This window comes from Tetrao urogallus, assembly GCF_951394365.1.
Source record: "Tetrao urogallus genome assembly, chromosome: 8".
NCBI classification, from domain to species: Eukaryota; Metazoa; Chordata; class Aves; order Galliformes; family Phasianidae; genus Tetrao; species Tetrao urogallus.
This window is the reverse complement of record NC_136821.1, coordinates 25,795,566-25,911,991: the sequence shown is the minus strand read 5'-3', so window position 1 is coordinate 25,911,991 and position 116,426 is coordinate 25,795,566. Positions and strand designations below refer to the sequence as shown.

The window sequence follows — 116,426 nt, the reverse complement described above, 5'->3', positions numbered from 1 at the left end:
TCTCTTTTCCTGTACTTCCAGCATAAAGTAATCTTAGCGTCCAGCTGTTGCACGGGGCACCTGCGCCACTGCTGGGAGCTCCTGTGGTGGTGGTAGTGACCTCTGTAGCTAAGGTGGGGTATGAAGAGTGGCCTCTCTGAGCCTGCTGTCACAGCTGGTGGCCCAAGTTCCTAAGGGACTGCACCACTTACTGCTCAGGCTGATATACAGCCAAGGATCAGTTTGCAGCTTCTCTCCCAAGCAAATAGTGCTGTTCTGCATGCAGCTGCCCAGCAGCTTTCTAGAGCCCTGACTGAAGCTGCTCAGTGCTTGGGCAGGGCTGTGCCTTGCCTGTGCTGTCTGTTACATACAGGACTGCTGGAAGGTAAGCTGAGCAAAACCCTACCCCTGCCCTTACATGGGATTACTTTATGCTGGCGGTTGTTACGTGAAACCAGATTATCTGTTCACCAGAACTTTGAATTCTTGAGGGCAATTCTCAGGACAGCAGGTAATTCAGGAGAGCTGGTAAAGACAGGCTGCTGTTGTAAGCTAACAATGAGCACTAGCTGAAATACTCATAACCTGAGTATACCCACTAACATGGAAAAAGAAAGTGATGATCACAGTGCTATCTGTTGAATACTACAGTGATCTTCCTTACTTTGTAATTTTTTTTTCAAGCAAATAAAGGCCATTCTTACACTTAATGCAGAGTGGTGTCTGTAAGCATCTTTAGTTCCCAAGTATTTTACCATTTCTGTGACTCTTTAATAATCATTTATCTTTTTCCCTTTTAGGATGAGGCCTAGTTCATAAGGGTGCTCTTTCCATATGTCCAGGTAAAAAAAAAAAAAAAAAGTGCAGAGATTTTAATAATAAGCAAACAATCAGGTTCATCTCTTTTTTTCTTAAATAACTTTTATTTCAGCAGCTGCATCAATATCCAAAGAGTCACAATACAAAATAAGACATTTACAAAGAAGAACTATACATAATAATTTATTACTTAAAATCTCCTATATTTCTTTGGTGGGCTAATATCATCTGGACAGGACTGCTCTGCTACAGGCGACAGCTTCCTTTTGTCTTTTTTCAAGGGGAAGAAGAAAGGATGTTTTAGTGCTTCTTCAAGTGTAATACGTTTAGCTGGGTCATACTCCAACATTTTTTGAATGAGGTCAAACAGGTTCTCGTGGTCAGCATCCCTGCATGTCATGAATTCCTACAACACCACAAACACTGTTTTATTCATATCCTAATTACAGTTCTGTCCCCCTGAGCCCTTTCCCTTCTATCATTTTACCTTCAGTGGTTTGCAGCGCCTTGCAACATATCTGCCTGCAGAACTGTGCTCGTCCCAGTCCAGCTGGTCCCGATGGAAATATTTCCGTTTCCTTCAACAAACAGCACAATTTGTTATTTAAAACCCATCCGTCCCCTTAAAACGTCTTTTACTAGCATGTTTCCTCCCACAGGGAAATGATCTGACAATATCCCACTAAAGCAAAGGTAGGTTGTTAAACAAAGTAAGAAGATGAATTCACTTTTTTCCTTCTTGTTAAACCAAACCTGAAAACACTGCATTTAAAAATGAGGGAATCAAGGTAGAGAAAAACAAGTGTAATTACCTGGTTTTCTGTATCATGTGATTAGGCAAAGGCCCCAGTATCCGTTCCATCATTGCCAGGTGCTCTTTGCTGTCATGAGTCTGAAGGAAAATGAAGATTTCTCTTATCCTTAAAGTAGATTACCACAATGTACACACTAACCTGATTTCTGGATTGTACACTGCAAAACAGTAATGACTCTCACATGAAGAAAGCCTGTAGTCATCTTCTTCCAACAGTAACTTAAAATAGATTTCTTTTTCCCCTCCCAATCCTGCCTTGCCTTCTCTTTGGTCTTAAATTTCACCTTTAAGTACTGCTATCAAAACATTCACATACTTGAATAACATCTGCTGCCAGTGAGAGATGAAGCCACCTCTGTTATCCCTTCAGTGGGGCAAGGCAGAGAAGTAGAGCACAGTGTTTTGCAACCCCATTTTGCCTGGGGGTTTTTAGCAAGCTGCAGTACACTACACGCACTGCGTCTCCAAGGCTCTGTTACGTACCGGAAATACCGTGAACCCAAGGTAGTATTCTATGAGAATACAGCCGATGCTCCAAACATCACATGGCTGTGCCCATCCCAGTGCTGTGAGAAAAAAGCCCAGAAACATCAGGGTTAGACCAGGCTACAAGCAATCCAACAGCTCAAGGAGAGCGCATGTATTTCTGTAGCACAGCTGAACGGTATAAAAAAATCTTCCAGGTGTGAAAGAGATCTGCATAACACACTTCAAAAAGCTCATTACTACTATGAAAACATGAAGTATTCTGCCCAGCCAGGCACAGTCCTGAACAAGACTTTTTTTCCAGTTTTCCAACTGTGATCACTGCTTAATTTATCAGCACTGAATGGAAAAGCATGCTATCTCTCTTGGACCAAAAAGAATACTGACCTAAAATAACTTCAGGAGCCCTGTAATGTCTTGTAGACACCAGAGTGCTGTGATGTTCGTCATCGTATGTTGCACTCCCGAAATCCACCACTTTGATGTCTGGATTTTTTAGTGTGCGCTCATCACGTTTCTGAAGTGAAACATACCATGAGATGTAAATGATGACATAAACCCAGAAGGCTACAGGGAAGAAGGGAAGATGACAGTGACTTACCAGTCTGGGGTTATATTCTTCTACATAATCAGACTGGACGAATAAAATGTTTTCTGGTTTCAGATCCGTATGTGTCAGTTTGTTCAAATGTAAAACTGCAAGGTAAGAAATAGATAAGTTAGCAGTCCCGTAGAGAAAATTAAGCAAAAATGAAAATAACATACATACATATACTTACAGTTCACAGATTTGCAAATCTGATATGCCATTTGTCTAATTTGGTCCAACCTAAATGGCAAAAAGCCATTCTCTTTAATAAAGTCGTAAGTACTGAGTCCCAGTAACTCAAAAACAATGCAGACATGGCCGTGATGCTCAAACCATTCCAACATCTGGACACAGCGACTGCAGAAAGCAGGAAAATAAAAATTTCAACAGTAAGTAATACATAATGCTGAGAGGTGTACATCACACGACATGGAGAGCTTCAAGATCTCTGGTGTTACAGAAAGTGACATCAGAGCAATCTTGAAGACAAAGTAAGGTACTTACTACGTATTGCTGGGGTCTGATGCATTTAAATGTTCCAAGACTTGCACTTCTGAACGTGCTGCGTCAGAGTACCTATCCACATTTTTTACTATTTTCACAGCTACATGTCTACCTCCCCTGAAATAAACAGGTTAAACAGTAATTAGAAGGAGTAGTTTCAATTGTTCCTTAATTACCACCATATACATTGTATAAAAACAAATGCAACCTATGAACCTTAGCAGATAAAGCATTTTCAGAGAACAGCTTAGGCAAGAAGTAACTTTAAAGTCCTTACAGACTGCCCAATGCGTAGCTCATTTATATCCTTTTATATTTAAGCACAAATGTGTGCTTAGTTCACCTCCAGGGGGTGCAGCAAAAACTTTCCAACATCAAACAGCGTATGATCCAAAGAACATGCAAGAAACCTTCCCCAAAACAAATCTGTTATGCCAAAATGTTAAGAAATATACAGAGCAACATACGAGCCAGTAAGGATAAAAATAAAATCTTTCTGAGAGCACTTAATGAACTGGGATTCTATCAGTCCAACAACTGACAGGTTTATAGAGAAAAGACTTACGCTTTGTGATCAATGCATTCCACCACTTTTCCAAAAGCTCCTTCACCCAAAGTAGCAACAATCTCATCTATAAAGAAAACAACTGTCAGCTCCAGAAGTCGTTAAGTTGCTCAGCCATTAAACAAACCAAGCAAATAAAAATAAAACAAACAGAAAAGGCTAAATCTATCACTGAAGGTTATTCTAGACTGTGCTTCTTTAAAAATATCAATAACTAGGTTGAGAGATGTTATCGGACAACTCTCATCAATGCACATTTACAGGTATCTCATTCTAACACATTAATTTCATTTACTAATTTGGGATTAAAAAAAAAAGGGGGAAAAGGAAAAAGAAATACATTTAAGTTCTCCAGAAGAAAATTAACAATCCCCCCTCCCCCAAATAAAACAGAACAAAAAGAAAGAAAGAAAAGGCTGCCAAAGCCCCCTGGCATCTTATGCTAAAAGAAATTACTATATCTGAATGTTAATAAATTTTGAAAAATATTCTATACATCTTGCACTTAGTACGTCTCCACTCTGACAGATCAGGTGACCCTCCTCATCATCCTCTACACTCCTGGATCTTTTCCTTCGAAGACTCCTCTGGAACGGCACCGAGATGGTCAGGCCAATCAATAAACCCGAGTCAATTCAGGTCAGAATACGAAATTCATTCAGCGGGGAGATATTCAGGCATTCAGATACACGCCAGGCCACAAACGGTTGGCAGGAGCAATTTCAAATTCAGTCCCCGGAAATTCACAGGGCACATAGTTTATGTTACAGGAGAAAAACATGGCAAGGAACAAATTTTCAGATGAGATACTCAAAGTGGCAAGGCAATAAATACAACATTGTTTTTTCTTTTAAAAGATTGGTTCACTGAATTTTCATTTATGTTTTCAGTGCCCTTATTTCTTATAGCAAAAGGATTTAATAATTACGTTATATAGGACAGCCTCATGGCTAAGTGAAAATACCCCTCTTAAGTAATTGAGTTTAAAATTACTGCTTTGAATATTCATTAACAGCTTTTTTTATTTTAAATCACAAAAATACCATATATATTTACTTCAGGCTGTCGCAGCTGAATATATTAAACTATAAACCCTATCTTCAGCTTTTTCAAGTTAAATATATGATAATGATTAGAAAAACTGCCCTGCTAGTGGACAGTCACTGTACTTATCTAATTCTACAGATTTCATTCAGACCTAAAGCATTTTATTTAATCGGTACCAAAAAATGTGTGAAAACCTAACATTATCTCCTTGCTATTTCAGTGATACATACTCAAAAGCAAGTCTGAAAGTTCGCCTTTGGACTTTTGAGTAGGGCAGAAATAAATATTTGACGTCATAATGCATTTTTAAGGCACGAAAGTGATGCCTGCAGAAATATTCCATTTGATGGTTTCTACTCATTAACTGGCTCAAATTACAGCCAGCGAACAAAAGGCAAGCTATATTCCATAGTGTTACAAGCATAACTAAACAGCATATGTTCTCTAAAAGATTAAAAAAACAAAACAAAACAAAACAAAAAAACAACACAAACTAACAAAAAGAATTATCAATCAATACGAACAAAAGGGCTAATCTACTAACGTCATTCACAGACTTCCCCAAACCCTCCAATTACTGCTGCCCAGCTAGGAACTTATCTCCCTAAGACACAACCCCCTCAGTTATAACTGGACAAACCACCTGTGAGTGATGGTGGTGGTGGCAGGCGCTGTGCTGCGTCCTGTGCAACTGCTTGTAGCTGCCCTTCCCGCTGCGGCCCAAGGACCTGCTGCCGTGTTGGCGGTGGGCGCTCTTGTGCTCGCGGTGCTGCTGCCCGCTGTCACAGCCCTGTGTGTGCTCAGTCCTGTACTCCTCCACATAGCGCCTCCGCTTGTGGTGCTCCCGGTCATTTACGGATTTGGTTTCTGAACATTTACTACAAGCAAAAGAACACGTAAACCCAATTAAATCAATTCCTGCATCCCCATAAAGAGTTGACCGATTTGGAAGGGTCCCTTAAAGATCACCTAGGCCAATGCCTCTGCAATGAATAGACTCCTACAGCTCCATCAGGCGCTCGGAGCCCTGTTCAGTCTAATCTCAACTGTCTCCAAGGCATCCACGACCTCTCTGGAGAACCTGTGACAGCACCTCACCACCCTTACTGTAAAAAGCTTTTTCCTTATACCCTGCCTAGATCTCTCTTCCTTTAGTTTAAAACCATTTCCCCTTTTTCTATTCACCACAAACCCTGCTAAAGCCTGTCCCTTTCCTTCTTAGAGCCCCTTTTTGGGTACCACAAGGCCAACTTCAGGTGTCTCCGGAGCCTCCTCCAGGCAGAACAGCCCCAGCTCTCAGCCTGCCCTGGTAGGATAGGAGTTCCCTATCTCGGGCCATTTTTGTAGTCCTAATCAAGCCATTTCTTTCTGCTTTAGGCAGCAGAACATCAATCTCAAACACGTCCACCACAAGCTGCCGCTGTGTTCTCCAAAAGCCATACGAGTACAGTCACCCGCACGCACAGGCCCGCAGGTACCGGAGTGCCGCAGCCCTCACCTGTGAGGCCTCTTGGCCACCTCGTGCCTGTAGTGCCTGCCCTCCTGGGCACCGCTGGGCGATTTGCGCTTCCCATGGCGCTCACTGCCGCCGCGCCGCCGACCCCACCCGGGCTGGTCGCTGCGCTCGTAATTTCCCATCTGAAACCCACACAACATTTTGTCCTTCACACCGCACGCCTAGACGGGGCGTCCCCACGGAGCGCAGGGCAGAGCCCACACGTCCAGCGCATCCACCTTCCTCCTCCCTCCTCTCCCCCCCAAACGGTCGCAGTCCCAGCTCCCCACAGCCCAGCCCAGCCCCACGCCGAGCCCCGTTCCCCCACCGCGGCGGCCGAAGCCATTTTCTCTGCCGCAGGACGGACACGCAACATGGCGGACCGGGGAGGCGGGGGCCTAGAGGCCCTCGACCGGGGTCTCGCCGACGGGCAGGAGGCGGCCCCAGCCCCGCCGCCGGGCAGCGCGACTCGCTCCCGTACCTCAGCAGCCCGGGTTGCCGCCGCGCTCTCCGACTGCCGTCGCTACGCTCTCTTGAGCTGTCGCTACGCTCTCTTGAGCCGTCGCTACCGCCGCAACTCAACCACTCTCAGCTCTCGGCCGCGACAAAATGGCGGAGCCTTATGGCGCGAGCCGTGCGTCACACAACGGGGCAGGGCGGAGGCGGAGCCATAAAGTGGGCGGAGCTCCCTCGGTGCCCCGCCCGCCCACAGCCGCCCCGCAGCGCGAACCCACTGTGCAAAAACAAACCAAAACGTCGTGTTCAGCCCACCGGCAGAGAGTTTTCTCTGTCTGGTACGCTGCTTTCACCTAAGGGGAAAAATCAGACAGGGTACTACCCTTTCTGCAAAAATGATAAAGTAAGGCACATTAGTGTTGACACGGGAAGGTTTCAGAAAGCTGGCAGTCTGCAAAGGCCATTGCTTCAACATCGTACTGCTATGAAAAATGACAGAAAAGAGAGATTTGCAAAAATATATATATATCTATATATATTTGAAAGTCTTATTTTACAAGTAGGCAACACTTGGAAGTCAAAATCAAGTCAATAAAAGTCAATGCACACCCTGGAAACACAGGCTTGAGGAACCCAAGGCTCCCCTATGACAATTCATGAACAACATCACAGCTCCCAGAGCCCTGCGCTCAGCACACCAAGGTACAGCCCAGCTCCGTAACCCCGTCTGATGGCACACCAAACACCCCATCCAGCAGTTGGTCTGACCAGCCTCTAAAGAATGTGTCACAACTGGATGGCTACACAGCAAAAGGGTTGGCATGAATGGTGATATCTTTGATGCGAACATCATTCAGAGGTCGATAGGTTTTCTCATTCACAGGCAGCTTCTCCAGCTCATCCAAGGTCTCCAAGCCATCAATCACTCTGGAAGAAAAGCAGAACCGCTCGGAATCTCCTATCAATCAACTTAACTTCCACAACAGAGGCATCTCAGAACACCTTACAGTTAGCTAAGTGTCGTAGTGCAAGGACTCCACAAGTAAACGATACAAATAAGGCAGCCAAACACTGCATATGGCACATAACCTATGACTAACCATAGCAGCAGCCAGGTACTGGCCACACCGAACTTCTCTGTGCATTATTGAAATCCATGGCTGGAAAATCAATTTCCAAACCTGTGATTATAATCACTAACTTCTCACTCAAAGACAAAATTAGTAAGAACCATCCATAATTGCATAAATCTAATGGCACAATGGCGTTCATTGCCACATTCATCACTGCACAGATAGGCCAGCAAAGTTCCTGTCAGAGTGTCTACTCATTTCTAAGATGTCAAAAAAAAACCAACTTTTGATCACACCTCTAAACAAACTCAACAATGAAAGAAACACCGGTGCCCAGGTGCCTATGAACAATGCAAGTGGAAGGGAACAGCATTTTCAATTTTCACCCATTTCCTTTGAATATATAAGTCCCCCCCAAAAGAACCCACTTTTGCTCAGTAAGATTCACAGACTTAAAAACAAACAAAAGAAAAAACATTACCCTGATTTTGAGATCAAAAAAGCAGTATTTGAAAGACTCAAAACCTAAACGTGCTTTAAGGATGGTATATTACTAGCAGCTTCTATTAACATGAGAATATTTTAGACTAACAATGCATCTTAATCCCATCTCATGAATTGCCAGTTCCAACTACGCAGAAACATGATGACCATTCACATTTCCAGTTCCACAGCAGACCCTTGCTTCTCAGCAAACCCTAATCAGTGTGCCTAGTTGTTTTGGAGTTTGTGTAGACCAGGCTACACCCATTTGGGCATGGTACAAGGCAGCAAGCAGCAACAATGAGCTTAAAGAAAGAAAAAACCCACCACCAACTCAGCTCTATTCTTAAGGTAATTTTTAATATGCCAATTTCCACTGATTTCCCTACCCTCATGACAAATGGAGCAGCATTTTGCAATGACTGATCCTGGTGACAGTGGAAAGCACACTTTCAAATATACACATCCAATATTTTGAAGAACTTCAGATCTGAAGCATCTAAATTTGCATTGCATGTACTTCTACATATACATGTCAATTAAACACTATGACAAGGAGGCATACAGGAGGGTCACTCACTTCCCAAAAACAGTGTACTTCATATCCAGGTGTGGTTGCTTGCCATAAGTGATGAAGAACTGCGACCCATTGGTATTTGGACCATTGTTTGCCATTGAAACCACCCCACGGACACTATGCTGAAAGACAGAAAAAAAACTCGAATAACCAATCTCCCATGAAAGCAGAACTGCAACACGTACAATGTGTTCAGCGACATGACCACCAAATCACAGAATGGCTTGGAACAGAACTTAAAAGCTCACCCAGTACCACGCTGTGCTGTAGGCTGGCTGCCACCCATCAGATCAGGCTGCTCATGGCCCATCTAACCTGGCCTTGAGCACCTCCAGGGATGGGGCATCCAAGTGATACTCTTCCTCAGCATCATCATTACTATTAAAAACTTATCTAGTTGGTTTCAACCAACAACATGGCAACATAATTATGGTATCACAACTCATTAGCTCCTCAAATCTACTTCCACAATTAAAAGACACTTTTTCTGCCTCTGATGCATTAAAAATACTATGTTACAAATTGTTTCTACTTCTGTTTTCCCTGATGAGAACCGTCAAAACTAACAGCAATTAATAAGATGCCTATTTCTGTTTTAATAACTCTTCCTTGATTATACTTCATTTTGCAATTACAAAATGAGTATTTAATCCAGCACAACACTGAGCATACGCCAACCTGTAAAGAAAATTAATGTGAAAACAACGGCACATTGAGAGCACAAAAATACCTTTAGGTATTCACTGAATTCATCTTCAAACTTCTTGCCCCAGATGCTGGTTCCTCCTTTCCCAGTGCCTGACAAAGAAATATCACAATACATTACTGGATTTTGAGATTGGAAAATGCAGCAATAATATAACATTGTAAAATTTTACAATAAAGGCCCCAGATACATCCTAATGTGCTTAAGCCAGGAACCAGGTTCTTGTGTCTTAATACCAAGTAGAGCCATAATTCTGTGTAATTGCATTTCCAGAAGCAAAACAAAAAAACCTGATATATCCTCAGATTAAACTAAGTACAAACAGATGCATATTTGAATTAGACACTCTCCCAAACAGCTGATGCTGCCTAGCTCATTTTCCCAATTGCTTTAGAGGCAATGTAGCTCTCCAGGCAGAAAACAGAGAAACCATAGCAGCAACTTTTACTGTTCAACTGCTGGTGAATCAGCAGAGCCATCCTGATCAATGGAAAGAGCAGGGAAACTAAAATTTACAGAATGCTCTACTACTGCAATAGATCATTTAGAACCAGGTAACGGCTGCTTCTCTGTAAGCTCACATCATTAAAACCTCTATTAGCAATAGAAGATATTTTAAATTAACTTTATTTACACTTTGTTTTTATAATTATTACCGATGCTTACAATTTCTTTGTATTTCTTGATATTTTATTTATGTTTTACTTTGATATTTATGTATATTTTTCTACAGCGAGACTGCGACAAAAGAATTTACCTAATGGATCCCCTGTCTGAACCATGAAGCCCTTTATATTCCGGTGAAACACACAGCCGTTGTAGTAGTTACTAGCACAAAGAGCCAGGAAATTCTATGGATATGAAACAAACCACATCAATAAAATAGAAGTAACATTCCCCCTTACTAAAATGGCAAGACCAGAAAAAACACTTCTGCCTTTGCTTGGCTTTAGGTTTTTGCCACTGCTATAAACAGTACCAAACACAATAAAAAACATCTATAGGTTATATGAAAATCAAGCAACAGTGAAGTCATTTGCACATAACATCAACAGATAAGATGAGGTCAGAAACAGGTCTGATGGGGCTTCACAAGTCATAGAGTAGCTTGGGTTGGAAGGGTTAAAGATCATCTTGTTCTAACTCCCCTGCAGTGCACACAGGTGGACATCATGAGGTAAAACAAATCCAAGTGCAAGCTCTTGCACCTGGGTTGTGGCAACCCCTGCTTATCAGCACAAGATGGGGGATGAAAGGACAGAGTCCAGCCCAGCCAAAATGGACTTGGGAGTACTGGGCAGGGGCACTGGATAGATGACCTCTAAGGGTCCCTTTCAATGGAAAAGATTTTATCATTTTATGATCTATCACCAAAAGAGAAACAGCTCTTTTGGTAAAACCGCAAGTCTTTTTTACAAGCTATATTTTTAAGACACTGCAGTTTGTCTTTAGAGCTCCTGTTTCCTTGGTTTCCCAAAAAATAAAGTTAAGATGGGTTGAAGAATCACTCTTTGGTGAAACCCACTGAGTAATGCAATAGAACGGACATACAGAATTATGGTTAAGTTGCTCCTTTGACACTGTCACAGACAAAAAGGATTTAAATAAGGTTGACTGCACAAAGCCATCTCACCTGAACAAATAAGAGGACTGAGGCATGTCCATAAGCATCACTTGCATTCACATTTTTATTTTGTAAATGCGTCATAATTTTGTAATAAATAACTTCAAGCCTCATATTTTTGTTTAGTTAAAAAGTAACCAATTTCAGTGCAAGCTTAATTTTACTGCAGAAAAGAAAACTTGGGGTCTCTGACAAACTTGGAGTGATTCTTAATTCTTTTTAAGAAGTCCCATCTGTTTGAGTGTGAGCAAACCAAGGCAAACGTGGGAATCCCAGGCCACGTCCCATGTTTCATCCTAAGGGCAAAGGACACTTTGAAATGCACGAGAAATTAGAGAGAAACAACTCTCAAGTAAATACTTCTTGGTGAGAAACAGGCAGCAGAGCTTTAGGCTCTATGACACAGCACACAAGAATACACTCTCCAACAGGTTCCATGCCAACTTAAAATGGAATATTCCACTATTTGAAAATGTTTGCTGGAGCAGTCACTTCTTCCATTCTATAGTCTCCACCATTACTGCTTTGCTTCAATACTACACAATCCCACTCCTGTTATTCAACTTACTTCACATGTTTTTGGCGTTCGCTCACAGAACAGTTCAATTTTAATGTCTCCTACATCAGTGTGCAGCGTGACAGCCTGAGAAAGAGCCATAAAACATAATTAAGCCAGCAATGAAGTGCTAGGAGCTGCGGATCAGATTTATTTCCTGCTCCTATCATGAACAGGAACAAGTTCCCATTACACACAACCGTTGTGTCAGTATTTGGCCACAGGCAAGCTACTGTCACAAACCTTCCACATTTCCACTGAAATTACCAGAATGCATTGCTGTCAGTTACTTTCAGGCCAAATCAAGTTTGCCATAACAATGCAGAAGCTCCAATTTGTGCTGTTACACTTCAGAGACAAATTGTTCATCTGTGAATTAGACCTACACTGCCATTTCACTGCAAATTTGAAGAATCAAGGTAATACCTACTTTGGAAGGTGCATATACCCTACTGGTTTACAACCAGGGGAAGAAGTGATGGGCATTACTAGACTAGAGCATTCTGAGTGATCAGGCTAACTCTGAACGGCACTACACACAGCGTGCCCCCACAGACAAGTAACTCTACAAAACTTCACATTTCTCTTGAAAATTTATAAACAATCTTCACAAAATTTTAAACGCCACCTACCCAGCCACTAAGGCATGGGTCTCCAACCTTTTGGCATGCCTGGGCACATCGGCAAACAGAAATTGTCTTGAGTTATATAAAATACATAATATTTTATATATATATTAAAGTATATAAGTAAGAGAACCTTTTTATAAATACATTTTTATTATTAAAAAAATAGCAACAAAAACATAAAACCAGTGGGATATTTGACCCTGTTTTTCTCAAGCATAATTTAAGTTTAAATTTCAAATGCTGTTTTGGTTTGAAACAGCACAGGTAAGTTGATTTTCACCTTGAAGACATACATTTAACTCATTTAAATGAGTGGTCAAATCCACCAAAAATGCTAAACATGTGAGCTATTTTTCATCTTCAAATCTGACACAAATTTTCATTTTGATTCAATAAAGGACTTATTTCAAATCATAAAGTCTTCTTAGCATTTTGCTCTGACTTAGCCACCTTCCTTCAGAAAAGTAAACGATGTCCCCATAAATCAGCACCAACGCTTTTAAGGAACTCCCAGAATTGAGAACGATTGGACTCTATGAAATTCACGGCTTTGATGACGACTGGCATGGCGTCACCATTTTTAAAGCTTTCACACGTGAATTTTCTTGATGTATGATGCAGTGATATTTCACCAAACTGAGTTGCCAGTGACCACTGCATCATCTTCTATTAACTTTATAAATCTCTCTCTTTGACCAACCATCACCAGGGCACCATCAGTACCTGTACCAGACATGCTAACATAGGTTAAAGAATAACACTTTAATGTGTTTTTTTTACTGCTTCATACAAATCAAAAGATTTAATTAGTGGCACCACATAACCCATTTATTCAGTAACATTATATTTGTCATCAATAGCTCTAATATAAATGCAAGCTGAGTTGTAGCTGTACTATCAGTACTTTCATCTATTGTCAAATAGAAAAAAAAAAAAAAAAATTCTTTAGATAGATTTTCCTGCTTCCTCCATTTGCCAGGCTAGTGAGACAAACCAATTTCAGAAAAATCAATTTTTTTTTTTTGTCTGGACAAATCATATCTGCCATAATTTGCATAACTACTTAATAAACTCATCAAAAAACAGCTCCGAGTTTTTTTTTCAACCCATGTAACTAGCTTTTATTATAGAGTCTGCTTAACCTGTAACTTTTTTAAAAGATTTTGTTGCACAGGAGAAGCATCTGTAATGGCCACGAAGATGCTGCAGACACAGTACACACAGTTTAAGACACACACCCCTGTCTTTAGCTGTAGCTTGCCGAACTCAGAAGCCTCTAAGCATACAGTGGAGCGTACACGCAGAGGGCCCCGTGCCTGCATCTCCAACAAAGCTTTGGTAGGAAAAGAAGCAAACTGGTATTAGCCAAACAAGGTTTGAAATCGGCTGTCTTAGAACTGAGAATCTGACTGTATTTCAGGCTGATACAACGGTAAGTTGACCCGTTTTCTTTTCGACCTTATCTTTCAGAAGTCTGAAATGGAAACCTGCACTTATCACTGCAAATTCTACGCAGCCATTCGCTTTCCAAGACGCGAACATTTCCGAAAGCACAGATGTAAGAAGTGCTATAGTTCTTACCATGCCTGCTCATCAAAAAGTTGAGGTTGATGCATATACCGCAACCGCCTGCAAACGAAACACACAATGCTCGGCTCACCCTTCCCCCAGCCGCCAGTTCTTTTCGATTCCGAAGCGCCCGTGCGACTCCGCACTTTTTCACTACAGCGTCACGGGCAGCGACCGCAAGCAACCGCGGGTTGAGCCGCACTCCGCCAGTACCACGCGGGCACCCCCCAGCCTAGCACGGGCTCCGCACGCCCGGCGCCGCACAAAGGCCGCCCCTGGGTCCGGCGGAAGCGGCGGAGCCGTGAGGAGCTCCGCCCCGCCGAACCGCCCGCCTCGGCTAGAGCCGAGCGCTGCTCCTGGCGGCCCCAGGCCTTCCGCCCTCCACGCTCCGCTCAGCGCGGAGTTCCGGGCGGAACGCTTGCCGGCCCGACTCCCGCCCTCTTCCCCTCCCCGCAGGTTCCGCATGCTGCTGCTCTGCCGGCCCTTCCGTCTCATCCGCGCTGCGGGCCGCCCGCCCTCCCGCTCCATCATGAACCTCAGCGAGCTCGTTCCCGCTCTGAATGACTTCGCTTCCCTCTCCCTGGCTGAGAGCTGGGACAACGTGGGGCTGCTGGTGGAACCCAGCCCTCCCCACACCGTGCGCACCCTGCTTCTCACCAACGACCTCACCGAGCAGGTGATGGAGGAGGCCGTGCAGAAGAACGCAGACCTCATTCTCTCCTATCACCCTCCCATCTTCGCTCCACTCAAGCGGGTTACGTGGAGGACCTGGAAGGAGCGGCTGGTGGTCCGTGCTCTGGAGCACAGGATCGGGATCTACTCACCACACACAGCGTACGATGCCGTACCGCACGGAGTCAACAACTGGCTGTCCAAAGGACTCGGTGAGGCTGGTAAAAAAAAAAAGACACCAGGTGCAGTTACTCAGCGGTGTTCGGCACATCCATCAAATTATCCCAGGTGGGAGCCTTGCCTCCCTGCTTTCCTTTCCTCGGTGTGCTACAAACCAGCTATGAACACCAGAGGACATTTCCAGGTGCCTGGATGCTATTGGACACAGAACAGGTGCAGTGCATTTACTGTCTATCCTGGTTAAAGAGGTTAGGCTGCTGAGTTTAAATCACTGCCTGTAATTCATAAACTTATAGATAATCTCATTGTTCCTACATGACTTAAAGTATCTGAAATTCTTTTAGACTTTTATCTTCTGCTGTGGCTTATAAACGAGAACAGGTGTGCTTTTTCCAGCCTGCTTTACAAACCAGAAATGATTTTTTGGTACAATTGTTAGGATAAAACTTGAATGGTATGAAGAGTAACAAATTATATGTATCATTCAACCTATTTGCACTTAACAGGACAAGAGTCCTGAGTTCTAGTCAGGGAAAATGGATTCAAGTGCAAAATCTGTCCTAAACTGCACCTCTTTTGGTGCGTAAATCAGTATCAGCCACAGCATTCAGCTTTCTAAAACCAGTCCTTGCTCTGTTTTCTCAGGTGCCTGTACTTCTGTTCCACTGCACCCATCAACTGCTCCAAGCTATCCGACTGAGGGCACTCACCGGGTGGAGTTCTGTGCAGACACTGTGGAGCATCTAGAGACAGTGCTGTCCAAAATCAAAGACATCCCAGAGATCTTCTGTCTCACCACTCTCCCTGTCAGGTATCTGCTTCACTCTCTAATGTTGTGTTCTTTCTGTTGCTAGAAAATGTTAAGTTGCTGGAACTGTGTTTTAACATTTGTAAGCACTTCAGTCCTCTGTGCAGTGCTGCCATTTTTCTTCAGCAACAGATCCATAAACTCAAAGGATAATTATCTCCTTCTGATCAATCCATGTTATACTAAATAGTAACTATCAACTTCACGTAGCATCACAGGGATTAAAGTGGTGAAGAATGTTAACAGTAAATACAAAATAAGAAGAGCTGAGTTAAATTCCCAAGTATGTTTCCTCCAGGAGAGCAGACTAAGCTAGACTGTTACATCTTTTTTTCCCCTTTTTCTCTGCAGCAGGCTTCTGCAACAGAACACCTTTATTTTCTATGAATATGATGCTGAAATTTTATCTATCTCTTAGCAAGTACCAAACACATCTTTCCTCAGGGTTGATGGGGAGGAGCAAACACGAGTCAGTCTGAACTGCTCTCAGAAAGCACTGCTGGAAGTGGTGGCATTTTTGTCCCAGAACAGCCTTCTTTATCGCAAGACTGAGATTCTCTTATTACAGAAGGTAATAAAATTGTATATTGCTTCCAGTGAATATAGTTTGTGTGAGCTGAATGCCCTAAAATTTCCAGCAACTGCTGGCATTACAGGTTTCCTATGCTGCCTATCAGTTCTCTGAAATATGGCCTGTGGGCATTTAAAGCCATGTCCATTTTCCAAAACAATGGAAATAACTACGTGGCCTGAACTAATTCTAAAATTGGTTCCAACAGCCAGTGTAGTTAGTATGTTACATTCAGTAACATACATATTTTTTCCAAAATGTTGAGAATTGTTTCTCCTTAATGCCCAATATACTTATTTTTGTACAGTATGGAAAGTAATGTCAACTTCTGGAGTCAGCTTTCTCACGGTAATTTGAATTTTTCTCTTCAGCCTCTTCTTCCGCATAGTGGAATGGGACGTCTCTGCACACTGAGTGAGCCAGCCTCCTTGTCAGACATAATTGAGCGCATCAAAAGCCACCTAAAATTACCCCACGTCCGCCTTGCCATGGGAGCAGGCAAGACACTTGGTAATCAAACCTGCCAGTAACACTGCCCATCTGAACGGGAAAAAAAACACACACTGCTTGTATTCCAGGAATTCAAGCAGTGTGTGTGTGTGTGTGTGTAGGTGTGTGAAATACTGCTGCCTTGGACAGGTTTACTTGCAAACAGTATGAAGGGCTGTCAAAGACAAGAGGCAGCCTTTCAGAATGTTGGTGATAAAATCATGCAGAAATAACATTGTCTGGAACATCATTTTTGATTGGAAAATGTTTTATGGTGGTCATCATTGTGAAGCAGGCACAGCATGAGCTGAATATGAAATACCACTTTTCATAATTCACACAATGACTGAAGATATTTTCCCCCACTATATTAGACTTAAGTGTGTACTGCCTCATAATATGACCCCTTCTGCAACTGACTGTTAAACTTACCAGCACCTTAAAACTGTAAAGATGCTTTGTGGTATCCTTCTGAACAAACAACCATCAATGTTTTTATGAGAGAAAAATAGCAACAGAGAAGGTAAGCCATCTGTGTCAAACTGTGGGTCACTACTACAACTTGGAGCAAGTATCCTTTCAGCCTAGTTATCAATCTTAATTTCCAAGAAACACAGCTGTCAGAATTCTTGAGAGCAAATTTGTTGAGAAATCTTTGCATCTTATGGGACAGAAACTTTGTTGCAAGCCTCTTAGCACTATCAATTGCACTTGAATCTATTTTGAAGTTGTTACGATGTGGGATTGCAGCATACGATTCTGCCTATACCTACAGTAGTTATTTGGCAACACACTGTAAAATCTTAATTGAATTTGAAAATTATGTGCCTTCCTCCCTACCCCTTTGTCAGGAACATAACATATATATGGAAAATTAAATTTTGTCAGTATGCAATAGCTTAGAATCAGCAGTCATAGCAAAAACATATTTTTAATGGAATGGAGGAGCACTCAGCTTTGCACTGAAATCAGCCTTTTGAAAGCAGTTAGGAGACAGTTCATCTCAGAATGAAAATGCTGCCTTAGTGGCATTGTTAGTTTGGAAAACAAATACAGTGGAGCTTCAGAGTCCTGGAAGGAGCAGCAGCCAATTAGCTGCTCCTTCCAGTTTAAATACCTAAGTAACAACACCTCACTAAAAAGAAATAATCTGCAGTAGCCAACAACCAGCCATGGTGTTGGAGTTCTCTGCCAACTCTCCCACCCCTTGTAGAAAAATTCCTACCCATCTTTTTGGTACACAGAAGATTTTGCTTATTATTACAGGTGCTCTGGGCCTTTGACTCTTACAAACTGACTTTTCCTCCAATAAATTTACACTGACCCTAAAATTAACGTATTGATATTGTTTTACAATAACTAAACTGACATGAGGGCTAAACAGAGGAAAAGTAGTTAATTATGGCACCTTGTATCCTGCAGATTCTCCAGTGAAGAAAGCTGCTCTGTGTGCTGGTTCTGGGAGCAGTGTCCTGAAGGGAATGGAAGCTGACCTCTATCTCACAGGTAAGAGACTTGTTTTGTTATCTTTATAAAAATAGGCACTAGGAAAAGAGAAAAGAGAGGGTTGTCTGGCTGTTGAAAGATTTGGCAAGAAGAATTACTTGTTAGAACTGAGAAACAATCAATTACTGGAATAACAGAAAAATAACATTAGGGTAGAGGTAACATGGGTCAGATGGCTGTATCACATAGTGATGGTTATTTGAAGTAAACGGTACTATACAATCTTTTTTGTTTTTTTTCCCCCCCAAGACAAAATCAGTGTTTGATGGCAGAATCTCTTGCAAATTTCAGTGTTTCTTCTTTGGCAAGATACAAGTTGTTTCCCCAGTTCCCTACAGAATTCTCAAATAGAAAGTGGGAAATAATGTTGTCTACAGAATCTTTCCAAGGAAGATGTGTAACAACAGCCACTGTATCTGCCCAAAAGGACACAGTCCATTATCCTCTTTCTGACAGGGCAGAGGATACTTTCCACAGCCTGCTCCACAACATGAAGAATGCCTTGCATTGTGTGCTTAATTCAGTCAAGTTCTTTGGCAAGGCACATCTGGTCTCCCCTCCAATATATAGCACTACAGAGCTGACCCTCAGACAGTTCTTTGCACAGCTTCCTCAGTTGCTGACCTTCGTCATAGCAACCCAGTTGAGCAGATGCATGACACTTCCAAAACCACTCTCTGCACACCATTTCCTGCCCTAAGTAGTAAAATACACCACTATTCAAAGACAGCACAGAACTTCTGTGGTTTTGTCTCAGAAGTACATTGGGGATATCAGCTGAATGTCCTTCAAGGGACACCATAATAGGAGCATGCTGTATTCTGACACTGAGCAGATGGCATTACTTTTTCCCTTATGGACTTCTTCCCAGCTTCTAGCTGAGATTCTGAACACGTTACACAAATACATTATTCACCTCAACTGCAAGAAATTTACATGATGTTTCTTTCTCCACATGGCAGGAGAGATGTCCCACCATGACGTTCTGGATGCAGTTGCCAATGGTATAAGTGTTATTCTGTGTGAACACAGTAACACTGAGCGAGGCTTCTTGTCAGAGCTGCGTGACACGCTAATGATCCACCTACAGAACAAAATCAACATCATTCTGTCTGAGAAGGACAGAGATCCCCTGCAGGTGGTGTAAGAGGGAGGAGGGGAAAAAAAAAATGAAGTGAGAGAGCAGAGTCAAGAATTCAATAGTATCCCGCACAGAGCTATCCAAATGCAAGCTGAATGAAGATGCTCTGAATTGGTCAGTATAGCACTGTATTCTGTGTTCACCCGATGGTTGGACTATAAATTGTCATCTATCAGATACATAATAAATGCTTGTTTCAGGCTACTGAAAGATGATTTGCTCAATAAATGGGCTCTCACTTGAATAAATTTACTGTTACAATATACTATTATTACATATATTTAATAACCACACCACTCAAGGCTTAGAGGGGCAAAATATAAAAATCTGCCTTAGCTCCATTTTCAAGCATACACAGCAGTTCTCCCTTACTGTGGTTGTGTCAACACAAGTCTCTCAAATTTTAGCCAATAAAGCTCTCGATAATAGTTAAAGCAGTATTGACCATGGTTTGCATTAACAGTTTTAATAAGACACAGCTCATAAGTATATGCAGAGCACAATTCAGGCATTTGGTGCTAGTATTCAATTGCAAAACCTACCATTAATACAAAAGTAAGGGTGGTGGTTGCTTTGGGTTTTTTTTATTTGTTTTTCAGTGAAGGATCCCTCTATCGAAAAACTTTGGAAGTATTTTTTTTAAATATGCTATAACACTTCCCATTCTCAGGCAGATTAATTAAATATCTTTTTGCTTTCTTTTAAAAACAATTCCTATACTTGTAGTAATCCTGTAATTGAGAGCCACAACTGAACAAGTAGATTTCCATTATCAGTAATGACTGGAAGGGTTTGATGTTTCATTTGCTTCCTTTTTTTTTTTTTTTTTTTTTTTTTTTTTAAGAAAAAAAATCTGCCTGTTGAGTATCTTACTATCTCTGCATTACATACACACTAGAATATTTAAACAGGCTGAAAATACTTCCATAGCAAAATTAATAAACATCTGAGTGGCATCTTTTTAAATTTAGTTAATAAAACTGGCTTATTTAGCTAGGTCTTTTCTGTGTTGCATACAGCAACTCAGTGCATTTGAGTCCTGTGTGAACCTGCAACTTAGACTGAAAACTGCATGAAGATTTAACTGCAGTAGTTAAAATCATCAGGATTCTAGGAAATATTTTTCTGTAACTTCGACTCTCTCAGCAGAGGGTCTAAGAGAAGACCATGCCTTTCCTCAGTGGAGCACTGCTAGAAGTACCCTAATAAAATGTCAAGATGCTGTGCTACCTAGGCTTTCCTAGTGGTCTTACACACAGACACTGCCTTGGAGGCAAATCTCTCCAGAACTTTGATGTGAGGCTGTGACCAAACGCTTGCCACCACAAGCTGTACTTCAATACAACTTAATCACACTGTCAAGCATTTTAACCCCCCTCTTTCATACCTTACTTTGCTCCCTCCTTCAATAAAACAACTTCAAACCATGACACCACCAGCCTGCTTCACTTCAAGAACGTGTTCAACCTTGCAGGCGTACTCAGCAAAGTGATGTGATTTACAGGGAGATCTCAACCTACACGGTACAAGGGAACTAGTCATACTTCTTCAAACTGACTGGCATCAATTAATTAAATAAAACCTCGGTAGAAGGCAGCATTGCTGCAGCCTGAAACAAGTGCTTACGTTTCAGTTTTTTCTACTAGAATAAAAATTGAATTCTCAGGCATAATGGAGGTGATGCTTTAAGAGTAATTGCATGTCTACCTCCATTTAAATACAAATGAAAAAAGATGGCTAAATTCACTATTATCTGAAACTGCTAAGGTGACAAAGACAATCATTCTAAGACAGCTAAAGATCAAAGTGAGAGAAGATTTCTTCCTTTCCAAATAAAAGGGGGCTGCACAGCTGTCAGAGCATTTGTTTTTGAACTCTGCAGCTAACGTAGCACTGGACAGTTTTAGTGGATCCAATGGTAGCCTAAGCAGCAATAGGAAGAATCTAACGTGTTTTGCAGACTTTTAGAATTGCAGCCTGTAAAACACAGATGCACATGACTCCAAAGTAGAAAGTCAGCTGAAAATCATAGAATCAACAAGTGATAGAATCAGTCAAGTTGGAAGGGACCCTTAGAGATCATCTAGGCCAACTCTCCCGTAATGAACAGAAACATCTACAGTTAGATCAGGCTGCATGGCACCCTGTCCAGCCTAACGTTGAACTTCTCTAAGAACGAGGTATCCACCACCTCCAGGCAACCTGTTACAGTGCCTCACCACCCTTATTGTAAAAAAGCTTTTTCCCTATATCTACTTTAAATCTCCCCTCTTTTACATTGAAATCATTTGCCTTGTCCTGTCAGCACAGACCCTGCTAGTCTGTCCCCTTTCTTCTTATAGCCCCTCTTTAGTTACTGAAAGGCTGCTCTCAGTTCTCCCCAGAGCCTTCTCCAGGCAGAAAAGCTGCAGCTCTCTTAGCCTGTCCCCATAAGGAGTTCCATACCTTTGATCACTTTTGTGGGCCTCCTCCGGATGTGGTCTAACAGGTCTATGTCTCTTCTACACTGAGGACTCCACATCTGGATGCAGTACTCCAGGTGAGGTCTCAACACCACAGAGTAGAGGGGCAGGATCACCTCCCTTGATGGGCTGACCATGCTTCTTTTGTTGCAGCTCAGGATCCAACTGGCTTTCTGGGTCACGAGGGCACATTGCTGTCTCAAGTCCAGCTTACCATTCCACCAGTACCCTCAAGTCCATTTCAGAAGGGCTGTGCTCTATCCCTTCATCCCCCAGCTTCTCGATAGTGGGGACTGCCACGATCCAGGTGGACTGCCAACAGCTCGCCATGCTACTTTTCCAGCAGATGTCAGGATGGTTGAAGCCCCCCAGCAGGATAAGAGCCTACAATTGTGATGTCTCTTGTATTTAGAAAAAGAAGGCATCATCAACAGGCTCTGCATGATCAGGCAGCCTGTAGCAGACTCCAACTACAAGATTTCCTTTGCTGCCTCAGTCTCTAACTTAAGCATAGATTTTCGACTTGCTTGTGGCCATTCTTCTGGGACAACTCTTCACACTATTCCTTCCTTGATGTAGAGGGCAATGCTTCCTCCCCTCCTTCCATGCCAGTTCCTTCTGAACAACTTCTAAGTGCTGACAGCTACACTCCTGTCTTGGGAACAATCCCACTAGGCTTCAGTGACAGCAACCACGTCACGGTTTTCTAGCAGCACAGTGCCTTCCAACTCCTCCTGTTTGTTTCCCAAGCTGCGTGTGTTGGTGTAGAGGCACTTCACCTGGGCAGCCAGCCTTGGCGCCTCCCTGGAGGATAACTCCTTCATTCCTTTAAGTATTTTCCTCAAATCTCCTCGTTGCCTTTTCCTGTTGTCTCAGATGTTCTGGGGAAGGAAGCTGGAGAGCACTGCTGGCAAGTACCAGTTTCCCCTCCTATCACATTTCAGCAAAGTTAAACAGCTCCTGTATTTGAAGAATCAATTTGACAGTGGGATAAGTAGATATCCCGTGTTTTCAATACAAATCAAAGTCAGGCTGTAAACCTCTGTCCTGTTGATTCTGCCAGCAAGGGGTATACCAGCAAGGGGCATACCAGGAGCATACCACTGAGAAGTAACAGTATTGTTCCATGTGATGTTTTGGTTCTTTTCTAAATCTATATACTGGCATTACAAGGCATACAAACGTCTATTATTTTTGATACCTTAAACAAATATGAAATACTTTTCTTAATTAGTTTGAAGTCTTCTGCCCCCTGCACAAGGATTTGCACAGATATTTGTCATAATAATGAAAATGAGACTTTTACATAACTTCCAGAAAGATCTCTATCTTCCTATAACATAAAAAAACATGTGGAAGATGAGATAAGCTAATGAAAATTAATGAAGAACTTTATTTGATTGATTTGAACTATTACAACATCAAGCTGTAACACAGCTACCAAGTTAGACATCGGAATCCCTGAAGTCTGATTAGCAGACTACAGTTGATGAAACTAGGGCTTACTCTCACATACCTGAGAAACAAAGCGAAGAAAACCTGTGAAACTTCAGCACTCTCCCAACCTCTGAGGGCTACAAAAAGGGAGAGCTTGCTAAGTGGCATTTAAGGCCTCCTCCACAATCAATGTAAAAAAATACATATAAACAATTGATTTTTGTATTTTTTTTTTTTTTTTAAGTAAACTAAACTTCACAGCCTCTTCATATTTCCGGATTATAAGCAGGAAAGTAGATGAAAGAAGCTGGAACATCTCACCCTCATCAAGAGGTAATAAAAAATTGTGATGGACTCAAGTTGTTACCTAAATCCTCTCATAAAAGAATTCTATCTTGGACAAAAGTCTTTCAGTTCCACTGTCAGAATTTAATAAGTTACCCACAGTATCCCAAACTTGCTCATATTCCTTGTGCAGTCAATATAGGTCTCTTAGCATTATAAATCTTGGCTTGTTCATATTTGAACATTGTTGGCAACCAATCATGTCTAGATGGTAAAGGAGTGCCAGAAAACACTCAGTTGAGGGAAAAAAAAAAAAAAATCCATCAGTGGTACAAACTAAAGCTCTGACCATCTAGTGGTTTGCACATCACATGAACTGCTCCAACCAAACCTTTCTCTGGTAAAGAGCAGAAGGCACAATCTTACCGAGTTAGTTTTCCTGACTTTATAGTTGGCTATGTAGATATGAAGAGAGCATCATCTGAGCTAAGAGACAAAGCAGATAAATTTAACTTCAAAGCAAGAGACAGCTTGCTTGAAGAAGTTATCATTCCAAACTACCTGAAGCAGATGAACAAGAAACGTTGTTCATTACAGCTAATACATTTCAGTAAGTAGTCCGGCAGCTTTGAGGCTGAAGAGAAAGACCTGAGAATAGGCCCCTCTCCATCAGCCCTTGAGAGCAATTGCCGTAGTTGTTTTGGGAACAGACGTTATACATCTTCATCCTCTTTCTCTAAGAAGTCGGTCAAGGTACTGTCATCTACAGGTATTAATAAGTACTCCACACCATCAGCTCCCTGAGAACAGACACGCAATACACATTCTGTTAACATCAGTGCATAGTGCAATGCAAGCCATTAGATAGCACTGCAACACTTTGAATACTTGCAGCGAGGGTGAGAGCTGGCAAGCACTGTGAATGACTACATTGCTGAAACCAGGAATATTTCCTTAGAGCAACACTGGAAAAGCACAAATATGGAAAAAATGCAAAGCTTTTGGTGGGCTATGCTAGTTTATCACTACGCACCTCCTCAACACCATATTTCCACATCTAGCATTGCTACAATGCCTCATTATTAGGACTCTGCACTCTTCTGCCATGCAAATACGGGCAACCATTTGAATCACACAGTCAAGCTCTAATGTCCATTACTTCTCAAGGTCTTCAGGAAGTTATGCTCCACAGAGACCTGTAAGTTGCTGAGTTAACTAAACCACACTGTTTTTTTTGTTTTGGTTGTGGGTTTTTTGTTTGTTTTTATAAGTCCCTATCCATATGAAGGGTGCTGACTAATTGAAGTTATGGAAAGAGCTGCAATTACAAAATCTCAGTGCTTTGCTAGCATCCAGGTGCTTCAAACTGCAAAGCCTCACTGTGAGCCACACACTTACGTCTTAGGTATACTTCTAAGGAATAAAGCAGCTTTTTGTTTAAGATAACTGAATCCCCAGAATTACTGTCTTCCCACAACTCACCCGCTTGGTCCGAATGAGCTTGTGGTCCCTGAATTCTGTCAGCTGTGCCCTCAGCGTTAGGTCACTGTTTACAAGGAAGGCCTCTCGACACTGCTGGTAGAAGTCTTGGAAAGAGAGGCCTGGAGACAGAGAAACGTGAGAACAAGGATCTGAAATGGTGTGTCTAACTATGTTTTCCCCACCTAAAAACATTGCTTTGGCTTACACCACTATGTTTACAGCAGCAACATCACTTCGAGTACACAGCCAAGTTAATATTTCAGTAATCAACAGAAAACAGTTGATTTAACATTCCAGACACCCTGTCTGCCTAACAGAATTTTAATGGTAATTCCCAATATAATGAATCTCTCAATTTCCAACTCCTTCACCTCACTTCCATCTTTCTGCACCATTAACACACTGCTCACCCTCTGCTGCATCTGTTAAGACCATGATAGTGTATTCCACATGGATCCTAGGAAGCAGGGACACACTGGAGATTACTTAGGAACAGCATGGAAACCAAATCTCCTGTTTTTCCCTGGCTCATTAAGCACTACTGTTGTGCAAGCTCATATTCTCCGTTGATTTTAATTCTGTAGCCACACAGTGCCCCCAGCAGTCCCATTAACACCTAAACATGAAAGCAGACAATAGTAAGAGGAGGCTAGAATCCAGCTAGTCTATCCAGCACCAATAGAAAGACTGTCTATACTACTGAGACACATTGAACCAACAAATACAGGTCTTCTGTTGCTGCTCATGTAACCTGTACACTAAAAGACAGTGCCACTGTAGCTGAGCTAGCAATGCCACCCCAACCAGGTGAGGAAACAGTAGGTATGCACCTGGGTAAGATGCGTTGTCCTTGTTCTCCAGCTGGTACTGAGCAAGCAGTCTGAATATTCCCCTAAGCAAAGGGATGAGAAGAGGAAATCCAAAGAAAAAAAGACATTAGCAAATATTAATTTATTTTTCTCTCATCACAAGCACTCTGTGCACACATGTAGCTGCTGGCTAAAGCTTGCTTCCACTTAAAGTAATCAATCACGTGAAAACTAAGTCCCATCATTTTCACCTTGAAAACTGCTGTCAGAAAACAGGGATTGCCTCCTGGTTGGTGTATGCCTAACAGTTAACACAGAAGTCCAGAGTAACCTTAGTGAAGACTGGATTCTCAGTAGGTGCTACTGTGAAGACTACCAGCGTCTTACCTAGCATTGGGAGTGAGGCTGTGCAAGACATGTGTTAAGGAGCTCAAAGCCAAAGATCCAGACTGCTGTACTAACAATGAGTTTTCATAAGATGTTTCTTCTACATAAGGACTAAATGTGGTCGTCTCATACCAAAGCCAATTGTAGAGGCTTTGCTTTGCCTGATCCCACACTAGACAGAGAGGAAAAAGAACAGACAGATTGGAGGGTTAGCTTTTTTCAGGTATTAAATAAGCAGTATTATAATGTACTTAAATCTACTGTAGTATTTGAGGAAAAGAAAAAAAAAGCTTGTGAAATTCACAGTACATGCACCCAGATGCTGCAGTTCAGACAAGACAATCCTCTGCAATGGAAAATTTGCACGCATCCCCTTTTCATACCAGCTTCACGGATATGCTGTAAATCATTCCACAATCAGTAGTGCAAAAAGAATTTTTGATAAAATTGTTAAGATGTAGTGACAAATGTAGCATCCAATCTCCATTTCAGTAAGTCACTAAATAATAGGGTGTCACAGGCTTGGAGGTTTTTTTTGCTTGTCTTGTAAACATTGTTGTTTCTCCCTGCTTCTGTAGCGTTTTTTTTTCTTATAATCAGAGACTGGTAGTTCTTAGCATCTTTATACAGTTTGGGTTGCACAAGGCCACAGTTCCAATCAGGGCTTCCAGCCACTTCAGCCATACATACATCACCAGGTCTATTTTGCACACCAAGAGTAATACACGAGCTTATGAAACATGCTCAGTGGGCCCGAAGTAGAATGCAGATTCTACATCAGGCCCAGTGGGACTCACTGAGAGGAGCATTGATGTGATCGATAGAAGCAATGAGGTAAATGCTAGGCAGAGAGGATAACTGTGCAAGGATCTGCTGACTTCTTTCTCCTCTCAACATCTGGCTGTCCAGGTTATGAATGAGGACATAGAGCTCTAAAGATGAATCTGCAAGGTCAGAAAAAACAGCACAGAACCAGTCAAAGAAACTGTACACAAAGCAGTTTCCCTTTCCCAGTGCAGTCTAGGACAAGTCCATTCCATCAGGCTCGACATTCACCACTCCAGTATCAAATGACTTTCCTTCTTACTTTGATTCCTGTACCACACTGTATTTCTGAGTAGCTAAAAGGCTTTCTCTCAATTCATTATATTTCAGTTTTTATCACAGGTGCTGTTCTTCCTTCAACTGAAGTTTTTATTATTAAAAAAAAAAAACACAAACAAACAAACCTTTTCACTTGCTCAGAGTATTACCATGGATTGTCCTTTTCACTATGGTCTTTAGCTCTGTGATTCAGGTCATTCAAATGTATTTCAGGAGAGAAATCTAAGCACAGTTTGTTCAGCTGCTTTTGAGTTACAGAACTAGGATCCTTAAGCCCTCATAAAATCAAAATACACCTATTCAGGACTGGACCTGCAGCACACTAACTCAATTAGAAATCTTTCCCTTTGAGCACTCAAAAAAACTTATAAAGATTTAGCTTAGATAACGCAAATAGTAGATGTTAAGATTTCCAACTTAGCTTGTTGCTGCTACACTCATTCCCAGGAAACAGCTTTTTCCTGTTTTTACAGAAAGAATTCTGGAAAAATAGCCAGTGCTTGTGCACATCGATAGAGACTTGGCTGCCAATGGAAACCAAGAGTTCCTCAGACTCCCTGTAAGATCAACTGTAATAAATACATGAGACTGATCTATGCAGATTCAAGCGTGTACAACTGCTAATCATTCTTCATTTAGTTACACCAGAAACATTGATAGGGATGGAGAATGAAGTGTATGCTTTTTAACATTTTTGTCCTACAAAACCAGGATTTCACAGCAATAACCCATGTATGCATAAGCAGTACAACCTATACACAAAGAGAATTCAGCAGCCTTTCAGTGTGTCTGTACCCATTTACCTTTGATTATGAAGCCATTTCTAAACTGACACTTCTGTCTTTTATTTCATTTTAATGCCAGCATTTACATATGTTAAAATTACACTACTACTCCTCTAAACAATAAATGTGGCAAGCCTTAATTCAGCCTATTCTAATATTTTTAGAAAGACCCTTCCCCAACACTATAATCTTCCAGAGGAGCCCAAGGGACTTGGGATCAATCAGTAAATGTCATTCCAACTGTACGCAAGTTCTCCATGCTGCTAATTTCAGAGAGATTTCTATCAGGTCCTCAAGCAGTGACTCAAAACCATCTTCCCTCGTGTAACTGCAATTTAGCTATCCCATGTTCCATCGTGAAACATGGTACGGAAATACCATGTAAGTACAGCACAGAGGCACCATGCTAAATGCAAAAGAGATGAGTATTTCTGTTTGCCAAGGGGCTGAATAGCCTCTGGCTTACCAGAATATTCACACCCTCCTCCATCCTTTTCTACAGAATTGTGTGTTAAACACTGACAGCTTGGAATCAACACAGAATTTATTCCTGTTCATCAGCAGTGGCATAAACTACGAGACAAGAAAACAGTAGCTACAACAGACTAAGAAACTGTAACAATACAAAAAAAAATAACAACCAAAGAAAATGTTCAGGTTTTCCTAACATTAAACTATGTCTACTGTTCACATGTTTGTTTGTTTGTCTTTTAAAAAAAGTCATTTTACCTTCTTTAAATCTTTTCATGATGAATTCAAGTTGATCGAGTGGGCTGCGGAAAGTTCCTATATGGTCCAATACTTCCTCTGTGATAGAGTTGAGAACCTAAAACAGAAAATAGGAGTCACTACTGCCCCTTATGAAGGGTGCTGGCACTGAAGGGCCTAGTGCAGAAAATCTGTAAGTTAGTCCTTGACTGTCATGACAGAGATACTGTGATTCTTACCATCAGTTTCCTCAAACAGTCAAAATAAACACAAAACTGCTGCTCCTTCTCAAAACTATGACATAAAGTAACACTTTAGACTGATGAATACTTTACTGATAAGAATCACGTCAGCATTTCTTTTGAAAATGCAATGGTTCATTTCTTTGAACTCTTAAAAAAAGAGATGGGATTTGTTCTTCATTCGGGAGATACAGGATGTAGGAAGCTTTCCTTAACATTTTACTTCAGAGGTATCTATAAGACATAGTGGCTAGATAAAAATGAGCTTTTCTCACACTTACAGATTTCACAGTGATGCTGGGGAAATATCCATTAACCACAAGGTGAACAGAATCCTGGAGCATAGATGTACGAAACTTCTCTAACAAATCATGCTTCGAGCCAAGTCCATAAAGCACGATATTAAAACCTAAGCTGAAGAGAAAAACATATTGAATAAAAAAAGTACAAGTCTATACATCCTGGTTATCATTAAGCAAAATGATCCATTGCAATCTTGCCTCTAAAAGTCCCATTTCTAGGGAATGTCAGCTTCAGGCTTAACTTCAGCTCACAGCAGACACATAACAAGGGTTGAACTAAATGATCCTAGCGGTCTTTTCCAACTCTAACAATTCTATGATTTTATTCTATCATTCTGTAAGGCTAGCTGCAAGAAATCTGATGTATGGCACACACATTCTAGTTAAAGTAGTCTTTTAGCAGACTAGAGGCCCAGAAATTTAGTGAGGTGTCTATACAAAACAACAGGATCGTCCAAGAGCGATACTAGAACTGCATCTTCAACATAATGAAGGCTAACAAACATTAAATCCTTCAACACGTGATTACATTAAATGTTTACCATGGCTTACAGTCACTGCAAGATCTTTTTGAGGAATAGGAAAAGCATCATCTTGACTAGAAGTAAGAGTCGGGTCACCCAAAAAGTGCTGAACAAAGGTAAGGTGTTGAACTGTCACTGATTTCAATATCACATATGGATGTGTTTCTCCAACGTGATGCATACATCCACAGGATGCTGCTGACATGAGGGTAAATTTACTGGCAGTGTCTGTTTGCTAGGCATCTTCAGTGGTTCTCACTGGATACTTACTGTAATTGCAGCATCCACTTTGAAAACTGGGACTCATATTGCTGGTTTAACTCTTTAATTTCAGCAGCATAGGCAAGGGGAGATTTTTGCAGAAGGTCATGCAATGTTTGCTGTGTTGAAAAAGAGTAATTCAAAGCTGAGAAAAACAGGATGTATGCTTGGAGTCTTTATAAATACCCCTCTAATATGCTCTCTAGCTAGGGCTTTCACCAATGGTACACACAATTCATGTTTCTCTATGTACTTTCCTGAGAGGACTAAGTATAGTTTTGCTACTGGAAAAAAAAAAAAAGCAGAGAGTAAATTACCTTATTATGGGAAACAGTAACCAAACTAGGACTAGAAATGAGATCTGTGCCATTACTGCACCATGTTTTACCTCTTCCTGCTGAGTACAGGAAAACCACTATGGAAACTCATGCTCACGACATGCTCAGAACTTAAAAGAGCATCAAACACTGCACTAGGAAAATACCAACACCACAACCTTGTTCACAGGAACAAGGGCTCCAGTCAACACGCTTAGCAACGGTTCATATGTTTGTGTCTGCAAAAGAATGTTCATAAATATCATCAGAGAAAATAAACATAGCAGAAAGGAAATAATTTGAAGCCAATAGCAAAATATCAACAATCTAAGGATTAACACAGCTTTAAAAATGTGCCAAGATGTTGCTGTTTGAACAGCACAGTAACATAACAAATGATATCGTATCTACACCGGCCTCTCTTTCTCTTCAATTGTAACAGCTTTGCTTTTCAAGCTAGTAGATAGCTTACTCTGGAAAGAACACAATAGGCAGCTGCAGTGTATCTATCAAACATAAAACACTGAGAGACAGAACTGCTACACCTTTATTTAGTGCCATCAAGAGATCTAATACTGAAAGCCTTGATTTTGCTCCGGAGCTGTTTTGAAAGAACTTGTTAAGAATCCAACATTTACCCTGGGTAGCAACTCTAGATGACAACAAGCATTAGGAAATCCCCACATACCAATCACCACGTTTGAAAAACAAGATAGGCACAAAGAAACAATCATAGACTCAAGAGTAATCCATATATTTTGCAAGCTTCCCTGGCACCTGTATGTACTCATCTCTCTAAGGTACAATTGCCTACTTTGAACTGGCTGTAGAAGTGGCATATATGGGGGGAAGGAACAACAGATCAGTAGTTCAGTCACATTTCAATAGTTCATTTCTTCGAGGAACTGAAAGGAAATAAAGTGGTTATCACTTAGTTTTGAATCACATTTAGAGCTGTCCCTATCCTGCACAGTGCTCGACTCCAAAATACACAGACAAAAAGGACTCCATCTCCTCAACATATGATCAAGACCAATTATTCAATTGAAAAAATGCTGGTTTGGTAATAATTTTTACAGCAGGTCTCTACAACTCTGCTTCTTCTCCAAGATCAAATTTTAACCTGTTCTAGTAACCTCAGCTTTCAGCTATCTGCTCACCTGATAACACGTTCTCCCTGCACTTCCCCTTCTGTCTCAAACCCACTCAGCTGGGCAATAACCCACGGCACTATTCCTGCTCAGTGCACAGAGACATAAGGGAAGTATGATGCTCGAAATGCTACCTAACCCCTGCCTAAATCACTGAGAATTTCATCAGCAGTTAGACTGAAAAATAGCAATATTAGGTAGTTTTGATGAGGGAAATCTTCAAAGGAATCAAAAGCTCTGTTATTTGTGTGATTCATTCTTAAGTGTACCTGATTCAATCTTTTTCTCCGTAACTTCTGCAGCGTTCGGTCCGAAGTGAGCACTTTGGAACTACTGTGAGCTTCAAAGTATTCCTCTACGAGGTTGTTCTAAAAAGGGACAGGAAGATCAGCTACCCCTTTACTAACAATTTACCCTTCTCCCCTTGCATCCACGAGCATGCCTGAAGATGACCAGTATGAGTTATCTCCTGGATTTCTATTAGTCCTTACTCTATATTTGCAAAAAATGCAAGTATACAAGTAGCATTCTGCCAAAGCTGACCCATTCAGATGGATTTTTCCCAGACATAAAAACAGAATAGAACACACTGCGGGAGGATCCTTTGTGCTAGAAAGAAAGAAAGCTGAATGCCAACCCAGAAAGTAAAGTGTGATTCTTTTGGCACTACAGGAGTCAATTTCCTCATCATTTCTCAGTACAAGGTCTCCTCCTTCACAGAAATCTTAGACTTTCTCATTTTGTAGCTGCTGAGACCGTATTAGCCCACAGGCTCACATGCCCATCTAGTAGAGACTGCTCACAAGTACAGCAAAAGCCAACACAGCTGGTTTGATTTGCAATTACTATCTATTTTACTTCTACTCTACACACTATTACCAGGTGTGTTCACTAACAGCACATTATTACTGAACACCCCTTCAGTCTTGCTGGCTCAGAGGTGTTCTCTGCACACTCACCATGTTGTCCTTTTTTGTGGTTAGGGTTTTTCTAGAAGGAGGCGTAGATACAGCCTTAGTTTTTGTTGGGGTCTTCTGATGTGATACAACAGCGCTGACTTCTTTCTGGGCTTCTTCTACCTCCTCCTCTTCTGAGCAGGAAGCAGAATATTCACTCTCGCTTTCCAACTGAGCATCTGGAGCTAGGGGAGAAATTTAATGGTAAAAGCAATCAGTGAATTCTTACACAGAACACACTTTACACAAACACTCTCTCTCCCTCATACATTGTCTAGATGGCTTTCAAGCGCATGATTACTAAGAGTATTTCAGAGAAAAGTAAAAACAAAGCTGAAGAGGACAGCAAACACACAACCATTTTGTTCCTAGTTTTCAACTCAGAAATTATTTAGTACAGCTCTGCCCATTTATATCAACTAAGAAACATAATCCCATCCTAAAAAAGTGAATGAACACGGACAATCATTTTTCTTATTTCTCTTAGCAACTCTACATCAGCTTTCTACAAATGCCAATCATGCAATCCGGGTATCTTCTAGTTCACACTCTGCAAAAAGAGGTTTTGAAAATATCTCTGTGAACAATGCTGATTCAAGTGCACAGACAGAACCTGGCTGAGTCTTGGTCTCTCAACACAGAAGAAACAGAACATGAAATGTCACACACTGATCTCTCCTCTGCCCTCAGCCTGAGCCTGTGTAGCTAACCAGTTACTGAAAAAAATTACCATAAGCTATTGTTCCAAAGTGAAGCATCAATACAGGTAGGATTACTCAGAGCTTTGCCTCTTCTGATCACATCTCTGAAGCTCAGCAATTGGGTGCTTCTAACCCTTCTACCCTATTCTTACGCAGCAAAGCATATAGAAAAGGTCTATGCAGACCTGCCCTAGGGATGTTTCTGTTCACTGTAGGACTAACCAGACTGCTGCTACAGGGCAAAGCCCATAAGCAGGTGAAACAACCTCCTCCAAACATGGTGCCTCACTGACTATGGAAGCTAATTACAAAGCTTCATCATCCCTGCACATGGTGTAGGGAACCTGCTTTGGCAGGGGGGTTAGACTCGATGATCTCTGGAGGTCCCTTCCAACCCCTACAATTCTGTGATTCTGTGATTACCTGCTAGTCTCCTTCGGAGCCTATAAGGTGTGGTAGACACAAATTCGTTCTTCCTGGTCTGTATTAGCAGAAAAAAGAAAGAAAAAAAAAGAAACACATGCATTAGAAGAAATCACACATAGCTCCCCAAAATAGCCTTTCACCAAGTGAAATCAGATTTAATCAGGTTTAATTTCCAAGCTATTTCAGCCCACAGGAAACTGGCAAAGCAGAAGCAGTAAGTCTGGAGAGTTCCCATTCACAGCTAGAGAGAGACAGGATCAGGTTCCAAAAAGGGCTTAATTCTTTTAACTAACATCCTGGGATAAGGAGTGGAAAGACATGAAATCTTTATTACTAATGTTGTTTCTTCCTTTGATAAGAAAGTGGAAAGCTATGAGTTTAATTGCATGTGAAGAGACTGTTTAACATCCTCATTTGTGCGATGGAAGGAAAGTCTCCACCCGTGCTAATCAAGCTGTCAAATTCACTGACTAGCACAGACCCTCAATTCCATAGCTCTGATGAGTGGCAGTTCTGGTTCTCACTTAAGCTACCCCTGCCCTCTTAGATTAGGAGACATCTATAAGGTGGGTGAGGATTTCCAGAACTGCAGCAATTTGTCAGTTCAAGTTTTAAAAGTGTTGAGAAGGAATATAATAATAAATCAACAGAATATCAACACTCACCTTCTGCTGAACTTTGTTTGAACTTGAACGTTCTGCAAGGCAAGAAACAGCATAGTTCAGAGTACTGCATACTTTCAGAGGCACAAGATGCTCTATTAGAGAAACACTGTTCAAAGGTACACTACACCAGAATATCAGCTCCCTGAGCAGTACAGGGGAAGTTATTAGCTTCCCACAGGCAGGCAATGAGAGAACAAAGACAGTGAATGTTATTATCACAGAAGGCAGCTCTTAATTTAGTCACAGCTGTGGGAGGCCCTCGGCAGGAGGGGACTGACAGACACTGAAAAAGGAACTAAATGCCCCAGTGCTGAGGGCAGACTGTGAGCACAAAGCAACACACTCCTGCCAATCTTCACCTGCCCTGACTTTTTCCACCTTCATTTAAAGCACTCAATAATGGCAGGGAGAAAACTATAATAAATTATGAAGTGCCCTGTTTTCAGTTGAGATGATTAGCTTTCTTTCTAGTAGCTGGTATGGCACCATGCTCTTGATTCAGGATGAAAATAATGTGGACAGCACACTGATGTTTTGGCTGTTGCTGAGCAGTGCTTACACTAAAGACTTTTTAGCTTCTCACACTACATTGCCAGCAAGGAGCACACAAGGAGGAAACAGTACCAGTACAGCTGATCCAAACAGGCCAAAGGGATATTCCATACCACATGATGCCATGCCAGATAATAAAGCTTGGGCAGAGGGAAGAGATGGCTGGGGTGGGCATTGGTCAGCAGGTGCAAGTAATTGCACTGGGCATCACTTATTCTGTATATTCTTTTATCATCATCATCCTCATTATTTTTTTCCCTTACTTTTCTATCCTAATTGTCTTTAACAAAGCCCACAGGTTTTAGCTTCTCTTCCCCATCCCACTGAGGGGGAGTGAACAAATGGATGTGTAGTGCCTTAGAGGCCTGCCAAGTTAAGCCACAACAGAAGCTGCACATGAACATGCACACAATCCCACTCACAACTCATTTGGTGCTCAACACATTAGTCCAGCTCATTAATTCAAGTCCAATCATCTGTGTTGAACGTGAATTGTCATGTGTGACAGCAACAGACGAGTGAGAAGTTCATTTTCTCTGCACCAGCAGGACAGAATATAAGATGCAACAGACAAGTGATCAAAAGGCCATGCAAATTCAGCCTACAACGTTAAATTGACCAGAATACTTGAGCATCTGCAAAGATGAGGAACAACACAAAGAGGAACCTGTTCACTCAGCTTTAGTTCCTCATAGCATCATATACTTACTGCTGCTTTGAGGGGTTCTGGCTGTCTTCTCAGGGCACTCAGAGGGATCAGGTACAACACTCTGTCCTGGTGTCTGTGCTAATTCAGAGGCTATAGGACATAGAAGGGAAAGAAATTTCATGTCAGATAGAAAACTCCCAACTTGGATTTGTCAGCAGTGAAGTCATACATCACAAAAAAAGTCTAGATTTTAATTTCCTATCTATTTCAGAAAGTGCCTAAGATGCTTTATTTTTTATTATTTTTCCTAACCCTAGAGATTAATGTAACACTAGACAAAAATTTTCAAAACCCAAATTCCTCAGTTAATTCATTTCAAAGTTCTGCTTAGGCAATGACAGGGCAAGCTTTGCTCCCTAGGGTACTGTATATCTTCAAAATTAGAGAAATGCTCTGTTATGCCTACTCAGTTCTTTAACACTGAGTGACTGAACACACTGGAGCAGCAGGCAAAGCAAACGCATCAGTCCCCCAGGAGGCAGGTTCTTGTATTCTGCTTACCTCTTTCAACTACTTATCAGCTCAAGCTGAAGTTAAATCATTGACCTGAATATGGAACGCCCCGCCTAAGAGATCACCAACGAATACAGCCTCTTACTGTACTACTTGCCTAACAAGTTACTATTACTTATCTTCATATCTGTCTAAGCTCAGTTTCGACAGTGTTTAGTCATCTCTGATGTTCAAAACCCATCCACCTCTTTAGTCAACTCCAAGTTCCAATTCCAGCCTGCAAGACTAAAATAATCAACAGCTCAATTGCAGGGTGTCTGCTGAAAAGGGAAGGCATTGACCCATCGCCACATACCAGGAGCATTCAGTTTTTTGGTGAAGAACTCTGGGAAGCAGTTTTCAAACTGAAGAAACCAGGGAAATGTACACTGCTGCAGAGGTGCGAGAAACAAACTTTCCTTTCACACAGCAGAAGCCCAGAGGAAGATAAAGAGAGATGGAAACAACAGATTCTGTATCACGATATGGAAGGAAATTCCTCCTCCTCTGAAGAGTACAAGAGTAGCTGTGGAAACCACACACCACTGGAGTTCAAGCGGTATTGGACAAACAAAGGACTCTTCACTTGAGAAGAAGAAATGTAGTGGCACAATGGTCCAAGCATCTTATTTGGGCCAGAAGAGCCCACTCTTCAGCACAGCTTGTTTCTTCTAACAACTAGCCTAGCAAGTACACTGACAGACACTTTGTGCAGGAGAAATCCCCTTCCACAAAGCTAACACTGCCTTTTGGGTTGCTTGTTTGTTGGTTTAAACTCTTTGTTACATAACTAGTTATTCTCACATATCCTTTGAAGATAAGAAAATAAAAGTCCTGCCATCCTTGGGCACATACACATAAGCTCTTCTCACAGCATTAACAGACTTCCAGTTTTTACACATTTATTTTAAGTATCTCTTATTCCCATCATGCCTTTGCTTTGCCCTAGTGCTGAGCTTCTGTTTCTGAGGAACCAATTCAGAGCTGGATAAAAGCTACTGGAATAGTAACAAACACATAACTTGAATGAAAAGAAGATACAGATCACATTAACAGGGATACACAAAAAGATCATAGCCAGAGCAAGATGGAAGAAGAAAGAGGAAAACATACCCAGCTCTGCCATTTTGTTGGAGCGTTTGGGAGTCTGGAATGTGTAAACTTCACCACCACCTACACTTGAGCCATTTGTCATTGATTCTGTGAACAGAAATGTTACTTGTAACCGCTTTAGAAGTACAAGTATACTCCCAACCCATAGAATAGGAAAGGTGATGATTTACTGTTGGGCTCAAATGACTCTTCACACTGTAGGTGCTATGAAATCAGTATCATGAAACAAATTCTAGAAATCATTATCCTCTCCCTCTGTCACCACACACACAGCTTGAGCTAGCCAGCCCACAACAGCACTTTCATAAACACTATGCAACTTGTTGAGACAAAAAGAATCTCCCAAAGTAATATCTGCAGTACGTTCCCTTTGCCCCAGGTACCTTTGCCACATACGCCTAAAACAGCAACATAGTTCTTCTCCTCCAGGATTTCCTGAGCTTCATCATCTGAGACAGCCTCAAGCTTCTTTACAAATCTCTTCGTATTGACTATCAGCTGGTTTTTGCCTTTCTGAACTTTAACACCTACAATTACAATAAAAGATTGTTTTTTAAATGAAAGCTATTATTTCATTACTTCCACTGCAGTACTATGCAGCTGCCCCCCTTCACAAACCAAGATACTGTTGTGCAAAATACTGCTCAAATGCAAAATAGAAAAGGCTTGCTGCTAATGGAATAGCTGGTCTGTATCAGGGCAATCGGCTGCATCAGTCCGTCCTTTAGTAAGGAAGCTGATACTGCAGGTAAAGGGAAGACAAGGGCCTCATTTCAGCACACACCTGCTTCCACTTTGGGAAGAAACGGCAGCAACTCACCCACACAAGATCCAAACTGCATGCAAATAGGGTGCGTTTAGCATCCCCTGCCTTGCCTAGGGGTGGGACGCAAACTAATTAGCGCTAGGTACCAGCTGCCAGCACGCCCACAGACAAATTTAGGCTGAGAGACCTCTGTAAACCACCTGTCTGATCCCCGCTCAGAGCAGGACGCACAACAACGCGGATCGGGTACTCCGCACCTGACGCAGATCCGTTCTAAGGATCTCTGCAGACCGCAATTCCAGACGTTACAAGGAGCCAGAACTGCGGCACGCGGCTCCTGCAGCGCCCGGCCCGGCCCCGCTTCTGCTTTGATTCCGTCCGTGCGTTCGCGCCACGGAGAGGCGGGCGGGCGGCTCCCCGCAGCCAGGCCCCCACCAGGCAGCTGCCATCAGGACTTGGCGTCACCCTCAGCTGAGGGCACGCGCCGCAGCGACCCGTTCCGTGCGCCGGGCGGGGCGCGGGCACAGAGCGGAGCAGACAGGCTGGGGGAGGGCGGCCGAAGGCCTCACCTCGCCGGCGGCCACCTCAAGTGCTGGAGAAGGACCGACCGCCCCTTCTCGGGGAGCGCCGGCCCGGCCGTACCTGCGTCGTCAGCGATGTGCCTCAGAACGTCTTCGTCGGGCACGAACTTCACCTGCAGAACGCCGCCGCTCCGACACTCCGCCAAGCTCATGGTGTGAGCCCGGCGAGCACCCCCACCTCACACACGTGGGCAGAGCCACCCGGCCGCCAGGGGGCGCTGCCGCCAGGCGCCCACGAGGGTAAGCGGCGACGACCACCCGTCGCAGGGCCCGGGTCCGGCCTTTAGGCCTCGGGCGCCTGCCTCTTCTCGCCCTCACCACTGGCGGCTCAGCACGGGCTCCGGACCGCTCCTTGAGTCGGTGGCAGGAGCGCAAAGTGGGTTAGCGTGCCGGCCGACCACCAAGTCAGGCGCCCTGCCAGAGAGGGTGCGGGGCGCCCACGCTGTGAGGACCGCCGCCTGCCTTTGACTGACGCGCGCCTCAGCCAATCCGCGACCCAGGATCCCGCTTCCCGCCGCCTGTCGGCGGGAGAAACGAGGGGGCGGGACTTCCGCTGGCAGCCATGCGTGCGGCCGCCAGCGGTTGCCGTAGCGACGCGAAGCCGCCTGAGGAAGGCTGGGGCCCTGATCGACGCCACTCAAAGTATAAAAACAAAACCAACTCCGAGCAGCTCCAGTTCTGTTCAGAAACAGCACAATATTTATTTAACATCTTTATATATTTATATATATATAATTTTTTTTTTCTGCATTGCAGATTGTGTCGAGTTTTATACATCTCTATTTACAATGATTTAAAATAATTATATTTCATCTCTGGCATTTATTTACAGAGTCAACAGTAACTACGTTTCACATTTCAACAACAGTCAACAGCATTACCCAGTTCAGTAAGACAGTAAGATAATGGCTTACATGCATCAATAACACGATCTTCGCTACGTGCCATCTTCAGCTCTAAGAATGAGGATTTCCCTGGTCCCACGATAAAGGACATCACACAGCACAGCTCACAGCCTCTCGAAGCCCACGTGTTTCCGTCCCTCCCAGCACCTCCTGCCCACACAGGCCCTATCCCTGCCCTCGGGCCTAGCCCAGCTGTCTGCACACGTGGGACGTGCTGCTTATGCTCCTTCTATGACAGAGATCAGAGCACATCATGTTAGAGTAGTAAAAATCCTCAAAAAGCTTATTTCAGAGAAACAAACCTGGTATGACAAAAAAAGTAGGAAAATAATTTTTTAACCCTTGCAGAGCATTTCTTTTTGCTAGTAAAATCAACGGCGTATCCTGTGTTCTTACAAGGACAGTACAGAGCAAAAGATTTGTTGTAAAATAGAAGAATTACAAATTTAAAAAATGCAGCACGGGGTACCTCAATTCAGGTTTGTATAGCAAAGAAAAGCTACCCTAGTAAATCTAAAATGTATTAAGAGTATCTGATTTAATTATTAAAAATCTTTATTAGCTTTTTTTTCCTGGAATCCTCGATATGGAAAAAATGTTAAATAACTCAATTTTATTTAATCGTACATCGTTTCTTCATAAATAGACCAGCCAGTTATATCCATCCTAAAAGTATGCACTTTCTGCAAGTAAACAATAAGAAGTCTTGTTTCAAAGTATTCATCAAACACTGGCACACAAAACACACAGACACACCCCAGTACTATCTACTAAAAAGCTTTGAGAAGTGGTTTATCTAGTTAGTGATTGCTAACTCACATCTACTGTATACTTCAAGCCATAAAGTTTCTAATACTCAATTTTTTCATAAACAGCATGAAAGTCTAGCACAACAACAGGAACCACGTGAACAAAAAGGACAGTGTCAGAAGCCACTACTTGTCACTCCCAAGTCCCACCTATTTTTGAACAAAGTCCATCTCTCTTCGAAAAGGTTGCTTCATTCATACTAATTTTTCTGTTTCCAGATCAGTTCTGGGGAGGGTGAGGACTATAAAACACTGGGAGCTCACAACCCAATAACTTCTTAATACAGCTTTATCAACTCTCCCCATTGTGCACAAGCTAAAATGTAGGCCAAGGTTTTACTGTACAGACACAAAGTTTTACTGTACAAGTGTTCTCACACAGCAGCTCCTCACAGGAGTAGCTTAGTAATCCTTTATGACAGAACAAATAATTTATGTACTTATTTTAAAATTCATTTTATCCCTAAAACTATTCTGAAAATCTGATCAATACAGTCAAAATAAAATCAGAAGTGTTCGGTTTTTTGATTCTTAAGAAAATAAATAACAGAGGTGGAAATTACTTTTGATTATTTTTTTTTTTTCTTCAAAAAAAATCTCAAATAAAGTCACATAACACGAGACTAAATTTTAACTAGATTTTTACTAAATCCATTCCTGGCAGCTGTGAGATACCTTCAGGCTTCTAGAGCTTGCTTTTGAACTTCTAATGTATCACATGATAGCAGGCCTTGACACTTGCCACAAGCTAAGTTTCTCAAAAATGGCTACCCGTTATGTTTTGAAAATCTGTTCCATGATTTGGATAAATTTTAAAATAATTTTTTTTAATGACTAAGTGGAAATCATTATTCAGATCAGTCTTGCAAAATCCATTTACTGCTTGCCTTCATAAACTATTGATGAACCAAGTTGCTCGCAGCTCTCTGCTGTTGTCCATCATTGTTTAAGAAGCAGGTGAGTATTTCAGCTCTTCAGCTGATCACAACATGCAGATTTTGACAGACTGATGTATATATTCACAAATACAATATCCATGCTGGGTTCTGTTCCCCCAAATCCCTACAGAACAGCTTTCCAGAAATGAAATTTATTCAAGAGCCAGTGGGAAAACAGACTAATACTAGTTTAAGAAATTAAGAGAAATTTATCTGAATTTAGTAAGAGAAAGAGAAATTAAGGCCTGTATATCAGCAATAAGCAGCATTTAAAATACCGGAGAAAATACAAGATATTGATCAATTTTATTTACGCCAAGAATGCAATGCAAGTACAGAGGATTAGCCCTCCACTTTTGATGCTTGAAAAGGACTGATAATTTATAACTTTAGTTCAGTCCTAAACAAGCCATTTAAAGAAAAAAAAAAAAAAAAAAAAAAGCACGTTTATAGTTCTGGTACAAACTATTCCAATGATGGAAATGAATGTTACGAATGAGACCTAGCTAACATCCCATATGAAACATGCCAAGGGAACAATATCTTTGGCAGTGACAGAATTGCAGAATTTAAGGATAAGACTTATAGATCTACAAATAACAGAAACATCTTTTTGTTCTGTATGCAGCACATACATTCCATTCAAGTAAGTTCCATTATGCTTTCCACACCTCCTCCAGGATTACGAGTTCAGTATCAAGTTTGTACTGATCATGAATTTTACTCAAAAAGTTATTCTTGGTTACTACCTGGTCTTCAAATTAACTTAAATTTGTAAGCCAAGTCCAACAAAAATTCCCGGCCTGTGACCGAAATTAAAACACTTCAACACTTAAAAGAGAGCCACTGTTTCATGATAAAATAGGACAAATTTAAAATTTAGATTAAAATAAGCCATAGCATAGAATAATCTACACCAAAAATAATTTTTGAAAATATAATTCTCTGAACATGCTATACATTAAACATTGAGGAAAATCTCCCTGGATCTAAAATTTTCCAGGAAAATTAATTATGTTCATTACAGAAGTAAAACAAGCCACATCTATCTGGAGACAGAAAGGGGTAAAAGTCGGGGCCACCTTTCTTCAGAGCAGCTTTACCACCATTAAGGTGCAGGTTTCCCCCTTAATCTTGAAAAATATGTTCATATTTACATACAGTATACACACAGTTGAGGCAATTGATTGTCAACACGTGACAAATGTATGTACCTACCCACACACAAGTAAACCTCACATGGTGAGAAAAAACCCTGTCCCAGTAAACTCCAGTATTCATAAGTAGTGCAAATAAATAAGTTGTCAGAAAACAGTTTTTTTCCTCGTAATTTTGCTGTCAGAACAGATGACTAGCTATGTTCAAGCTAGCAGGAGCGTGTTGGAAATGTTAGATTCAGGTAACTGAGACCAACACACTTGCAATCTACAAATAACTACGTCTAATGCTTACTGGCTGCAACATGATGTTCAGCATTACAGAATGAAGTATGATGTTAAAACTTCTTCAAACACATCAGAAAGTTGTATTCAAAGAAATTTGCATTTAAAACAAACAGTGAAAGATAAGAAAGCGAGATAAGAAGTCTCCAAGTTAAAACTAGCAAGAATAACAAAGCAATTTAAAACTTCATCTTGCCACATTCATTGTAACAGATACTTTCACTTCATCACTTTGCTGCCTGCAGGATGAAAAACAAAAGGGATCAACACTGAACCAAAAAGCTGATAATAAAAACCTCCTGAAAAGGAGAATCAAAGTCTGATTTTACCAATCTTTTTAAAATTATAAAGCCCAAGAAAAATGAGTTGTAAAATGGCAAAATAGCGTAACGTTGTAAAAACTGTATTAAGGGATAATTCATGTAACCCTACTTACATGTGCACAGACATCTACATATAGTACCCGCACTTCCTCACCTAAGCATTAAAAACATCTGCACACACATATGCATGCACACATGTAGTGTTCTGCTTTTTCAACCTTCTTTTTTCAATGCAGCTGCACTGAAATATTGCAGAAATTTCAGTCTAGTGCCTTACATAAAGTACCAAATGTTCTGAAACATGACACAGCCGAGTGAATTCAGGATAAAGAGGTTTAAGTTTAGATATCTGTCACTGGTATCAGAAAATCAGAGCATGCTTTTTGTTAATATTTAACACACAATCAGAAAATCAGCAGATTATTCTCTCAGCCAACATCCTGGACACTTCTTATTTAATTACCACCACAGTACTTTGAAGTGTACTGAGTGTCACTATACGAGATTTTGCTACAATCTTCACACACCTTGGTATAGTCTGAGATACCAAGGAGGATTACAGGTAAGTGTGATACACAGCACTGGCAGAGACTGCTATTGTAGCTGGTTTGCAGGTCACAGTGACAACTCACTTTCTAAAACGTCCATCAGTCTGGAAAATGACAAAACTTCTCAAAAATGAAACTATGCACTCAGGGGATAATTTTGGTAAGTTACAGATGCTGCACATCAGCACACAGCAAAAAGTTGGTTTTTTTTTAGTAGAGATGAAATTGAACCCTTTTTAAAGCTCTAAATGGGGTAGGTATATATACATATGGTTTGTTCTTATGTGTATATGTGTATACACACACACACACACACACACACACACACACACACAAACCAGAATAAAATGAACTGAGCTATAACAAAAGGCACATCATCAAAATGAGGACTGCAAAAACATCTTGATTTGTAGTTTAGTTGACCTTTTAACTACTTCAAATTGAGGCATGCACATTTGATTTCCCTATCTGAAGTCTCTGGGCTGTCTTGCTTTCCTGAAATAGTGTAACTGCATGGAGTTCCTCTCTTCAGAGTATAAAATATTTGTTTCTAAAATTTGGCCCAATGCCAAATTACATCATAAAACTTCTATGGGAATGTTTGTAATAGCAAAAGCAGAAACAAGAGAACCTTACTAACAAGCAACCCTATGTTTTAAAGGTGGAGAGATATTAAAGTAATTCCTCAAAAAGCTGACATTCCTGACCTTTTATGTCCCAAAGATTTAAGCAATCATCATTTGGTCCTTATCAGTTCACAGCGATGGCACTTCAATAGAATAGAATTCTCATAGTGATGATCTCTACAAAATATAGATTTGTATTTTCAGGGAAGAAACTACTACCAAGCAAACCATAACTTGTCAATCACCTCCACAAAACTTGACAAAATAAATCAAGAAGAGTCTAATCATAAGCAGCTTTTTTAAAACAAACAAACAAAATCCCCCACAGTTTAATCTCAACTATGCATTAGCTCTATCTCTAGTGACCCCTAAAGACTAATCTAAGTTCTGAAACAGCTGGGGTTTCTTTCTGAAGATTCTATTTTTTAACTGAATTTCTTCATCAGTCCAGATGCCATTTAATTCACTTTTCTATGAAAGTAAAATCTGAAGACTAGATGATTGATTTGAAGACAAAGTGATTTATCAAGTTACAAAAAGATTTCAAATATTTAAATGAGTTTTAATGTAAATTTGAAAGTTCTGTTTGGAATAGAGGCTCAAAAGAAAAAAATAAAAAAACATTATAAAACCTAACAACGAAAGTAACACCATGTTATTGTCCTGAATTTCTTAAAAATTCTCTGTCATTCAAAGATAACCCGCTATGTCTAACAGCTTATGTTTACTCTTCACAGTGACAATGAAACCAAAGTGCTCACATGAAGATCATAACTCTTTTCTGTGGATTTACAATTTGTAAACTTCCAGGATATCATACATTACTTAAGAATACAGGATGAACTTTCTCCTTTTCTCTCTAGCAATAGGACAGAGAGAGAGATAGGATGACAAACATTTTCCTACACAATCAGAAGTGTGCTTCTAAGCAACGTTCTCTAGCATAAGTACCAGCCAGTGCCCACCATTCACACCAGTCATATACATTCAAGGCTTGGCTCAATGGCATGAGTTCTGCATTTTCTAGAGTAGGGGTCTATCCACTGAAATAACGATGAAAAACGTAGTAGGTGATAAATACCAAGGCAATGAACTGTGATCCTTCTGGGGAAAAAATAGGACTGTCAGTACCCCTTTGTGTAAATGGTGTTTCTAGAAAAGCATTTCACATTAAAGCTTCTGTGTTTCTAGCAAAAAAAAAATATATATATATGTCTCTATCCCTGAGACAGTCCCTTAAGAGGATGGTCTGTTTGGACTGCAAGATTCTCAAAATGATTCCATGACTGACTTTAGGGACACTGAGGAAGAAGCTGAAAGGGGTGGGGATGTCTAACATCCATGATACTATAGAAAGCAGCCTGAGAAATACTCTTTCACCCAAATACACCTTTCAACTCAGTGATCACCACCTCACAAGAACAACAACAAACAACACCACCACCCATAACAAAAATGGAGCAGAGCTAGCCATTAGTTCCTTGGAACATAGTGTTTCCCTCCCACTTACAAATCCAATTTCTTTAACAGCGTGGTCTTGTTTAAATTTTAGTCTACATGCAGAATGACCCTGTGTCCTGGAGGGGAAGACATATAACATTACACATGGCTACAATGCCATCAGAAGTGCATTGTAACCTACATTATCTACTTACAATCCTCTCTTTGAAGGAAAACAACTTGGTAATAAGGTCTCAGTTGCTGAACATCAAAAGCTTCTGGGATGAGAGACTAGGGGCAGGCAAGAAAAAACTACCCTCATTTTAATGAAAGTGCTGCAAGCAGCCAGGAGCAGCAATGACAATTCCCTCCCCAGAATTGATTGCACAGACTCAGAGAGGTCCAAAGTCACATTAGAATCTCTGAGGCACTCCTGGTTCTGAGAAAGAAAAGTCATGATCCAGTAGTCTTTGCAGTACTGTACACCGAGAAAACAAACCCGTTTCTATTTCTTAACAAAGCCAAAGCATCATCTCATAGGGATCACATTCACCATTTCCAACGGTGTCTCCAGTCTCACAGTGTTGAAATGGGACTGATCAGCCTACGATGGATTGCACATCACCCAAGGAGAAAGGAAGGCATGGAAAAAGGCATACAGTACATTATATACTGCTTCACAACCATGTTTACAAGGGGGCAGAATGAAGGTGAAGGAAGAATTATTGCTGTTTCAGGAATACAGTATGATAGCTAAACCAAATCAAACAAGATCACAACAGTCAGTATTTTCACACTGCAGGATGATGGTTCTTGTTCTGCCTAAGAATGAACTTGCCTAGGGCAAAGAGGGAGTCCTAACAAAGGGAATTAAATGTTACACCTGGGATATCAGCTGCATATTGAAACTTGGAGATCGAGACTGTTTGGTTAGGGGAGCTCCTGGAGGAAGAAGATCTTTACCTTCCCCAGCATGGCCTAGCCGGTCCTCCTGTAGGCTGATAGTTGAAAACCGATTGGTGTTGCCAGCTGCTAGGTTGGTAACACCCTCTGTACCAACTCCAACACTGGAGCCTGCTTGACTACCATTCACATAGTCGAACGATTTACTGGAGGAAGCACTGGCAGTCCTGATCAAACTCAAACTGTTGGCTTTTGGCACCACTTGCCCAGCAGGCAGGCTGAGGTGTTTCTTAGTAGGTGTCATCTCAATTATATCTGCACCAACGTCAGTGGATTGGTGCACGTACTGCTTCCGAGCTACTGAATCTCGAGGGCTGTCATTGGATTTTGCTGCAGAAGAGGTTTCTTTATCCTTAGCAGAACGTCCACTTGCTGTTTTTCTTAAGCTGCCCTTCTGGGATACAGATGATTGAGGTTTGGTCCCAACTGGCTGGCTGCTGAGAGATGCTCCTGATGAAAATCCTTCATCAGCATCATTAAGGTTCACAGATTCCTCTCTTCCATTTACACCTTCAGTATCTATTAATGAAAAAAGGAACAACCAAAAAAAAAAAAAAAAACAACCCAAACCAATCAGAACACACAATAAGCATTCAAGTTACATGAATACAGAGATGCACACAGACCACCAAAACAAAGCCTCATTTGCTGATTCACCTGTTTTCCACCTGCTTAAAAATTCCTGATTATCTGCCAATAACCTTCTTGTTAAATACAGCAGAATAGTGGAATCTGACAATAAACTGACATCTGATAACTGAACTTGATTTGCTCTTCCTCCGCATTACTTTTATCAGATTACTTTTATCCAGATAATATCAAAAACTATGTCTATCAACACAGAAGAATTAGGCCTTGCCCAATGGCTAATTTGTTTTGTCCGCAGCTAATAATACCCATCCTCCTACTATATGTGGGTATTGTTATTATCACCATTTATTTTTAAAAAAGAGAAAGAAAAAGGCTTTTAGACTATTTTGTCCTAGTTTGAGGCAAGATCTGAGCAAGTTCAAGAACTTTTCTGGCATGTGTTTGGTAAGCTTCATAATTAGGTTACTTCCTCGGCCAGCAACAATGCTCCAACAAGAGGCAAAAGGCTTCTGTTGTATGTAGCCAGCTCTTCAAACAATGTGACTATGGCTTCTGCTGGAGAGTAACCTAATTCCTAGTTCTCTGAGAGCTCAATCCTCCCTGCATTTCCAGCAAACCCACTTAGGTACTTCCACATCATATTTGCTTTAATCTCAGCATCAAGATTTTCGAGAAAAATATAATAATAATAATTTAACATCTGAAACATTTCACGTTGTACAAGAAGCTTTGTGCTTTGGAATGGGATTTTAAAGCTTGTCAAGCTTCTTTCTTAAATCCTTGTTTTCAGTCCCAGGGTTTATAGATTATAGATTAGGGCTACACATGAAGACTTCTTGTTTTCTTAAATCTTATTCCAATCCTTTTTCTAAACTCCATGTACTTGAAACAAGTTATAACAAGTTATTGTTTCAGTATTAAACAGCATTTAAGTTTCAAAATTGAAAATGGAGCTTGATATCTTGTTTCAATGGGAAAATCCCATAAAGTTTAACTACAGTTACACGAAAAAAAAAAAAAAAAAAGAAAGAAAAAAGACATTCAGGCTGTAAGAATTTTGCTTTGCTTTATAAAAGCTGTGAAGTCTGAATTTTTACTTTTTTTTTTTTGTGAGAAAACTGCAAAGCCTCTCTAACAGCTAAAACCACTTACTGCTACACTGGCAGTTTGTCCAGCTCAGTGTGTCACCAAGGAAATGTGTTTAAATTTCTTTCATGAAATGAGGTGGTAAAGATCTCAGAGATTACAATATTTGTGTAGAACCCCATTCCTTTCATACTGACTGGTAGCACAGCACTGCAGAATACTTCGTTATGGCAAACAAACCAGTCGGAAAGCCTTAATTCAGCATTGCTTCCCGTGCATAGAAGAAACATAAGCCTGATCCAACTTCACCTTTCCAAAATGTAAAGCAAAAATGAACTTTATAGGAAGGTTTTATTACTCAATTTCTTTTAAACCTATTTTCACTTTTTAGGAAGTTTTGCCTCAGAATTATGATTATTGTGTATCAGCTTATAAACAACATTTAGCCTTCTCCAAAGCAGATCATGGTCAGGCCTCTCTCAGCAATGCAACGTGAGACTATTCTGTTGTTTTATATAGTTCTAACTTGATTTGTTAAGCCTTTTAAGAAGCATAAAAATATTGTAGTTCATGTTACGGCAGTCTTTCTTCAGTGGTAAAGTCTCCGGCCTTCTTAGAAAAAAATTAGGCTTCAAAGGCTATCATTAAAATCAAGAATGCTTTACATGCTTTAACTTCCTGCATCCATACTTAAAATACAAACACTCTTACTTCTTGTTTAGTCTAACTAGACCCTTTTCTTCTCACCAAGACATACAAGTATCTTCTTACATTACACAGCAAGAAATTCTATTTACCATTCACCTCATCTCTCCCCCACCTCCCCCACCCCAACATTCCCACTCGTAAACAAAGATGCTAAGAAAAGTATGATGTGACTGGAACCTATTAAAAGAAAGATAATTATTTCAATAAACCGAAGTGAATCTTTCTTTACAATCATGCAAAGCTGGATGAAAGCGTGTTTGGTTACAAGCAGCAGTAATAGCAGCAGAAGACCCCTCTCAATCCCTTTTATTTTAGAAAAGACATGTAACTTGCGAAATGCTGTCTCCAGACAATACTGCTAAGCTTTTTATTAGCATGAGAACATTACTGCTTCCTCACAGCTCATGTCAAAACATTTCTGAGGAATAAAATACTAAAGCATATGGTTCCTATTCAGGGACAGTGAAGCAAAGGGGTCACACAAAAGAAGTGTCGTTTCATCCACAAAATTTAAAGACCAGACTGAGAGGGGTTGTTGCAAGCTTTTCGATGCTGCAACTAGACAGAGGCCCAAGCAGCTCAGCAGTGCTAAAAAATGAAGAAGATAGAGAAGACAACATGCACGAGAATTACTTTCTAGTCAGATCCATATAGCTACAGATGTTCTCAGTAGGACTGAAATAACTCCGTAAACGTAATCTTTTCCCAGTACATCTATTTTTCCTCTAAAAGTTGTCCACAGGAACAAACAAAAAATGTTCCATTCTTTACACACTGTGTTTGGAGGTAAAAGAGGATGAAGTCACAAAGGATTTGTTCGTTTGTTTACCAAGAGACCAATAAGATGATTTTGAAAGGAAAACAAGACTTCAAAAGCCAAGCACTCTTAACTATAAGGCCAGAAGAAGAAAGACAGCCCAGCCTAACAGAAATCACATCAATTGCCCTATAGCATGTCTTTGGGATTCCTACTGTTTCTGATCAGGATAAATCTTTCTCTAAAGAATAGATTATTAATATCAGTATGTAATTCTGTAAATGCAGATACAGCATTCTCTACTGACTGGAAATAGTCCAGCGCGGCAGCTGCTACCACTCAGAAGCAGAATACCTCTTAAGGTATTTTCTGAGTCATTTTTGAAGTCTTCTGCCTTTTTGTAATTATTGGGTCAAAACACTGATCTGAAAAGGATTTTGTTTTTTAAAAATAACGTTAATTCTATTTATCCTTTCCACATCTGAAGGTTGAAAAGCAACTGAAAATAATCAGTCTCTCATTATATTTTTTTATATTAAAAAAACTTAGAGAGGATATTCACTAACCAAAACTTTCTGTGAAATAAGTATCAATAAAAGACCCATATATACACAAACAATTCTATACTGATAATCAAGCCAAACTCCGTTCCTGTACCTTTTCCTAGTTAGTCTTAACTAGCAGAATTCCAATTGCCCAAGCATGTAATTTTATACTGTCAACATTTAAAGAAGTATATTAAACCAACTTTAACAGAAGCATGTGGAATGATCACTTCTCCAGTAACATCTCAAATGACAAAAGCATCTGGAAACAGTTAAGACTAGAAGGCCATATCTTTTTCAACTTCTTTCCCGTTTCCTATCTCTTCCAGAATGTTCTCTGCATCTGAGGACTTCTCCATATCCTTCAGGTCATGCACATGCAAAGGAATAAGATTGAGTGAACCAGTGAAGTTAGGAGAAGGCCATACTCATTTACTGAGCATGCTCAAACCCACTATGCACCAAGGAATAGATTATAATCCCATGCTTGATAGCAACTCTGATAAGGATTGTGGTGACACTACATTAAATCTTCAAATTCTCTAGATGGTTGTTTCCAGAAGAACAAATCTGAAGCCTATGTAGAATCTAAAAATCAATCTCATTTACTATCAGCTGTTATGCTTACAAATTTTGGAAATACCAGAAGCCTGTTCAGATTGGAGCTTTAAAATATGCAAACACTTAAATTATGTTTAGCTAAATTTATAAGAAATTAATTCTCATTTCTGATGAGAAATCACATTTCAAAATCAGTGCTCAAAACAATACCTTTCATGGAATAAAGATGACAAAATAAACAGATGAACTGAAGCAAAATAAATTTCTACTAACTACTGTGCCTGCTATTCCTGATTATAGTGTGGGAATATGAAGCCCTACAGCACTTGCGTGGACAGCTCAACCGAATAAAGAAGCAATTATTGTTTCTAAAGTGTTTAGAAACACAAGTTTTTCCATTTTGGTACTTGTTTTTACAGCAGTCAGATCATTCAGCTACACTAGTTGTAAGATTTTGAGTCTTCAATTAAAGGCTGACCATCAAATAAACATTAATAGTTGTGAATCTGTCTTAGATAGGCTTACTTTGTTCTTAAAAATTTAAAATAAGACATTACTGGAACTAAGCTGTTGCCAACCAAATCCATTTATACTCTATACTATCTATTTTTCAGGACTGGATTCATGTTCACCAGGTGCATTTTTTCCTCTGAATATTAAACATGCTCAGTAATAGAAAGTGTCCAAGCAATCCCAAAGCTCTTGGCTATTACTCTTGTCATTTTTATTTTATTGCTTGCCATGCCAAGCAGCCTTTCACCACACAGATGCAAGCCCCAGGCCAGCCCATGTGATAACAAAAGGTAGTATCTGACCTGATGTTAGGTATATAGGGGATGCGTGTATTGCAAAGAGAAGCTAATACACCCTGGGATAGCGGAAACACACACTAGAATGGAAAGAAGTTCTGCTTGGGGATAGGGAGCCGGGATCCTCCTCCAGCAATTGCCTCACTGACTTCTGCCTCCTCATCTCTGTCCTACCCTCTGTTGTGGCTGCTGCCAAGGTGGGCTCCGGGAAGCCATGCTCAGGGGTCCTGCGCATCAGCACCTCCCCCTCTTGCTCACGTTTGATCCCTAGGTCTGTGGAGCCGTGTTGGATCGGTGAGCCAGGTATGCTTGAGTCAGCCTCGTTTGAGAAGTCAAAGCCATCTGGGATTCAACATATAACATTTTAGTGCTCTTCTGTTCCTTTCTTGGCATTCCAACCCAGGCAGGGAGAATAGAAAATTTATGTGGACATAGAACAAACACGAAACACTACTCATGCTTAGTTAAAAGTTTGTGAGAACATCCACAGAAAGGGACAGGTGGGCTATACTCCATACCAGAGACTAGAAAATGAATATAATGGCAGCTACAGTAAAGACAAACATGGCCCAAAGTCCTGAAAATAGAAGACAGTTGCTTCTTGTCCTGGACATCCTGAGTCAGCTGAGGACCAGAGGTCATTAAATGTTTTGGCACATGGTATAGGAAAGAAAAAAAAAAAAAAAGGAAAAATGTAATACTTGTTTTCAGACTCTTGTAACCTCAGTTTATTTTTAGGTTATTCTACATTTTGCCTTCAGTCATTATGCAGCTTTTTTAAAGTTGTGTTTCACACATGCAGGAAAAAACTTTAAGTTTGACAAAATGATTTTAAAGCAATTTTTGCTACAATTACAACAAAAATTTAACCATATGAAGGAAAACATTATTATATGTTTACTGTCGTTCTTCATATGGTCCAGCATGCTTCCATGTGAAATAAGTATTCATTAAGGAATAAGGAAAAACAGAATAATTTTAAGCTACCCACAACTTCTTTATGACACATTCCCTCTATAAGTTGGGCCACATGATGCTAGGAGTATGATGTTCAACTCTTCCATCTCCCACTGTCTTCAGTGGCTGTGGGTAACTGGAACCCTAGCAAGGTCTGAATAACAATACTCATTTCCTAAGCTATTTTTGATGAGAGAGCAACTGAATTTCAGAGTGCATCATAGAAATAACTGAAATTCTACACTAAACTCTGCCACAACAATTTTATGTTCTGTTATAATAGAGGGAAAAAAGCCTTAGTAAACAATTTCCACTCTCTTTTTTCCCCTTTTCCTTTTTCTAAATTTTCTCTTTTTTTCTCCTTTAAACATACCTCATGTTTTTTCCAAAAAAAACAAAACAAACATTCCAAATGTTCATGTTCATGCAGTGCTCTGAAGATGTAAAATACTACACATTGTTATGGAGAATCATTTTTCAAAAGGAAAAAACAAAACAACCATGACCAACTGTTCTGCAAACATTCAAACTCAGAAGCCAGGTAACAGTGATGGTGATGAATACAGAACATTACAGTACTTGCCGTTGGAAAAGAAAGCTCACCTTCTCTTCTCCAGCGGTGACGACGGATAGAAGCTGTTGTAATGGCAGTTCGAGAAATCCTCGGCACTGTTGGAGTAACTTCTACTTTCAGTACCTTCTGGCCTTCTTGGGATGCATCAGGAGCATCAAAGGGCAGTGAGTTCTTCATGGCATTTGCAACCTAAGATGAAAGTAAAATGCTATACTACTACCACCACTGACCACGTTAATGGCAGTACTAAATCTCTTTGCTGGATCCAGATGGAGAAACAACCAAGAACTGTTTATTATGCCAGATCCCATCCAGATGGACAGTCCCATCCCCAAGACTCACAGCCTTTAACTAAGTTGAAAAGACCACCCAAATTTATAGCCCAATTTTCTCTATTCTTACTTTTTCCATGTAAGCCATTTTGTTCTATATTTGACATCTGTACTAAGAGTGGTAACAATCTACACAATAAATTCTCCATCATAATGGAAGCAAGATAACAAGAAAACTGTTCATGCTTTATGACAAGAATGGTACAACAACATAGGAGACAAGACCATTTCCACTTTCCACCTCCATAGATCTCTACAGTATATAGAGTATTTAGCAAAAATAAAGCTGTCGTGCACAGTGTTTTAAAACTTCAGAAAAAAATCAAAGTGAATTTGCTTTGATTTTCCATAATCCTATTGAATTTATACAGCCATCCAGCAATAAACAAACATTTTAAACCTAACATTACAGCTTCTTTTGTCTATCTCTTGTTTCACAAGTATCTGACCTCCCGCATGGCTCTTAGTCCTTACCTAATGAAGATGAATAAGTAAACTAAGGAGGCCACAGATAACTAGACAAAAAAAATAAAATAAGCATGGAAAATGTATCTAGTTAATCACTATAAAATCTTACTTATCAATTGTTCTTACAGTAATTTAGGTAGTTCCCATTACAGCATATAGTCATCACTATGAAAAGTACATTTTCTCCTAATGAATATTCCCTTGAATTAGAAAACAAAATTTAAAAAATAAAATAATTTTGTAGTGGTGCAACTTCAGAGATCAGAATGCACTGTATGAAGAGAAACATCTCAAATATATGTGCTCTGCAAGTCTTAAATATATGCAGCCTACCTGTTAACCCAGGACAGTGGGCATTTAAACTCTTTATGATACAACTACAAGGTGACAGTTCTGTCGACTCATATGAAATACAGATCTGCTTTAGAATACACAGTTTGGAAATTACTCCACTTTTTCTACTTTTCTAGCAAGGCACACATATCCCCCTCCACCTTCAACCATTTTGTTTTTCTGTTCTACAGCACAGAGACAAACTTTTTTCTTTTTAATTCTATAAAACCTTGTGCTTAGCTGATGGAATTGTAGCAATATTCTATAGCATCTACAGATGCAATCCAGCATCTCCTAGTTTTATGCTGGAAGTAACATTTTCATACACTCCTCTCTACATAATAAAAGAATTAAGATTTAAATTTCACCCGAGTTGTCTTGATATTCTGAGGTTGCCAGAGGTGTCATAAATGTAAGAGATGTTCTATTAATTCCCTAAAACTTTGCAAGCCCATGTGCAATAAATCTGCTTACTTAATGAAGTTGTCTTTGATTAGTATTTACCAAAACACAAGCAAGAAGAGATTTACTAAACCACTAGAACATGATTCAGCAGAACTACGTTCGTATATGATCTGTCCTGTGAAGATCTCAAATAATGCTTAATAAAAAATAAATATATCAGTGCATCTACTATGCCATATAATTTACATGAATTATAAGCATTTAGTAGTATCACAACAAAATAAAACTTTCCTACAAATTCTAATACACAAGCCATCCAGCAGCCATGTGAGGACATGAAACTCATTCAAACAGTAAAGTCAGAGATGACAAGATGTTAACTAACTCTAAGACTCTTCACTTCTTAGGAAGCTACAGCAGCTGCCACATAGCTGATCCTCAACTTCTCCAGCTTCTTTTTAAATCCACACGAAACACCTCTGCTGAGTTTGTGTCTGACTTCAAAGTAGCCTAAAGATTCTTGGCACCATTACAGAAAATACTCTTCATCATTCTACCACTTGTCCACTTCTGATATGGCCTTTGCTACTTAATTCTCTCAGATTCATTGCTTGTTTGCAAATTGCTCTTTTATTCGTATGTAGTCCTTCTTTCATGCTGGCATCTTTAAACCTCACTGTGCTCATATCCTTGATCTCATTAGAGACTTTGAAGCTCATTTCTGCTGTGCTGACTCAGTGCACATCAAGCTCAATTACATAGTGGTTTGCCTTCCAATCCTCTACTCTGCTAGAGTTCCAGCCTCTTTTGAATATGTACCCTTCCTCAGTACACAGGATTAAAATCTGAAAATTAGTAGTAAAAGGCTTTTGCAGTAGGACCAGAAAGTGACACAGCACTTTTTCTTGTGGAGCATATTAACAACTGGCCCTTTTTAGCAGCACAAATTGTACTTGTGGGGATCAAGGAGAACCATATGAAAATAAAATTAAGCAACAGTAAAACCTGGAAATAATCCAAACAACCAGAAGGAATAAAACACATTCCTTCTCCATCAGATGGGAAACCAAAAGAGAAGGAAGATGGAAAAAAAACCCTTTGCCTTTACTGTTCTTAATACCAAGAGGTATTACTAATCCTGCACTAAAAGGTGTGGTATGTCTCATCATTATGATGACTGATCAGTATATCCATAATTAAACAAACAGCCTGTATACAAAGATATAAAAAGAATCCTACTATGGAAGATCACCTAAATATTAAATGGATTTCAAAGAATTTGCTACTGCTAGGCAATTGTAAGCAGAGACTTGAACTTGATCAAACTAGATGCACAGATGATATTTTATTTGGTGCAGTAGTTTGAAGTGTTTAAAAAATACAGTTTTATTTGCTAAATTATTTACATCTCCTGGAAACTGCAACTAGGTGAAAGGACTTCAACCTTTGAAAAGGTCTGGTGGTTCGAATATACAGTGTGAGGCCAAAGATACGAAGGTTATCTTTTCAAGAATCTGCTGATTTCTTGAAAGGTGCTTTTCAATAACTGCTGTGAAACAAGCTGTGAAACAAGTCAAGGATACATGTGTGAAAAACTGACAATTAGAAAATGGGGGGGAGAGGGGAAGAAAAAAAAAAAAAAAAAAAAAAAAAAATCAGTGATGACAGCATCAAACAATAGGTTGGAGCAGCAAAATGAATGTTGACAAAACAGACATTCTAGAAGACTCTTAAGTCATCCGAAAAGACAAAATGATTAAAAATGAATAATCAGGACTGAAAATTGTCCTATCATCAATTGAATTACGTTCCAGATCCTCCCACACCACTTTTCAATGTTGTATTTTGATAAGGTGGTCTATTTCTGCAGGTTCAATATTTAATTTAAAACCTTCAATCTGATGGAGCAGTGAGTCATTTTGAAAAGGAACCAGCTATTATAATAATTCAATGGATGCCAACCATTTAAAATGCAGGACTCTCAGAAAGCCTGTAGATAAGTTTTGTAGCCAATATTAATTCACCAAGAGAATAATTTTACTTAATTTATTGGAGGAGAGAGTGATGTCAGATTGACACAGAAAAAAACTTTTCCCAATCAATTTTTTTTTCCCTTCAGTTACGTAAAAGTAATTAAATTTACTTTTGTTATTTCAGAAGAGCACCGAAGGTTTCTGGCCACAATTCAGAGAAATGGAGATAATGTTCTATTCTACTTACTTTATTTTCATTAACATTCCTTCTTATTTTGAGCCTTGCTCCTACATTTCACACAAAATAAAAATCTTCCATTCCTCCTTATCCTATGTCTGTACCCTCCATCTGTATCCTGCACAGTTTTACCTCTTTCCCCATTTCTTTTTTTTTTTTTTCCTGAATTGATTCTAAATTGATTTTTTTCCTAAATGATTCTAATGGGAACTGGAAAAAAAACCAAAAACCAAAAAGATTGTAAGAAAACCACTCTATTGATGGTCAACTGAAGAAGATGAAGATTTGTGTAACTTAATTAAAATCTGACACTGAGTGTAGACAAAGCTCCTCCTCCTTTACAGCTCTACCCTGTTGCTGTTTTTCTATTGCATTATTAGTTAAACCACACAGCATACTCTAAAGTCTTCTGAAGGTCTAGATGCAGAAAATACACCTTTTTACAATCTTTGTCCTGCAACACATAATCATTCAGTTAAGCTTTTTTGAAGAAGTCATCAGTAGCTGGTGCCAAAACAACAAACATTTGATCCAACTGTACTACGTTAGAAAATACTAGCTTTCTGCATCATTAAGTACTAGGAGATCCCAACATTCATGCAGAAAAAGCATGGTGCAAATAACTATGTTGAAAACACCAGCTGTTAACGACCACTTGCATTTGGGAATGCAGTAAACGGCCACAAAGGCCTTAAGAGTCCATTTCAGAAACAGTTCCATATTCTTCATAATCAAGTTCATAGATTTCAGTGGATTTTTTTCTTACCAACAGAGGTTGTGAGTAGAGTTCAAGCTGTGCTCTGTAAATTATGTCCTCCAAAACCTCCTGGCCGAGATCCCATTGACCATTGTATCTAAATGTAAAGAAACAGATTTATCTTATGTATCTTAGGAACTCAGATTAGCTTTTTTTTTTCCTATCCAAATTCAGCTCTTTCTTTCTTTATGTGGAATGTTTATCAGTTGCATACACACCCAGAATGTCCTCTATTTTGTAATATAAACAGGTAAGTTTCTCTTATATTACTCTTTTTGGTATAATGGAAAAAGATGCTCCCTGTCACAGCAAAGTGAGACAAAGCTGACACTATAATCAGGACAAATTTAAAGAATGAAAAATGGGGTCATGGTTTACTTAGTTCTTATCAGAAATGGATTTTTGCTACCTCAGTAGTTACTGGCATTCAAGAGGACTGCATTTCATCAGGTTATCTTGGCATCCAAGCTCATCATGCTTGTTAACAGTTATCTGACGGTAGTAAAAACTCAGGAAAAGATGAAGCCAAGAGCTTCCTTCTCTCCAGTACCTGGTGCTGGTCCTTCACCACCTACTCCAGTGCTGACAAAGATATTTTCAAATTATCAGTTGGCTGAGTAACAGGAAATACGCTAACCAAGTTAGATCTTTGTGTCATATTGGGTTAAATTCATTTATTCCAATTTTTAGAACAACAAGCATTGATATTTTAACTCATGTAAAACCAGTCACTCCTATTACCAAAAAAAAAAAAGTCTACTTACATAGCATAATAGACACCTGTGAGCAGCTGCACCATGAAGTCAGGGTCTAACACCACTCTACCACAGTGTTCTTTCCAGCGTTTCTCATGCTGCCGTGGAAATCCACTCACACACAGCCTGAAAAAAATATACCATTGCACCACAATGTTAACCCCACAATTACTTCAAACTAAAAATGATTTTAAAACCTGTTTTTCAAAACATAAGCTCACAACACAGAATATTCTTACGCTGTTGCTCTTCCAATCATTAAAGTGGTTTAACAACAGTGCCTTGACATATAACTTGCTGATAATCCAGAGATAATTCCCATAAAGCCATTAATTCTGTTTTCTTCAAATCATAATCAATCTCTAAAGAATTAGAGTGGCAAAACTGCTGAGATACCAGCACAAGACTCTCCCAGAAATTCAGTTAACAAACGCAATTTTCTACACAGGAAACATTTCAGTGGCATAGAACAGACACGTACCATCTCCCACTTTATGTACACTATTGGTTAACAAAGATACCTTGTTCTTGAGAATTACTTTCAGCTGCTGTTTTACTACAAATAAAACCAAAATCAGTTACGGCCCTTGACAAAGGGCCTGCCTTGTCACAACTGCATTGACTCTGCTGTTAAAAAAAACAACACACCAGATACATTTATTCAGAACTCTGACGTTCTGACATATGTAGAACATATAGAAACAATGCATGGATATTAATACAGTCAATGTAAATGTATTGCCTGTTTCTCTAATCTAGTAATCCAGTACTGCGTACATTAGTTTTCTCCTTTAAAACTGGGAAGATTATTGCATGGACTCCATGAGCACATACTGACACTAAGCAAAACAGAGAAAAGGAATGAAATTATCAATTAGCCACCAAAAGAAAAGAAAACAATCCAAAGCCTTTAAGAGAAAAACAAAACCACAAAACAAAGAAGTATCTCACTGTTAATGTTCTTATCAGAAAATGACAAATAATGAAAGCTATTATTTAAAAGGTCTCCCAGCTATCAGCTTCAAACTGAAACCCATGCAATCCACTGTTTTGTAATACGACCTGTTGCCTCAGTAACAAAAACTGTGGTCCAAGTTCATCCTGGAAAGCAGACAGTACCATAGTAGGAATTATCTGCTGACTACGTATAGTCCAGTCTTTCCAACAGGGCAAGGTACACAGACCCAAGTCAGTATAATAATGGCTTTTTAGGTTGCGCTGCAGACCAGGAGCACAAAAGCTTTGAGAAGAAACCACAAGGTAAAGCTTGCATACTGTACACAAGGAGGATCCAGGATGCTTCCTTTTCAAGATCACTCCACTCTTTGTGGAACAAAATGATTTCTGCTGTAATTGTCCATGACTTAGATTATAAACTACTACAAAACTAGTGACTGTAATACTCAGAATGGAGTTTACTGTACAGTTCCATTAACATGTGCTCAAGTGAGCAATGTCATTGCTTGTTTTAACTGAAAGAAAACAGTTGTGGAAAGTTAAATTTAGAAGGTTAAGGAAAATGACAGCAATTTATAATTAAAGTTGAAACAATGTTGTTGTACTACGCATATTACACACCAAGATGTCATAACACAAGACAAAAACATGTAACTTTCACTCAGTTCATAATAAAATAACCTTATTGTTGGACATAGTTTGCTACACCCAAATTATTACTGTTGCTGCATTGTTTCAAAAAAAAAAAAACAAAACAAAACAATTCCTACGTTGTTTCTCTCCTCTCTAACTGAAGAGTAGACCTAATTCTCAAAGGCAAATTCAGCATATTTGTTAAATCCAGCATAGTTATACCTCAAATGAAAATGATGGAAGCACACTGAGAAGTGTCTGGTTCCCATAATGAATGTGATGAGAGAAACAGCCTATCATCCTACCTGAATGCGTGTTAGTACAGAATACACATTTGTCAGAAGCTCATCTGATCCTTTATAGTTATGTAACTGGATTGCATGTAATTAATTTCTTTCATGGCAGTATTGCGTTGCAGAAAAAAAGCTAAATTAAACATTTTTAAAGAGCTCCGTCTGTTTGGATATTGGAGTGAACTGACTTCATTTCAAACAAAATTGCTGATAGAAACTGGCAGATGGAAATATCAGAAATACTTCAGATTTTTCAGAGCATAAAGCAGGGATCTTTGCCAACCAGATGCTTTTAAGACTGTTTAAGCAGAAGATTATATAAGGGATGTACTTTAAATCACAGTACTGAATTCTCTAGAAAATAGAAGGTATCATTACTGAGGAGGACAAAACAAAACAAAATACATACCTAAAGCATGGAACACTGTACTAGCACTTCATATAAACTATCCCGAGGAACAAGAGGGTCAATATTTGGAAGCAGAAGAAACTAAAGGTAACCCTCACAATATTTTGAATCTAGCCATACTGAAAAGTGCCTGAATGATATGTAAATTCAATAAGTAAAGATCAATCTGATTAGGTTCAGAAAATTTTGCCCCATTTTTTTTTCCCCTCCAGATAACAAAAGGTTAAATAAGCGGAACAAAATCCAACGCAGGAGTAAGATAATCCAAGCATAGCATCAAATTTTCAATTAAGTTGCAGAAGTGACCAAATGTTGCATTTAATAACTTAAAGCATATAACAGGTTCATTTACTCTTTTCTGATGGATGAATATTTAGAAATCTAGATGTACCCTGAAAGACTTTCAAAGGCAAGCGTCTCACCTGGAACCCATCCTACAAAGTGATTGGTAAGAAGAGGCAGGCATATAGACAATAGCAGAATTGTAGCACAGCATGAGAAAGCTCAGCACCTCAAACCTGAAAAGAGACAAGATCAAGATCTTGCATGGTTTAAATTCTTAATATTCCACCCAAAGTTTAAAAAATTCCTACAACTCAGTTTGAAAGTCACCTCAAAGGAAAAAGCGTCATAAATAAACACACAAATCCCCAAACCCTCTTCCACTATAACTCATTAACTTGAAACAGGATACTAAAGGTTCACTTTAAAGTATTACTGAAAACCATTAGCATATGCAGGAATTATCGAGGAAATGACATGCCATAAAATCTGTCCAGGTTGCTACAGAGCTGGACAAGCCTGCAACATTTTTTAATTTTTTTTTTTTTTTTTTTAGGTTTCCTAGAGCTACTTTTAAACACATGTAAAGCTGAGAGTCACTAGAACCAGTTCAGAATCTGCTCTTCAGCCAGCCTTCACTAAAAAGGCTGGCTACAGTTACTAATAATGAGTAGAGTCCCAGTCTACATGCCCTCATGCAGCAGAACCAGGAAACCTCCCTCCCAAGGTTTTTCATCCTCACTTCTTTCTATGCACTTGGCTCCATCCCTTTCTTTCCTGTGGTAAAGGCAATACCAGACTTTTGTTACGCTTCCAGTAAAATTTGAGTTGACAGGCATGAACTCAAAAGATATTTCTGACAGACACAGAGATGACAGAAAAGTCATTCTCATCTAAATGAACCAGTAACACACAAAGATGGAAGCAAAACCAAAAATATTCTGTTTACTGATATTTTACTGTTTACTGATTTGCACTCTCTCTTTACTTCCAAGCACAGAAAGGACTGACCACAATCTATTTGGTCTTAACGTTTAATGACTTTTTGACCGTTTAGTGAAGCACCGCAAACATTACAATGCATCCAACCTACCTGTTCTGTGCTGTGAAGGTTTCTCTTTGAGGATGAAGATCACTGTAAACTACTCTGATGAGATCATGCTGACAGAGAGCTCCTTCAGTTAAAGCCATGGATCCAATAGTAGAGGGCTGGAAGTACAGAGTGGGAGGGAGGAGAAAACAAATCAGAAGTAAAAGGTCTGCAAAAGCATTGAAATTCCTAGTAATAATATCATAGAATGGTTTGGGTTGAAAGAGACTGTTAAGATCATCTGGTTCCAACCCCCTGCTGCTATAGGCCTCTAGGGCGCCAACTGCACCATTCAGCTTGGTGTCATCTGCAAATTTGCTGAGGGTGCACTCGATCCCAATGTCCACGTCACCTACAAAAATGTCAGATAACACCAGTCTCAGCACCAATCCCTGAGGAATGCCCCTCATCATCCATCTCCACTTAGACACTGAGCCACTGACCACGACTTTCTGAGTGCAGCCATCCAGCCAATCCCTTAACCTGTGAGTGGTCCACCCATCAAATCTATTTTTCTCCAATCTGGCAACCAGGATGCCACGTGTGACAATCATCCAAGTCAAAATATACAGTTGTCTTTAAAAAATGAAAACAATTACAAAACCTAAAAACATGACATGATTTCGTTATCATAGAAAGCAAATGAAAATCATTTTCAATTTTGATTGTTGCATATTCATCTAAAGTAGGTTTGTTCTAATTGCACAGGCCTTTCGTACAGCAACTATAGAGAAAGAAAAATGAATCTGAAGTTCAACTTGTGTTCACGAGGAGTTACAAAAGGAAATCGATTACTTTTATCCTATTACTTAAGCGGCAACCCATTTGCAACTACAACATAACTAACATAACTCATCTCTATATAAAATGGGCACTGTCAGCAATCATTTTACAACATCTATATTTCTATTGTTGTTACTGATTTAGATTACACCAATTGCTCCAAGAAAGGAATATTGAAAACAGGATGCACCAAAATAGCCTGTTGCTTTAAATGGATGCAGTTCTCATTGCTCTGATAGACCCAAGTCTAATTTACCATACCAGCTCTCTTACCTCATGATATATCGAGGGTTTAGATAACGAAGGGATGGTGAAAGATAAAACTTTGTTGTTTCCATCTTTGTCAGCAATTTCCTGAATTTAAAACAAATAAAAATAAACAACAGGACAGCAAATAAAAAACAAACAACAATGAAAAAAATTCACCAAAAAAGAAAACAACGAAAAAACACAACAGAACTAAGACAGGATCTGGAAAACTAACAGAATTTCTAGTATGTATTTAGAAAGTAAGAAGTTAGACGCTCTGATCTGAGAAGACCTGATGGGAAAGACCTTCATCATTGACTGCGCTTAGAAAAAAAAAAATCATTGGCTCCTTGATCTTTCTGGCTTTGTTCAAAACCAAGAAGTGAAAGCTTCTCTAGCCCATTACATTACGGCATTTAGGTATAGCAGAACTGCATAGCGAAGCAACGCTAAACTTGAAACCTAAATATACAGATGCATGAGGGCTGATGAGTCACTTGCTGCCAAAGGGCAGTACTTCAAAATAAATGTAGTACAGAAAAAAGGTGAAATCAAGGAGACTGGTGAAGACTCAGGAATTCTATCAGTAAGAAATACACAGTGTTTTCTCAAAAGACTTTCAAACCAATTAGATTTTATAGTTGACAGGATAGTTACTACATAAGCAAAACCAGCAGTTTTTAAAGCCAATAAACTAAAAGCAATTACACAGGAACGTACCAGAAAGCAGTCTAAAATCATGCTGCGGTGGGTTTTACAATCTGCAGCCAGTATCAGAACACCATGCAGAGTTAATTCTTTAACACTGCAGCTCCAGCCTCGGAAGAGAAGAGCAATCTACAGATCCCAGAAGACTTAACTATCCCATTTCCATTTTCTGGTTGGTGAGGAAGATAAAACTGACTGCAACTCACAAGACTTTCCCTCTTTTTGCCTGCCTCAGCTCTGAGCACTCGCTGGACATCTTGCCCACTATACTATACTTTACTACTGTGATTAGTAAACTAAGTTTGTTTTCCTGCTCAGATTGTTTCTGCTGTTTTTTGCTTCCCCCCTCCCCCCTCCCCTCTTTCATTCCTTTCCCTTCCCCCTTTAGGGTGAGTGGGCTTGTGGGGTTCACTGTCCTCATCACAGACACAGATCTAGAGATAAAACCATGACACATGCCTTTCCATTTTGTACTGTAATTTTTTAAGCAATAACTTGAACCAACCAGGTTTATATGAAATCCTAGTCCAAGGTAGCACAGTACTTAAATGTATGAATGTGCTTTAATGGTCAGAAAGGGAAGATAACTGATGGAATTTAACAGAATGCAAAAAAATCTATTGTTGTCCTTCCAAAGATTGAGAAAATAACTTCACTCTTGTAGTAAAAAATATCAACAGAACCAAAGAAAGAAATGGAGCTAGTTATTGTCCATTTTGAGGTCTCTTTCTTTAGCATCCCTAAAGAACAAGAATCACGAGTTTCAAAGGAAACACTAATAGGACTCCTATGAGAAAATTAATGCCAAAGATAAATATTCAACCTAGCAAACAATACCAAAAATCAGCAAGTAGTACCCTCTTCATTTCTATCAGCATAAATATGTTAGAGGTGATCTAGACAAATAGCAGAAATTTTTTTTATTTATTTTCTTAAATTTTTAGAGAATCACAGTGTCTCATCAGCCTCATCATAGCTACAGCAAAAACAGTTAAAGGAAGAAGTTCATTAAAATACGTAGAGTGAAGGACAATACTTTGGTATTATATGCTTTATAGTTACATAATATGGAAACTCCTATCAAGGAATGCCTTTCTTCGCCTTATTGCTAAATTTGTCAAACAACCTCTTAATACAAGAAGAAAAATTTTCAGGAAAAGGGTTTAAGAGAAAGGATAGAACAAACAACTGTTAACTCCAACAGCCAAACCCAATCGTCTACAGTTTTTTTCACTTACTCTTAAAATCACAGTTCCACTCAACACAGCGCCTCAGAAGCACACATGCATCTAAACACTAACATGCTCAGTAGCTTTAGCTTCAAACTGCCATTAAAAAACAAACTATTCAGAGGGAAGAGAGAGTGGTACAGGAAGACTGACCAATCACATAGTGATACGCGTGTAAAAGTTGTATGTTTTAACATTAAAGAGGGCTACTTCATCATCTTGTGCACACAATTACCCAACTCTAAGAAAACATACAAAACGATCCTTTCGAGTTAAAATGTTTGCTCCAAGTGGTTTTACAATCAATAACAAATATTTCCGCAAAAGTGCTTTTACTAAACCTTCACCACAATACACTTTTTTTCTAAATATGCTTTCATGCAGTCATATTATAATTTCATATATACACGTTGTTCTAATAATTTATTCCTACCAGTCAGCAATGCAAAACTTCAGATCAAAGCTTTCCTCAGCCAACCCCCCTCACCTCACTTACCAAGTTGTAAATGCCAAGCAGCAGTGCTTCAATGCAACCATTACTTTGCCTATCCCTGCTGGCAGTAAGACGCAGATACACCCAGATCAGTTCTGGCAAAAACTGCAGTGTGAATCTCTTCAGCCGAACCTCAGAACTACGATACAGTTCAAAGAGCTGGTGGCAAACAGGCTCCAGGAGCTGTGAAAAGACAGAAATGGTAATGAATTACTCTTGGGCTTCCCTAATGAAAGAGAACTCAATATCAAACATATAGGCTATACAATGCAGCCACTGTAGTCAGTAAAGATGACATCCCTCAATGTCAAGTAAATGAATGAACCAAAACAGTATTTGTGTTCATTTTAAGGAGGTCTATAAGCATGGACTTGAGTGGAACTGGTGTACAGAACTGGGAAATGTGGCCTTACTAAACAACCATCTTGCTCTTTAAGAATACTGTCTTCTAGGACTGCCAGTATGAGATTTGTATTCAGATACTAATTTAAGATATGTGACAGATTAATGGCTTGAACTACATGGAACACAGAAGTTCAACAGTGCTGTTACGTTGTTTAGAAAAGTAGAAAAAGGTGAAGATCAGTAGAAGCTGCTGAAGACAAGTCTATTGATAGGAGCACAAATTAATTTCTTACCTACTCCTTTTTAGTCTCAAGCCCAACAAGTACGTATTTGCCCAATATGATACAAGCAACACAATAATTTGTCTAGTCATCAGGATCTTAGCACCCAGAATTTCATGTAGAATTAACCATCACTGCTCAGCTGTGTTGGATGAAGAAGAGCTTCTCTGGCTTGTTGTGAACTATCTCCTAAAACCCTTTTAACGAGTCCCTTGCTACCAGCAGAGGAAAGGGAGAGACCTTTCTACTTGAATTTTGGATAAACATACAATGCCATAAATCTATACGACTATAAAAATTAACATATACCTATTTGACTTCAATATTTTACTCCAGTACACCACAGACAGCATAAGTTCTGACAGAATTTCTATTGAGATAGCTGCTTTAAGAGAGTACCAATTTTACAATCCCCAAGAAAAGGTGAACACAGTTCCATTTCTAACACACAGTACCCTGGCCAATGAAGCAGGCTAATTACACCACTGATTACGTAAGTCATAATATCACATCTGTGCAAAATAAAACTTTGCTAACAGTCAAATCTCTTCTTATGCTAGGCTTGGTGCAAGCACCTTGTGTAACAAGGCTTCTGATGGACAGCCTAGATGCTCTAAGCTAAAAGCCTGTTTTTACAGCAGAAACAAAGGCAGACTCCATCAACGGGGGAAGGAAGAAAGCTGACACTAAAACTGCTGACAGCAAAGTTCAGTAGTCTGAAGCACGTAGATTTTTATTAGCTATGAATGTAAAATACCTCAATACTACATTTTTTTTTTTAAATTTAGAATCCAATGAAAATATAAACCTTCTACTGCAACCATTTTGGCAGAAAAAGCCCAAGCATTCTTAGTAAGTATAAATCAGTTTATTTAGTGTACTTACTCTAACGTTTCACAAGTGCATAGCACCTTATGTTTCAATGACTTACAAGTAAACTGTCCTAATATTTACTCAGTGCAAATGCTATCTATAAGTAACACTAATTATTAAAAACATTTGTTGCAGTAGATGCTTTGGTCCTTAGAGACTGAACTGTATTCTCATTTTATGAAAAGTCTAGCACTGTTTAGACACTCAAGCAAACAAAAAAGAGAGGTTAGTAAATAATTCAGAGATCACCAAACACGTTTATGTTTACTTTAAAAGAAAACACAAACAGGAAGCTGGTGTTAAAAATAAAAGAGGAATCTCTAAGGAAATAAGAAATACAAATGCATCTGTGAGGAGATAACAGGTACAAGATGAGCTAAACAAACATTATCAGAAACTAGATACATATACAGTAGCATTGCTACTAATAGTACTTGTATTAGATTGGAGATGACAGTAGCCCAAAGCTGTTTCCTATTTGAAATTAGTCAGTCTAATCCAAATCTCATTAAAAACAGTGGAAAAGAATAATTTATTTTAGCTGAAGTCAGACCAGACTTGACCAGAGTTAATTCTACTTAGTTACTGAGATAATTCTACTGCCCTTCAAATGGAAGTTTTGTAGAATTAGTTTTAATTTAGATTGTACTGCCTAGAGAGATACAGGAACATCCAGTCAGTGGTACTGCAAGCCTGTAAATACTCTTCATATCTCATCACTGTGACATTAATTGTGCAAAAGAGTTAACAACTGCAGCAAGCTGTTTTCAGCAAATTCTCCTAGTCCAATGTTCAGAAGACATTGGATAAACAGAGGAAATGGAACATTTATCACCAGTAATGAACGTATAAACAAACAGGCATAAACTTCTTCAATTCCAGAAGATCTTTCTGTACAATATTAAAAGTAAACCGAGTAGAATAGCTAAACAAGCTAAAAAGTCTTTTAGAATCATCTCTCTCTTCTGGCAAACCTAAAGCTTCCATTAGAAGAGCTCTCCTATTGGCACAGAGAGCAATTAGCATAACAAACAAAACCAGTATTTTTACTAACATAAATACAATAGGTGATTTGCAGATCTCATTTTTGCACCTCAGGGAGACGCACATTAGTCATGTTTTAAGGAAGCTGACTGTTTGCTTTCACATTTGGCCTGTTTTACGAGGTTGTCACATCTTAAAGAGTCATTGCCATATCTTAAAGTTCAAAACTCAGTATAAAATGCACGACAAAGACTGGAAATGCTTGCTTTTCAGATTAATTAATGCGCAACAAAAAATAACACGCTTATTTTAGGCTTAAGTATAAGACAATTAATGTAATCAGTTATTATTTGAAAAGCACTATGTCTGGAAAATGCTTGGCATTGCAAAGGTCATCATCTCATTTCAAGGCTGAGCTTTCCAGGTTAAACTGAAATAGCCACACATGAACAGTCAGTATTTAGATTTCATTACTACATTGATTTAAGATTTATAAAACATTTCTATAACTATAAACCAATTTAAAAAATTAAGAAACTATATGAAAGTAACAGTACTTCAAAACTACTTTATCTTAGAAAGCAAATATTAAGCAAAAAATAAAATAAAAATACACTACTCAGTTAAACAAGCCCCTCACGAGCAAAAAAAATAAAAAAAAATAAAAAAAAAAAAATCACACACATCTCTATCTAACCTTCTGTTCCAGCCGTTATCTTTATCATATTAAGAAACTCAAGGAATTTCCTAACAAGTACAAATAACAGTTGTATTTAACTTGACAGTTTGCTTGCCTTCAATTGTTAGCTCTGAAATTGGTAGACAGGTGGCAAACAAGAAAAACACCTTAGTTGCTTGGTTTGGTTCTTAAACATGCTGGTTTCATACTAAATCAACAGCCCTAGTCTTACCAAGACAGTACTGATTTTGGCAAAATTAGTATTTGCCCCAAACAGTAACCTCCCTTTTAAAAGTTTTAGTAGTGGTTTACAACACAAGCTTTTGCTTCATAAGCAATCAGTTACCTTTCTAAAATAAAAAATAAAAAAAAAGAAAAAACAAAAACAAAAAACACCAGAACCCCATAAGGCACTTGAAAAAAAAAAATCTCACTTAAAGCAAAATATTGAGAATATATTGAATTACACAAAGTAATTTATTTTATACTTTTGTGAGAGGTTTCTGCGTGGTTACACCCCTTATATCTAAGTTCAGAAATACATACTTAACAACCTTACAACCTTAACAACCAGAACTTGAAGTTCGTCTCAAATTTAGGATCATGCATCTAATACTTGAGATCAGAATCAGGCCCTGTTAAACAGCACGAGCAGCTCCAAAGAGTAGAATTAGAAAGCATCCATGTGCAGTAACTTAAAATCACTCTCAGACCCTTAAGAACATGCTCTTTTGACAAATCTGGTTCTTTGTATCATAAAAAGTAAACCAAATGCTTATTCTCAGAGCAAAGGACAGCACTTACATACTCTGAAGTCTACCAACACACAGAAGTGCATCTATGCTCAAAAGTAACAGTAGCAGTGGTGGCTACAGATCAGAGAGTAACAGTAGCTTCAGTACAAAGAAAAACGTCAGGACGCAAGTGGTTTGTAACACAGAAATGGACACATAGGAAGTGGGGCTCTTTTTGCATGAGAATTATGTAATCTCCTCTAAGCTCAATCAAGCATCCAGCTTCTGAAAGCAGCTGAGCTGCATTTAGGAAAATAAAAAGCTTCCTTAGTGTGCATGCTTGCCATTAAATCTATAAATATACAAGAGATCACAGATGATAAATCAAATATTTTGAAGCATTCTAACTGAAACAGTTCACACTGCAGAGCAGTACACTTCCTTAGTTCATTTAGAAGGCATATTTCAAACACTTTTCCAGAAATGATCATAATAAAAGCCATTGGAGTGGAAAGCACAGCTTTAGCATTATTTGCAAAATTAGTTATAGACAGGGGTAAGCTAATTTTTAAATCATATATATTTATGTTTTGGGGTCCTTTTCCTGCACTTGTTTATAGTAGTTAAAACAAATTTCACAAACATCATACTAGTATAAGCAAAAGTCTGCTTATTTTAACTGCATATAGTGAGTTATACACCAATTCTTTCCTCCACCGTAATGAGCCACCAGGTAAGATGCACATCAGACTTATCAGGTTCTCACTGTAAGTCCTACTCTGTTGCACCTGAAAGGAGCTTTTTTTCCAAAGAAGCAACTCGAAGTCAACTGCAACTGTCAGATGTGACAGGAAAAATTGAGCAGACAGTAGAAACTGTATTCTGGGGAGAAGATGAGGTTGTGCCTTATCAGAAAAGCACTGAAGCGAATGTCAAAATTGAAGAGAATAATAAGAGGGATAGTACCCCTGTCAGACCACATCAGAAAGGACATTCTTCCTCTCCAACTTCTCTACATTTAGTTATAGAGGTGGAAGCAATACAACTGCAAACAAATGTTGGGGCTTTTTTTGTTGTTGTTGTTTTTTTTTTTTAAGTCTCTTACCTCATTATTCGGGTCTTGAATGACTTTATAAAGAGCTGGTACCAGTGGTTTTTTTCGGTGCAACGTAGCTGCATAGCTGGAAATTTGTGTTTCAGGTAATGCCTAAATAGTAATAATTATAAAAAGTTACTCTGATAAATCAGTGTTCACAAGTACAAATGCATTCATCCTAATCCCAATTCCTGAAGTTGAGTAAATTTTAGGACTTGTTATCTAGTTCATTCAGTACCAGTTTTGCTGCATATAAACTGCATTTGGAGGCAACATAGCAACATTCAGAGTTACCTTCAAAAGCAGTTTCAGATGCATCTTTCGTAAAATTATTTGATCCAACTTGAAATGAAGACACTTTGTTTTCTCAATATGCCTTATCTAATGGGACCTTTCCAAAGACTTGATTAGTCAACTATACCCTGAAGTTCCACCACTGAATTATGTCTGTACATTTTGTATCTCTGGCTCCTCAACAAGTTCCTAATAACACTATGTAATGAATTTTTAGATATCAGTGATTAGAGGAATTATTATTAATTTAAATAATAGATTAATATTCTATCAATCATGAAATCCCATCTGTCTGCTTACGCATTATCTGCTGTTTCATCCACCATAAATATAAACAAGCAAAACAGCTTAAAAATACTTCAGATTCTTCTTGATAAAACAACTCATTTTATGTAGTCTAATCGAATAAGCAGCCAAACATTTTCTTTGGTATTTTAAAGGAAAATTAAAGAAGTTGCTCAATCGGGAATGCAGGTAGCATTATCCATCTATCAGCTACATTCTGTTAACTTGATTTACACAATAAGATACACCTTAAAAATGCCATTGTTACAACAGGCTATGTTTGGTTGTATGATACAATTAAAAAAAAAAAAAGAATTGCTATTGGGACTATGCATTGTATATGAGGTACCAGTTGACTAATTTACATAGACCTTTGCACGTGTCACTAATTATAAGAGCTTGAAAGATGAAGTAATCACATTGAAAATGTTACCAACGGTACAGCTATCATTCCTCTCAGCGCACCTTGAACTCCGACAGCCATTCTTCCACCACACCCCGTTCTGATCCCAGCATTTTCTCACGTCTGTATCTTCTCCCTTACCTTTACAAGAAAAAGAGAGGAAAAAAAAGAAAAGAAAGTAAGGAGGAGTTCTGGTAGAAAAATTTGGTTCTGTAAAATCCTAACCCAATGAAAGTCTATTAATAAATTCCCAAAAGATTTATATAGTATCTAACAAGATGAAAAGTGGCACTCCTGACAACTGGTCCCGTTTTCAAACAACAACAAAAAACTGTTGTCTTCAGATTCTTCTTTTAAACTACTGCACGATAACAAAGGAGAAGGAAAAAGAGGGACTTGGTGCTTCGGGCTAAAATGTACAGACCTAACAAGCAGCAAACAGAGCAGATAAAGAAAAATGAAGTGTAACAAAGATGATGTTACTCTCTCTGCACACACAGTCCCCTTCCAGCATACCGTGCTGGGTGATTTATTTGGCAATCCCAGTTAAATAATAAAGAGTTCTCCCAGCTCCTTTAGATTACTGATTAGATCTTAGATTTTTACGTGGCATACATAGACCTTAACGTTCTGATGAAAAGGAAAGATTTGGGTCTGACATAACCACTCTGTTACAGAAGAAGAGAACTATATTGTGTACGTGTCTATGAGCTAGCAGGGTTTTCTGTTTGTTTCAGTTTTTTTGAACACTGTAGTACATTTCTAATCATATAGTTAATGCTACTGGTTACATACTGGAAATTTTAAAAACATTTAAATCACACTCCTGGCTTTACTAACACACAAAGAACCTAACAGGGCTTTGAGTTCGTTCTGTATATATTAAATAGTCTCCTTTCAACCACTGTTTGTGGGTCACAACAAAGAGATTGGGATAAAGCTCTTACCCTGAGTATGAAGTGACAGGGGAAAAAAAAAAAAAAAAAAATCTTGAGGGGATTGAAGCAGTAAGGAATTCAGATGGACTTCAATTACATCTCCAATCTACTGAACTATGAGGGGAAAAAACAAACAAACAAAACTACAACTATTTTCCTTGCTCTCAATTAATTATTGCCTTATTCTTGAGAGAGAAGCTTTGATTTGCTAGCCAAGGGATGAAGGAGAGCTGAATGAATTGCTATTCAGAATGTTCTGAGGCACTTTAAACTCCTCTGACAACACAACTCAACATATTTATTTGGGCAAACTTTCACCCACAAAAAAGTTATGGAGAACTAAAGTCTCTAGTTGCAACTTAACTACTAATGGCAGCACAGAAACTTGCAAGAACATCAACCAGAAGGAAAACTTCACGAAGAATGTCCTGAAAAGGGATAAACCAGGAGACAATAAAATGTAAGGACTTCTTGGAGCCGTATCAAACACGACGCAGTGATTCTTAGTTAAGGGTCATCAAAAGTTTGGCTTTCACAGGACCAGCAATTTAACAGCAGCCTGAACAGAAACAAGTGAAGGGATACTGTATTTTAAGACATATTTTAGTTATTTTTTTTGTGTTCTTTGTTAGAAGATGACCAAGGTACATAACAGTTAGGTGCAATAAAACTGTCACACATTGTCAGATATATTTATCTCACTTTCCAAAAAAATCTATAAATAACCACCTGACACAAAGTATTCCTTTAAAAAAAGAAAAAAAAAAACAACAATCAATAATAATAAACTTTTTTTTTTTTGCCTTTAATATGGTCACCCTTCTCTGAAGTTCTTTCAGCCTGAGATGGGAAGAAAAGAAACACTCCTAAAGCCCAATGATAACTGTCAACTTTAGTCCCATAAATACATACAACATCATAAATAACCAAAGTGCTACTATTGGTAGATTTTGTTGTTAATTTTACAGAAAAAAGGCAGGTAAAGATGAAGTGAAATCTTTACTTTCTACAATTTTCCCCCAGCTGCATTTTGGAAACTATTTAAGCTCAAACAAAAGCTACAGTTTTGATATATAACAGTTACATCATGGAAGCCCCTGATAAGTGGCTTTCAAATAGCCAGCTTAGATGATTGGAATCATCTATCTTGGTCTTAGAACATTTTTCCTTTGATTTCTGAAGAAAGAAGTGCATTTAAGAACAGGTCAGTGCTTTTTAAATAGAAAATGACATGAAATACAATATCAGAATTGTGTGGGGAAGCATGTCAGGCATCTTTGTATAAATGAGGCTGCACACGCAGTGTAGCACAGCCTTTGGCAGTGAGCAAATCCTTCAGAGAATACAAACTCCTGGTAACTAAGGAACAACATTAAATTCCCAAAGCATGTTTAAATATCCTAAGAGATATCAGACTAAGATGTAATATAGAGCAATTCAAATTCAATTAACTCTCAGACAACTCACTTTAGCAGAAGCACTGCTAAATAATACCATAAAATAACACAGTACAACTAAACATCTCTCTGTAAACAGAGTTTTCTGAAGACGTCATTTTCAATAGATACAGTAACAGATACCAGACATCAGAATGCGATAAAACTTAATTTAAAACATCACAGGGAAAGCTGAGGAAGTTCACATTTAGTTCAATTTTAGCTTACTTGGTCTGGAAAAAAATTCTACCTAAAATGCAACATCCAACGTTACCTCTCTTTCAAGAAGTCAGTTCTCTAAAGGAGGAAGAGGAGGAGAAACGCAGCAGTTTTTCAGCCTGGGATGCATTTGTCAAGCCTTCAAATACTGTCCTGTTTCCTGAAAGATGAAAATAAATTATTAATGATTATCACAAAGGAAGGAAAAATACAATAAAGAAACAGCAATGTGTAAACATGATTCTATGTTTTTTTCAGTCTTTAAAAATTTTTTTTGAAACATTTTTTATCAAGCCTGTGAAAAACACGTAGGCCTGCCTGTAACAAAGCAATTTGTTCCTAAGAACAAAAACCAAAGAAAAGACAACAAGCCCTCAACTTTTGAACAGGAGGAAAGAAAGGAAGGATTGCCTACTTGAATTATTAGACATCTTCCCTATGTGGATAACCTTTACACCTCAGTGCTACAGTAGTACAAGCATATACAAAAGGAAAACTGAAACATTACTTCATACAAAGAACAGTGCAAGAAAGATTCAAGATGAATGAAAAGAGAATGACATTTCTAAAAAGTGAATGGAATCAGTTTTATGACTTGAGAGAACATATACCTATTAAAAAGATCCAAATCACAACTAGAATATATTAAGAACTCTTCCTTACTACCACTGCTCTTAATACGTATTCCCTACAGAGCTAAAACTCCAATTTCATTGCAAAAAAAATCTTACATTATGCTCACATTCACATTTCACTGCAAGATCTCTTCAAGATGAGCAAAAGGTGAAGAGCACAGAGATGAGCATAGTCTAAATTACAGGATTTCAGTATCCAGAGACCTCTAATAGAAAACTAAAGTAAACGAACAATGAGTATATTCCATTCCATACTGCTTTTCCAATTAATTACTTTCCAGCTATGAAAAAGGTCTCCCTTCTTCCTCTATTTTGTCTTCCATGCTAGCTAGAGATTGGTACTTCCTGTTAGCCTTTCTTTTCAGACTAAATTGCAATTCATATGTAATTCAGATTCTGGGCTGCATCAAAAGAGGGGTGGCCAGCAGGGTGAGGGAGGTGATTGTTCCCCTCTACTGTGCCCTTGTGAGATCTCATCAGAAGTACTGTGTTCAGCTCTGGGGCCCTCAACGTAAGAAAGCTGTGGACCATTGGAGTAAGTTCAGAGTACAGATACGAGGATGACCAGATGAGCACCTCTCCTAGAAAGAGGCAGAGAACTGGGGCTGTTCAGCCTGGAGAACAGAAGGCTTCTGGGAGAACACACTGTGGCCTTCCAGTACTTAGAGGGAGCCTACAAGAAATCTGGAAAGGAACTCTTTATCAGGGAATGTAGTGATAGAACAAAGGGAGGTGGCTTTAAACTAAAAGACGGGATATTTACATTGGATATTAGGAAGAAATTCTTTACTCAGAGAGTGGTGAAACACTGGAACAGGCTGCCCAGAGAAGCTGTAGATGTTCCATAACGGGAAGTATCCAAGACCATGTTGGTTGGGGCCCTGGACAACCTGATCTAGTGGAAGGTGTTCTTGCCTGCAATAGACAAGTACGAACCAGATGGTCTTTAGGGCCTCTTCTAAACTAAACCATTGCATGATTCATTCCATGTCTATTTAGCCTAACAGAAAATCCCACAATAGCTTTTTAGCAAAACAGCTCGCATTAAGCTGAAAAGCTTTGTAAGCTTTGCAAGGGTCAAAATTCAGGTGCAACCTCATATGATAGCCTAAGCTCATCTAGTGGCTAGATTCTATGAAAAAGGAAATGTCCATCTTCCCCATCAGTATCATACATACTTTTGCTCCAGAGTTTGCACCATACAACTGACCTTTAAGCAAGCCCTGTTTGGGGGAACTATTTCAGTGTACATCAGCTTTACAACCACGGCCATGCCTGCTGCCTGAAGGCAGGAGCTGTCTTGAAAGTGACTGCTGAAACAGAGCTTATGCCATGTCCTGCAAAAATAATGTCAGTATGAAACTCTATATGCAATAGGGTAAGATTTTAACAGTTTTACATTAAGTATAAAAGTACAGCGTGTTTTGTGTATTTATTTGTCTTAAAAGAACGGGGAAAAAAATAGCTTTGCATAACTTTTTTTTTTTTGGTGCCATTTCTACTGTATGGTCTATCCTTTTTCACTCACTGAAAATTTCCTACATTACCTCAAAGTGGTTCTTAGATAATAAATACAGCTGGTTGTTCTGATCCTTTCAGACCATTTTTAACAGAGTGTACATTGAAGACTAATAATATAAACTATACCCCAGGAAGTAAAGCACTTGATCTACGTGCCACTCTCACAACACACTTGCAAGAAAATGTAAACACAAACCATTTGTTTCTCCTAAGCTACATCTGCATTTCTCTCAGAAGACCTTCAGATGTTAAGACTTGCTTTGCTCATATGACTTAAAACGGATGCAGACAAGTAGTTCTGCTGTATCATTTCAGACATAGTCCACACCTGTTTCAGCTAGTATTACTATGCTAGTTCAGCTTTAGGACAAACCAGCTCTTCCCTTCAAATGACCTGGATGTTACAAACAATTGTAAGAACTTGTACAAAAATTCAAGTTAGTCAGGACACATTTACAGCTCTGACTCCCTACACGAGCAATGAGCATAAGCTCAGTGCCCGGTGGCCATCCCTCCCCCCACTGTCCCCAGCCTAGAGCCAAGTTGCCCTGGTGGAGCAGCAGGAACTTCCCCATTCTGCTCAGGCACCAGCCAGGCTGCACCAGGCACACTCTGCCACTGTCCAGAAAAGAACACATGCAGAGCAGTTGTGTGGCTGTCTCTACCTGACATGCAGACATGCTTTGGGATTTTCACACCAATATCTGTAAAGCCTGCCTCATGGTCATATTCACTTCTAGGCTTGCCGTGCACGATCTAAGATTTGCAGAAAAATAAATATATCAGACACCACGGGGGTGTGTCTCTAAAATAAACTGGTTCAACTGCATTAAATCCAGTGCATATTTATTCAAAGGTAAGCATCCTCAACTAAGAGTCCTGAATTTCATTTCCAAAGTGTTCACGTCTCTCCCAAAGCAAACATATTTACTTTAAAAGAACTAGTTCTTCTCCTACCATCACTCAAAAGTTCTTAAGCAGGAATCATAACAATTAATCACAGATTTAGTTGTTAGTAACAGCAGTAACTGAATACACTCAAATATTTTGATACAGAGACTGACTGTTCACATTCCTTTAATACCACACAAACAAGCAAGTCTGAAATCCCATTAAAGCATAAAAGTTCTAGATGGGAACACAGTCACTCAATGCTAAAACCAAATATAAAAATTAATTACTGAAAAGCTTCCCATAAAAGCACTTATGGTTGCTATCATCTTCTCCTGAATTGGTTTATTCAGCATAAAAAGAGTCAGGATGAGACTATGGCTTCTTAATCATCAGACCTGGAACCTTCAACACTGAAGCTACAACATTCTGCTCTCAAAGGAAGTCACCTCTGCAATTACAGCTGGGATCTAAACAGCATTATACTAAGCTAAAGCATTCTCCAAATTAGCTCATACTGTGCACAAATAACTTAAGAATCCATATAGGTAACTACTGAAAAACTTTTTAATTGTACTGTGATGGAAATGAGAAAGAGTTTAATCAACTTCTGTCATCACAGAGCATGTGCTTCACTTACATTTGAAACAAAAATGTGCCAACTCTGACTACATTACTTACAGGTCCACTAAAACACTAACCACGATCTATTTGCAACAGAAGAACAATTACTCAAGTAATCAGAGCCAATGGCACCAGCAATGCAGAAGAAAATAATCTTCAGAAGTGCAGATACCAGTAATTGCTGCTATCCAAGAAGATATGACTACTCAAGCGTGGAAGATTTGGGAAAGGCAGCATGTAGGTGTTCTTGTTGCTGTTGCTTTTACTTATTTTAAAAGGAACCTGGATTTTATATTATATTAGCTTCAAAACAAAGGGGGACATTTTCATAAACAGGACATGCATCTCAGAAATGAGCATATTGCTTGACATTTATACGCTAGATGTCACAATGCATGTAATTGAGTCACAGCCGCATGATGAATAAGAAAACTGCGTATTTTGGCCTCAAGGTCTATGGCAAGAAGATTATGCAATGAAAATCTGGAGCAGGGAGAAATCTGAACAAGAGCAAAGCTTCCAGCATTATGATCCCTTGCCAGTGACACTTATGCAAGAGAACACTACCATCTCATAGTAAGCCTAGAAGAAAGGAAAACAAATATCAATACAGCTTGCTGTTCCAAGCTATATATTTACTCCTCTCATATATATAATCCATTATTAAACATGGAAAGAAGCGTACTTAAAGAATGATTTTTAAAGCATAAACACAGCACCATTAGTCTGAAGTAAATCAGCATTAAATTCCTTGGATTCAGAATAATTTCAGAACTAAATAGCAAACGTCCTCCATTCCTCCTTCCCCCCACTACAAAGCTACATTGAACTCCTGAGAAAGGAAGCAAGGCAACGCGTTGACAAATACAGATAACAGAAACCAATTTGAACTTCTCACATAGACTTACTCGAGTGCAGAAGTTTAAAAGTCTGAATGGAAAAGAACAGATAATACATTCAACTACTTACTGAAAACATCTGCTGAGGAATTTAAAAGCAGCTGGAAAAACACTCGAGCTGTTTAACAACACAAGTGGTACAAAGTAATACTGAAAAAACATAAGTAGAACACACAAAATCGATAACATGGTCTTATTTGAAATACTGGCCCACATTTGATTCAAGAAACCTGAAAAAAACCTACATATATTGGGCAAAAGTGTTTAAGAAGCAAGTAATGAAGGTAATGATAGTGAAAAATAACTTCTAACCTGGAATTAAAGATGTAGGATTAATTTCAAATTCAAACAAAAAAAGAATCCATGCCTTAAAAGCACTCAGAATTAAGTGGCAGAGAAGGCAGAATGGAATTCTGTAAGAGAATGATACAAAACAAACACTAGAACATAACAAGGTAAAAAAAATTAAGGCTTCTAACAGTATACGGTTTCCTACGCTATGAGCAGGGATTCATGATAAAGTACCATGAATGCAACAAGAAGAGATTTTATATAAATATTTACAATACCTGGTCTATGTGATTACTTCTTAAAAATATAAATAAGAAAAAAGTAGAAAACATAACGGTGTGAGCTGGTATTTAATCAATTTGCTTCACAAAAAGTTCTATGAGCATCTCCTTCTGAACATCTATGCCCCTACGAGCATCTGCATCCAGCTGCTGTTGGACTGCTGGACTGTACTGAACAGCCACAGAATGCTCTTATTTCCACAATGGAAAAGGGACAGTACGATCCCAAAAGAAACAAGAACATCCTTTACAAAGAGGAGCTGAAATGCCAATTTGGTAGTGTTTGATGCCATTAGCACAGGCCTCTACAATGAGAAAAGTTCATGGATTACTTCTCGTATTGATTTTGAAGAGTATGTATGATTATAACAGACATAAAAATAGCATTATGATTGCCTTCAACCCACCTACATAAATAGGCTACTCTATAGCAGTCATATTTAACAGACAATTATATAAGCTGCCATTTTGATAAAGGCATCAAAAAACAAATTCAAAGCCTGTCATAATCAACAAATGAGAACCACAACCTCATCGCTGTGATGGAAACAGCACAGGACTCTCTCGGTTGTAACAGCTCCATAGCACAGAGCACAGAAACAATTCAACAAGGTGGAAGATGGATAAAGGCAGCAAGAAGAATGTTCACAGGACAGTTTCCATCAGCTCAAGTCTTCTTTTTGTTGGACAGAGCCCCTCTTCCAACTCCACTTCTTAGGTAATTTCTCAGCTTAGCTGACAGACGTGCATTCCAACATTAAAATATAAACACTGATGTATTCTACATTTAGGATTTAGACTGCCAGCCTTGTTAGACGAGCCTCAATCATTCAAAACACTCAGACAATACATGAATTCCATGCTTGCTTTGACACATTAGCAATATCCAGGCTAATACAGCATTTCATAGCAGAGTTTAAAAAAAAAACCCTTAACTATAAGCTGATATTCACACTGTATTGCATAGAGCAGTTACGGAAAGCTGCAAAAGTAACTTTAGAGAAAAAAAAAAAAAAAAAAATTCTATTTGCCTCTGTGAGTCCAAAGACCCAAAGGAAAAAATAAAAACTACCAGCCATACGTTATGCACTTGTAGCTACATCTCTCTCCTAGGAATTCATGCAACGAATGTAGCAGAAAAGAGTTAAGACAATCCAGGTTGTGGAAAGACACATTGACAATACTATTCTACTTCATCTACGTGATTTTGGTGACAACAACACACCAAAGGAATTATCCTTCACTCTTAAATATAGCAACACACATTAATTTTTCTATTACGAAGATTGAACTCACTTAAATATACACACACACGTAGGCTTGCCATAGAAATTTTACCTCGTACATCCTCTCAGCAGTAGTTTCCTTAGAAACTATTCGATACAGTCATCCTACACTAAATCCTCCTGTCAGGACCCTGTGTGATAACCGACCCCATGCTAAACCGTATAGACTTCTCCTCTATGAACATCAGCTCATATGCAGTAACTCTTCCCATGCCAGTTTGTCTGCAACTCATGAATTCCTTCACATGTGAAAACATTTCATGCAAATTTCTTTCCTGACCGCCTTGGTTCGTAGTTTTGCTTGATGAAGTCAATTACATCAAGGAAGTGTTCTCTAAAGGCAGAGCAGACATAGTAAAAATGCAGTCTGAAACAAACAAACAAGATCTTATCTAAATCCTGTGCAACATAGATCCATCAATTGCTACTTTGACATGAACAATCCATGCAATTGACCCAGCTGGTTAAGGTGACTGTCTTGTCCTAATTGACCAACCCTATTAACTTCAACAAGATTCCCCCAGAACTGAAGTTTGTTTTTTGTTGGACTCCCCTCCATGGAAACCTGGCAAAGAAACAATGCCTCTACAGAAAACAGAACTCTTTTTAATCACCGTATTCAAAATCCTCATTAAACTGAAGCTCAGCTTACTGAGACCATTCTGCAGCCTATCTCATGGAACTACAGGTTAATCCCCTGAGAAATAACTTGACGAGAACTAAAACATTTGTAAGCATAAACTAGTGCAAGATCTACAGAAGTTTCCTATTTTGCTTTGGTATGAGTTTAATTATTAATCTTCATTGCTGACTAGTTCAGCACAATGCATGTTGTTTACACAGCTGTTATTCTTTTACTCTCAAGCTACCATTAGAACATGAGACACTGACTGCTCAGAAGAAAGGATGAGTTCACATCTTAGTGTGAAACATCTCACTTATTCATTTTTTTTTTTTAATAGTGAGGAGCACAAAGTATTCCAGGGCTACTTGTTTATTTATTTACTTGGGTTTAAACCTGAAACTTATCTTTTTTAAGGCAAATTTTTGCATGCAATGTCTTTAGGAATGCAATTTAAACCCAGCATGACTTAAACCAGCCAGACCTTCTGTGTGCTCTGTTAGGCAAGACTTTCCACAATGCTTTCCATTTATCTAAGCTAGATCAATACCTAGAGGAGCAGAAGGGGGAATGGGACTTCCACGGGCTTTTCTGATGGAATGCAGAGCACCCAAAGCCTCAGTGATGTCAACTGAAACACACCACTGCATTCCCCACATCAGCCATTGCTGAATTTCATATAGGAGTGATGGTGAAATAGAGAAAAGGGGCATGACTGCATACTACTGTTTTTATGTACATCTTCTACTCACGGCCTGAACAAAATCAAGTTTTTGTTAAATACTGTCCTAATGTACTTCCAGAAGGTAGGAGATCTTTCAAGATTACTAATAGCTACAGGTTTAACTGAAAAATATACACAGCTTCATGGGTACCCTTCCTTCTTCCAGTTATGGTTGGTACGGAGGGAGGAATGAATTTTACAATGGTCTACAACTTCATATGTACATTTTCTCATAGTAACTTCTCCCATCCACCCCTAAAAAAAAAAAAAAAAAAAAAAAAAAAAAAAAGCGCAGAAATCCTCACTGAGTACTCCATGTTCTAAACTTAAGCCATTTTTTGCATAACCTCACCCATAGACAGAGAAGCTCTGGGACTTTGTTTGTAATACTAAATGGCTTTCTTGATTAAAACCAGCTTCAAAAGCAGTCAGTAGGACTGTGTTTTTCTTTCCCTCAAGTCTCCTGAGTAAACTTACCTTTGGAAAAAGACCAAAGATGGCCTTACATGCAAACATGTCACAGAGTTTTACTCCTGCTTTTTCCAACATTAATCAAAAATGAACTTCCTTCAGAAATTCTATTCTGTTCTGAAAGTAGCAATGGGATATTGGTGGAAAGGTTCAACCTCTGCAGCCGTACCAATATCCCACAATGTGCGACAACAGAATAACATAGGAGGGGTCACTTTCAGAGCAGCCCTCCTTCATTCACATGAAATACTCAATATGCACTCAACATATACAAGGCAGGTTCCTTTGTTTTTAGGGTTTGTTTTTGTTTCGTTTTGTTTTTTAATAATACTAACTATTGCTGACCTTCCATTTTCTTCTTGAAAAAAATTATATTGGCAATACAGCAAACTCAGTTCAATCTCTTCAAATGCATCAGCAAAGAAAGAAATTAATCAGAGCCTGAATTTAATGAAAGTCTTTTAAATGTCCCACTGCACTTCTTCCCTATGGATTCGTGCCAACAGCAATCAGGAGTATTTACTGAAACGCAAGCAGCAGGCACTTGAGATTTTTCGTTTCTGCACTTGTGGTGTAAGGAATTGTACTCTTCTAATACCACACCGTGCTTCAGAAAACAAATGCAGATGGTGTTTCAAGGGCAACTTTGACAGAAAGTTTAGGACTGCTGAGGTTGCTGGCACGCAGGCAGCAGACCTGCACAGCATGAAGTAACCTCCTGAAACGTAAGGTTGACCAGCTGCACACACATGGACACCAGCACCAAAAAGAAACCCACACACTGGAAGTGTGACACTTCCAGCATGCAAGAAAACCGTTCTGAATAAAATGCAAACCCAGATCCTGGTACTTGCACTTATCTGCACGTTGGTACTTAAGACGATTATTCAATAATTATTTCTTATCAGTGAGCAGCAGGAGTTTCATACTTAGGGCAGAGAAAGCTCTCATGCTTTTTGCATTACCTGCCAGCTATCCAACTGACGTATTAAGAAGACTTTCGTAACTGTATTTTAATTATTTTGTTCCCTGATCTGCCCTGCCTATTTTGAATAATTAAAACCAAAAAATAAGATTCTAATTTCAAACATTTTTCAGGCAATAAAAAAGCAAATGCTAATAAAAGCCTTTTTCATTTCTCATAGATGAGAGGCATATGCAAAATTTACTAATTGCAACATTTTGCATTTCAGAAAGCTGAAACGCCTGCATTCACGGAGACAAAAAGATAATCACCACAATCTACGAATCTGTTCAAAGCCCACACACATTGCTAAAGCAGAATTTCCCAATAGTTCACAGAAATAGCAATAACTATTACTAGAATCCTGCGTAAAGCTGGATGATGCAGGAAAAATATTTTTGTCCATCTCAATCTACCCAATGGAATACAAATTTGAAATACCTCAACATTTGCTAAAGATAAAAATTCTCTAAATTGTGATTAAGGTTTCCTCATTAGCACAATAGCATCCTTCATTTAACATCTGTTAACTGCTTTCTCCCACCTCTCACAAGACAAAAATTCCGTATTAAAAGAAGTTAGCAAACACAGCTTCTGACACGTTACAGCGATGGGAGCATCTGGGTAGAGATGAGCAGTTGACTGTCACACCCACACCTACCTCCAGCAGCCAAACACGGTGCTGCTCCTACAAAATGCTTCACTAAAATGGCACACAGCAGTGCTAAAGAGTCATTTTTCAGCAGCCGGCAAGAAAAGCAGGCATGCTCACTGACCAACAGATCATTTTCCAGCTTTCTGCAGCAGATTTCAAACCTTAGCTTTTCAGAGGACATAAACATCTAGAGCCATCCCCCTCCCTATATTTCTCTGAACGTCCTTTTGTTTTTCTCACCTCCAATCCAGTGCTTTGGTCTTCAGCACTGACAGCCACTCAGAAAAGAAGGGCACAGACAAAACAGACCCAAACCCACCTTGGCGCACTTGGTTAATTAAATGCTGCTAACTAAAGGTGTGTGGGTAGGACAGAGGGCACCCTATGATAATCAGCACAACACTGACTGCCCCATTTCAGCAGCAGTGCCAACCAGTGACCCCTAACAGCCTGGAATCTGTGCACAAACCTTAACCCGATTAGGAATTTGAGCACAACAGTTGTGAAATCCCATGGTTGCACATTTATTTTTCTGCCAAAGCATCACCAGTTTTATGCAATTAAATACCAAAGTAGCTAGGGAAAAGAAAGTAAAGGTTTATTATTATTATGGAATTGACAGTTTTTTGTTTAGTTGGTTGTCTTCTACATTCTAGACTTTAAATTTGAGCTAGCTTGACAAATTAAAAAACTAGGTATAAAATGGCAACATTTTAACTCCAACTACAACTGAAAACTACTAGTGCAGTCCTTGTAATTTTTCTTCATGTAACCTGTAAAAATTAACTGCTAAAAACCACAGCAGACCTGTAGCTGGGCAAAAGTATTTCACCTATACAAAAGGGTGGAAAAAAGCACTGCTAGGCAAAGAGTTCATGCAGTGACTCCTGGAACACAAGGTATGCATGTGTAATGCTGCTGCCATCTGAATGACTTCAACACCCAGACGTATCTGCGATTCTGTATCAAACACATTTTCCTTTTCCTCTGGCTGAAGTGACTAAGAATCCAACAGTTTTATTTTTGTACACACAAAGAACGACTGCAGATGTATTTTTCACTACTGATGCAGAAAAAGCAGACTTCGGGTGAGAAGTAGCAGGTCACACAGATTACCATGTGCATCAATAGTCAACTCAATATCCACACAGAAAGGGGATCTGACGTATTTCTCCAAGCTGTTCTTTGGAGATTTGTGGACTACAGGCTGTGTCTGAGCCGGCTGCACTGCAGCAATCAGATGAGCAGACAGAGCTAACAGCTGGGGCAAACCATTTTCCAAGTTTGATTGTCTCAAGTTCTAACATTGGTTCTGGTAAGAAGATAATGAAAAATCTTGCTTTAGTCCTCACCCATGAAAGAAATCCCCCTAAGAAAAAGAAAAAAAAAAAAAGCCAGGAAGTCTCCTCTTCCCTAGGTAAACAGAAATTGCTCAAACTGATCTGGTGTTTACAGTTACCTGGGTGAAGGCAAAGCTGAAGAATCGCAGCAGACAAAATGAAATGCAGCAGTGTATAAAACTAAGCAAACAGAAGAGGCATCAGCCTGCTTCTAGATATCCTGCTTGCTGGGAAATGCAAGCCACACTTCTGACTGAAAGGATGCTGTCACAGAACCTCTGTGAAATAAAACAGCCCAGAAATACAGTCATGAACCCTTAACTTAAATTACCTCAGTATTCCAGGTACTTCTTTTTTTTTTTTTGTTCAACTGAGCCTCCACCCCAGGACTCCCACCCCTACTTGTGTTTCCAAAGGTTACACTGAGCTGTTTCAGATTTTCATGAAGCCACCACTACTCTGGCACGGCAGAGGTCTGTGCTGCTATCTGCTGCAGTTCATTAACATGTATTCAATTACGAGAACAGCTCACACAAAGCCTGACAACAGCAGCACCACATTCCGTTACCTACCCGAGAAATTACCAGCAATGTAGTTTAGTAACTTCCAGAAACATAAGGATGTTACTATTTGCAACTATTGCACAGAGGTATCATCGACAAGAGCAGCTTACCACATACCATGCTCTGTCAGTTACACAATTTACTAAACAGAATGGGCACATAATTAACAATCTAGAAGAAGAGTTTGAAGACCAGCAGTTTTGACTCAGACCTGCTCTATGCCAAGAACAAGAAGCAAGCAGCTTCAAGAAAAAAAAGCATTAAAAATGCTCACACGTAAGGAACTACTCATTTTTCCATTGCAGATCTAAACTCTCGCTCTCCTCTGCGCCCATATTTAGCTCATGTCTCTATGCTGTTCCGGCTCAGCTGAATATCTTAAAAGGAAAAAAAAAAAAAGCAATGGAAAGTTCTCCACTGTCACATGCAGAAAAACAAGAACTTTTGCTAGGATAAAGCCTTCGTCAGATACTTTGATACATTGACATTTCCATGCAAAAGGACACACTGTTAATAACAGATGCCTCAAAAACTTACTGTGTAATTTCACTCACGTGGTTGGTACCAATCCATTTACATGCTAATAACAGCAGTGAGATAGACATAGGAAGAGTTAGAAATGATATTGACTACTCCTCCCCTTGTACAAGGGTTCTTCTAATATTCCTGTTGGACAAAGAAAGATTTGTACTATCAAGACTGAGCTCCATCAACAAACACAGGCATTAGTTTTGCCTGCTGAAATTTGGTTTTACAGATTCGTAGCGAAATAAAATACAACAGAAGCCTGGAAAGTTAAGAACACAACCTTAACCCCATAGAAATAAATGTAAATCTAGCACTGACTTCAGAGGCAGAAGCATAAAGAATTTTCATCTGCAAGACCTGGAAAGCTGCTATCCAAACTCACCAAGAGGTTTGACATCGCTCATTAAGTTACATGCAAGGTAGAAAGGCCAGCACAGCTATGGCACATTAAATGCTAATCCAGTGCAATACTACTAGCAGCCATCTTTCCAAGGGAGAAGCTCCATGGACAAGAGCACATCAGACATTAAGCCTTCTTCACTATATTCAGTCACTCAATAATTAAAGGGGAAAAAAAAAAAAAAAAAAAAAAACTACACACACAACAAAAGAGAGTATTAATAGCTATTAGAAACCAAGTTAGGGCTTACAAACTCAACCTTGCACAAACAGTCTTCAAAGGAGTCACTTGTCATAAGCCTGCTTATAACAAAGGTAAATCAAGACAGGAGACACAGGCTAAAAAGAACAAAATAAACCCCAAGTAGTGTAAATCATCCTTGCAGCAACTGATACAGCTGTACATAGCACCGCACAGCGCCCAGCTGCCTACAGAACGAACAGCAGCTCTACCCAGATGTTGCTTTTCTAATTACAAAACACAAATTAACAGAATTGTTTCTTCACATGCAGGAACAACTGATTTTAAATTACTGTTTTCACAACTACCCACTTCCCAAGATTAGTCCAATTCGAGACCAGAAATCCTTCCCACAGATCTGAATTACACACACAGAGCCCCTGACCACTGCTTGCATGCACTTTGTCTCACCTGTCCAAAAAACAAGCAGGAAGGCACAGGCAAAACTGTCTCAAACATACCTGTCCATGCAGTGCCTTTTTTAATCAAAAGAAACCTGGTGGGAACAAATCAACTTAAACCACCTCTGAAACAAAATCTGCTACACTTATGCTCAGCTCTCCACAAATGAGTGCTTAGGATATTGAGGAGGGTCGCGTGAAGAACCCTCGCTGAAGAGGATCTTCAGATTTTTTTGTATATCGAGTTTCCAACTCTGCAGTCCAATTCCCAGCAAGAACACAGGTAGACATGCAGGGGGCTGTTCTCCAGCCTCTCCTCAAGCTCAGGGTATGCTCAAAATCAAAGGAGACAGGAGGAGATGGAAAGAGAAAATAAGGAAATAAATTAATTGTGGGTGGGCCGAGAACAGATTTCGCACATATTTCACCCCATTCTCCTTCAACACATCATCACCTCAACTGAATGGCCATGAAAAATGTGAACAGTCATTTAAACCTTACAGTCCTTCCAGAAAGATATAGAATAATTCCCTCTAGCCTCAACAGTTACCAAGGCATGGCAGAAGAATGGAAGATGACCCTTACTACTACATTTGAAAGTTCATAAACTGCTAAAAAAAGAGAAAGGAAATAGAAAAAAAAAATCCCAAATGTTCCAGCATTGCCATGTATGAATCAGCAAACCACCGTCATGCAGCCTGCACACATGTCCATGTCATACCTCACTGAAATATTTCTCTGGAATAGTAGTGTCTAATATTTAAAGAACTCATGAACCACACACAGTACTGATAAAGACGACCTAACTATTTCAATTTACTGAAGAATCACAGTAAAATAAAAGCATAGCAAGAGCAGTCAAATTACTGAGATTACACAGAACACTGACTTGACATTTCTGGACTGCAAATATCAGTTAGCCAACTTGATTGTATACACATAATATTGATAAGCATCCCGTCCTGCAGTAAGACCTTCCAAAATAAGCAGGAAGAGAACATTCCTGGAACTTTAACAGGGCTGAACTGTTGCAGCTGCATCCATCAGGACCTCTGCTGAACAGTATTATGCAGCAAGGGGATTTGGCAAGGCCCATTATTCAACTCCGGGAGACAGAAAGACAGACAGGCAAGGGAGTTCAGCATTTACAACAGACATTCATCTGACATTTTAGTTCACTACCCCAGTGAGATCTCCTTCCAAATATCTATGGTTCTTTCTTTTCCACTCGGAAGGAAGATCATAAATTGGAAGTGTAACATTCATATTACTCTACAGAACGATACCAAGGGAGCAAACTATGCTAACAGAAGAATGACTAAGGGCCACGCTGCAATTCTTCTTACAACACAAAACTTCTATTAATTATTGATAACCTGCAGCACGTGTTGGAACAGTTTGCAAACTGTGCGTTATCTTACCCGGCACCCGATCCTGATCCAGGTTTCTACCTTCTCTTCTCTGTCATACTGTTGCCAACAGAGACTTCTGTTCTACCACGTAACAATATTTTATTTCATCAGAAGTGCCCCTCTTCCTCTTCAGATTCCAAATTTAAAAATAAAAGGTCAGAATTCCATTGGAGAGGGAAAGTCACTCCCAGAAGTATGTCCTCTGATTAAAGTTGCTTTTTTAAAAATAATAATAATTATTATTATAAAACAAAACAACAACAACAAAACTATCTGTCTTATTAGGAAAGGAACAGACAAAAATGCAACTATTTCAATAGTTAATTTTCAGTTAATGACGCAAGCACAAACTCAAAACACTGTCCTGCTGTCCAAAGAAACTGAATTTATCTGGATGCATATTGAAACATAAGAAAAAACTCCTGCACGGTGGGAGCATTTAAACACTAGGATGTGTTACCCAAAGAGGTTGCACACCCTCTTCCTTTGGAGATACTCAAAAAATCTAAGGAACCTGTCCTAGCTAACCCTGTATCGAACAAAGGAGTTGATGTATATGATCTCAAGGCCCCTTCCCACCGTAACCATACAATGATTCCTTTATTTATGGATCTACATTTCTGCCAAATAAGGTGACAGAAGAAAGGGGCAGAAAAAGGTAACAGGTTATTCAGATAATACATGACTGCTACAAATCTTTCCTGAAGTCATTTGTCTCTATTTCACCCTTCCTTTACACCCTACCTGAAATGTCTGAACAAGCCTACACAACTCAGAAGCGAATGCTTCCTTGAACACAAATCTGCATGAAGTTTTATCTATCATAAGGAAATAATTGCAAAGGAAACACAGTGAAAAACAGCATTAAATAAGAATTACTCCCTGTAAGTGTACCATTCGTAAATGAAAGTACCTGACAGAAGCAGCAAGTCAAGCTATGACTGATGACTGCACGTGCTCAGATCACTTTCTTTGCAAGAGTCACAAGACTTCTACCTAAAAAATAATTCCTATGGCAGGTGGCCTTCGCTAGGAGTCAGCTGGGGAAGCCTCCAGCTTCATTGCCAAATACTAGTTCATAAGTTAATATAAAGGAACAAAATCTAAAGTTACTCTCATGCCCATACCAGTGTTTGACTGAACACATTAGCCCAATTCTGAACTCATATCAGTCTGCTCGGGAAAGAGCCAAGCAGTTCCGTTCCTTCTCCTACAGAAAACAGGGAGTATCATATGAAGTTCTCAGATAACAAGTTCAGAACAGAACAGAGGAATGACTTATTCACACAACATGAGAAGTCTAGTGGTGCTTGCTGCCAGAACGGTGGTAGATTCCAAAACAATACACGGACTCAAGAGTTTTTAAGAATTCCGTACATCCACGGAATAAAAAGCCATACAAAACATCATCCCCACAGAGGGACTGGCAGAGCTGACCTAAGGAGTAACCCAATATGCTTCCCTAGAAAAGAGCACAAGAATAGAGCATCTGCTGTCAACTGCTGCTTAGTTGTGCAGCACAAGCAGGATTGAAACAATGGTTCTGTCACATACCAGGATCAAAGAGCTTTACTGGGCTTCAGGATAGGATGGCAGATGAGCCCAGCAGTATAGATCTTCCTGTGAAAAACGATCTCTGCCAAAAACACAGAAAGGAACAGTGTTGCTCCAGCACACCACTTCTCCTAAATAGAGGTGAAACAGTGGTTTGAGACTGTGATACAACCCATAGAAAATTTAGCTCAAGCACAGCTTGAGAAGATAACTTGCTTCCCCATCTTCCATAGCATTTCTTAGGAGAAAAAAAAAAAAAAAAAAAAAAAAAAAAAAATTCTAAAGAAACCTAAGCAGCTTAAGGAAAGATCTTTTCATCATTATTGCAATTAAAACAGGATTGGCCATTCAAATGACAACAGGCTTCTAGTGAAGTATAATTAACTACTGACACAAAGCCTGAGAAAGTAACATGCAATTTCAGGACGAAGACATGCAGTGTTTCACTTTAAGTGGCTCAAATATGTATTAAAATAGTAAGCCAAAGAAAAAAACAGAAGCACCCTCAAAATTGAGTACTTCAAGTTGTCAGTCTTGCAGCTCTCTAAGCCAGAAAATAATCATGAAGAACATACCACTAAACACAGATCACTGGTACTACTGGTGCACATACAGAAGAACAGTAACAGCAACGCATCTGGTAAGTTAGAATATATACTGACTAAAATTTCTGGAAACACAGGTTTCTGAATGCTTTCAGGAAAGCCCTGCCACCTTCCTCTAACCTGGTAACCATAAGCGGGAATCCCAACGAACCGTAAGTAGCATGGCTAAGCACATGTTAATGTAACCGTATCCCAGAATGCTTAATTTTCAGAAGTTATCACCACCACAAATAGTAGAAAAAAAAACAAAACAAAACAAAAAAAGCAACTGAATAAACCATAAAGAGCACTGATTATTTTTCACAGAATCCTGATGACCTTCTCTTCCCAAAGGACATGCAGTATGTTCTACACAAGATGAAAACTTCTTGTATTTTAGCTCCTTGTGTATATTATTGTTACAGTCCATTAAAAAAAAAAAAAAAAAAAAAATTGTAACTCAGCAAGGCAAAGTTTCCTTCTCAAAAACAGCAGGCTACAACAAGGCCATAAGGCCACTTAAAATCATCCAGACTTACTTATTTGGTGAAAATACAGCTTCAAAAAAGCTTCCTGTATTACTACAACAACACATCCCCCATATTTGCAATCTTTTATTTTGGAAAGAGAAAAGTCCATGCTGAAATACAAGGCAATTTAGAAAGTAAGATGTTAAGCAACCTCATTGCAGAGCAAATCTATGAAGTGCAAGAAGTTTGTCCTATTAAGAGGTTTCATGTACTTAGTTCAGCTGTTTCCCCCTACCCTTGTTCAATCCTGACATTTGCAGTGTACTCTTCTGCTACAACTCCATTTGATCACTATGGGTCCCACAGAGTCAATCTTCTGTGATCAGCACTGAACACTGAAGCTGATAGACTCGTAATATCAGTATGGCTTCATAGATAGATCACCAGGCTATAGTGCAAATCACCACAAATTTTTTTTATTTTTTTCTTAAGCACAAAAAAAAAAAAAAAAAAAAAAAAAAAACAAGCAAACAAAATAAAACACAAATCTAGGAGATCATTTTTTTTTCCTTCAAAAAAAGGAAACCATCTTGCCTGGTATCTAACATGCTCACAGCTCACTGAAAAAACATATTCTGAGAAGAATATCAGCATTTCACAGCAAACTGATGCTGAACACATATTCTGTAGCCTTCCACCACAATAAGAAACAAGAAATATTTCACAGGTATCAGACAGAACGTAATTATGGGTGAAACAGAAACTGAAAACCTTGGTATTCAACAAATAAAGAATCCATCCCCAATTTCACCTCCCTACTTTACTGAAAAACTAACACGTCTTTGCCCCTCCTGACATAGGATTTCACAGACTGCCTCACAGGGAAAGACATTCAGGGTTGAAACCAGACAGAGGCAGTCTGGATTAAACAGATGGCACTCTATTTAGAACAATTTCACTGTTAATAACACGATAATGGCACTCTTTCTGGAACGCTTCTCATGATCTCCTAATATCACTGTAAAAGCTTGGAAACTAGAATAAGCTTTCATGAGGCATTAAGAAACCAAGCCTGCAGTCAGTCCTAACGTTCCGCCAGTACCACACTATAAACCAATATTTATTCTTATTCCTATCTGCATATCTGAAATGAATAACCTAGAGTTCGCATTCAGCTACAAAGAAACAGCATTACCACAACATTAAGAAATGATTTAAGGCCAAGTTACTGAGTGGCTGTCCTTCCAAGTTTCTTTCCAGAGAAATGGTACTACATACTCAATCTCGAAGAACACAGACACACACACACACACACACACACACAAAAAAAAAAAAAAAAAAAAAAAAAAAAAAACCCAAACAGCAACACAATCAATGCTTCATAATCATATATCAATGGCATGCAAAACTCCAAGCTCCAGGGTCGAGCATTCAATAGAAAAAAGGAGCAGCTTCACAGGAGAAGCAGGTCTTGAGAAAACCTTTAACTTTCAGTCACCTTTCAGCTCAGCTGCAGGATTTCACACCGTCTCCCCACCTCTCCTACGGAAACACACAGCAGTGCCCTCTCAGGACGCACCCGCTGACGGTCCCCCCCCTCAGCTCAGCCAGCGGGCCGCTTCAGCTCTCCCTCTCCTGACGAAGGCAGCCCCGGGGGCAGGCGGCGGCCGGGCCGGGGGCGGCCAGGCCCGAGGCTTACATAAGCGCGGGGTGCGGGGACGCTGTCGCCCATCGGGTGCCTGGAAGCCGCCGCCTGAGAGAAAAAGGAGGCCGAGAGGAGGCTCCGCACCTCAACGAGAGGCAGCTGCGGTTCGCGCCCCCGCACACGGAGACCCTGCGGGCGTCCGTCCTCGCAAGAGCCGAGGGGCAACAGCCGTACCGGAAAAAAAGGAAGCAGGAGAGAGACCTCGCTGCAGCTCCTATCCAAGCCTCACCGTCCCACAGTACTGGCGCGCACCCTTCCCGCCAACACCCCCTCACCCTTTCCTCCAGCGCCGCTGCCGCCACCTCCAGCCGCTGCCAGCCCGCAGCCCAACAACGCGCCCGCCCATTGGGCCGTTCCCGCCCTAACAAGCCCCACGCCGATTGGCTCCTCCAATCGTCCGCTTCCTCGTCGTTAGATCATCCCCCCTCACCCGCGCTCGGGCCGGTGGTGCCGTCGCGTGCCCGTGAGCTGCCTCGGTGAATCTCCGCAGCGGCAGCACTGCGGGAACCGGGGATCTGAGAGCAGCCTCAGGGTTTCCACCTGCATGTGGTGTTGGGAGGGAGGCGGGAACAAAGCGGAACAGAAGCTACGCGGAACGCTCGTGTCCAGCCGCGCTTCCGTTAGCGGCTCCGTCCGTCGACTTCCGCTTCCGGACAGCCGCGGTGTCCTGGCGGAGGGTCGCAGAGCGGGCAGGTACTGAGCGCCTGGAGCGGGGAGTGCGGGGAGGAGGCAGGCCCGGCCCGCTCAGTCGGGGAGAACGGGGCTGCCCTGCGCCGTGCCCTGCCGTGCCGCCCGGCCCGTCGCGTTCCGTTAGGCTGCCATTTGCACCGACCCTGGGCCGCGGCCCTTCTCGGGGCAGAGGGCATCCGGCTATGCCGCACTGCGGCTCGCTGCCGGTGCGTGGGGCAGTGGGGGGCTGCTCGTAACCCTGCCGGTGGGGAGGTAAATACTGATAGGAGAGCAAGGTCGTGGATTTGCGTGGCAAGGTTATAGACAGACAGATGGTTGTTTTTATTGTTTTTTTTTTGTGCGTGTGTGTGTGTTCCTTTTTAAAGCTTATTTATTTATTTTAGGAGCAGATGTTTTTCAGGTAATCACAGTGTTAGTTATCTTGTTCAGATATGTTCCTCCATCCCTTTGGGCCCCCACAGCCAAGGCTCATATAGAGCTGCAGGCTTTGAAGCTGTCATCTTGGCACGGTTTCATTGCAGACAATTCTCCTACAAACTAGAGCATGAAGGCTGCTCTTTGCTACCAGATGCATGCTCAAATGGGAAACTCATGTTGAAAGAAGTCTTACTACACTGTGGAAATAAAGACTTTAAAGCAGTTGCTGAATAAAACTGTAATTATGCTAGAAATATGCAAAACAAACAGAGGCTGTAGTGTTGTACAGAGTTGGTTTTTTCAGAGGCAACCCTGGAGAATGGTCTGAAGAAGAGGCCCAGGGAAGACCTTAGTGCTCCCTACAGCTGCCTGAAGGGAAGCTGTGCTGAGGTGGGGGTCAGCCTCTTCTCCCATGTAAGTAGTGGTAGGACTAGAGGGAATGGCCTTCAGTTGTGCCAGGGGAGATTCAGGTTGGGGATTAGGAAATACTTCTCTGAGAGAGCAGTCAGGCCCTGCAATGGGCTGCAGGGAGATGGTGAGTCACCGACCCTGGAGGTGTTGAAGAGGTGTTTAGATGTTGTACTGAGGGACATTTAATGGGCAATATTGGAGATAAGCAGATGGTTGGACTTTTCCAACCTTGGTGATTCTACAACCCTAAAACCTCTTAATGTCCAACACAATTCCAACTGTAGTAGTACCTGCATCCAGTAGAATAATTTTGAGGACTTTAAACTTACTGCATCCTGAAATTTTAGAACTTATGTTTTAAAACATTATTAGTGACAGCGAGAAATAGCAGCTCTTTAGGCAAATACCAAAACAAAAAAAACCTCTTGCCTACTGTTTAAAGAAAATGACCCATTTTCTTACAGCATAAATGAAGGTAATGCTTTAAGAAATGTGTCTTTTAACGGCTTCCAGCTTATTTGCCTTGTACAAGGAAACAAGATTGCTTTGTCAGAGAGAAGTTTAGCTGATTATCCTTCTGCTGGATGTATTACAATTTTATGAGTCAATGATATAATAACGCTCACCTATAAAGTGTCCAATGCTATTATGGATGCTTTAAAGCTAGTTATTTTGCCGTTTTTAATATGTTTGTATGTGCATTAATGTTTTTAACAGGCTACCATTCCATAAGAATTTTAACATCTAACGTAATGCACTACTCTTTTGTATTTACATTTAGATTATCCTCTGTTGTTTTTCTTTTTAATTTGATAGTAAACTGTGGAGAGTAAACGTAGGTTCAGTTAAATTGGGTAATTCACAGGTTTTCACGTCTTTGAATTCCAGTTATTTGAGGGTGCTGGTTTAAGCATAATAATATTCAATAAAGGTGTGTACATAGGTCACAAACTTGAGATTACTTTTTTTACATTGTATAAGTGACTTGTAGTTGTGAAGTCGTCTCTCCTTCTCAAGCCACATCACTATTTTCGAATTCTAAATATGCAATTAGGGATATTTTACTGGCTTAAGATGAGGAAAAACTTGTAATGTGGTTTCTTAGCTGGCATATTAAAAAAAAAAAAAAAACCTACAGTGTGGAGTATTTAAACTATTAATCAAAGATATTTGTGTAACACTATGATATCAAACCTGGATGAATTATTATTTTAGTTTCCTGGGTCGTGTGATTTTCTGTTGTTTAATAACACAGATTCTTCTGTTCCTGGGCTATGTTAATGCTGTGTATTTCAAGGTCTGTGTTAATGGTCTTTTTTTATTAGCAAAAATTCCAATTCTTTTTTCGTTCCATAGATAAGATAATGTTATTATTTCTTTGGAAATAGTTTTATGTGGAGACTCTTGCCTTTAGACATACGGCACGTTAAAGTAAGCATGTATGATTTCAGACCAAATACCAACTGTTGTTATACATGGGAAAATAATTTTAAAAATCTAGCACAGTTTGCTTCTTTATCACCAGCTTCTGAAATGCAGTATAAAGTCTCCTAGTACTTTTTTCAAAGGTGCACTGTTCAGAAAGCAGAAGAATGCTTTGTGTGCAACATTACTGTTTTGGAGTACTTTTTGTAACCACCTTGCTCTTCCTGTACTGGTTATAGGTACATCCGAGCGTTTGGATAACAAGCTGATGCTCCCTGAGAACTGAAATTCATCTTTGGTTGTAGGTATGGGGCATGGAGGTGAACATGGCCATGGCCATGGCCGAACAGAACTGCCCGACTACAGGCAGTGGAAGATAGAGGGTACTCCACTTGAGGAGGTCCAAAGGAGGTTGGCCAAACGGGGTCTCAGGGATCCATGGGCTCGGTAAGTGCAGGAGCTTCAAAAGTAGTATTGATATGTTGCTTAACATAGTTCCCCCCCCATTATGAACTATATGAACTTTGCTCAAGTGCTCTTCAATCATGGTTTCAGAGTAAAATCAGAAGATGTAAGAATTGTGTAACTAGTTTAGGGAAGTGAGTCTGATACTACATTAATGTTACTTGCATCTCCTGTAAACTGTACCGGTATGAAGACTTAAGAGCTGCTACAGTTACTTGAATGCCTACGTGATAGAAATGTAACCATCTCACTGCATATCCAGAAAAAAACTCAACATTTTTCCGAAGACCTTTTGCCATGTTTATCACACTGGCTCCATTGATCCTGTTTTATTCTTTTGGTTTTCTTTTCCTTTTAGTAATGAAGCCTGGAGGTACATGGGTGGCTATGCAAAACCTGCCACTTTAACAGAAGTCTTTACCAGGGGACTCAAGTGGGGATTTGCAGCTTTTGTCGTTGCTCTTGGCATTGAGTATGCCCTGTTTCCCCCAAAGAAGAATGGAGGACATCACTGAAGATCAAATATAACAGTTCTTTTCACTACTAAAATGTACAAAAGCCTGCTGCCCACTGTGCTTATAATGTGCATATTAAAGTCTATCACAGGTAAAAGCATGTTGCCTTGCTTCTATTACACTTTTGTAAAAGGATCGAGAAGCCAGAGCTATTTCCCTGACTTCGGTCTAGGGAAGGAGAACAAGGAATATATATACTCTTGGGCTTGCTGTACCATTTTAAAGGGAAACAGCCCCGCTCTTTCAAATCCTGCCAACATCCTACTGAATGAAATTGAGAAGGTGTGATGCTTTTGAGCGAAAAATTCTATTTTACTCCTTACAGATTTAATAGCTGTTATTTGCAGGTAAGGGATCCTGCAGTAGTTATTTTTTAAAAGTATAACTTACCCACTTTTGTCTTTCAGTAAGAAAAAAATGCTACCTTAAAGCTTTAAAAAGTATCCAAAACTGCCTAGAAGTGTGTGAAAATACCAAACCTTTTGCTTAATTAAATATGTCAATCATATTGAATACACTAACTTACAGATACTGTGCACCAACATAATCTGTTCTTTGTAACATCCAGAAATTAAAAATCATGTTTCTACCACATTTACTAAGCAAAGTAGTGTACATTTCATTCAGCAATAGCTGTACCTTATCTTAGTATGACCTCCAATACACTTGAGTGTAAATAAAAGAAACTGAAAATAGAGAACAGTTGTTTTTTCTGGTATACAATTCCAGTTATAATTTTGCATTAATACAGCTTTCTTATACTATTTTTTAAATATATTATTTCTCTTTGCATTATTCTTCCTAGAGTGCTTTTTGGATGCCTGGGGTGAGGACACATAGTAAAAAAAGAGCCTTTGCAGAGCTAGGAATTAGCACTGTCTGGATATCCTATTTTAAATCTTTGTTATGCCCTCAGTAAGAAAAGAAAAGGCAGTTATACTAAGTTTTCAATTCAGATAATAGGGTACCTATTACTAAAAAGAAAGCAAAACTGATGCCACATAGCAATAGATAATTTTACAGTGTACATCCACTGTGAATAAAGTGGAAAGTTTCTGGGGGTAGCCCATGTCACAGATGCAGGTTTATTAAAATAAAATTGAAGCTCCTACCAAATGGCTTAAAAGTGTCTTTAAAACATATTTACACAACATTTTAAAGTGGAATTACAATGGGGCTTTATTTTTAGAGCCAGTAACCATCTGTTGATGTGAGAGGGCAGCAGTAGTGTTCAGTGGAGCTTTACATCTCTGCATGACATTGCTCAAAGCTCTGTTCATAGGGCACACAACAGCTTTACTGAACTCCTTTTTTTGCCTAAAGTCTTTTTGAAACATCTCCACACAGTTCAATCAGTCTGTGAAAAAGCAAATCAAGAACATACTGTGTGAAATCCACTGCACCAAGAATTTCCATGTTGTCCCTTAGGTACTCCCAAAAAGCATACACATTTGCAAAAGCTAATACTCACTTTTGTCTCCCTCTATGTCGGCCTAAGACTAAACTGTTAAATTTCTTCTGAACAACAACCTAAAATTCAGTTAACTATTAAGAGCCAGCATTACATGTGCTATCTGTGAATCTTAGCTTTGGATGCACATTTCTCATTTCAGCTGTTCCCATACTTGATGCGTGTGCCCACACACTGCCTCCCAGCCATCCTGCCACACTGCATAATGCTTCTGGAACTCTAAGCAATAGTTGCTCTTGGTTTTAGTTTCTTGTTGGTAAAGCTTGTTTTCATACTAGTCTACGGGTTCACATTTTATTGGTCTCTGTTCTATGTTGAATGCTTGAGTCTGAAGTGAGGTTGCTGCAAGTCCCTTGGGATGAATCTTTCAAACCATCAGTCCTGCTGCTTCATTGACTATTACAAGCAAATTAACCTTTAAAGGTCCCTTCCAACTCAAGTGATTCTACTCTGATGTACAGCAGCTGAAGAGATACGTTTTTCTTTTCCTATCACTAGCAGATGGAAGCACACTTAGAAGTTACAGTAAGCACGTTTTCAGAATGCATAACATTGGTGTGCTGCTTAGTTTAATTGGGCAGAAAGATCGTAAAATACAAAGAAACAAACTAACGTGTTCTTCAGTACCTTTTTTTAAGGGATCATTTGGTTTATCGAGAGTTTATCATAGACAACCACAATTCTACATAGGCATATTAGGCACATCAGCTGTCAAGCTGGACTAGCATCAGTAAAGCTCCTGAATTTATGAATCACCGTGGGATCATTGAGGGACAGAATAGCCAGGCAGCATTTCGGCCTCACCCCTTAGCTGCTGCCTTGATTTACAACGAACATATTTTGTCAACATTGTGCAATATAAAAATATTATACAAGACAACTCCTATGGCAGATACGAAATAAAAGTCTTTATCATACACTAAGCTTTCCTGAGAGCGCAGTCCTACCTACCAGCCTCCCGGTCGAAGAACCACGAAGGTAAATCTCCATCACCGGAGATTTACTAGGAGCCGGTAGCCATGCCGCGCGCGGCGGCCGGCGGGAGGCGCCGCGTCCTCTCGTAAAGCCGCGCCGCCATCTTGGGTGAGTTTGCGCAGTTCGGTTCGCTCTCCTGAAGGAGGTGACGGAACCAGAAGCGTAGTTCTTGCCTCGCCTCGCTCCGAAATACCCAACAGCCGGAGTCACGATAAACCGTAAGAGCTGACGAACGTGGCGCGGCAGAGAATAACGGAGGGTAAGGCAACCAAGAGCACCGCCCTCGTCCCTCAGCGAGAGGGATCTCGACCTTGCACAGCGACTGCTGCTACCCACGCGCAGGGGCGGCTGAGGTCTCCAGCAGCCTTGGGAAGTATGAGGGAAAAGCACTTAAGTCACTCTCTGAAACATAGAAGGGCGTCCCTCACCGCCCTGCTCGAAGCCTCGCCCGTTCCCACGCCGGACCCGGCCACGCTGCTGTAGACGAGACCTTCCCGGCGGGCTCGGGTGCGTTATACCTCCCGCTCTTCCTTTCCCCGCGCCTGCTTTCCGCACACCCTGCGCGCTCCGAGAGCGGACCCTGCCCGGCCCGGCTGTCCGGGAGCGGGCCGAGCTGAGCCGGATGTGGGTGCGCGGCTGCCCGCGCTGCCGGGGAGACGTGAAACCCGACACTGCCTTCTCTGGCGGGGTTTGCCTCGGAGATTTGGAGAGCCCTTTCGCTTGGTTTTTCCGTGTGTGATTTAAAGTGACTAGTGAGAAAGTGGAGTGGAAGTCTACGTAAACTCCTTGGAGTAAAAGCGAACTTTACTTGTTTTGATGCGGAAAACTGGGGTTCTGGCCATCTTTAAATGGCAGTTCGTGTGGTCGCTGGTAATGTACGTGGGAAGTTACTCAAGCCTGGCAGAGGAACAAGAAGCGTGAAAGGTCCTTTCTGAGACTTCTGCTTTCCCTGCTCGTTCTGTTACAGGGAAATTTGAAAGCTGGGAAGCACGCTGAGTAATTTTTAATGCCGAACAAAGTCAGATCACAGATCTGAAATGCAAGGGGCTTCTGCATGAGCTCATCATGTGAAGGAAACAAAGAGCACTTTCCAAATAACTACGGCACTGATGTTATATCCTGTTTTTGCTGCTGCAGAAACAGTTACGAAATGTTAAAGGAACAAATGCTGTCCAAAATGACAGGCTTGCTTAGACCTAGTTTAGAGCGTGAAATGTTTCTTCGTCTCTTTTGAAAGGCTTTTTTAATGCAAGGCTTGAGATACGACCGTATCCTGATTAGTACAGCATTCTATTTGCCTTGCTAATCACACAGACATTTGAATGTTGCACAACGTCTGCATTGCAGTCATGGGAGCAAAGGTTTCGGCATGGTGTTAAGTATCAAAGAGTAAAATTGTTTGAACCTTGTACAGACTCCTCTTGTTAATGCTGACGGGGAGTTACGATAGCCTTGCGTGTGCTTGTGTGTGAACTTCTAGTATGCTGTTACTTGCTGCATAAAAAAAGGTGTCCTTGGTTTTGGTTCTATGCTGTATGGACTGTTCACAGTGTGAAAAAGCTCAAAAATAGGAGTATGATGAAGTTAGCATCAGAGAAACTGATTAATATAGTGGTGGGTTTCTGTCTGCTTCTCCGGTGTGAAATGGAAAGGACTTGTGCTTTTAGGAGTAAATATGCTTGCTTATACTCTCAGATGTCTATTCTAAAAAATAAAAATCTTTCGGACTTTGTTGGCACAGTCACAGGTCAGCCTAGGCTTAGGCAAATAGAATTGTCAGAAAGGTAGTTTCCCATGCAGTAGGTGAGAAATTAACCGGTAGGTGTCAAATCAGCTTTAAAATCTTACATTTTTTCAGGGAAGCTTGAAAGTTAATGAAGACCAGAAATTAGTATTCAGGTGCTCTTTGATTTTAACCTCCTTGAGTTTTTCTCTCAGCCTTTTTAGGAGACAAGAGGACTGATGAGCCCTAGAATTTATGGTTTTATTTCTGGAGATACTACAAGTATTAGAATAGCCCCTTTTCTGAGAAAATTTGGAGTGATTGTGAACTAAAATAGCCAGACTTACAGAAAACTGCCCCCTCCGTGGCTTGTTTTCCCTTACTGTGCCTGGGGGTTTCCTAGCTCTTTTAACAGGAGGAAGGAAAATTATTTTTGTGCTCTGTGTAGGCCATGTCTTTCATTTACCACCCCTAAATGTGACCTTTCAGTGTCAGTGGTGATGTCAGACTTGAGCTATTTGAAATGATTAACCATCTTCCTGTTCCAGAAGCTTTGCATTGAAATATTTTCTTATTTAACACTGCACTGAACAGAAAAATGCTCAGTATTTTGTTGTGGTAATCACATGTGCACAAGAGCACACAACCTGCTGGGGCAGCTTTAACTCTGATGACTATGAACTTTTGTTTTCTGTGTTGAGAAGATATACTGTTTTTTTTCTCAACTCATGTTTTTGGATGTAAAGATAAAAATGCTGTTTCAGATACTGAAGACCTTCATGTTGCTCTTAGTCGTTGCCCACTGAGAACCCTCAGGGAGGGAGTGCATTTAAGTCACACATTTCACTTCGTCAAGTGCTTTTGAAAATCCTGGCTGTAAGTACCTGGGGGTGCTTTCCTATGGGAGCATTTTCTGTCTCCCCCTTCTGGAATAAATTCCATCTCACAAAAAAGTTTGTTTTTCTGTGGGACATCTCACAAATAATACTTGATGCTAGTTTGGAAATCAGAAGTTAACAGCAAAAATGCTTTTCTCCTGATAGGACACTGCACAGTACAGATTACAGTTCATGGGAGTGGAATTCCTGCTTATGGATCCTGGCTCCATTCCTTCCGGTCACTCAGGTGCATTCCATTGCATTGCACTGAGTGCACCTGACCTTCCCTGGGTTGGCCTTGCCTTCCACCAGGTGCTCAATCACTGCTTCAGGCCATGACTTAGCATTTCCACTATAGCTGTGCTTCTCCAGTTGTACCAAGCAGACCCTTGTGTGAAACAGCATGTTCAAAAGTACATTCATTTTGTCTTCACAGTTCATTTTTGTTGGAAACACTTTTCAGCTTGTTCCCAAATGATGTGATGTGAAGAAGAACACTGTGCCTGTCTCTTTTGGGTTCTGAAGAACAGAACTGTATCTGAGTGCTGCTTTTTCCTGGTTCTGTGCTGTAGCAGGAGTACCATAATCATGCACCATCTCTATGTGCTTAGACGTATGCGTTGAACACACGTGGTATGTGGTACGTGTAGAGCTGACTGTTTAGGAGACTGACAAGCAAAGGTTATCCACAGCCTTGTTACTGTCAGGCGCTTTTGAATACTCTGTGCTACTGAAAATGAGCTTAAGTAGCCTTGATGACATTTTGAGTTTTGCAAATACATTTGGTCTCATTTGCATGGTGGTACAGAAGTGTAGGAGTTTTTAAGCTAAGTAATACTTGGGTCTTCTAATGTGGTGAATTTATGATATTTTACAACAGAAACTTCTGTTTTGCTTCTGAAGGTGGCACCTTGGGGTCATAACAGCTGCTTGTGTTAAAATCCCCTAGTGGTTTAGTCATGTTACCAGAAAGATTATTCTTTTTTGCTTTCTTTTTTTTCTTTTTTTTTTTTTTTTTTTTTTTTTTTTTTTGTTCTTTAAATAGCGATGTCTTTTCCTGCTATTGTGGTTGTCATAAAGTGGAGGAAAAATCCACTGCAGTCTTTGACTCCATAGAAAATATGGTTCACAAGGGTAGCTGTCGATAAAGAGACTTTGCCATAGGAACTTGAATTTGATTTCCTCTTTTCATGAGTAGTAGAACTTAGCCTATGGTTTACTCTGATCCAACTCTTACAATTCTCTGTGTAAAGTCAATTAAGTGTATAGAATTATTTTTCATTTAAACAGCTCTGAAATGATAATTGATTGATTTTTAAAAAAAGCTTTTAGATGAGTTCTCCTTAGCTGCTTAGCGCACAGACATAGTATGTGTTGTTGAATGTGACTTCCAGGGCTGAAACTGATTTTAAAAAAATGCTACCCTGATCTTACAGTGTTACTACGTATTAGTCTTTGATGCTCTATTGGGTTTTCTTTTACAGTGTGATGTACACAAAACCATATGCAGTGTATTAACTGAACTGCTTGTAAGCGCTAAGATTTGTCTTCAGATTGCTCATTTCATCTTTCCCAGTGTACGTAATGGGGATCAGAGAGGGACAGATAGAATTTCCATAGTGGCAACGGAAATTGATCATAGCACCCTAGTTACTTTGTTAATCGTGAGGGTTTTTTTTCTTTCTAGTTTTGAATTCTTTCGGTTTTCAGTATGGGTATCACGTAAAAAAAGAGCCGGTCTGTGGCTTATCTGTGCCTTCAGAGTTAACTACTTGGCATACTGAAGGTTGGAATTTTTTCTTTTGAGCGCTTCTTTGACCTTATTGAGCGTGGAGAGTGTGGGGGAGGAACCCTTCAAACCCTGGTAACTCAGTGGAATCACTTAAAGTGGTACTAATAAATAAGGCAATCTACACGTTCCTGAATTTGAAGGTAACTAATATGTAAAAATAACTACGTTGTTTTGTTTTTTTTAAACTTTGAAATGGATACCTGATAAGTGTTTCTGTATTTAGTTTGTTGTTGTTTTCATTGTTTTGTCTACAGTGTGTGGTTACACTATCTCTTAAATCTCAAAATGCTTCCTTTAAAATGTCTTAAGACATTTGGGCAGGAGACTGAGTGGTGGGTTGCTGGAAAGAGATCAGGGCTTTAGACTTCAATTGCAGTGGAACTTAATCTCTTATTACCAGAAACCCTTGAAATACAGACTTCTTATCAGCGAGCTGATGACTCTTGTTTCACTTCCTATGGAATTCACAGGCTTGTACTAAGGTAATTTTACTTTAAAAGAACTTCCATTTTTTTTCTGATCAGTATGACCTACCAAAGATTTCTTGTTCTGTAATGAACATCTGGGAGAACCCCTTCAGAACAGGAGGTCCATGTAAACTAAGTTGGCATTTTAGTTATAAGGGAGGTATGACAAATGGGAGAGTTAACTGTGATCTTGTGCAGTAGATTTAGAACCTATTATTCCTCTTCCACAGAATTCCTTACGTCGAAATGGATATAGTTACAACTGAAGGCCAGAGACGTGCTGTAGCAGATACAGACTTCATGTCATGTTGGCCTCCTGTTTAAAAGAAGGAAGGCTGGCAATTTTAAAGGGACACTGAGAAAGTGATGACCAAGTGCCAAGTACCAGCTGTCCTTATTCACCAGATTGAAGAAGAATTGGATAAAGAAGAAGATGAGATGATGATTTTCCTGTGCCGAGACCTTGCCCCTGACTTGGCTACTGCTGGCCTTAGAGAGCTTTTGGTGGCTTTGAATGACAGGGATAAACTATCTCTTCTTGGTTTGTCTGAGCTGTTGTACAGAGTTAAGAGGTTTGATTTGCTGAGGAGGATCTTGAAGACTGAGAAGACAACAGTGGAAGCTAACCTTAGCAGGAATCCCAGACTTGTCCCTGATTACAGGTATCTATTTCAGAAATGTTTTGTGTTTTCTTCAAAATACGTGTTTTCTTTGTTTAATTTTTAAATTGTTTGTTTAATTTGTCTTGAGAGTGAAAGAAAAACAGAAAAGAATATCATGCAAGAGTTATAGTGAAAAGATTGTCAAGTTTAATCCCTAAAATAAACCTTAATGACTTCTTGACAGTCAGGGCATTGGAAGCATCTATCTTCAAAGAGTTTCTTCATCTTAATTTATTAAAACTGTGATGATTGTGTAGTTCTATATTAGCAGATAGAAATGATGCTTTATAGAAGTATCATTAATTAGATAGATTGTCTTTTCTTGCTTGCTTTGGGCACATAGCCTCATTGTAGCTTTTCTCCGGTGACCTATCCCTTACTGCTCTTTTTCCTTTAGCTTTAAGAAGCTTAAATTAAGAGAATAGAGTGATCTTCCCTAAGGGATTTCAGAAATAAGTGCATACAATCATAAGGAAGATTTTCCTGTGATGACATGTCCCTGAAATAAAAACCCTATCACTATTAGGTTAAAAGTCAAAGGTGTGTTATACTGTCTTGTATTCTTTCTCTTAATCTGTACTGAAATATTAAGGAAACTATTTCTCCAGCAGTCAGTCTGAAGAAATACTGGTGCTGACAAGCATGATGAGGTATTTTGTAATTGGATATTAGAGCAGAGTAGTTGTGTGTGTGTTTGTTGTTGTTGTTTCTTTATGTTGTTGAACTGGGAATGTTGTGTGAAGACTGGAATGTGGGAAAAATTGGGTAGTTGAACAACGGTAGCATCTTGCTAAAAACCAGTCCTTTAGAAATGCCTCAATTTTATTTCAGGGTACTAATGGTGGAGATTAATGAGAATCTGGAAAAAGAAGAAGTGAGTTCTCTTGTTTTTCTACTCAGAGATTTTGCTCCTCGAATGAAAATGGCAAAAGATAAGGTAATACTTTTATTCTCATCTTTTCCTCTAGAGCAAGGAGATTAAAGTAAAAAGGGAGGTGGCTAGGAGGAGAAGAGGTTGTACCATAATGGATGGCAAGGCAGGAGTAGGGAGAAGTCAAGTGTGAAAGGAGAAGTGGCTTGTATTTCATTATTTTGTTGATGTTCTTGTTTTTAATGCAAGAAAAGAAGCTAAAGAAATAGTTGGAGAGAACTCTGAAGAGTTTCTGGAGCAAACAGGGTTGGTGTGAATCTCACAGGCACAAGACACAAAATAAAACCTCTCTTCAGTGTTGCTGATCTGAAAATTCATATCTGCAGGATTTCAAACCACTGATAGTATTAAACATGTCTTGATGTACAAGATCACTTTTTATGTTTGTGCTCTTCCATTTACAAAATAATAGGGTTTTCTTAATAATGTCATTCTTTGTATATTTGCATTCTGAATATTTGTTCCAAGTGCCAAAGAAAGTGAGGATTCAAAAAGCTTGGCCACTCTGCATGCAGAATACTGAAGGCTTCTTTTGAATTTTTAATTTTAACCAAAGGAGGAGAGAAATCCTGCAAATTTCCTAAAGCTTTTCTTATCTACTGCTTTGTGACATATGAAGTGATGTTTCATGTGGCTGGCTATGTAGTAACAACGAAATGCAAGGCAATTTCTTCAAAACCTTTGAATTGTTTTTAAGTCTATCACACCATAATAATAATAATGATGCTAAGACCTCTAATATTTTCCAGGTAATCTCTTCTTAGTGTTTCAGCAACAACATGCCCAGTTCCTGAAAATACAATCTTTAGCACCTGAACATACTATTTCAAGTCTGTTTTTTAGTGATAAAGAACAAATGACTGATATGTGTTAGGACTTGAGAGAACAGCATGAAGCTGTGTTGATGAAGGCTCAGGCTATGTGTTAGGAGAAAGTTGTTCACTGGATGGTGGGTGGGCACTGGAACACACTCCCCAGGGCAGTGGTCAAGGCAACAGCTGCCAGAGTTCATGAAGCGTTTGGACAGTGCTTTCAGAAATATGGTTTGGGGTTTTTTAAGTGGTTTTGTGTGGAGACAGAAATTGAACTCAGGAACCCAGGATATTCTATGGTAACAATTTGGTTTTCTGTTGCTGTTACAGAGTTTTCTACGTCTGGTTATTGAACTGGAGAAACTGAATTTGGTGGCTCCAAATCAGCTGGATTTGATAGAAAACTGTTTCCGAAATATTCACAGGATAGATCTGATTAAGAAGATTGAGAAGTATAAGCAAGAAGGTAAAATACTTTTGCACTGCTTAGTTTTGATAGTAAGGATACGATGCAGTCTTTAACTAAAGACGAAGTTACAAGTCAGAGTATTAGCATGCTCCGAGGAGTTGGTCTTTTCAAGCAGGTCCTATATCATAGTGTATTTCTCTGTGTGTTTCTGTTCAATTTTCAGCTTTCATGTCCTCCGTTCATTCTCAGCCTGTGTATGTAAATGCCCTTCAGGCATCTCTCCCTAATCTCAGTCTGATTGATCCTCCTTACAATTCAGGGGTAAGTATATAGTAACTCAGACAGATCCTTTATATCTAAATATTACAAGAAATTGAAAGAGGATTCATCTTTGCAAAGCCTGAGGAGTGAGAAATGGCTAGTAACAAGAATACTGTTTGGGTTATATTTATTGTTTCTGTTACGTAGTATGTCTAAGGCCTGATAGAAATTTTCTGACAGTCAGGTCTCCTTTCAGTAGCTCCTGTGATTTGTATGTATATATTTTTTTCTTATTAATGAAGAATATAAAATCCTTTCTCTTAAAAGTGTTTTTCTACTATTCTGGGGAGCGGAAGGTTTTGAGTGTTTTTTGCAAAACAGTGTTCTTCTTATATTTGTGGACTTTGCAGAACACAGGGAAAATAGCTTTTAAACCTTAGAAGCAAAAAGTTGTGGCTTGCTTCAGCTGTTTTCTTCACTTGTGTTTATTTTAATCTGATTTTAACCGAGGTCTCTCAATATGTCAAAAGTCACCCACTCAGTTACTTCCAGTCAAACCCTATTGTGTGCAACATTGTTTATGTTTGACTTAGGTCTGATGTTGTAATAATATTGACCTTTCTTGAAATCTTTAATCTTGCGTAGAGATGTTTTCTGATATGTATTTAATAAATATCTATCAAGCTTACGTACAGAACACCACAATTAGCTCTTATGAACAAAGCAACAGGCTTGTTTTCCAAACTACTAATGGGAAAGAATTTGTACTGACTTTCCATATTGTGATAATATTGTTTTAACTTCCTTTTGAATTTTATGAAAGTTTCTACTTACCTTTGTATAGGTAACAATACTTGTATCTTTAGAGAGACTTCTTCTTTTACTAGCATAGGAAATAAGCTTTCCTTTGTTGTTCTTGGAAAACTGATTACTTTTTGGGGAGGAAAGAATTTTTCTCTTTTTTTTTTTAATTATTGTTTTAAAATTCTAAGTAGTTGGATAGGCTTGAATCCAAAAGATGTAATCCTTTTCTTGAGGAAAAGAAGTATTATCACATGGTATTTTTAAAGCATGATTACTAGTTTTGAAAGAAAAAGGGAAAATAGACTTTTCTTCATTTTAGTTTCAGAATGTGAACAAAAAAAAATCACAAAATGGAGAAATCTTCTTTCAAGGTAAGAAAATTTTATCTAATATTTGCTGTCTAAAGATTGGCTGGGTTAGAGCTGTACCATGAATTTCATTTATTGAAAGAACAACTTTTTTGATGGCCGTGTTTATGGCTAAGCCTGTTTAATGTCACAGGAGCAGAGAGTATTTGGTACCTCTGAAAACTGAGCCTTGTCTTATTATTTGTTTGGCTTGTATTGCCAGAGCTTCAAACTTTCTTGGAATTGCTGGTGCCTTCCAATCAGACAACTTTTAAATAGAATAAATATTAATAAAATAGTGAAAGAGGATAACTATCCAGCTCTGGAGAGCAGTGTAGAACATCTATTCCCATTAGGTCTTGACTAGGAAGTTCTTGCATCAGTTTGATTGTGGATCCTCCACCAGGCCATCTAGGAAGTTTTCCAGTGAGTACCAGGTTCTCACTGTGTGTGCTGTATTCTTTTTGGAAACTCACAATACCTCTCAAATACGATGGTTTTAAAGAGACTAGCTGACTGAATTCTCTCAGAGTAGGGGAGAGATTGTTTTTATTGCTTATTGTTGTGCTGTTTTCCTTTTCTAATCATAAGTAATGTAGAGTGCAATCCAAATAACATTTTAGTGTGAGCATTTTTATTTTCTCCTTCAGTAATATACATAGGAACTAGGAGGACTAGGTGAGAGAGAACTTGACCAAACTATATAGGTTCTTTTTTATATGTGTTGCTGTCAAAGAAATAGCACCAATACCTGCACACTGAGGTTACTTCTGTATGCTTTAACCACAGAAGAACCAGTCCACATGTCTATTCAAGAATCGGGACCAGCATCACATAAGGTAAGTGCTTTAGCACTTATGATACATGTAAGTTAAAAAAAAAAAAGTAGATATTTGCCTTAGTTTTCCTTAGGTTTTGTTTTAACATTTCCTTTAGCTGCACGCAACAAGAACTGTATGTACATTCATAGCTTCATCAGCAATAAATAGATTCTGTGAATTGCTCTATGCAGTTCTAATGTAAATTAAATGTATAGGGAATTGCCTATAGCAAATTGTTCCTTTGCTCATTAAAGGAACAGGGGATTGTGCAGAGTCATTGCAGATTATTGGATGAAGGGGCTTTACACTGTTGTACTAAATGAGGAAATGAATGTTGTCTTGATAAGCAGAGTCCACTGCATCCCTACAAATCACAGACATTATCTACTTATGCTGACAGTGTGAAACTTAAAGTTCCCAACATCATGTTAGCAGTCACACTTCAGGAAAAAACACAGGATTGCTGTGCTCATGGGTCAGGTCTTTAGAAAGCCTCTCTATCCCGTCTCCACTCTCAAACTTCCTTCTCCCATTCCTGGTCCAGTCTTAGTTTACGGATCATTAATGTAATACGATAGAATAACAACAGATGAAAGTTAAGGCCATAAAGCAAATAAGGAAAAAAAAAATTGTGAATCCATGTGTCCTGAAGTTTTGTTACACAGGTGAAAACATATTGAATTCCAGAAGATATGCTTCTACTAGTCAATGGAAAAGCAACGGAATATGATTAAAAGGGCTAAAGTGATTAAACTGGACAAAAGAATCAAGTCTGTAAGATAAGAGAATGACATAACAATTTGGTATTTATCTTTCAGTTTCCTCATGTGTACAGAATGCAAAGTCACCCTTTGGGGGTATGCCTGATTATAGACTGTATTGGTAATGACACGGGTAAGTCTCTGGAAATTAAAGCTCCTTTTCTTATTGGTTTGTTGGTTTAGTTTTTTTTTTTTCAGGTAATGAGAACATAAAGAATATGATGCATATTTTCCAACCAAACTATAGTCATGTTGTCTTAGTCAGCTTTCTGTCAATTACAGTTAATTGTCTAAAGAAAGAAGTTGGGAGGGCCAACCTGAGGCTCTGTGTGAAAGAACTTAAAAGGGGAAAGGCTGATGTGAGGGGGAAGGAAATTACATCCAGAGAGACCAACAGAGTATTTATGCTACAGCTGCGCAGTAGATTATTGGCAGAGATGGTAAAGAAAACATTGCCACCATTCCATAAAAATGAATCTGTTACAGACCAGAAGTGTAAGAATATTGGACACCACTGATTTTGAATTGCTGAAAGCAAATGGTCCTTTGTTAATAATACTTCTAGTCCAAGTTGTGTGTTACGCAGTTTAACTGAAACTATTGTAATAAAAGAAAAAAATACTACCTAGAATTCAAAGTAACAAGTCCTGTGGTTAAAATGTGAATTTTTCTGATCTCCTCATCAAAAATAAGAATCCAAAAATACAGTCTTTACGTAAGCAAAAAAAAAAAACAATCACACCCTTCCTACCACCCAAGAAAAAATCATTGGAACACATGGGCTAAAATTAAAATAGAATGTTTGCAGCCAATTTTTATTAGGCTGGGAGATATAGGAGAAGATCAGTGAGATATCTTTTTTCTTTCTTATAGGGACCATTAGCAGACAGATCAATTATTGATGCAGTTAGTGAAGAGAAGTGAGTGCAGAGCACAGACACAAAGTAAAATCTTGCTGTCTGCTTGATAATATTTTAGGTAAATGGTATAACACAATACAGTTTGCCACTTGGGTACAAGAAACTAAAACTAATTCAGGATCCGGCCAGGTGTGGATGAAGGACAGGGAAAACACTGAACTCACATGCGACTGGAAAACATCCTTTGGAATCTGTCTTGCTGGGATAAGCAGAAAATTTATGAACTACTTTTGTAGCAAAATTAAATGAATTTTAAAAAGCCCCCAAAAATGCAATTACTGTGTATAGAAACTAAGTTCTTTGATCTAATGTACATCATTTCGACTCAAAAAGTGTTATGCCAACTTTGCCCCAAGAAAACAGAGCCTGCCAAGATGGGAAGGACAGGGTCAGGGCAAGGGCTTTTGAGACTTTAAATAAACAAATAAGTAAATTCTGCTCTGTGAGGAGGCTTACTTCTTCATTTCTGCTTTCTTCTCTCTTTTACGGTAGCTTTAGTGAACAAACAGACTTTTTGATGGAAGGCACGTATACTTCAGAAAACCGGTAATATAGAAGGAACTACTATGTCAGTTCACTATCAGAGGTGCATAAATTTAGATTTACTCATCATTTCAAGGCACAGATCTTTTTTACTGGCAGTGTAGACCCCCTTAATATTACAATGAAATACAAATATATGCACAAAACTTACGATGTGCTGTTCTTGTGCTCATGTAAGCACTTCAGTATTTGCACAACAACAGGAAATATGAATAAGAAAATCCTGCTGATTTGAAAGAATACAAATGGATTATGTTTTCAGCAGATTTACCTGCAAATTATGGATTTTCTGCTGTTGTGCCAAAAGTACCCAAAGCAAGTTTTAGTGTGCCTCTGTCTCCATTTATCTGTATAGCACACAGAAGGAATTAAGCCATGTTTATGTCTCAGATTTCTAAAGTTATCAGCATTAAAACAAGCATTTTAACATGATAGAAAGCAAGACTTGCACTGATGTAGATTACTGTTTAGGAGAGGTGCAGGGCATATGACATTATTTCAGGCAATGTTTTAGAAATGTGTTGACTACTTGAGAGTTCTTGTGCCGACAGACTTGTGAAGTCTGAAGATACCAAAGAGAGAGAAAAAGACAAGGAGGAAGTTAGGAATTACATCTGTGGCATGCATTTGAGTCTGCAGCTATCCCAACATTTAATATGAGGAAGCTGAATCAATGATAAATGCTGCAAGATCAAGCATCACAATGATTAAAAATGCTTGGTACAAACAATGTGGATTCATCAGATGCTGATAAAGTTCAAACTGAAGTTGCTTTTGTTGTTATTCAAGCAGTAATTGGCTGCTCTTAACTTTTTCATTTCCATTTGAAAGTCAGGATTTATTCTTGTGTTGTAAACAGAGGAAGAGAAGGGTAATTTTTTATGTAGGAAAGGAAACTCCTTAAAAGTCACTGTGGTTTGTTGAGGAATTATTGCTGCTCTAGGATGCTGCATGTAATCTCTTGTTTTATCTTGCCTCAAAGTGAAAATGCTGTATCTCAAACTTGCCATGTGTAAGTTCTGATTCATTTTTAAGCAATAGTATCAGCTCCAATAGTTTGGGTTTATTATTTTTAATCGTGACGCTTAATTTGTGTGTATGATCTAAGGTGCTACCAAGTTTTGTATCTTTGTTTACACGCATGCTGGTGAGATGAAGAAATTCTAAGAGCTCTCCTGTTGCTGTAACTGTCGTTTTGCATAGGCACTACTGCCCTCTAATGGATGAAGTGCTTCATCAAGTATATGACTTCTGAATGGTGCTGAGCTACTCCTGTGTAAAAGCACCTTTTGAATTGTTCATGTCTTCCACCTTGAATTTTCAGAGCATATTTTATTGTCTAAAATAAAGGATACTTTCCTTTCTACTTACAAACAAGCAAGTCTAGAGTATTTGAAATATTGTACAAAATTTAATCAAACGAAGTGGACCAGAACAGAACCCTATATGTAGCTCCTGTTCATCACCTCGCAATAGTGCAGAGTGTATTTCTACCCTGTGTTTTGTTGATTGAATTGATTAAATCTGTTTTCACTGTGTGCTTTTTGAGGTGAGGCTAGTGAAACTCCTGCTTTGCTGCTGGTTACCTCTGAAATTAGCTTTTGCTAATCGGCCTTTGCTAATTAGGAATTGTTAAATTTCTGAAGTCAGGGGACAGCCTAGCTTCTTGGGACTGTAAGGCGTTTTATATTGAAGTGGTACTTGTTATCTTCTGTCACAGTTATCAGATACTGCATGTGGGCAATGTATACATTATTTCTACTAAGGGTACAATGCTACAGTTATAATTTGTAGTAATAATAACCTTCTTGTTCTCTGAATGCTTAAATACATGTGAACTTAACCAACATGGATCTGGTTTCACTTCTATATTAATAAACATCCCAACTTTTTCAGAACATAGCATGCTTTCCTGCAGCTAAAGTTAATACAGGTAACAGATACGTATAGGCTGTCTACAGTTTTAATTTTGAGGATATTGTTCAGCATTTTACTTCTGAAAACGCCATTTTGTCCTCTGGCTTGTCACAGTTCTCCACCTGGAGCTTATCACTTTTAAGTAATTTTGTGTAATAGTAAGCATAAATGACTGCAGTAGATTCACTTTTAACTAGTGAAAGCAAGTCTCTGGATTATATACTTCTCTAATAAACATTCAGAATAATTTTGAAAAGTTAAATAGTTGAAACAAACTTCCCTTGCTATCCAGCACATTCCTTTTCATATCAAGAATCTTCTCTGTGAAGCATTTTTTTAATGACTTCTTGCCTCATGTTTGAAATCCTAGAAACTTGGGATCCTGGTTCTATGAAAGCATGCTGAAGTCTGTGAAATTAGGAAAAAATTGCATGCTACAAAATAATGCCTTTGTCAGGAAGTGCATAAAATGTTGAAAGACAGTATACACATAGGATGTATGCCATGTACTGTTTGATCAATACCGAGTACTCTTGATTTTTTTAATTAGTGTGATGAGATAAACATCCTATTTCGTGTAATTAAATATTATAAATTCTGTAACCCTTAAAGACAGACTGAGTCTTGAGGTACTGTGACTTAATTACATCTTTCTTTCTTCAGACATGTTGGAAGAGACTTTCAGAGGCTTGGACTATGATGTTCATTGTCACAAGCACTTAAATATGACTACCATGAATGAAACATTGCTTGAAGTTGCAAGGTTACAGAAGCACAGGAGTTGTGACAGCTTCATATGCATATTGGTCAGCCGAGGAAATGCTCAGAGCATCTTCTGTACAGACCCCATCTCTACTGGATTCCCTTTGGAGCAAATAAAGAAATACTTTATGGCAGATTCATGTCCTGAACTCCGAGGAAAACCAAAGCTTTTCTTTATTCAGAGCTACATTGTGCCAGAAGATGAGCAAGAATTTACTAGTCTGGAAATAGATGGAAATGATAAGAAAATCATCTCTAATGCAAAAATGCCCTTGAAAGACACTATTCCCCAGGTAGCAGATGTCTTCTGGAGTCAGTGCAAGGTGGATGTGTCTACACTAGAAAAATCTCCAGTCCCATCCTCGTATTATCTGCGTTGTCTGGCTGAGCTGCTCCGCAATCCTCATAAAAGGTGAATGAAAATCAGGAAAAATGAACCTTTTTTCTAGGATAACTTACTGTCTTAGAGAAAGAGTTCTGCTAGATTTCATCCTTTCTGGTCCTGAGAAGTGCCTTCATGCTATGTTGTAAGTTAAAATACAAGTGTATGTGGTCCTGGAACAATGTCACAGGAATGCAGTCTAGAGTGAAAGTGAAGCTTCAGATTCTAGAGGGTAAGATAAGTGTGTTATGGCACTGGGATTTGTAGATTAAAAAAGGAAGCATCTGGGTGTAATGTATGTTAGTGCTACAAAGTTGAGGGCTTTAGACAGGACTTGAAATTGTTCTTCTCCAGCTTATGAAGTGCACACCTGGCTTCTTGTCAAATTGAAGATTGCCTCTTAAATTATTAAGAAGGGCCTTGCTTGCAAATAAAATGCCAGTGCCTGAGTTTACTCAGGGAAAAAGTCAATTGGGAGGGAAGGATTTTGTTCTTCATTTAGGTATAATTCACCCAGTCTTCAGGAAGCCATGAGTTTTTCCAATTTATGATGTTGAATGAAAACTATCAAAGATGTTTGTCTATCCAAAGAGATTATCAAAAGAGATCTGAGCAAAAATCAAATATGTTTGCATATATAAATTTACCAGCAAAGATTTTCATTGTACAGCTGATCTACAAGAGCTAGCAAGCATTTTTCAGTGTACTTGTGGGTTCATATTTAGTGGTTTTCACAAACCCTGAAATCTTGCAAAGAAAGCACCGATCATTTTGTTAAAATCAATATCATGACAGTGATTTGGGATGTAATGAATTTACAGAATGCATATTCAGCCTTAGGTTTTAAAGGCATAACTTCTGCAATAAAGGCTGAAATTTGAAACTTTCTCCTCGCTGAGCCTATAGTTATCTTCCATCTGTGGATTGTTAAATAGTGTCTTCCTTCTTTGTCTAATAAAAATCTTTTACTTCTGTTGCTGCAGGAAGCTCTCTATATTAGATATCCATACGGAACTGAACAAAAGAGTCTATGATTGGAATCAGACCACTGACCCAAGCCAGCAATACTCACTTCTGCTCCAGCATACACTGAGGAAAAAACTTTTTCTTTCTCCCAGTTAACTGCTATTGGAGAGGACATGTCTGAAGTAGCTGAGGAGTGCTTCCTCTGACTCGGTTTCAACCACGCTTTTACTTAGACTTTATTACTGCACGTGTGCCTATTGCTTCCAAACCCAGGTATTTAGAAGCATTTTAGGTTGTTTAGGCACTATAGATTTTAATATGAAAAACTGAAAGCCTGGATGGTAACAGCAGCTGTTGTATAGAACGGCAACACATCTTACAAGCAAGTGCAACAGGTAAACAGTGGGGAAAGAATTCTAAACTGTGTGGTTGTTGGATTTTCCAGGGTTGTGTGTTGTTTTGTTGTTTTTTTTTATTGGTTGTTTGTATTTTAGTGATCTTGATGTGAATGCACTGAACTAGGCTTTTCTTTTGCTGCTTAAAAAAAAAAGACAGACCAGCACTAATCATTGAAATCTAGTATGTAAACCATTAAAATTCACTGAGTACTTTCTCATAACTTAAAACATGTCAGGAGAAGATGCTTACTCAGCATACCTCCACAGAATTAAACAAAACAGAAGTAAGAGAAGGATGGTCTTTTTAAATAATTTTGATTGCATCTGCCTTGTATATTGGAAGTTCTAA

The 116,426-nt window shown here is 39.4% G+C and overlaps 7 protein-coding genes across 8 annotated transcripts; 3 read left to right on the top strand and 4 right to left on the bottom strand.

The window, feature by feature from the left end:
- Nucleotides 1-988: 988 nt before the first annotated feature.
- Nucleotides 989-6,441, bottom strand: CLK1 (CDC like kinase 1; the record flags this gene model as incomplete). The annotated part of the gene is made up of 12 exons (XM_079539431.1): nt 989-1,204; nt 1,286-1,376; nt 1,611-1,690; nt 2,096-2,178; nt 2,486-2,615; nt 2,700-2,794; nt 2,878-3,044; nt 3,192-3,308; nt 3,757-3,823; nt 4,253-4,343; nt 5,447-5,681; nt 6,302-6,441. 12 exons carry the CDS (start codon nt 6,439-6,441, stop codon nt 989-991), a joined length of 1,512 nt encoding a protein of 503 aa, XP_079395557.1.
- A 1,113-nt stretch (nt 6,442-7,554) lies between these two features.
- Nucleotides 7,555-12,969, bottom strand: PPIL3 (peptidylprolyl isomerase like 3; the record flags this gene model as incomplete). Its single annotated transcript, XM_079538886.1, has 6 exons — nt 7,555-7,681; nt 8,891-9,009; nt 9,618-9,685; nt 10,351-10,444; nt 11,786-11,860; nt 12,898-12,969. 6 exons carry the CDS (start codon nt 12,967-12,969, stop codon nt 7,555-7,557), a joined length of 555 nt encoding a protein of 184 aa, XP_079395012.1.
- Nucleotides 12,970-14,434: 1,465 nt separating this feature from the next.
- Nucleotides 14,435-19,344, top strand: NIF3L1 (NGG1 interacting factor 3 like 1; the record flags this gene model as incomplete). The annotated part of the gene is made up of 6 exons (XM_079539118.1): nt 14,435-14,855; nt 15,469-15,634; nt 16,076-16,202; nt 16,574-16,712; nt 18,114-18,197; nt 19,160-19,344. The coding sequence occupies 6 exons, from the start codon at nt 14,435-14,437 to the stop codon at nt 19,342-19,344; spliced, it is 1,122 nt and encodes a 373-aa protein (XP_079395244.1).
- A 4,891-nt stretch (nt 19,345-24,235) lies between these two features.
- ORC2 (origin recognition complex subunit 2) lies at nt 24,236-38,707 on the bottom strand (the record flags this gene model as incomplete). Its single annotated transcript, XM_079538798.1, has 16 exons — nt 24,236-24,322; nt 25,005-25,123; nt 25,835-25,896; nt 26,201-26,372; nt 26,998-27,144; nt 28,819-28,915; nt 29,321-29,453; nt 30,136-30,245; nt 31,864-31,962; nt 32,554-32,735; nt 33,675-33,732; nt 34,343-34,374; nt 35,604-35,693; nt 37,209-37,295; nt 37,592-37,735; nt 38,617-38,707. 16 exons carry the CDS (start codon nt 38,705-38,707, stop codon nt 24,236-24,238), a joined length of 1,710 nt encoding a protein of 569 aa, XP_079394924.1.
- A 7,756-nt stretch (nt 38,708-46,463) lies between these two features.
- On the bottom strand, nt 46,464-71,699 carry HYCC2 (hyccin PI4KA lipid kinase complex subunit 2; the record flags this gene model as incomplete). Of its 2 annotated transcripts, XM_079538913.1 has the most annotated exons (11): nt 71,561-71,699; nt 70,526-70,627; nt 65,528-65,707; nt 63,119-63,199; nt 62,066-62,181; nt 61,113-61,208; nt 58,408-58,524; nt 57,653-57,740; nt 53,167-53,326; nt 51,781-51,948; nt 46,464-47,068 (listed from the first exon to the last, which is right to left on the bottom strand). In XM_079538913.1, exons 1-11 carry the CDS (start codon nt 71,609-71,611, stop codon nt 46,464-46,466), a joined length of 1,764 nt encoding a protein of 587 aa, XP_079395039.1. In that variant the 5' UTR covers nt 71,612-71,699. The 2 variants fall into 2 exon arrangements, with proteins under 2 accessions (XP_079395039.1, XP_079395040.1); XM_079538914.1 differs by lacking the exon at nt 51,781-51,948.
- Nucleotides 71,700-93,814: 22,115 nt separating this feature from the next.
- Nucleotides 93,815-97,132, top strand: NDUFB3 (NADH:ubiquinone oxidoreductase subunit B3). The gene is made up of 3 exons (XM_079539373.1): nt 93,815-93,845; nt 96,401-96,542; nt 96,919-97,132. Exons 2-3 carry the CDS (start codon nt 96,403-96,405, stop codon nt 97,073-97,075), a joined length of 297 nt encoding a protein of 98 aa, XP_079395499.1. The 5' UTR covers nt 93,815-93,845; nt 96,401-96,402; the 3' UTR covers nt 97,076-97,132.
- A 7,586-nt stretch (nt 97,133-104,718) lies between these two features.
- Nucleotides 104,719-115,835, top strand: CFLAR (CASP8 and FADD like apoptosis regulator; the record flags this gene model as incomplete). Its single annotated transcript, XM_079539366.1, has 9 exons — nt 104,719-105,043; nt 105,875-105,980; nt 107,117-107,252; nt 107,419-107,516; nt 108,586-108,631; nt 109,397-109,446; nt 110,247-110,322; nt 114,233-114,743; nt 115,697-115,835. Exons 1-9 carry the CDS (start codon nt 104,748-104,750, stop codon nt 115,833-115,835), a joined length of 1,458 nt encoding a protein of 485 aa, XP_079395492.1. The 5' UTR covers nt 104,719-104,747.
- Between the last annotated feature and the right edge of the window lie 591 nt (nt 115,836-116,426).

What these genes read in the sequence shown, in the direction of transcription:
- NDUFB3 (XM_079539373.1), top strand. Translation starts at nt 96,403, where the DNA reads ATGGGGCATGGAGGTGAACATGGCCATGGCCATGGCCGAACAGAACTG. An exon ending in CTCAGGGATCCATGGGCTCG is followed by an intron (nt 96,543 to 96,918) that starts GTAAGTGCAGGA and finishes TTTTCCTTTTAG; the next exon opens with TAATGAAGCCTGGAGGTACA.